General features: G+C 44.6%; 2 protein-coding genes across 5 annotated transcripts; one reads left to right on the top strand and one right to left on the bottom strand.

The window, feature by feature from the left end:
- Positions 1-442: 442 nt before the first annotated feature.
- MASP1 (mannan binding lectin serine peptidase 1) lies at positions 443-65,716 on the bottom strand. 3 transcript variants are annotated; one of them, XM_032875613.1, is made up of 16 exons: positions 65,486-65,716; positions 57,125-57,356; positions 37,020-37,197; positions 35,284-35,415; positions 32,893-33,089; positions 31,270-31,417; positions 29,862-29,980; positions 28,814-28,892; positions 22,424-22,561; positions 21,466-21,540; positions 9,993-10,130; positions 8,478-8,591; positions 7,458-7,643; positions 5,686-5,753; positions 3,666-3,765; positions 443-3,255 (listed from the first exon to the last, which is right to left on the bottom strand). In XM_032875613.1, exons 1-16 carry the CDS (start codon positions 65,488-65,490, stop codon positions 3,065-3,067), a joined length of 2,100 nt encoding a protein of 699 aa, XP_032731504.1. In that variant the 5' UTR covers positions 65,491-65,716; the 3' UTR covers positions 443-3,064. The 3 variants fall into 3 exon arrangements, with proteins under 3 accessions (XP_032731504.1, XP_032731503.1, XP_032731505.1); XM_032875612.1 differs by lacking the exons at positions 443-3,255; positions 3,666-3,765; positions 5,686-5,753; ... (1 more) ...; positions 8,478-8,591; positions 9,993-10,130 and adding an exon at positions 15,721-17,517 and having other exon boundaries at positions 65,486-65,715; XM_032875614.1 differs by lacking the exons at positions 443-3,255; positions 3,666-3,765; positions 5,686-5,753; ... (3 more) ...; positions 21,466-21,540; positions 22,424-22,561 and adding an exon at positions 26,184-26,365 and having other exon boundaries at positions 65,486-65,714.
- A 74,970-nt stretch (positions 65,717-140,686) lies between these two features.
- Positions 140,687-143,570, top strand: RTP4 (receptor transporter protein 4). Of its 2 annotated transcripts, none has more exons than XM_032875615.1 (2): positions 140,687-140,921; positions 142,333-143,570. In XM_032875615.1, exons 1-2 carry the CDS (start codon positions 140,740-140,742, stop codon positions 143,327-143,329), a joined length of 1,179 nt encoding a protein of 392 aa, XP_032731506.1. In that variant the 5' UTR covers positions 140,687-140,739; the 3' UTR covers positions 143,330-143,570. The 2 variants fall into 2 exon arrangements, with proteins under 2 accessions (XP_032731506.1, XP_032731507.1); XM_032875616.1 differs by lacking the exon at positions 140,687-140,921 and adding an exon at positions 141,236-141,423.
- The last annotated feature ends 609 nt before the right edge of the window (positions 143,571-144,179 follow it).

Consider the following 144,179-nt stretch of genomic DNA (forward strand, 5'->3'; position numbering starts at 1 on the left):
GATTCCTACCATCAGGGGACAAGATTAATTCATAGTAAAAGAAAAGTACATACTACACTCCAGAACAGGACACCATAGACATAGTACCATATTTTTGAACCAAACAATTAAACATATGATCCAAAAAAAAAAAACAAAAACCCATTTTGTTTTGATTTGTTTTGTTTTCTATTCTGGGTGTGGAGGAGAAATGGAATTTGGATGCTGAAAGATTAGCATCCTGGTATATTTGGTAATTGATAGGAACAACAGGACAAGGTATTTAATCAGAACTGACCCCCCAAACCTGACATGCTACAGTATTGACAGTACAATCTTCCCCTCATCTCTCTTCATGGTACAGTGATACTAATCAGATGCAGAGAATTGTTGATAAGTGAAAACACAACTTACCAGAATCATCAGTGCATGAAAAATATAGAAGCCAAACAGAATGCTTTGGCTCAATGCAGATGTTTATTTGAACACATGTGTAGTTACTCATAAGAACAAGAGCTTCCGTTGCTAATGAAATTGGCATGATCATTAGTGCTACCAACAGCATTCATGGACGGAATCTCAGCTTGATACACAAGCTATATTTTAGGGAGGTGGATTTTTGCTGTCTAAGAGGCAGCACATTTTCAAGTTGGAATGGCTGCATTTGGAGGTAAGGAGTTTCCCATCTCTAGAGAAGATGGTCCTAATAGACATTCCAAGCCTCTGCTTCTATGGCTCTGTGAGAAGTTTGGGTTTCTTGAACCTTCACAGCAGTGCAGGGGCTGATGTAGCTAATAAATGCTTCCTGATCAAAGGTAAGCTGAAGCTCCACAGCCCATTTAGACATTTCCTCGAATAAGGATAAAATTGTAGATGGGGGAAATAACAAAAGGACCTGGGTCCAACCAGAAGTCTGGATTTGTATATAAATCTTCAGGCTATTCAAGTCCCACAGTTGCCTGACCTTTAGGAGAAAGGCTATTTCAGACGTTGGTTCTGACCCCAGAATCAGAACAATGGCCCAGTAAATGTCATTTTTGTGAGAGAAGCTAGTGTAATCTCAGGAAAGCCGGAGTGGATGTTTACTCGTGTGCTCCTTCCACCTGGAAGGCCTCCCTCTCTCTTGCCTGTGGAAATGGTCTCAAGGGTCAGAGCTAACATCATCCCCTCTCGGATGCCTTCCTGAAGTCCCCTGTCTCAATGCCTCCATACCAGAGTGGCCATTCTTTTGCTGCCACGCTGCTCCCAAGGATAGCATTTAGCAGGGCTCATTCTTTTCATGGTAATCACCTGCACATGTGTCAGTCTTTCCTGTAGGAGCTCCTACACTTTGGTGTTCTCCATAGCAGTCAGCACAGCCTAGTCCATGGAGCCACCCAGGCAGTGCTGTGAAATGGGACAGTATGGGGTTTTGGAATGTCTTAGAACAACTCTAAAACTTTGCATTGCAATTCTTTGGTGTCTGAGACAAAGCTCAATCTTGCTTGACATGTATCTGATGAAGTTGGGTACCCATTGTCATCTTCCCTCTACAGTGCAGACAGCAGGGCACCAAGAGTAAGAATGACTTGCTCGTGGAACCAGAAGCAGTTTGTGAATTGCTGTCCCTGAGCATTCAGCCTAGGGCTTAGTGTCCATGAAGTTCTCACCCCTCATTATCTTCTTCCAGCAAGAGATCCTGAATGACTCCACCAACTGCAGTGCCGCTAAGAATTGAAATCGCCCATGAAGATCAATTTTGATAGAACAGAAGACAGGAACTTGGAGCTTTTGATTCCTTGAAGGGCTTAAATCTCAGAGTTCTGGAAGGGATGAGGTCTCTGGAAGCTTCCTGAGAGAGGAGGTGGCTCTTGGAGGGGAGAGACATTCTGCCTGGTAAACACTTATAACCTTGCAAGGCCAGGGCATGCATGGTGAGGGACAGAGGTGAGGAACGAGTGGAATGGCTTCTTGGGGTCTGTTGTGGACATAAGGAGGAAGAGTGCAGGGGCCTGCATCTAGTGCAGCAGGGCTGAACTTGTGCAGCTCAGGTTCCCAGGAAGGGAATGAACAGATATTGTGCCTAGGAATAAGGAGGTTCCCATGACTAGCACTTTGCTGGGCTATGTTCTTGGGAACGGGCACATGGCAGATGGGGTGGGGGTGGGGAGGGCATTATAGCAGATGCAGTATTGGGTCTGCATCAAAACCCTATTGAACCGTAAGTTAATTTTTGCCTTTCGTTATTTCGGCTTTAAGTCATCTTATCAAGGAAAAATGTCTTCATTAGATCCTAGGCTGTCAAAGCTGGGAATGTCCTTTCAGACGAGGAAAAGGGGCTTCCATAGAGTCACACAAGAGCTGGGGGCAGAGCTAGTTCTAGAACCTGGCATCTGATTTCCCAGTCCACTGCTCTTGGTCGCTCCCTCATCCCCATCCTGCTTCTCTCAGGCACTCTCATGGCATGGTGTCCAGCTCACATTCATAAATGCATGGCTATTGGACATGCTCTAGGACTAAGAATCTTGTCTCTTTTGCCTTTTTATGGGGGGCAGGGATCGGGACTGAGAAAAGTGCATAGTAGCAAAGAAACATTTGCGGGCAGATGAAGGAGTTGGTCAAGGTTGAGGGGAAAGGTGCATACTGATCAGCCCTAAAAAGCCAGTGGGATTTGTAAGAGAGCTTCATCTGCCTGGTAAGCACAATGACCTCTTGCTAAGTCATGTTTACTGAGCACTTAGGTTATGTCTGCACTGTGCTAAGTGCTATGTAATTATTAATTAATTTTATCCTCACCAGACACTTATGAGGTAGGTAAGGTATGCCATTTCCATAATATCGAAGAAAAAACGGATTCAGAGGTAAAGTCACCTGCCCAGAGATGCAAAGCTGGTGAGCGATAGTGTCTGGATTCAGTCTTGTGTTCTGATCACTCAGCTACTCAGCCTTTAGAAAGTGTGGAAAGCAGGCTGAGATGCCCCCTTTAGGAGCCCCTAAAGGGTGGGCTGAGGGGGGGTGGTGAGGGGGAGGGGCATCCTGTATCAGAGAATTATCCTGTGCTGCTGACTGACCATGGACAGGTGGTGTCAGGGATGAGGAACGGAATTCAATTCATCATCCTGGTGACTCTCTGGATCCAGTCCTTATTGTGGTAGATGTAGGAATATACTCCGTAGCGGTCCTTCTTTCCACAGTCGTCGCCCCAGGACACTGTTCCCATCAGATACCACTGTCCTCTCTCCTTATCCAGAGTCACCATGGGGCCTCCAGAGTCACCTGCACAGGCGTCCTTTCCCCCTAGATGAAAAGGAAATGCAGGTTAAAGGTCTCCCCTACCTAGTCCCATATCCAAAGGAGCCTCCTTTTCCCTACATCTGACTTGTAGTTCAGAAAATGGGACGCAAGGGGGCGCAATAGACCATGTGACTCAAACCTGGGCTGAGAGCGGTTCTGTCCCGCCCCTTCAGAGCTCAGAGATTTCAAAAAGTGAGGGCTGGTTCGGGACTCTTCTTTCCTAGGGGAAAACTTGGGCTTGGAGAAGAGAATGGCGCGGGAATTTTTTGGCGCTCCTTTCTCTGACACAGTGGAATCCCCCAGTGGATTTCTTCCTCTTTTGACCATACTCCTTCCTGTCCTAGGACTCCTCCAAACAGTCACCCCTCTTCCATGGCTGGTGGTGCCCTGTTGTACACCTTCTCTTGACTTACCTTCCTTCTCCCCAGCACAGATCATGTCCCTGGTCACTTTCTTCTTCAGAGGGGCATAGGCCTCCTGACATGTACGGTGGTCCACGATCGGGATTTCGATCTGGAACAGAAGGCCAGGGTTGGTTCCTACCCCTTGGCTGAGGAGTCCCTCCTGCTCTGACACACCTAGAACTGGCTCCTCTCTGTCCCCTTCCAGAATGAGCCTGGGTCTACGTTAGACCTGGTCCCAGAAACTACCCTCTGCTGCAAGTAAAGGAACACTAAAGAGTCAGGAGATCCATGTTCTGCTACTGTCTCAGTCATGAGACACACTTCCTGTGCGACCTTGAGCAGGTCTTTTGCCCTCTCTGGGACTCGGTTTTCTCATTTGTAGAATGGAAATAATATTTGCCTAGCGCATTAATTATTCCGAATATGAAAATGTATACAAAACCTATGGTCAATCTACTTTCCCCCCACCCCTATAATTATTGGATGTGGAACCTGAGACACAGAGTGCAATCCTGGCCTTTGAGACCTCTGAGACGGCTTCCTCATCTGAAGAATGGAAGTCACCATATTTGACATATTCATCACATGGAATGGTACAGAGGAGATGAATGAGCAAATGCTTTGTAAACTACAAGCACTGTATAAATGTTCAGTAGCATGGGGGTTACTGCCGCTCACCTTACAGCAGGTATTTACGTACTTTCTCCCCCACTACAGTATGATATATATATTTTTTTACCTGAAGCAATAAACTGATACATAAAAGTAAAGTACTGTGATTAGTATTGCCTTTGGGGCTTTGGGGTAGATATTGGAGCAGAAGTCTGTGACAACATGAGGAAACACATGAGTCTCATTTACCCAAACCGAGAACAGCGTGGTTCACATGCCCCAAGATTATAGCTCCTGTTGACCCTCGCCATTTAGGTCTCTCCTGGACTACAGCCTTCCCAGAGAGGTGGAGAGAGAATGTCAGGGCAGGGTGGTCATGAGCCCATATCCTCAGCGAACCACCAAGTGCCTGACTCACCTCTACTCACCGTTCAAGCATTGTTCAAGAGTTACTTCCTTTGGGAAGCACTTATGGACCCCAAAGGTGAGGTTGGATTTCCCGTTATACATGCTGGAGCTTCCCACACTCCTTCCTCATCACATTTATCATGTCGATGACTACTTTTTGTCCCTCTCACTTGACTATCAGCATAAGGAAGCTGGGGACCGGATGTGTTCTCTCCCACTCCTCCACCCCCTCAGCATTCCTAGCAGCTAGCACAATGTCTGGTACATGGGAGGCATCAAGTAAATGCCTGGGAATTAATGAAAGAAGGGATGAGCGGTTGTTGCAAATCCGAAAATTTAAACTATGTTACAATATCCTATGTTGAAGGATGCAGAAATTAGCTGTGGCAGTTATAAAACCCAGTCATGTCAGAATCAGGCAGGTCTTGGGGGAACATCTAGCATTGCCCCTAACTTTGCAGCTTGAGATACTATGCAATGATCTAGAGAGGCAAATGACTTGTTTCGGATCACCCAGCAAGTTGGTAGAAGCCAGTACTTGGAGCCAGAGCTCTCTCTTCCAGGGCACTATTCTTTTATGAAATGATATAAATGTGAACTTCTAAATGCAGCCATCAAGTTCATTATTCAAGGACTGCCCCTCTCAAGAGGCCAATCTTTAGCTCATTCTTGGTTACTCCGGTATGTGAATCCTTATGGTATACCGAGAGGTCATCTTTTGGGGTGTCTAAGCCTGCTGTTTTCTGGAAGAATTTCCATTACCTGAGCTTTAATATGCTACAGAAACATTGAACAATATTTAGAGATTAGAGCCCTATGTAGAACAGACAGACCAAGGTTGTCAGGATTCAAAATCCCGGTGAACTTTGGAGGTGAGTCTGGGCCCCTGGTGTCTCTCTCTCACCCACCCCTTGCCCAAGACTCTGAATCCCTGAGGGGCAACAAGGAGCAGGAGGGTCCAATGAGGGGCAGAGACATCACTCTCTATAGGACATAAATTGAACTTCACCTCCATCAGGGTCTCTGGGAACCTTTGCAAGAACTGCTTTCCCCAGCCACTGACGATGACCACGTCCCCTGGAGGAAAGAAGACATGGTGAGAGAGGAGTGGCTGTCTGTGGGGCTTTCAGACAGCTGCCTCTTACAGCCCCATCATTCTCTGCCTGTGAAGGAAGGGCTGAATTTGTCCCATCAGAGAAAGGGAATGTGCTGGGGAGGAGGACTGCTGGGCTGGAGCTTACCTGAAACAAAGGTTTGGACTTTGATTTCTAGGAGTCATTAGCTGGTTGATTGGTTGTTCATTCCTTCCCATTCCCAGCCAGCACAGAACCTAGGCTCCACAGAGGCTGTCATCTCAGCTATCTGTTCACAGCTGTATCCCCATGCCTACTGTAGCACTAGCATGTAGTAGGTGCTCAATCAATGCTTGTGAGCAATGTAAGAGTTCAGCCTAGTCCACATTGTGCTGTGCTGCCTTTGGCAAGCCCCCACCCTCCCCTCCCCTGCTGAGCCCCAGCTTCCGCATCCATAAAACATAAAAAAAGGAAGAGGCTGGTCTTGGGATTTTCTGAAACCTCTCCCAACTCTGATGTCCTAGAAGTCTGTGAAGTTGACAGATGTTGGGACAGGTGGAAAAGCGTTGAGCACTGACAGAACAATCATTTCTTCATTTGAAAAGGAGTAGAGCAGTAGGGGGGGGGGCGTTATGTGGGACGACCTGGCTTCTAGCCCCAGCTATGCTTTTTCCAAGCTGTGTCTTGGGTAAGTCACTTCACAGTGCTAGGACTCAGTCTTCTCATCTGGAAAATGGGACTACACTCCCTACTCCCCACAAGGTTTTTATAAGTAGTAAATACATTAATGAAAGTAGAGCCACTGGTACATGGTAGGCACATGGCATTGGATAAATCAGACTCATACCTGTGCCTTTCTTGTTGGCTCAGTTCTATTCAGCCGGTTTTTGTCGCTTGGCTATGACACAGCAGCACTGAATTTAGAACAAGATGAAGAGGAAGCCGATATGTTTGAGTGTATTATTTCACTTCAGTATCACAGCCACCCTATGGGGTGTTATCCTCAGCACAGGGGTAAGGGGCTTGAGGTTCGGACCCCTCCTCGAGGTTACCCGATTGGGAACTGCCAGGACAGCGTTTGAACCTGTAGAGGTGATCAAGCTATCGTCCCTCAGCTCCAGACTTACTCTTTACTCTGCTAGGTGGATGCTGCAGATGAGACTCTGGAGTGACAATTCTGCTTTGTCAAAGAGGGAGGTGACCCCCCAAATAGGGGGCGCTTCCTGGAAGGCTTGTGGTTCCTCTCTGCACTGCCCTAGCCCCGGAACCTGGTCCCCCATATTCCCCCAGTACATCAGCACTGGGCCTCGCCACGGGCTTCTGAGTCCCTTTTCCAAACTTCTAGATTCTGGGACTCCATCCTCTCCCCTTTGTTCTGCAGCCTGAGGAGGGTGGTTTTTTCCTGTGGGTACTACCTGCATTATGATAGCATCCCCCTTACCACCCTAGTCCTCCAATGCCTTGGATTAAATTCTCCCTCTTGCAATGACTTGTCTGGTTTCGGTTTTCTCTTCTGGACCCTGACGATCCAGTCCTTCGAGAACTGATCAAGCCTGCCTGTGTGCTACGTGCTGCCTTGGATCTACTTCTGACTTAGCTGTTCAAGGGGAGGCTGCCGAGGGATCCTGCAGAGCCTCACCATGCTGGGGACCTGCCTGCGGAGGCAACTGCTGCTCTGCAGGGGTGGGGTCGGGGTGGGGCGGAGTACCTTCCTCGGGGGGGCCCTCTGGCAGACAGATGGGCATCACAAAGTCGCTCAGCACTGGGCTCTCCAGCAGTTCCACCAAAGCCACGTCATTCTCGAATGTGCTGGGGTTGTACAGGGGATGGAGGAAGATGCGTTTGACCCCGAGATGCTGCTCGTTCTCATCTGACTGGTGCCTCCAGTGCTTGCCTGAGCAAGAGAAGGCACACGATGCATGTTCTCAGTCCCCTCTTGTACCATCGGACTGTTTTCAGCCTTAACCCTTTTGCTGCCCCTCATTCCCAGGCATCCCAGCCTACCTGCCCTTCCCCAAGTATTCACATGGGCTCCCACTTCTGTCTTCTTGAGCTGATCCCATTGCCTTAGAACACTCATTCTGATGCTTACTGACACATGTTCAAACCATATCATCAACCTCAGTGCTTGGGTCATGTGTTCCCTCCTCCGGGAAGCCTCCCTGATTCTCCAGTTAGATTCGTCAGTTACAAGTCTTTTTCTTGTGAATTCCCATGGCGACTTCTCTCTTCCTCTCCTATAGGACTCACTGCTTCCTATCTTATACTAGAGTTCTCTGTGCTCATATTTTATTCCTTTATTACGTTGTAAGTTCCTTGAGGGTAGGGACTAGGTCTTAATTATATTATGTTCTTACATCCTGGAATAGTGTCTGTAGGCAAATACGTGCTGAACCAAACTGAATCAGCTAAGAAAGAGAAGTTAAGCTTGGATTGTCTGGGTTATGACTTCCTAGAAACCATGGATTCCTAGAGGCCTAAAGCGTCTTTAGAATGATCTAAACTGGCCTCTTTACTTCACTATTATAAAAATGGAGGCCTCGACTTTGGTGACTTGCTCGTGGTCTTGCCACCTGAAAATCATCGCCTTGGGCTTGGACTCGGGTCCCTGGACTCCAATTCTAACTCATTCTTCACTCCAGGTGTCCTGCCTGATAAGTAAGTGAGTGGACACACCTTATGCCCAGAACCACTGTTGGCTTCAGGAGTCAGCCTGTCCCTCACTCACCCATGATGATTTTGAAGTCAGAAGGTCTGAGCAGGTCTGAGTCTTGTAGAACTAGGTAATCTGGATCGAGTGACTGGTGGAGGCAATGAGCTGCAGTCACGACCCAGCTGGTGCCTGAGAACAGAATTGTATATGCATATACTGTGCACTGCCCCGTCCTGCCCCGCCCCCACCATTGCTTCAGACCACTTCAGAACTCTTTTCCATTGGGTTTCAGAGCCGCAAGTCAGACACTCGTATAACCCTAATCTGAAGATGAGGAGTTAAATCTGTGATTTCATCTGCCTATTCTAATCAAGAGGCCAAGACTGAACATCTTAAACTGGGTTTTAGGGCTGCCTTAAACCCATGGGCTTGGTGAGCACCAGACACCCCAAGGTGAGTCCACAGAAGACCCTGGGCTTACTGGCCAAACTCAGGCCTTGTGGCCCTTGGACCAACAGCACCAGCCTCATCTGGGAACTTCTTAGAGATGCAGACTCTCAGGTGGACCTCAGATCTATTGAAATAGAATCTACATTCAGTAGTAAAATCTGGGGATTTTAATAAGACCCGCAGGTAATTCCTATTCACATTAAAGTTGGAGGAAACACTGATCTATGGTGGAGCTGTCCTCACCTGACTCCACTGTTGGGGAGGTAAGTGAGTCAAAGGTGACCCTGAGTCTGGGGGCTGTCTAGGTAGATGTGGATCCATCTGGGCCTTCTTCCACTGTGGTGAGATCAGACCAGGAACTGGCCAGGGGCTCTAGGTTGCTATCAGTTTTTCCTATGTCAGAATTGGAATGGACCTTTTATCGTCAGGACCGAACTATGGCAGGAAGAGCCAACAGCCATCTCTTTCCTACCCTTGCTCCCACTCCTACCCATATTCGCTCCATAGCAAAATCCTGATGATCCTATTTCCTAATGCTTTTGAATCTGTCTTATTGCCATTTCTTGTCTCCTGTTCTTACTCTGAGGCTAATGACTTCTCTCTCCACGATTGCCACAGCCACCTCACTGAAATCCTGGCTTTAGGATTTACTCTCCTTTCAATCCGTATTGCCCCTGGAGAGAACATCCTTATAAATCTGTAGCAGCCTTCAGGATAGATCTAAATCCCTAAGTATGGCCTTCAGGGCCTTTGTAAATCTCCCTTCCCTGGCTTCTCCAGGGTGAATTTCCTGGTTCTCCCTAGTCCCAGAGCCATGGCACAACTTGCCTTTGAGCTTCATCTGGGTGCATTGTAATCAGTGTTTGAGGGTCTGACTCCTTGACTTAGTCCTTCCCAGTGCCTGAGACTCACCAGGACTTCATAGGTGTTTGTTGACTGAAGAAGCAAGCTAGAATAGGAATACATATCTCCTAGCTCCACTTAAGGGCTCTTTCCACAACACTGTCTTTCTGGGTCTCACTACTAGTGTGGACTAGTGATTCCTAATCCAGAAATATTGGTCAGTCTCCAGGAAGAGGTTCTTTCACTTTCACCCTGCCCCCTAATCCTGGGTTGCCCACACTTCCCACGTCTTCTTACCTAGAAGGGAGCCGCCACAGAAGGGTTGCTCATTTGGGTATGACAGCATGGCAATCCAGGGGGTGGTGCCTTTCTGGGCTGGGCGTCCATTGAAGATCCTGGCTATCAGCTTCCGGGAGAACTTGGGGACCCCACACACTGCAGCCAAAGGAAGGAGGGACAGATCACACTCTGGGCTTCATCTTACTCTTTGCCAGAGCTACCAGCTCAACACCCTCTGTTTTTATGTATTTGAGCAAGGAGCCTGATGTGGGACTCAATCGCAGGACTCTGGGGACATGACCTGAGCTGAAGGCAGACACTTAACTACAGACGCTTAACCGACTGAGCCACCGAGGCATCCCTCATCACCCTCTCTTAGGAACATATGTTATTTTTGTTTTCCTAGAATTCATTGCTCTTGTAAGTAACAGTGCCCCAGTTTTCCTCTGGGGTCCATTCTCCTTCCATTCTTAGTCCATATGTCCTGAGTTGAAATGATCTTACCTCTGATTCTAGAGGTAGGAAGGTGACTGACCTGATGAATTAAATCGTCTCATGCTTTGGGGACGATTGCTCAGAGATGGGACTGTAACTCCGGCCAGCCCAATGAAAGTCTGCCTTGGGAATTTTGCTAACCATATTAAAAAAGAGAAGGCCCTTCCTGTTGAGGTTGTTAGGCTGCTGTCTATAAGCCAAGATTTGCCTATGATTACTTCATTGAGAGTCTTCTAAGAATGATGCTACTAATGAAAAAAAAATGGGTCTAGAAGATGAAGAGTAAAGCAAGAGGGAGATTGTATCCTGATATTTGCATTCCTTGATCTAACCATAACTGATGCCTTGTGATATGGACATTTTAGCTTTGTGAGCCTATAATTCTCTCTCTCTTTCTCTCCCTCCCTCCCACCTTCCTTCCTGTAAGCTGTTTGCATTGGATTTCCTTCTCATGAATGAAAGAGTCCTGACTAATAAAGAATTTTCATGTTCTACCCACAGGGATCTCTTCCCAAAGAAGCCCTTCCTCAGGGCCTTGGGGGTTGAAGACCCCTCCAAGAGTCTTCCTGCTCCATATTGTTTCCACTGACTCGGATTTACAGACATAGATACGCAACATCTTATGGCTAAACAGCCCTCCGAGACCATCTAGTCCATTCCTCTCATTGCAGAGCTAAGAAAACTGAGGCCCTAAGAAGGGAATTAACTTGTCAAAAGTTACTCTGTGAGTTAGTGGCAAGACTCATTCTAGGTCTTCTGAATTCTGAGCCTTTCCTACCCTGGCCAGCACCACTAAATTTTACCTATGTGACTTCCCAGAGCACTCATTCCCTGAGCCTGATCCAGGTAACCATCTGCCTTCTTTGTAGCTGTCACCAAGCTCCTGATAGGGCTGGGATGCATCTTCAGCATCTCCCAGTAGTTTCATTCTACATGTCCTTGGCCACTACCCCAGCTAATGTCCTGTCCCCATTCCCAGCAGAATCTCAGAATTCACTGGGTGGGAACTCCCCCAAGCATTCTTTCTCCATCTGTCCCCTCTGTAAACTTTTTTTCTCTTCAAAAGTAATTCTGGACTTTGGATCTCCTCACTTCCACACTACTGGGGACCTGGCTTGGGGGATTCTCACCCCTCTGGCATCTTGAATCTCTCCTTTGCCTATGCCTCCAAAGCATGGCCGAGTCTTCTTACCCTAAAACCATACTTCTGATTTCCTGGCTTCTCATTTGTTCCAGAGTCTCTCCCTCTCCTCCTTTCCATAGCCAAGCTTCCAGAAAGAGGAGTTGACACTCAGTCTCTACATCCTTCCCTCTCCTTTGGACGTGGATTTGGAAGAAGAAAGTGCCAGGCTCTGCACACTCTTGGGAATAAAGACATTTAACTGGACATTTAATAGATCCACAATCATAGATGGAGGTAGAATGGCTCTGGGCCCATACATGGGACTTCAACAGTGCTCTTTACATGTGTAGGAAGATACCGTTTGAAATTCCCTCTCATGTAGTCCTCATTTCCAGGATTCCCCTTGCCCTCTGTCTCCCTATCATTAAAGGTAGAGCACCCATTGTTTTAGGTGAGGCTGGCTACAACTTTGAGTTTTGAAGGAGCAAAGCAGAAACCAAAGTTGGAAGTGCAAATTTTCATTTGAAGAGTCAGGGATTGTGGTAAAAGATTTGTAGGTTTCAAGGAGCCAAAACCCAGAGGACTAAGCATATCATCATACGGTTTTTACTCTAAGTCACAGAGAAAGGAAGATGTAAGGATAGTTTCCTGCCTTGGGAGAGAGATAAACCTAGCAGAAGTCTGGACACCGTGGGGGTGGGGGGAGGAGGGAGCGTGGGAGGAGAAAGAGAGAAAGAAGAAAGAAGGAGAAGGAAGGAGAGGAGGAGAAAAGGGAGGAGGAGAGGGAGAAGAAAGACAGAGGAGGAGGGGGAAGAGAAGGAAGAGGGTGAGGAGGAGGGGGGGAAGAAAGAAGGAGGGGGAGGAGAAGAAAGAAGGAGGCAGAGGGGGAGGAGGAGGGGAAGGAGGAGGAAGGGGAAGAGGAGAAGAAAGAGGGAGAGCTGGAGACTTTAAACACAGAGGGCCTGCTTCCTGAATCCTTTCAGTGTTGACAGTAGAGGCTGGATCTTCGTCCATTGGGAATGTCCTGCCTGTCCTCTAGAATGTCCTGTGGCATTGGCACTCTCAACTACTTTAACCCTCCACATGCTCCCTTCTTGGCTTCTGAAGCACTTCTCTTCCTGTGTTTCTGACCACTTTTTGGTCTCTTTCTTGAGGTTTCTCTTTTCTCCATGCCTTCCATTCTGGGGTCCCCTTGATCAGAACTTGGCCTGCTCTTCTGCACACTTGCGGTAGTTAATACCAGTCTCCTCCTGTCCCACCCTACTGCCTATCCTATAGCCTGATGGACTTCAGATTCATATCTCTGACCTGCTATGTCCTCTGAGTGGTTCCTTTCTTGCTATTCCTTCCTTACATCTCCAGCTGGGTTGCTCATGACCTTCTCCCCTCTGACATTCCAGATGCTTGTTAACACCCACATAGACCACGTCTTGGTTGCCTCCATTTCCTTCAGCCCCCATGTTCAGTCAGTCCCTAAGCTGGTAAAACATCATCAGAAGAAGCAACGAGTAATCTGTTTCCTCCACACTATGTCACAGAGTGCTTTCCATGTAACCCATGGTACCTCAGTGTTTCAAATATGCCACAACATAAATATCTAGAAGAAAGGGAAAATCTGAAAGACAGTAGCACCCAAGACAGATAATCCTTAAGACCAGCTACATGTAAAATGTCAAGCACAATTTAGGATTCTTCTAGTTAACAGCGTAAAAAACATGATGTTTTCATTACGATACAAACCCGAAACAAAGGCAAACCATGAGTGCATCCATGGAGAAGCCTCACTAACAGGTTGCTGTGCACCTGCCCCCCCATCCTCACATCTGCACCATTTCATAGGATTCCTATACACCAAGCCCTACTGAACACACTACTTGGATGTTTTAAACTCCCGCACCCACATCTGCACCAGCTTAGCCTTGGTCTGGTGGGTTTTCACTGCCTCTTTCCAGAGTGCTTTCCACCACTTCCCTGTGATGCCTACCCTCAGGTCTGCCTATTCAGAGTTCCCTGCAGATGAGACCCTGCAACTTCTAACAAGCACTCCAGCTGATTCTGATATACTCCCACTAGGAGAATCACTGGTTACAGGACAGAGCTCAAACATAGTATGGCTTTTAAGACGCCTTCCACTCTCCCTGATTCCCCACTGCTCCTGCTCTACTCATGCAGGTTTCCCTGCTTGATCTTCATCCACTCTGGCCCTTCTCTACTGTCTCCTGCATTCTTTGCAGCATCTCCACAAAGCTCTCCAGATCCCCTTCAGTGATGCTCCCCCACCTTTAAGTGCCTAGAGAGCTGCAATCTCTAGTCCTCTTATGACACTTGATGGCTTTCACCCTTATGAGATTTACATGCATGGGACCCTGTCTTGAATGCTAGTTTGGGCTCTTTGAAGTCAAGGGCTTAAACAGCAGGCACTTGAGTGAAGGCATGTATAGCTTAGAGGGACACATTCCAAAACTGACCCCATTCCTCATCACCCCTTCTTTGATGATGTCCAGATGACTAAAGTTGTACCTTTTCTGTAATGAGAGGGATAGGAGCTTAACGAGGGGCTAGTCTCTCTTCAAAAAGCCAAATAAACAAGCATTAACAATCATCAATACAAATGGCTAACAGACACATGAAAAAATGTTCATCATCATTGGCCATTCAAATCAAAATTCAAATCAAAACCACATTGAGATACCACCTTACACCAGTTGGAATGGCCAAAATTAACAAGACAGCAAGACAGGAAACAACAAGTGTTGGAGAGGATGTAGAGAAAAAGGAACCCTCTTACACTGTTGGTGGGAATGCAAGTTGGTGCAGCCACTTTGGAAAACAATGTGGAGATTCTTTAAGAAATTAAAAATTGATCTACTCTATGACCCTGCAATTACACTACTGGGTATTTACCCCAAAGATACAGATGTAGTAAAAAGAAGGGCCATATGTACCCCAGTGTTCATAGCAGCAATGGCTACAATCACCAAACTGTGGAAAGAGCCAAGATGCCCTTCAACAGATGAATGGATAAACAAGATATTATTCACATATACAATGGCATATTATGCCTCCATCAGAAAGGATGAATACTCAACTTTTGTATCAACATGGATGGGTCTGGAAGAGATTATAATTAGTGAAATAAGTCAAGCAGAGAGAGTCAATTATCATATGGTTTTGCTTATTTGCGGAGCATAAGGAATAACACGGAGGACACAGGGGGATGGAGAGGAGAAGGGAGTTGGGGGAAATTGGAGGGGGAGACAAGCCATGAGAGACTGTGGACTCTGAGAAGCAAACTGAGGGTTTTGGAGGGGAGGAGGTGGGGGGATGGGTGAGCCTGGTGGTGGGTATTAAGGAGGGCATGTATTGCATGGAACACTGGGTGTGGTGCATAAACAATGAATCTTGGAACACTGAAAAAATAAAATTAAATTAAAAAAAACAAACAACCATCAAACCCCGGAATGAAGGCTGTTGGTTATCCACAGAGAGTTTATTTCCACTTCAGACCCCTGATAGGAGAAACAGAGTGCAGAGAAGCTTGTGATATAAAATATACAAAATATAGCACCCTCTACATGTACTGTTCATAGACATAGGAGTGTGCTTTCATGAACCAATTGGAAAAATGGACACTTCACAATTGTTCTCTTGGAATCCCTCTCAGGACTTCTCTGGCTGCCTCTCTCTGATGGAGAATACCCAGAAGAGCAAATTCTGGAAAGGAGGAACACAATCGACCTTGTGAGGCTCAGAGGAGAGGCTGCTGGCAATCAGAAGACTGAAAGCTAGAGTTAGAAGGACCCTGACGGGGATCTAATGTCTTCCTTTTACAGATGGGGAAACTGAGGCCCACAAAGGGAAAGTGATTTGTGAGAGGTTAGACAGCCAGTTAGGGGCAGAGCTGAGGCTAGAACTCAGCACTCTTGGCTGTCCTTTCATGGGCAAGTCTCGTCTTCCCTTGTCTGGCTCCTGGAAACCCAAGGAGTGGATCTTTCTGAACGTCAATGCCAGGTGGGTTCTCTGAAGAGTTCAGACTGCAGGCACACTGGGCAGTCTGGTGGGATCAGGTTACTCCTAATGTCCTGAGCTCACTCTTTTTTCCATTTTCCTGCCCAGAAGCACAGCGGGGCATGTTGTTTGTTTTCTCTTTATTTAGACAATCCAGTTGAGTCTCTGTGCCTGGGGCTGGGGCTCAGGTGGCCTTTTCAGATGATACACATCAGAGCTGGAAGTTTGCTTCATGCTTGTCTGGAGTGGCAGGTGTAGACACCTGTGTTGTCAGCTGGTATTGGAGAGTGACTTATGAGTCTAAATGATGTGTTCAGAATTGGCGATAGGAAGTTATCAGAGATGGGGAACCTCCCACTGATAGTCTCTTGCCCCTAGTCACCACAAACTTTTCCAGCTTTCTCTTTGTCCTTTAATAGAGAGAGTTCCTTTAATAGAGAACACAGGGATAAGGCTTGGACTATAAGAAGCTTTGGGGAGAAAAATCCAAGGAACAAAAGTACTCCAAGACATCACACTAGGAGACAGGGCCTTGGAGGTCTCATCCCTATCTCCTGAAGCCCGAGCACTTTTCCCCTAGAAGGGCCTAGACTTGTCTGTGCTGAGGGCTGATTTAGGAAAATATATGGACTCAGCATTCAACTCAACATAAGGTAAGATTTTCTAATAGTCAAGTCTGAGCTCAGGCACGCCAACAGTGGGACCGGAATGTTTGGTAGGTGAGTAGGAGTGCATAAGGCCACTGGGTCAAGCCCCCCTAGAGAGGAGTGCTGGGATTGGCCAGAGGGCTAGCTCCCTCATTGTGCTGCCGGGAGAGTGAGGCCTACGAGGGGAATGGGCTTGCTCAGGGCCATGGACCCAGGCATCTTATGTGAAGCCTTTTCAGAACCCCAGGTGCTGTCTTGGGAAGATGGGGACAGCGTGTTCCATTCCATTTGGTCTGCTGAGTAACTTGGAGTGTGCCATCGAAAGTGCGTGTACAGCCTCTCTTGGGCTGGGTGCAGGCAGGCAGGCCCTGAGGATGTCAGTCAGCTCACCGTTCCACCTGTAGCTCCCCCAGACCTTGTGGGGAACCCATCTGCTCCCACACCCAGTCCACATAGTTGGAGACCTTTGTGTAGACCCCATAGACCTGCTTGCTGCCACATTCTTCGGGGCCCCCCCAGGACACCAGGCCTTGGGCCACCCAGCGCTGGCTCAAGTCATCCAGAATGACAAAGGCCCCACCACTGTCTCCAAGGCACGTGTCCTTGCCACCCTCATAGTAGCCAGCACAGAACATGTTCTCTGTGACACTATAGTTCCCCGACCGCGACTCATAGCTGGTTTTGCACTCCGCATATGGCACCACGGGTAACTTGACGTACTGTAGGACATCTGACAAGGTCCGCGTGCCACTGCTGATGATCTCATCCACTGTCACATTAGGATTGGAGATACCCCAGCCCGCTACCAAGCCCAGCATGTGGGGTTCTGGGCCTTCAGGCTCAGGACTTGGCAGGCAGATGGGCATGACATGGGGTCCCAGGGGCACAGGTTCCTGCAGCTGCACCAGAGCTATGTCGTGGTTGTAGTTCTGGATATTGAAGTCTGGGTGGAGCACCACTTGGGCCGCAGAGCTGTTGACAGCCCCTGATTTGTCCCGCACATCATGCAGGCCCAAGAAGACGGTGACATGCTCCTTGGAGACCGGTATCACTGTGTTGTCCCTTCGCTGGGAGCGCAGCACGTGGGCTGCCGTGAGGATCCAGGACTCAGAGAGCAGGGCCCCACTCCCAAACCACTTGTCGTTTGGCACCCTCGAGGTGTCCTCCACCACTATCAGGGCCTGCCATGGAAAGAGGCCAGGCTCAGCATTCCTGCCCCCGATGATTCTCTTGACCAGGTTTGGCAGAGAGCGGGAGGGCTGACCACACACTGTAAAGAGAAGGAGGAAATGGGGACAAGAGACAGAGACTGGTCAGATCAGCCATGTGCAAAGAGCCACTAGAAGAAATTCACATCTCATCCACTGTAGATTATGCCACAATGGGACCCTATTCTACATCACAGGGCCATGGTGGCCCCGGGGATCTCTGCATGGGTGTGACCTTTGACCTAAGTCTTTCTAGTTGGCCTGTGTATGGACTGGCCCTTCTGTAGCCAGTGCCATCTATGGATCAGACAACTGTATGCACAGGCCTCCACCATCCTGAACCATTTCCAGCTAAGTTTGCTTTGGCCTGGATGATCTCAAATTCCAGAAGTGGCCCATGCTGTATGGATACTTAGAAAACTTCTGGAAACCATAGGTCATGGGCTTTGAGAGTGCGAAGGAAACTAAAAGGCTGTCTGGCAGGTCACAGCAAACACTGGACTGGGAGCCAAGATACCTAGGGCCTTGACCTGGCTTTTCTTTCTTATGTCCTGTGCAACCTTAGATAAGTAGATTCGTCTGTCTGGACTTAAATTTTTGATCTGCTAAATAAGGAAGTTGGTCAGTATGAGCTCTGTGGCTCTTTCCAATTCCAAATTCCCTCAATTTTTATTTCATGTTCCCTGGTCACCCCCATTTTATAGGCGAGTAAAACTCTTTAGATGTTAAATAATTAGCCCAAGGTCACATGGCTATGAAGTTAACAGGGACATTAGCAGAGGGCTATATCTTGTCCCATCTCTATATAGGACAATGTCTTGTCCTATATCCCACAGTGCCTTATTACACATAAAAATCATGGTCATGGGCTCTGCAACTTTTTCTTCTTCAGCCTAAAGGACTCAAGCTGTGAATGCGTGCCCAGCGTACCCAGGGTTAGGGAAAGGTGGCATAATCTACAAGCAATGATGCATAGGCCCTACTCTGGGCCTCCATCATTGCACCCAGGAACCCTGTAGTACCTTCAGGGGAAGAAGAAAGGTCTGATCAAACTTCGTTCCACTGAGTTGTACCCCGAGCATGCACATGCACCACCAGCCTCCTGCAGCCAAATGCCTTTGGCCCATGAACAGGGGGTCTTCAGCACCACTCCTCCGCTGGCTAAGAACAAGCTCACATGAGCCTTCCCAGCAGGGTTATTAGGCCTGAGAGGTAAGCCTGGCATGAGTGTTGGCTTCTTCCTGCTTGCAAATGGCCAGGCTACACTCTTTGGTCCTGGATACTTTCAACGATCCTTCAAAGGCCAAGGAACATTTGAATTTTCTTGGGAACTTTGGGATGTCAGGCTTTCAGCAACCTAATGCTTTTCAGATATTCTTCTCCTGAAGCCAAAGGCTTCTTCCATGATCCTTAGGCACCCTGTCATTCACACCAGGCCAGATATGAGCTGACCTTTGCTAACTTTGTGTTGCCTCATCTTTCAGAGTGGAAGGCCAGGCTCTTGGCTACAAGCCACAGCCTATGAGGTGACATCTCAAGGCGATCTGTGATCGGCCCTACACAATAGCTCATTTAGTGCTGAAAGACCCTCAACTGGTGAAGGCCAGGACTGTGGCTGAGTCCTTGCTTACAACAAAGCCAGCACTGAGCAGTGCCTTTCTCCAGTGTCAGAGCTGCAGAAGCTTGGAGAACCACTAATTTACAGATGTAGAAATCGAGGTTCAGAGAAGGCAAGTGGCATACTCAAAGTCATTAGTGACAGAGCCAGAAGAAGATCCCGTTTCTTGTAACTCTTGAATCATTTTCTCCACTAAAGTCTGTTTTTCTTCTTGATATGCTTTTGTACTTTCAAGAGTTTGAATGATGCAACAAGCCTTGTGAGAGCTCACTGAAATGAGACCATTCTTTTGGCTGCTACCATTCTCCATCCAGTCTTTCCTGGAATAAAGGAATCTTCTTGAAAAACTAAAGTGGGGCTCTGGAGCCCTGGAGGTACTGAGGGAGGGCCCTTAAAACAAAACTGTGTTATTTTAGAATCCTGGGTCCATGAGGATATCATGAAACACAATCAGAGTCAAGAATGGCTCAGCATTGCTTGTGTTGATATCAAAGTCTTGGCTTCACCTTCTAGCTCTGCCCCTAACTCCGTGGGTAGCCTTGGACAAGTCATTGCCCCTCACTGATCCTCAGTTTTCTCGCATGTCAAATGAAGAACAAATAATATTTGCTTAATAAGATTCCTTGGAAAAGTGGATATAATGATGCCAGATAAAATGGCTTTTTCCTTTCTGGCTTGTTTCTGTGTTCAATGTTGATGTTTTAAGAGGGAAGAATTTAGAAATCTCTCTCATGGTCCCATGGTGAACCATGGTTCTTCCCAACACCAGGTATTAAAAGAATTTCATGACTCCCTGTCTTCAAGATGTTTTATGTAAATATAGAGGATGATGATCATTAAGGATGATAGAATGTCATGGATCGCCTTATCCTGCTCCCTCACTTCTGAGATATGGAATCCTAGTCTCAGAGAGGTGAGATTACTTACCAAAGATCACAATAAGAAAATGACAGCACCAGGACTAGGACCCAAGCCCCTGACTCCCAGCTCAATGACTCTTTCCCTTCAAGAGGTTGCAGCATGGCTGCCCGGGATGGAATCTGCCTGAAGTGCTTTTTCCTTCGGCCCACATGATATTTTAACAAAATGGGAATTAGATTTTTCCAGTTTGCCAGAGCTTCACCATTCTCCATCCTCTCTGAGTGTTCATCAACTGTTCCCTTGGGTGTGCTCTGGGCTAAGCCTAAATGAGATGATGGGGATCAGCACAGAATGGGTGGGTTGACCTTTCCTCCACTTCTTCATCATAAAGCCCTCCCAAATGAAGTCTTCCTAACTAGTTCTCACCCCTCCACTCCCAGACTACCACATGGAATGAATTCTTCCTTCTCTAGAATCTCGTAGCAACTGCAATGGCCAACATGGAATGCTAACATTTTCTTTGGTTCTTAAGGATAATGGTAGACAACTCCATAGTCTTTACATTTTAACATCTAAATCTGATATCTAGAAGCTTACTGAGTGGATATTGAGAGTTACTAAAATGTACCATTCAGATAATACACCTGGTTTTCCCAATGCTCTTATTCATAAAATACAAATGTCACCCGACGTTTAACTATACTGGGAAGCTCCTGCTGTTCAGCAAACATGCAGATGGGATTAGCATCGATCCCCAGTGCTGTCTGGGTTGTGTCTTTCAATTAGTTCTGTTTGATTAATTAAATCAATTCTGCTATTCTTGCTTATATTACAAATATAAAGTTCTGTGCCATGACTGTTATTTATTTATTTATTTTTTGGGTGCAGATTATTTGTTTCACCCCACAGTGTGCATTTGAGGCTATAATTTTCTAGTAAGTTGATTTGAATATAAGTGTGCACTATGATTGCAATACAAATCACCCATACTTTTAATGCTAAAGCAAATGTCTACAAAATGTCCCCCAAATCTCTATGCATGGTGATACTTTCTATTATCACAAAATCCTTTTTTTATTTTAAAGTGGGGTCAGTGGGTGAACCATGAGGTCATAAGACTCAGTAAGACTTGAACAGGTTGCTCTTTGGAAGAACTTCTTTCTCTGTCCTATAATTATTTTCTTATGTTGCTAATCTCTACAGCACAGTTAGTGCTTGAGGACAGGGTGCCCACTTCCCTGATTTCCCTGGTGCACAGGAGGTGCACACACAAACCTTTGCAGGGAAAGCCTGGTGGGAAGGGAGCAGAACTACAGAGAAAAGAGACAGGAAGGCTTTTGGTGTAATAGCACAGGCTGAATATAGAGGCTGGTTGGTTTGCAAAGGTGTGAGGTTGGGCTTCTCTATCTTTGGCTCTCTGAGGTATCTTTTAACAAAAAGCCAAAGCATCATGGTCCCCATCCCCACTCCATCAACAGCCAAAGCACTGTGGATGGGAGACCTGGAGAGAGAGGACTTGAGACTCAGGTACCTGGCAGGCATGTGGGCTGGCTTCTCCCCAGTACTTCATTCATCCAGACTCCTTGGGCAGAACAGGTGTATATACCTGGGAGAGTGAAAAAAGACAAGAGAAGAGGGAGAAAGGGTTGATTTGTAGTACATGGAAAATAGATCTGGGTTCTTAGTTCTTCTATTGTGGACAATTGTAAGTCTTCCAAATGGTCTCTCTGAAGCCATTCTCTTTAAGCCAGTCCTCCCTGCAACATGAAGGATCTTTCTAAAATGGGAATATAGGCTTTCTCTTCTGCTCAGAATCCCCAACTGCTCCGCATTGCCCTCAAAAACAAACAGCACACTCTTCAGCAGGGAGGCTGAAGCTCTGCACAATGGGATGCCTGACTGTTGGCACCCCCCCCACCCCTCCCACACCCGCCTGGCCCCACCCACTAGCGGGCACTTCCTTCCCCTAAGGAACCTGCCACGCCCACCCCCCAACCCCCCCCCCCCCCCCCCCCCGCACCCCGCCCTGGTTCTCTGTGGCTTACTTGCCTTTCCTCTTTTCCCCACTTAATAATCTCTTTAAGAAACCACACTGGCGTCCACCATCTTGTCTGAGTCTTACATTAGCTCTGTGAATTGTACTGCTGTTCCCCTTTTGGAAAGTGAGGACTTGGAAGCTTAGAGAAATTGGAAGAATTTTCTTAGCACCAGTCTGTGGCAGAGGCAGAACTGCAGGTCTTTGCCATCTCCCTGAGGGTTCCTTCTTTGTCAGGGGCTCTGGGTGTGCATGTGAGGGTGCTGGGGTGCCCTGTGCCCTAACCCCTGGGACACCAGCCTATGGCAGGGAGAGGTGAGACATGCCCTCAAATGTTTCTCCTCCCAATTCTCCCCAAACTCCAGCCTGTGTTCTGGTGCTGCAGCCCCCAGTCTAGCCCTGAGACCCCAATGGTGAGAGGCGGAAGGGGGCTGGTTTAGCATGGAGGGCTCACCTGTGATATTGCGGAGCATCTGATAGTAGGGCTGCTGGCAGGAGTATTGGATCTCAGATTTATATGTGGTAAGGTTGTTCCTGGTGGAGAAGGTAATCAGCCCATGTTTCAGCTCTGCTGGGGCTCCACAGTCTGCAACTGAGAGAAGAGAGTGACACCCCTCAATTAGCCTTTGCTCTTCTTGAGGTCATATTGTGCAGCTGACTTATATAGACGTGCAGGTTGTACACTGCACACAGGTGTGGAGAGCAATGTTATAGTCTATGAGAATGGTGCAGGGCCTGTGCAGCCATGGGTGGCACTGCTTTTGGGGGTCTCTCCCATCCACTGTGGCAACACCGTGTGGCCAACTCACCTGGCCTGTAAACTCCAGGGCAGGGGCAGGACTACTGGGATCTAAGCAGGGCCCAGACTTTCTCCCACATAGCCCTTTTCTTGACTTTTAGTTCTATTGTGCAATCCTCTTAGTCTCTCCTGCCCAAACACGAAGACTCCTGCTCAGGGGAAAAATCTCTGGCTGACATAAACAGAAGCAGCTTCGGTTCTTCCTGAAGACCACGTGCTGAGTAAGAGCTGTTAACGTGCTCACATTGGTGCTTGGCATACAAAACCCAAAATCAGAAAGAAAGTAGCTCCTGCATGAGTACACGGCCCCACTCTTCCGGCTTTCCGTAGGCATCTTGCTTGGTCATAGAAGGCAGGACGGGGTTCTGGAGTAAACTCAGTTTTCATCCTTCACCTGCTTATGTTGTCCAATTGCTGGGGGCTGGATGTTGGGTCTGGCTATAGGACCCTGCTCCTCAGAGGTGGTCTTAGGGGCATCGCCAGCCCAGAGCCTGGCATGAGTCTCCCAGAAGCCAAGTCACAGGCTGAGGCCCCAATTTGTCAGGGCCCCTTCAAAGCCTTCTTTTAGGGGGTGGTTCTCATTTCTAAGGAAATCTTCAGGTCTAATAGCCTATGCCAGAGTTGAAGAGTCACAGAAGAATCATAGAACTTTGTAGCTGCTAAGGGACCCCAAGGCAAACAATCCAGAGTATCATCTTGACTTTGCAGATGAGCCCAGAGAGGAGACTCGACTGGCCTAAGGTCACACAGTGAGTGTGACAAACAGAAAACTAGTTCTGACTTTAAACCCAGTGTTCTCTTAAGAAAACCAACTGACAGTTCTTAAGGATCTGTGTTGTACTTAAAATGGCTTAAAATCAATATTAATGGGGAAATGATGGACATTAGCTCTTAACCTCCTGGTAATTTCAGAGGACAGCATTCAAAAAAAAAAAAAAAAAAAAAGAATTTCCAGTTTCCCCCCTCCTTGGGAAACAGAGAAGGCAATTTTCCCTTAAGATGCTACCCAGAAATTGTAGTTTTAAAGTTTAGAACTCTAAATTCAACATTTTGACTGAACAAAGAGTTACCTGATCTAAAGCAGAGATGACTCCAAAGCCCTCCACTCTGGCGGAGAGGGGTGAAGGCTGAGAGTGAAATCAGGTGTCTCCTATCCACAAGGAAGGCAAAAGCCAAGAGAACTGGCTAATGTTTTGTCTTGACCTCTAATCCCCTTGGACAAATTGTTCCCTTTCATTTTGATCACCCAAAAGTGGAGACACTCTTCCAGTCTGTGTGAGTGAGGGTTAGCACTGGGATCACAAGAGGCAGTAATATATATATTATTTAAAACCATAACACAGTTTTAAATGTATTTTCCTGCTGAGTCTCAAAGCAGATTTTTCTTCTTCTTCTTCTTTTTTTTTTTTTTTTTTTTTTTTTTTAGGAAATGCCAATGAGTGGTGCCTGGATCTTGGTATTACTCTTGTCTCTCTTAACTTTGTTCTAGCAGTTCATTTTGCCTAAAGTATTCTCTGGACCTAATACCTAGTTCCAGAGGGAGCAGTTGAAGTGTTGGCCTTGGACACGGCTAGCTGGTCAGGCTACTGAGACCCTGTTACTTGGCTGGCAAGGGTGTGAAGAGATTTCCTGAATAGAGGGCCTGCTTTCCTATCACTTCAGAGAAGTAACTTCGCTGGCCCTATAGCAAGATAGAGGTGAGATGCAGTATAAGATAGAGGGTTGCTTCAGCTTGGGTGTGGTGAGTGGGGTGGTATGCTTGTACCCCCAAGTCTACCATGGCAGATGAATGGCCATGTCTCTCTGGGGCCTAGAGACGACTTCCTTTTCCTCAGGGCCTTGAGCCCAGCACAATCAAAGATGTTAAACCAGAACCCGCTTCCTCAGCTGGTCTTACTTCTTTGCCTTAGGAAGCGTCTCATCCTCTCTCTAACACTCCCTCTGGCCACTTCCACACCCCAGAATCACAAGGCCCTTCTTTTTTCCCTTCCCTTGGCCTCCCTTTCTCATCATTCTCTGGGATGGGATGCACCAGTCCACATTCTGCCTCTGCTGTCACCTCTGGCTGCCATTTATTTTCCTTCACAGACACATCTTTCTTGAGCCACTGTCCTGAGTGTGCTCTGCCACAATCTGGGACTTCCTGGAGAATGACACACCATGGGCTCCCCCTGCCCTCTGGCCTCGGGGATGGCCCCCTACCCCAGCGCCTCTTGGTCCCCACCCTCGGTGCCCCTGTGTTCCAGCATCACAGACCCCTAATTGTGCTACTCTCTCGCCTACATTCCCTACACGGGAACCCCTGGGGTCCATGCTCTGGCCACCTTGAGGCCTTGATCAAACACTGCTTCTTCTTGAAAGTCTTTTCTTAGTCTTCTAACTGGTTAGGGCTGCCTCCTCATTTTTCCTTACAGAGGCCTCTGTTCATCTCTCTGGTGCATTTTATCTTACGCTACTCGGCATTGCCATTATGGTGGCCCATATCAAATCTTCTGCCTCAGTTAGGATTCCCTCTGTCTCACTGAGTACAGTATCTGTCACACTTTGGGGGCTTACACATACAGATTGAGCTGATGCTCATCTCTGCTGCCCACCTCCTCTTTGCTCTCAGGGGCATCCCTGCCCTAGGCTGACACCAAAAACTAGGTACCTGCCCTTGTCCACCCTTGCGAGGCTCTGTCTGCGTCAAGAACCCACTTAGTCAGCATACAGACTGAGCAGTTCCAGTATAAAGCATGGCTTCTCTGATGCGTCTGTTCTGGTTTTGTTCAGGCTGAAGCAGAGATTCCCGCCACAGAGCCCTTTATCATGTGACCAGTGATGTCCCATGGCTCGGAGGCTGAGGACTGTGTCTTTTGAAGGTGATACCTATCTTTTGAAACCTTTAATCAGGGAGTTTTCAGAAATGCGAGATTTGTAAGCCCTAGCCCAGAGGACAGAACTTCAGATAATGCACCTTCGGGCCTGTGTTAGGTCCACATGGAATAGAAACTTTCGTGGATGAGGCTTTGTCTAGATTACCTACAAAACCTACGCTCTAGGACTTAGTGTTAGTTTCACCTACTCATGGTTGTTAGAAAGGAGCAACAGATAAAAATAGTAAAGTCATCAAGTCACAGGCCTTCTGGCCCATTTCAGCTTCAAGTGTGGAGTGGATTAGGAACCAGGGCCCACTTTGACCTGGTCAGCCAAGGACCATGTGGTTGTATATGAAATCTTGTGTCTCTAGGACCAAAGTCATTTGTCCTTTGAAAAGAGTACTGTTCACTTGGAGGTGCTTAAAAAAACAAAAATTCCTCCTTCTCCTTTCATTATTTTCTAGTGTACTGACTGAATGACGGGTGAGCCCTCCAGGGGGAAAACTGTTCTTTACACAGCAGTTTCAACTGCTTGACTGTGTTGTCTTGTTCAGCATCCACACTAATCCGCACAGGAATTGGAAATGGAGTGTTGGTGGGGTGGGGAGGGGTGCAGGAGCTCTGGGGCCCCAGGGTCTCGTGAGTGGTCCATTCCTGGATGTCTGCACTCTGTGGGGTCCCGTCCTTCACTCTGTCTCTTGCTCTGACCCGAGTTCGTTCTCCTCATCCATTTCGGTTTCTGCCACCGGGGTGAAGATCAAAGAAGGGTCAGGAGGTGCAGGCAAAGGAAGCAGAGAGAGGAAGAGAAAGAGAGAAAGAAGAGAAAGAGAAAAATTAGCAAGCAAAGCAGAAACAGTTCATGCAGGAAATACAGAAATCGCCCCACAAGGCTGATTAAGAATGCAGTTGAGGTACAGCTGGTGTGGGTGAGGGTTTGGGATTGTGGAATTTGTACCATTCTGAGAATTTGCACAGTCATAAGTCCTGGTTCATAAGGATTACAGCATTCTGCCCCTGGAACGAGCTTTGTATTCATCTGGTCCAAGCCTTCATCTGGCATACGACATTAAGGGTGGAGTGGAACTTGCTTTGGGTCACCATGGCAAGCTGGAGTCAGGGTCCGGACAACCACCCATAATTCCCACTTCCTGTCCCAAGTGACTTCACTACACATGCACACTTCTTGTCTGTTCCCCGTCTCTTTCCCCACAATCCTTCAGGGCTTGAAATTTCTCAGTCTTGCTCATCCTTATACCTCCCTTAGGACCTAGCATGTGCCTGGGGCAGAGAGATGCTTAGTAGGAACCTGCTCAGTGAATGAGCAGAGACGCCAGGAATGTCTGAATGGGGATTCTAAGAATCCTAATCCAGGCTATCCTGGAAGAACCAGGTCATATTCAGGAGAAAAAAAAAATTCTTCTTTTCTCTAGTACAAAATGACAGGCATTCTTTAGTATACTAACATAAGTCACATAAGACGGTACCATCAAATACAGTAGTGTGTTACTCTTACCAGAACTTCCATTACATTAAAAAAGCGTGCATGCTTTATTAGGGGAAAAATTATTATTCAAGTTTTCTGCCTTCCAAAAGCATGAATGAGAGAAAAGCCTCTGCCGAATGAGGAGGTTTGTTTGGTGTGGAGCGGTGGCGGCGGGGTAGGGGGGAGAAAGACATTTTTATGGGGCTTTCATTTATTCCCGGTTGGTCCCACAGGTATGATATATACATTAAATCAACTGGTCCTTTGAATAATCAAGAATGCAGGAAACTGAGGCCAAAAGTCTGAGTGCATGGCTTGGGGACATTCAACTGGTTGAGTCTGGATTTGATCTAGAACTTCCTGACTTTAAAACTACCCTACCCTCTACACACCACATTCTCTTTTCCTTCCTCCTTCAGAATGCCCCCTTGCTTTGCCCTGCACAGTGCTTCCCACAGAACTCAGTCATAGCACTACATTTGAGCCACGTGTTGGACGAGGTGGGGGATGTGTCTTCTGGCATTTGAGTTCCTCAGTTTCTGAACCTTGTCTTTTCTATCTGAATTCCCTAGAGGCACCCAGAAAATGATTGTTGAAGTCATAATATACCCCCCTTTCCCACATTGTGCTCTGACTCCAGCCACATCATCTTGTTAAAAAAATTTTAAAGGCAAGCATATTCTCAAACATTCTGCCTGGGATTTGCCTCAAGAGAGTTCACCCCGACAGTGTCCCACGGAGGCTGCACAAGTGGTTCTGCCTGCCTAGGGAATTTGAGCCTTTCAGAAGAAGGGACAAAAACACCACAGTATATGTGCAGTCATGAAATGCGTCCGGGCGGGACCAACCCTAACACTTGACTTCTCCCCTCTCTGGCCTAAAGCCAATCCTCCCCTTTGTCCTTCTCTTCCTTCCCTTCCTATAACCACACCTCCCTTCCTTAGTCCTGCTGTAATGAGTTTTCTAAAACTTGTAAAAGTCTTTACAAGTCTTGAACTAGAACTACTTGGATAAGGGGACAGCGTGACGGCTGGTATATTTTTACAATGCTCACTAAGTGAGCAGTATTTGAGAAATGCCCCCAATATGTTCTAGAGTATTAAGGCTAGTTCAACTTTTTATTTTAATTTGAGGCAAAGGATCTTGTCCATGGTTGCAAGGTGGGTGAGGAGCAGAGCCACTGCAAGAACTCTGGGTCTCAAGAGCCAATACAGAGCTGTGTCCCCTGCTTTACACAGACCCTCTGCACTAACCTCACAGCCTTTCCTGACAGGCCCTAAATCATGAGCTGTTCCAGAAACCTTAGTGGGTATGGCTGATGGCCACACGGAGACTGGCAAGGTCATTGAGCTCTGGGCACTGGTGCTGAAATAGTTTCCTTAATTAGCAATGGTCAGAGCTCATTTCAAACCTGGGGACAAGCTACTCCTTTAGCAAGTTTGGCAACCTGTCTGTAGGCAGAGGTGAAATTAGTATTTAGGAAGTAAACTGGGACCAACAAGAAGGTTCCTTCAGAATCTTGATATCTTATTGCCCAGAGAAACAATAGCCTTTTGGTCTAGCACTTATGTGTTTGCTGAATTCCTGCCCCCAACCTTCTTTGAGAGCACCTGTTAGGTTTTCACCTTTGTGTGGACTCTGGTTAGAACCCATCAGTGCTGGGGAGCTCGTTATCTTTATCACAGACTAATTTTGTTTTCTTACTTTTACAGGTTGGGATCCTGTTACTCCATGTCCCATCCTTCAGACACTCGATCTGGAATGTATCCATCTCCACATTATCCTAGGAAAAAACATGAAGAAGATGTGGCAAGAAGGAGGTTGTTTACCAGTATAACCAGCTCAAATTCCAAAGCCAGTTGTCCTTGACAGAGATTTTCTAACCACGGTCCTCCAAGGGCAAGGTCGACTATAGGAAATAGATCGATGCTGAATTCATGGTCCCCGTTCCTACTCTGGAGAGGGGGCAAGGACTGTGTGGAAGAAAGGGCTTGGACAACTCTCTGAAAGGGGAACACTGTACCTCTGACTCCGTTCTAGAGCTGTGGCTCTCAAACATAGTAGACATCACTATCTTTTGCACAGACCACTGCACCCCCCCACCCCCTGGCCCCCAGAGTTTCTGATTCAGTGGGCCTGGCTTGGAGAGCATGACTTGGATTTCTAATAAGTGATGTGATGCTGTGGTGGCGACCCTACGTGGAGACTCATTCCTTGAGAACCTTCCTCTAGCTTGGCTCACACCAGTCTCACCTGGGTAACATAACAAAAAACCAATCACCGACACTTACCCAGGGATTCTGCTTTAATTCATCTCAAGTGAGGGGCCTGTGAGATCATTTCATATTATTTTTAAGTCAGCCAGGTGATTCCTAGGATAGTGAGCACTATCTGTCTGCCGCCTCTAAAATCTCTCCTTCCTGTCCCGGTCTCCCCCAGTAGGCCTGATTGATGAACTTTGTTAATGTTGTCTGTCCTGATTGTAGGGATGAATGGATCTTGATTTTTTGATATTCAAATCAGCCCAAGCTCTGATAGAAGACTTCTGTGCCATTTCCAGAGGTGAAAATCTGGGATGCATGCTTTGGATTTTCAAAGGACTGGAATTTCTGGAACACGTTGGAGGTTTATGGGGGAAGTTAGGGAATCCTGTGGTGGGACCATGACAAGCTCTGGAAGCCCATCGGCCTTGGGAGGCCCTGGAGCATTTCTCAGGCCTGGTGGCTCTTCCTCCCCCAGCAGGACCCTGTACCTTCAGCACTTTGTAGCCTGTGTCACAGCTGATGAGCACCTGGTCTTTGAAGGAATACGTGGTTTGTAGGGGCTCGATTTTCCCATGGACAGGAGGCTGTGGCTCTGGGCACTCATTCCCTGGTGAGAGCAATGAAAGGACAGTGGGTGAGAAAACAGGGAAAATTCTGCCACAGGCAGCTGGCCCCTGGGGTGCAAGGTGTGGTGCAGGAGAAACCCATAGAACTGGGTGCTGTGGGCCTGCACCTTCTAGGCCCTGAAGAGTTATTCTGGAAGCTTGAGCAGGTGACTTTCCAACTTGGACCTCTAGTTCCTCTTCTGTAAAATGAGGTGGTTGGCCAAACGATTTCGTCATGACTCAGGGTTGAGCAGGATATTAGGTGTCACTGAGTGCAACCCTTGTCTGAGGCTGCCTTTATAACATCTTCTATAGTAGACACCAAACATCTTTTTGTATTCCTACAGTGACAGGGAACTCAATACCTAGCAAACCTTTACCTTTCTTACTAGACTCTAATCAAAGGAACAGTATTTTTCTATTCAACTAAAATCTGTCCCCTTGTAATTTGCTCTCACAGGGCAGAATTTGTCCTCTTGGGCTGCTCAGGATGACTCTAATTGCTTTTTATCCCCAAGACCATTCTTCAAAGTGTTAGAGAGACTGTGACCATATGCCTCTGAGCTTTCCCTTCCAAAGGCTACATTGGACAGGATTCCCAGGCCTGAGTTTGCCCCTGACAATTTTTCCTGGACAAACTCTCCCTAGAATTGGACACCGGTGTGTGATAATGCAGGAAAGATCAGGATATCAGATCTATGAGCTGGATTAGCCACACACAGCACCCTCTTCTTCCTCAGCTTACTGCAGACTGCTGGGGCAAATGGCTCTCCCAGAGTTTGGGCCAGGACAGGCTGCCTTGGAGTACTGGGGAATGTTGCCTGTGGGTGCTACCAGTCTGTGGCCACAGGAGTCAAACCGCCATGATGAAACATTACGAGCTATGGGCCCACATTCAAATCCCTGCCCCAGCCTTGGAGAGAGCTGAACTTGGATGGTTCTCTCCAGGCCCAATGAATCAGTGTGAAAGAGAAGAGTTTAGGAAACAAGGTGGGGTTTTGTTTGTTTGTTGTTTTTTTAAATCTGCTTATGTGATTCTGAAGTGTAGTAAGTTTGAAAGCTATGTCTAGTCTAAACCCACCATTATTGCTTCTCTTGTCCCCATTTTATGGATGGGAAACTGAGTCAGGTGAGAGAATGTAGCTGGTTCCACACTCCTCTGTAGCAGAGCTGGGGGTCCTGCACAACCCCAGGGGAGTCCCAAGCCTGTACCCCTTATCTCTCAGCCACTGCCCCATGAGGGCTGAGCACAGTGACCAAGCATGACCCACAGAGAGAAAGGCCGTGTTACCTGTCGCCCTGTATGAGAGCCTCCAGCCCCGGTTCTCCCCTGAGTTGTCACTGCGAAACAGGATCTGGACGCTGTGGCTCTGGGTATTGATGGGTTCTGGAGCTCTCTCTCCACAGAAGGGCCCAAAAACATTTGGACCAGCTTTAATCTATGAGGAGCAAGATGGAGAAAAAGGGTTACATCTGAGCAGTGGTAGCAGCTGCTGGGACCATCTCTATACTGCACCCTGGTTTTCTGGAAGCCTCCATATGAACCCCTAGTGTGTTTTTAGTGGGCATCACCATTCACCAAAGAGTTCCATCTCCACTCTCTAATTTACAGATTACAACAATCTTGGTAGTGGATGAGGCAGGCTAATAACTCTCTTCTCAGAGATGAACATTCCAGGATCAGAAAGGGACAGAGCCCTGTCCAGGGGCATAGGATAGAAAGGGACTCTGCTCTCACAGAATCTGCAGTCTAGTCAAGGATGGCAGGGATGGGGGAGTGGGACTAACAATAAATGACAAGCAAAATAATTACATGTGGTGGCACAAATTATAAAAAATAATCAGGATGATATATACATATAATATAAATATATCCTATATATTTATAATTTATGTGGTAAAATCTGTGTAACCTAATTTATTATTTATATATTAGATTAAACTTTACTTATTTTTGTAATAAAACTTCAAATAGGTGGTCACAGATGGCTTCTTTGGTTGGATTTAAGACATAAGGAAGAGGGGAAAATACTTTCCAGGCGGAGAAAACAGCATATGTAAAGGTTAAGATCAAAGGTGGGAAAGGGCCCAGCAAGTATTAAGAACAGAAAGGAAGCCAGAGTGGCTGAAGCAGAGGGAGTACCATAGCATGAAGTAGGAAAGGCAGGCAAACACCACATGGTGTTGAGGAATTTACATTTACTTCCAAGAACAATCCCGATTTAATCTGGCTTTTATAAAGCTCAGCCTCGATGCCGATGCCGTGGAGAGCAGACAATGTAGGGCAAGGGTGGAAACAAGAAAACCAGCTGGAAGCTTTGCAACAGAGATGATGGGGTTTGGCCTGGGTGCAGTCAGTGGGGAATGGAGAGAAGGAAGTAGGCACTATTAGCTGATCTGGATTTTTGGACTCCCAGCCCAGGTTCCTCCTGTGTCTCTAACTCTTTTTCTTTCCTTCTCCAGAAATCAGGACTCCCAAGCCCTCATCTGGTGACTTCTACAATCCTGGGCGATATCTCTATCTTATCACCCTTATTGTGGATGGGGGGAAAAGTGAAGCCCCATGAAATTAAGTGCCTGGAGAAGGCTTACAGCATAGCTCCTGGGCTATTGTGTGTGGTAGGCAGGATTCTAAGATGGTCCCCATGACCTTCACCTCTCGTGTTACTTCATGATGATGTCATATAACTTGGCAAAAGGGATTCTTTTAACCAAGAAGTTAGCATTCAATCAGGGAAGATCCCTAGGCTGGATCCGATTAAGCTGGTAGATGCTATTTTAAATAATGACCTTTTGGGAAGCAAGCAGCTTGGTCCGCTATCCTGGGAGAAGATAAAGGGCCAAGGATATCAATTTTCCCAATTCAGCCAAGATTTACCAGCATCCCCAGGGCAAGCGTCCATTGTAGGCTTACCTTGATGTAGTCATAGGGGCAGGACACCTCAGGATGATCCTCAATGTCGAAAATGTCCTCAAACTGCAGGCTGACCATGAAACCCTCCTCTAGCTCTATCGTGTAGAAGCATTCTGAGCTCTTAGGATAAGGGTTGGGGAAGTCAGGGCTGGTGATCACGCCGGTCCTCTGGGTAAAGAGGTTGTCACTGCACTCCACTGTGGGAACATACCAGAGCAAAGTGGCACACCAAAACCAAGCCCACAGCAACCCCTTTCTCATCTGTTACTACATTTTTCCCACTGGTCCTGAAAGGCAATCAGGGAAGGCATCACTATCCCTATTTTATTGATGGGTAGAATTAATTTATCCAAGATCACACACCTAGTAATTTTCAGAGTCAAGGCTCAAAGGCAGTAAGTGTGAAAGCCTTCTCATCAGATTCTCTGGTATTGGTGAGGGGAAAGGAGAGGTCTGAGATGGAAAGGTTTTGAGACAGAGTGGGAGGGGAAATCAACTGGACCTTCTTTTCTTCTTCTCCCCTCAGCCCAGAACTCCATTCTCTGTTCAAAGTCTTCCTGATCCCTCATCCAACACAGGACCCTCACACATACCCTCACTCTTTGGTGTCTAACCTTGCTGTTTCTCCTCTTGCTGCTGACTACTACCTGACATTATGCAGTATATTTGCTGGTGGATTTTCTTGCCCCCACTAAATTGTAAGTTCCCTGAGCTCAGGGATTCTGCTTTGTTCCCCACTGTAGCTGTAACAAAGGACCCAGTGTCCTGGGATCATGGCCATGGCTTAGCCCTGCAAAGGCCCTTTATTGGCCACCAAAACTTTCTCCTTGGGCTGACCCATCTTAAATATGGGATGTCAATCCTTTCTAAGCCCCTATTTATTGTGCTCATTTGCAAGTGAGAAAACTGGCTCAGAGAGGGGGCACGGTTAACCTGAAGTCCTATAGCTTTGAGCTGCAGAGCATCGTTAAGAGAATCTTGAATCCTCTTGAATCCTCATCTTTTTTCATTTCCTACCCCAAGAACTCTCTGGGGCGTGACATCGCCCCCATGGAGGCTAAAATTGTTTGGGGTTTTTTGGAAGGATTACTCTTTTTATTCATAATACACAGATGGACAGAGTACATAAACACATATATAGTATTACCTGTGGTATTAAGATTTCACGGCTAGAGGAAATTAGGAAGATAATGTTTAAAAAGTCTCCTGGAGGCAGAGGAGAAACTGAAAACAAAGATTGAGAAGCTCTACTCATTCTCAGCCCTCACTGTACTTTGCATGTAGTAGATACTCAATAAACACCTCCAGAATGAAAAGCAGAGAAAATACAGCCCTCTTGAAGAAACCTCCTGTATGTGCCTGCTTTATAATGATGAGTCACATGGGTTTTGTTTTGTTTTGTTTTGTTTTCCCCTAGAAGCAAGGAAAGCTTTTGAAGGAGGAAGGAAAGGAAGTCTTGCTTCCAGTTTTGCTCTCCTCCAATGATCCCCCACTTGGTTTCCATGAGACCCTCCTAAAACACAGAACCTTACCCTGTAACCATCCATACTAATCTGCTGTCAATGCCCCAGACATGCCACATTCTATCAGGACTCTGAATTTTTGCAGAAGCTCTTCTCTCTGCCTGAAGCACCCTCCTTTTCCATCGTCTTCCTTCTCTGCCAACGGTCACCATCTCTGGGACATGTCTGCTCGCTATGCAGTGTAGACTCAGGTAAGATTGTGCTGAGCCCACATTTCTTTTACAGCACTGATTACATTTCCCCATTTTCTTCTGTGGCAGTGACCCCACTAGCCAGGGAGGCCCTCAGGGAAAGTGGCTGAAGCCTTATATTTGTCCATTTCTCCATTGCTGCCCTGCCTGGACGCAACAGCTGGGTGGGCATGTTGACTAGACAGGAAGATGAAGAGAGAAGGAATGGGGCATTTTCTTGCTGTCTCTCTTTGCCTCTCTCTTCCCACATCTTTCCTTTGGACTGAGGTTCTTTTGATCACAGAGGAACTTGGGAGGCCATGGGAGTGAGGAGGAAAAGGAATTGCTGGGTGAGGCCAAGCTCATGGCTCAGAGCAAGGGGACCAGGAAACCCAGATTGTCCCATAACTTGGTCAGGCTTGTTACCTACAGTAGGAGAGCATAAATTCCTGCTGCTGAGGAAGAAAGAGGGCCTAGAGGTTAGGGCTTCTCAAATGTGGTCCTTTGGGAACCTGAACCCAGACTTCCCAGCTGGTGGGCATTTCAGCTTCTTTGTCCATGTGGTATCTGAGGCAGAGCTCTCTGGCTTCATTTCTAATTGTTCCTACTCTGTATCTGTCCCTCCTCAGAGCCTCCTCTAATCTTATTGGAAAACATGGCACAGAATGGTGATATGTAGTGTGATCCCTGGGCCCCACCTCGGCAGGTCCTGTTGTCTGTGTGGAGGAGGTAGCCAAAGCGGCAGGAGCAGTAGTAGCCGCCGATGTAGTTATGACAATAGTGGTCACAGGACAGCTCCTCGTCCTCCCGCTCAGTGCACTCGTCCACATCTGCAGGGCAATCAATCCATGTGTGAGGATGAAGACAACAGCCACCATCTACAGAGCACGTTGTATGGGCCACTCCCTGTGCTAGCTTCACATAAAGCCCAGAAGTAGCCATTGCTTCCCTTTACAAATGAGGAAACTGGAACTCAGAGCAGCACAAGGCAACTTACCCAAGATGGCAGAGAGCCAGGTTCAAGGCCAGGCAAGCTGAGTCCTCGTGGTGCCAGTACCCTTTAATGCTTGTGGTAATAGCAAGCAGGACTGTTACCCTCTTACCATTCACATTCCACAGATGATGAAACAGAGACTTGGGGCCTTTAAAGAACTTACTCCACGTCACAGAGATGGTAAGTGGTGGAGTCAACATTCACAGCCAGGGAGGCTGGCTCCAGAGCTCACTCTTCACATCTAGTCCATGCTGCGCCTCTCTCTCTACATTACTTCCCTCAGCAGTGGAAATGTAAACATTAAAACGTATGTTCTCAACCCGATTTAAGGATTTAATGGTATATTATTCCCCAACAGATACAGGAATGGCCAAAAGGCACATGAAAAAATGGTTGACATCATTAATCACCAGGGAAATATAAGTCAAAACCATAATGAGGTACCACCACATATCCCGCCAGAATTTTAAATTTTAAAAATTGAAAAATCGACAACATCAAACCCTGATACATTGGTGAAGGAATATAAAATGGTACAAAAATCCTTTGGGAAAGGTCTAGCAATTTCTTGTAAAATTAATATATAGTCCTTCCCTATGACCCAATAATACTACTCCTAGATATTTACCCAATACAAGTGAAAACATATGTCCAGAAAAAGGCTAGTACAGGAAACCTCTTTAATGAGAACCTATGTAATGAGAGCCAAAAGAATGGATAGAGTGCAGGTGTCCATCAGTGGAAGAATGGATAAACAGTTTGTAGAATATTCATACAATGGAAAATTGCTCTGCCAGGAAAGGAACGAATTATCAATGTGTTGCAACGTGACCGAACCTCAGAAACTTTATCCTGAGTAAAAGAATCCTCACTTCCAGAATATATTTTGTGTATGTTCATTTATATGAAGTTTCAGAAGAGGCAACACTAATCTATGTTGGAAAAAAAATTGGAACAGTTGTTGCCTCTAAGGGAGATGGGAGCAGAATGTGATTGGGAAGGAATGTAAGTGAATTTTTCTAGGTCAATGGTAAAGTTCAATATCTTATCAGGGGTTTGGGTCACATACAAATAAATTTCTCAAAAATCAACAAGTGTGCTTAGGCTTGTACATTTCACTGAATAAAAATTTTACATTCAAAGAAAGAAAATTGTAGCTAGGTATTGCTCTTCACCAAAATGATTTGCATGCTAAAGTATTTAGGAAAAAGTGTACTGCTGTCTGCAATTTACTTTGAAATGCACCAAAAAAGATGAATTGATGGATAGATAGAAGATAAATGGGTAGATATGTGATAGAGCAAATGCAATAAGACATTAATGGCAGAATCTCCATGGTGAGTATGTATGTGTTCCTTGTGAAGAAGAGAGCTTATGGTACTTTTAGTTTTTAGAGAGAAAGGGAGACCTGGGGATGAGCCATCCACCTCTCCAACTTACCCACGGCCATGTAGTGGGCATCAAAGCCTGTGAATCGCTCCTCATTGGAGAAATCTGACCGGAAGGTGATGGACATGAAGGAGCCAGGGGAGAACACGACTTCCTGGCCAGGGGTCTGCTCTGTGTCTGTAGTCTCCTGGCCACAGAACGTTGCCAGCACCTGCTCTTCCGTTTCTACCTTTGGGGTCAAAGAGAGAGGGAACAAGATAAGTAGCTTCCCGAATTAACTTCCCTGCTGGTCTCCAGGAGAAAAGAGGGAGAGCCTTCCCATGAGTACAGCAGGCAGGCTGAGAAACCCCGAGAAAGGGGATGCAAGACTCTGGGACTTGAGGAATCACTCAGTATGGGTTAAGTCTATGTGCCTGTTTAGTCAGTGCTTCATTCACTTGTATAAGTCCATCTGAAGCGGCTTGACATCTGTCATTCCTATAGACAGCAAAATGGCTTATTTATTGAAAATAACTCAATATTTAGAATTCAGAAAGAGTTAGATAACCTCACGGGTAGATTCCATATGCCACAGAAACTGACCACATTTCCAAAGAAGAGAGAAGAACTGCAGGTCAGTCACTGAGCATTCAGTGGGTGCCTGCCTGCGAGCAAAGCATGGGAGCTGTGCATGTGGAGACAGGGTTCAGAGGGACAGAAACGCACACACAGGGCTATTATACAGTGCGACAAGGGCTTCAGCGGGAACACAAGCACTGGAAACACGCACTTCAGAAGGAGATGAAAGATCCCATCAGAATGGAAACTGCAGGAGAGCGGACACTGTTTTCTTTGCACATGTGTTTTCAGTGCCTGGAGGTGGAGGTGGAGGGAGACCTGGGGCATAGCAGTTACCCAACAAATGTTTGTTGTCAAGAACTAAAATTTGAGGGCTGTTCTGAGAACAATGAGAAGCCAGGGAGTCTGTGGGGATTATAGAAGGAGAAGCACATTGCAGAATAGGTTGAAATGAGATTATGACTGAGCTGCTTATGCTCTCTCTCAGATAAATAAATAAATCTTAAAAAAAAAAAAAAAGATGACCGAGCTTGAATACCATAATAACGCTGTGTGACTCTTCCTTCTGTGAGTAAAGGAAAGACACGAAAATGTCTGAAAAGGGAGATTGTGTAACTAGAACTATATTTTATAGGTGGTCTTCATAATTCAGGAATGACTGGAATCTTCTCTGAAATGGTTGTGTTTGTGTTAAGACTCAGAGGCAAAAATGACCTATTTGCTGAAAGAATTTGGAAGAGCCGGAGGCCCTGTGTAAATTCAGAGACCCAAGTACAGATCCTGAACTGGTTGCATAAGCTGACATTGTGTGAGTTTGGTTTGGGAAGCACGATATGGTAGCTGGTTGGTATATGTATTTGACTATGTATGCATACTTGGTCTACCTACCACTGCATCATTTACACTAACTGGCTTCTTTAGAGGTTGTGTTTGTGTTTGCAACCTCTAGATTAACATTTTAGCCAAGATGCATGAGAAAATCTCTTAGCTAGAATGATTCTGCTGCCTTTCAAAGTCATTAAAGGAAAGTTCTCAATGGCTCTGCCTATCTCTAGTAGCTTCTAATGCATTCACTGTTTTGTTCATTAGCTTAGTATGTCAGAAGTATCTTGACATTTGACACTTCTGTTTTGAAACTAATGATTTATTTATTTAAGATAAGTGGGAGTTTTAAAGAAAAACAATTTGCCTTGGCAACAAAGCACAAGGACAATTAATCACTAACTTTGGGAACTGAAGTGTAAACAGAAGATGAGATCATGGCTTTGCTGTTTATTTCTCTTCTCTGCAGATACTGGCCAAACTCACACCAGCCTTATTACTGTAGACTGTACCTATCTGCACACAGTCACTTCTTCGACCACCATGGCTGGTTTATTATTTTGGTTATCTGAGTTTTCCAAATAGCTGAAGTTTTACCTGACTATAATTAATTTATTATTATTATTATTATTATTATTATTATTTGATGTAATGCTTTTTAAAGTGCTTTATTTTTTCAAAAAATGATTTATTTATTTGAGAGAGAGAGTGAGCAAGAGAGGAGAGAATACGAGAGGGGGGAAGCAGCAGAGGGAGAGGGAGAAGCAGACTCTCCACTGCACAAGTGCCAGATGTGGGACTTGATCCCAGGACCCCGGGATCATGACCTGAGTTGAAGGCAGGTATTTAACCAACTGAGCCACCCAGGCCCCCCTTTCAAAGTGCTTTATACAAATCCCTGCTTTCTTAGGTGAAACATGCTAACCTTTTTTGGTGATCCAGGGACATTATTGTGAATGTCAACCACCTTGGGGATATTGTGTTGTGTCATGTTACCTGCCCTGCATGGAACAACCCCAGACCATAATGCCTTTGCAATTCTTCTGTCTCCCTTATGTAGTGTTTTATTTTGTGTCTTTTTTTTAGATCAGTTTGTTAACTGAAATATGTTGTAAAATAGAAATTAGTTAAGCTGCTCTTATTAGAACTTAATAAAAATAAGACTAAGTAGGTTTAGAGTGAAGGCTTAAAATAGGCATGAAGGGGAGACCACTGTCTTGGTGACTTCTATTTTGGAGTAGTATAACGTAGATAGACCTGGCAGTTGGAGGTCCTGGGCCTGTTCCTGACTACCTACCATAAACTGTTCCATGACCGCCTGTTTTCTAGTTCTCAGCTATCCACCTGGTAGAGCAGGGGTTTGAACTAGCTGAGCTATATGTCCTCTTCCAATCTGACGTACTGGTATTCTAACAAGTCATCATACCCGTACATTCAATAGGCCAACTAGAAGATAGTGAGCAGGAGTTTCAACACACTGATTGCTTTCTTTTGAAGAACTCGATGGACTTGAACTTCTTCGTGATCTAGAACCATGTAATACCAAGTCAGCTACTTAATGAATAGTGATGCCTTGAGCATTAACACTTCCAGACTCGACAGCTTCCTTTCTGTATTTTGATATCCCCAAAGTTTCTGTAGAGTGGACATTTTCCATGTAGCTACTCTCTGTAGTACCAACCAGAGATAACATGGATCAGGGGAGACCTAATGAAGATCTGTGATAATAAACTCTCTTGTAACTTGCAGGATAAAGGACATTTTCATGATGGCAGATAAACAGTCATCACATGCAGAGCCACACTATTGCAGAGAACAGGTAAGCATGTTCTGGCTGAGGCCTATGGAAAATCTGAGCCATCACTACCTTTAGGATCAGGGAAGAAAAAGCTCTGGAAGCTTAGGAATCCAGCCTACAGCTCAGAATAGAGTCTTAGAATATCAGAGCTGGGAAAGAGGGACCTTTAAAAGTTATTTCAAGCCCCCTCCAGAGGAAACTGAGGTCCAAAGACGGCCAGTGACTTGCTCAGGAGTAGAGAGATAACCACAAGCATTTCCTGATATCAGTTTTGCTGTTGGAACTCTTCTGACCCTGAAGAAAGGAACCCACCAACCCAGAGAGTACATGACAAAAGACATAGGCACTTTGCCAAAACAACTTTTCTGGCTCAAGGGCCTCTTCAAACTTTATGTTGGGTGCGTGGACTGTCTCCTAGAGAGGATGTGGCTCAGTGACAGCTCCTACCATAACCCAGACAGGGGTGGGGGGGTCACTGACCTTGGTTAATATTTGTAGCCCCTGTTATGAATTATAAAATTCTACAGAAATCATTTACCTCGATTACAAGCAGAAGATTGAACCCTTGCTTCTGTTTGGACTGTCCCATTTCTAGGGTCATCATATTAACATGATGGAGAGAAGTACCTTATCAAATGAAGACATGAAATTCATAATAGAGAACCATCTGGCTGGGGATCACAGACTCTTCTTCATTTTTCTATTTCTTATTATGGCAACCATATCCTTTCAGGCTATTGTCATTTAGGGTGCCAACACATGGATGCATGTCCTCAATTTGTGTTCTTTCAACTCAATTCAAAAAGTATTTATATACTAAATTCTGTCTGGACTATAGTGTGGAGGATGCCAAAAATTATTTATTTGTTGCATGAGCTTAAAGAGCAAGTCCCCTGCCTTGAGGAAAGTGAAATTTAGTAGGAGAATAATATAAATGCTCAAGTGGGTATATGTTAGGGAATTGTCAGGTCATAGTTATTGCAGTGAAAGATAGGAAGCCCCAGGGAGTCAAAGAAGGGGAAAAAATGACATTGAGCTGAAGGAAATCATAAAACATTTAGGAAGAAGAGAATGTTCTTTGAGCTGAGGCCTGAAAGATGAATAGGACTCAAGGAGATGGAAATAGTAGGTGGAGGGCAGGCAGTAGCTCTCATGCTGAGGGAATAGTGAAATCCCAGAGGTAGTGGTCTCAACTGTCCCTTCCTCCCCACTACCACCTGCCATAGGAAAGGGGTTCTGTTGAGGACAGGGAGCTGGGAAGAAGGATCTAAGGAGAAGAAGCCAGAGTCTGTTTTCTATGAATTTCCACCTGTATAAACCGCACAAACCTTGGCAAAACTAAGGCAGGGCAGCAGACACGTTGGCCCAATTTCTGTGGGAGGATAGCTGCGGCTGCTCTCCACATGTCTGTAAAGTCATTTCATCAGAGTTGAACAGATACACTGACAGCTATCTACCAGTCCTTGGAGCAATGCATGGAAAAGGTAGCTCAGGAATGATGGTTCTCATTTTATTTTACCTTTGTATTTTATTTTTTGAAAGATTTTATTTATTTGACAGAGAGAGAGCGAGCCAGAGAGAGAACAAATGGGGAGAGGGGTAGAGGGAGAAGCAATCTCCCCACTGAGCAGGAAGCCCAATGTGGGGCTCCATCCCAGGACCCTGGGACCATGACCTGAGCTGAAAGCAGACGCTTAACCAACTGAGCCACCCAGGTGCCCCTGTTCTCATTTTATAATGGGAAGCCTTGAAAGTCACATGATTTAAACGAATCAGGCCAGGTCATTATCTACCGAGTAGTGACTTCAGGCCAATAACTGCAGCATCCTAATTCCCTAACCAATAACCTCCTTCTCCTTCAAGGCTTGAGGCAAACAAACAAAGGCTGTACTACAGACCCAGAAACCTCAAGGCTTTGCTTGTCAGTGTCCCCAGGCTATATCCTGGAGCTTCTCTGACATCTATCTTCTCTGGGCCTTTGAAGAACTTCTCAGAATTAATGTAGTCAGATAGTCATGGAGTGTCTTGGATTGTCCTGCTGTCAATTTAGTTAATCTGGAAACTACATTCCCCAGAATCTCCTTTCCTGTATAGTTCTGGAGTAGAGTTGGCCAAAGGAGACACTTGCATGAGTTAGGACACAATGGTCCTTACTGTCTGAAGGTTGTTTTGTGATCACACACAGAGATGGACAGATGTAGATGTGCCCAATAGGTTCCAGCTTGTCCTCACTCTCCTCCACTCTGCATCCATCACTGGTGGAAACTGCTGCTCTAATGACCAGCAGTGACCTAGACCTATCACCAGATGCTTGTACGTGGACCCACTGAGGTAGGAGCTGCTCAAAGCCAACAACTGCTCACAGAACCCTCCCTGCTGGCCCCCCTTCACAGGCCCACTTTGGCTCCTTAGATGGTCTTGAATTCTCACATTCCCCAGCAGATGCCAACATCTCCCCCCATGCCAGGGCTTCAGGAGCTGATTAGTGACTATGGTCCTCCAATGACCCAGCCCCACCCTTCACTGCCACAGCGCCTCCTCTAGTCACGTGATTTCTGATACCCAAAATAGCCATTACCTCACATTGCTCACAGATGCTCTGCTTTTCCTCACGGATCTCTGGCTAGTACAGTTACTGGAATCAGAAGTCCGGTACTATTGTAACAAACAATTAGGACCCGTGGCTTGGGTTTTGGATTGGCAGGAAGTAGAGGCTGAAAAAGCAGGGACAAACTGCTACAGGAAGCTTGCAAAGGCGACCTGAGTCATGTAGTGGTGAAATGTTTGACACAACTTGCACGTGGCAACATAGAAGGTAGAAAAATCGTACACACTAAGCTTGTGGCTCTGCTTAGGAGATCTCTAGGCAATGTTGAAAGTGTCAGTATGTGTTTCTAGCTGTATGTGACAAGGTACTTCAAGAAGAAGTAGGTCTTAAGTGTGCAAGCCTTGTGACTTGCTTTGACAAAAGGCATGTGGTATGTGGAGATGGGGTGCTGCTTCCAAGGGGCCCTGTAGCCTTTCAGGCATCAGGGGGTCTTGTAGCCCTTTCCCATGTGGAATATAGCCCTGGGGCCTCCATGTGAGGAAGCCCTGCCAGGCCTACTGGAGAAGTGAAGGTCACATAGGGCAGAGACGAATCATCCCAATTGAGGTCTCTAGACCAACCAGCTGACAGCTACCACCAACCGCCAGATAGGTGAGTGAGGCCATCTTGGACCTTCCAGCCTCAGTCAAGCCTCTACTGGAATGGCCTTTCGCAAATCTAGCCAAAGGACCATCCTGCTAAGCCTAGCCCAAACTTCTGACCAGAGGACCTGAGCAAATAAAATGGATGTTGTTTCAGCTACCGAGTTCTAGAGTGGTTTGTCACACAACAATAGTTATGCTATGGAGTGAAGAAACAATTTGCGACAAAGGGAAAGACTGAGATTCTGAACGGACACTTGGAGAATTTCAATCTTGTGGGTTCTTCAGGCCTTGAGAGTTACTTAGTCTAACTTCTTTTCTACCACACCCTTATCAAAAAACCAAGCAACCTTTTCATGATTGATTGCAAAGATGAGACCCTCACTAACTTCTAAGATGGATCAGGCTGTTTGAATTATCCTTGACTTGGAAATTTCTCTCTTGGCCCCCTATCTAGGAAAATAACTTAGGGGAAGACATTCCAAGTGTGGGAAAAATTTTCGTGAACAAAGATATGTAGAGCAGTCATGTATAATGATAGAAATTCAGAAACAATGTAAATATTCCATGCTGGGGAGGGGAAACAGTTAAATTCACCTCGATTTAGTAAATATTAGGCAGCCATTATTTATCACATTAATGGAGAATTTACAAAGATCTGGAAGCTTTATTAGTAGATTATATTAAGCAAAAAGGGAAAAAAAGCCATATACATGGTGAAATCACAACTATGTAGAAGGTATGCTTTGAAATAAAAAGAAGAAGAATCAGAGCAAACTGTTAGTTGAACTAACAGTTGAATGGCTAGTTGAACTACAGATCTTTCTTTTTTCTCTGTTTTTATATTTTAAAAGCATTTTAAAAAGACACCTGGACCCACAACTACTTCCCTCTAGCTTCTGTCAATGATTAGTTTAGGTCAACAAACAGGGGGCACACAGGAGGGACAGCTAACCCAGCTTGGAAGCTCAGTGCCGGTTTGCGGGCCCTCTGTCTCTCATATCCACCAGAGTCTCTGGTATGGGACTCCTCTTCACTCTGTCACTACCTAACATTTCTTCTAGCCCCTGGGTCCCAACAGAGCTGAAAAAGACATGACGATCTCTGCATTATTTCCACAAATTTATACGATGAAAAATGAAATTCTGATAAAACAATCAAGAAATTCAGAATAACTAACATTCACATACAGCAATGCATGGAAAAGAGGGCCTCCTGTCAGGAAACGGTCTTTATGATCATGAAGTCCAAGGAGGGGGTCAGTGGGTGGGGTGAAAATGAATGGGTGAAGAGAGACAGAAGAGTCCCTTAGTGTGGAGTTCATGAAGAGTTTGTAGGAAAGAAGAGGAAGGAGAAAGAGAGAGAGAGAAAGAGATGGAGGTGGGAGGGATTGGGCATTTAAGACTTTGTGGTAAGAACATCTCTGCTCTGTTTTGGTTTCTCAAGAGAGTGAGTTGAATTATGAATTGCTTTGAATTTTTAAAGTTTTCTGTTTACTGAAAACCCCTTACTGAGACTGGATCATGAGAGACTTCATCGTATTATGAGTCTTACATGAGTCTTCACCAATTGTTAGATGCTGGGAAAATCACTGAAACTCTCTGTGTTGTAGGTTGAATTGTGTCCCCCCTCTCTGAAGGATATAGTCCAGGCTTAACCCTTGGAGTTGACTCCATCTTATCTGGAAATAGGTCCTTACAGATGTAATCGAGGTAAGATGACATCATGCTGGCTGGACCATTAGGGGGACCCTAATCCAGTGACTGGTGTCCTTATGAGAGGGACATTTGTTCACAGGGACACATGCAAAGCCAAGTGTAGGGAGAGGCAGAAATTGAAGACATGCATACACACTGGGGAGTGCTAAAAATTGTAAACAACCACCAGAAAGCTAGAAGGGGCAAGGAAGGGTTCTTCCCTAGAGCCTTCCGAGCCTTCAGGGCACAGCCCTGCTGACACTTTGAAATGAGACTTCAGCCTCCAGCATTGTGACCAAATACATTCCTGTTATAAGGCGCCTCATTTGTGGTACTATGCGATGGCAGCCCTAGGACATGGATACACTCTGGATGTAGGTTTTCTCATCTGTGACACAGGGACAGCAATAGTGTTAATATCATAGGACTGTTGTGAACACGACATGAACTAATACTTGTGAAACTTAGAAGGGCCCCTGGGATCTAGACAGCACTCAGTACCTCAGTGAGAAGAGCACGACGGCTGAGATTTGGTCATCAAGCTGACCCCCTGCTAGGTGAGCAAGGATAATTCTCCAGTGTGAAGAAGAACGAGAGACTGGAACTGTCCCCGGATCCCCTCTGGTTTCCGGGTTCCACTCCTTCATTCCTAATCTCACTGAAGTCTTCAGCACAGACTTCCTGTCCTATGAGGACCCGAGAGTCCAGGCTGATGGTGGAAAGGGAACTCGAGAGCTGTCACAGTCTGGCCACTGCATTTGGGAGGTGGCATTTGTCTTGGGTTCCTTTGGCCCTCTGAGGAGCCTCTTGGCAATCCTGGGAGGTGGGGGACACCTGATACTGATTTCACAGAGGAATGGGAGGGATCTCTAAAAGCTTCTATCCCACAAGAGAATATAAGTCCAGGAATCTCCTCACTTCCCTGTATTTCAAAAGATTGCTCTAGATGTGGGAATTTATTTAGGCCAGTGATTCATTCATAGCCCTGGGCCCAGGACTTACGACTCACAAGGGAGTGCTATGTGCTCTGGGGGTCACCCTCCTGCTAAGTCTGTCATCTCCAGGGACTGGCCCAGGGCTCCACAGCCCAATCTTGCTAGGTTACTGACTTGCCCAGATTTCAGTTAAAGATTATGAGAAGGAACAAATTAAAGTTACTGGATTCCAAATGAGAGGCTGGGACGAGGGGAAAAAGGAGATATGTGTGTGCACGTGCATGTTGTATACTGCATTCCAGAAGCTCTTAAAAGCCACAGAAGTAAAAATAGCACAGATGGTGGGTCCAAGACTCAAGATGACCTCATGTGAGAGGGGCTGGAGGTTGATGCTTCGATTTGGGCCAAGTCATTTTGCTGTAAGGCTACTAATAATAACAGTAATCCTAGTAGTAGTCATCTCCCTCCTCTGTGTGGAACTTTCCAGCAGACAGGTATGTTCACCTTCTTTATTACATTTGCTTCTGATGGCAGTCTTGCAATGAATGCATTTCAGGCAGACATTGTGATTCTGGGCCCAGACAGGTGACGTGAGTCCCCAAGGAAACACAGCCTAGGAGTGGCAGACCTGAGACAAAATCCTGATGGTCCGACTTCTAGCCCTGGCCCAGTAACTGGAATCAGAGAACCATAGAAGTTCAGAGATAGAAAGGATATGAAAGGCTAACAAGGCTAACAAGGCTCTTTTCTGTCCTAGATGGGCTAAGTGAGACTCTGTGAAGTGAAGTGATTGGCTCAAAGTCACAAGGCACGGTTAATGGCAGAACCAGCTCAGGGCCCAGGTGTATGATAGTCCCAGTACAGTGTTCTTATTTACGTGTTAATCAGAGTAAAAAGCTCCTAACAGAGCTGGGATGAGGCCCTAAAAAGCTATTGTGTCCATGCAAATGCTGGACACCATTAACAGTGTGGGGCCTGAGCCATGGGGCCGGTAGGTCCTTGGAGTCCAAGACTCCCACTGCTCCCGGGAAGGACGGCCCTTTGGCAGGGAGGGGTCTGGACAGAAAAGGGGATGGTCTCCAGGCAGCAGGAGCAAGGGGAGAAAAAGAGGGCTGACAGGGAGGGGTCTCTGAGAGCCTGGGAAGCGGGCGTCCCGCAGGTGGGAAACTGGCAGTGCCCACCGTCCCAGGGGAGCGGGACTGAGAGGGGGTGGGCGGGAGAGTCTGGGAACTGGCCGGGCAGGAGGGCCAGGAAGGATTCACTCTCCCTGGCTTGTGAAAGACTCCCCACCCCGTGCCTTCTGGGACTTCGGAGCCAAGCTCATTCACATGCAAATCCCCTCAGGGACTAGGAGGCTGGGCCTCAGACTGTTGAGCGCTGGAGAACAGTCCAAAGACAAGAAAACACAGCCGTGTTGTGTTCTTCGGCAGCTGAGGCAGCCTGGCTCAAGGTATGTCACAGTCGGGACGGGCTGAAAGCAGTGATTGAGTAAGAGCTGAGGGCAGTGAGGGGACCTGCCCCAGGCCAGTGTTGCCAGGCAGAGTTCCCAGGAATGTGCGAGCTGGCGTGTTCCCCTGCCGCCACCGCCACCAAGGACCCTGTTCGGCCCCAGCCCAAATGAACATCCTCAGATCTTCACGTGGAAACCCTCACAGAGTGCCGGAATAAGGACCAGATGACCTGGTGTCTGGTTCCCGCTCTGCCCCTCATCGCTCACGGGTCACTTGTCACTTGGACCTCTGCAGGCAGTAGTATGCCGACGCTAGCTCGTCCCAGTTTATAAGCACAAACTGTCAACTTCTGCTGTTAAACACAGCCATTATTCGAAATTGGGGTTCATAAAGTTGCAATTCATTAAATCGCACTAAAGACAAATTATACAAAACTCATCCCCTCCTATTTTTAGCATTTGGCTATTATCTCTGGCTCGAGGTAATGACCGTCTAGCATGTCTGAATGGTGAGGGGTGTGTTACTGTGCACCCTATCTCCTCCCCAGGCCAGAGCCAATTGTTAGTCATTTGTAAGCCCCCCACCATCTGTGGGGCACAGTATATAATATCGGGCTCTGAGAGTCAAGAGGTCATGGAACATGGCATGGAAAGAGCTTGTAAAGTCTGTCATTCATCGCCTGTCGCGACTGAGCAGGGGTCTTATCTCCCACCCCCAGTGGTCATCTGGTCCTCCTTCCTGCTCCCTATCTGCACTTCTCGTCCTCGTCCCCCCCTGCTCCAGTCACACTGCCGGCTCTTCACACTTGCGGCTCTTCACACACACCAGCCACTTGCCCACCTCGGGGCCTTTGCACTGGCTGTTCCCTCTGGTTGGAAGGGTTTTCCCCAGAAAGCCACATGGCTAACTTCCTCAACTTCTTCAAGTCTTTGCTCAAATGTCACCCTGTCAATGAGGACTACCCTAACTAACATATTTAAATCACAGCCTTCACCTCTCCTCACACAGTCCCTCTTTACTCTGCTCTTTTGAATTTCTTTGGCTACCACCTTACTTCTCACTGTTTACGTTCTCTGTGGATTGTGTTTAGTGTTTATTATGTTTCCCCCAGTGCAACATAAACATATAAGAAGGAATTTCTGTATGTTTTAATTACTGCTGTACTCTAAGCTCCAGTCAATAGTAGGCATCCAATAAATGCTGAATAAATGAAAAAACCAATACCTCCCATTCTTTGCCTTTTCCCTTACGAGCACACCAAAGGAAATTCAAGCTCTGGTTTTTACCGAGGTCAGTCAGAGAGCAGCCTGTGTCCACATAAGCATGAAGATTTGCACACCAGGTGCACTGGGACCCCGGGGCTGGTGACCCTAGTGATCAGCCAAACAAGCTGTCTCTATCTAAAAAACAAACAAACAAAAAAACAAAAAACAACCAACCAACCAACCAAACAAGCAAAAAAACAAACTCCCACTTCACACTCATTGAGCTCACCCGTGTGTTCTGCCCCAGCGCTGGGACCTTCCTTCTGTTTTCCATCACCCAGAGCCTGTGCTGTTTGCACTTCCTGCCTAAAATGAGCTTTGGTCACACTTTTCTGAAGCTCATTTCCACTTCCTCATTTCCATGAGCCTAGAATCAGAACCCGCTATCTCAGGAGGGGAAGAATCCCCCTAGGGACTACATCCAAAATTCTTGAGAAACATCTTTCCTTTTCTCGTTTCCTTCAGGGGCAAAGGCCGCCTGTCTACCCCCAGAGAATTAGCAGAGCTGCTGCAGTCGCTGGGGTCAGCCACAGCCTGAAGGTCGAGGGCATGTTCTGAGTAAACACAGAGCACTGCACAGAAGTTAGGAGCCTGGGGGTCAGGGAAGTCAATCTTGGAGCAGGGCCCTGGGATGGACTTATCTCTCAATAACAGAGCAGGAAACAGACTGACCCAATGAGGCCTGGGGAAGGGAGCACTGGGCGGGGAGTTATAGGCCATCAGAACTGGAAGGGCTTGGAGAGGCCAGCAAGTCTACTTTCCTCCCTGGGCAGTTGGGGAAACTGAGGCCCAGAGCCGGGAGCTCATTTTTCCAGCATCTTAGCAGGAATAGCAACCGATTTCTAGACCTGAGCCCCTTCCTTATGCTCCATGCCCGGAGACATAGGCCTTTTCCTGCTCTGCTGCAAGACTATGCTCCCTACCCTGAGCTCCCAGTGCCAACGGACTGATAGAATGAGCTGGAGCTTACTGTTAGGGCTTGAGTGCCACCAACAGATAAATCAAGCACTCTCAACCCTCACAGTGCACTCTCCATTTCTTGTTATTTTTGTAAAATATATTTCCTCTCAAAGTGAGGATAAAAGAGAGAGTTCTTTAACAAAATATAGACAACAGAAGGACCCTGAAGGACCTTCTGTTTTATAAATTCTACTAAATTACCCTGATAGGCAGTGTTGCCTTAGGAATAATATATAGCCAGGAAACAGACCAAGATCTCTTCCAGGACAAACCTGTTCTAACAGAGAAGGACTAAGTGAAGAGCTAAAATTACGACTTGGGAGTAAGCAGACCAGGGCTTGAGAACTGTGGAGACTAGACAAATCCACTCAGGTTCTCTATGCTGCTTCCCTTTCCTTTCCTTTTCTTTTCTTTTCTCTTTTCTTTTCTTTTCTTTTCTCTTCTTTTCTCTTCTTTTCTTTTCTTTTCTTCTTTTCTTTTCTTTTCTTTTTTCTTTCCTTTCCTTTCCTTTCCTTTCCTTTTCTTTCCTCTTTTCTTTTCTTTTCTTTTCTTTTCTTTTCTTTTCTTTTCTTTTCTTTTCTTTTCTTTTCTTCTTTTCTTTTCTTTTCTTTTCTTCTCAATAAGCTCCATGCCTTATGCAGGACTTGAACTCACCAACTTGAGATCAAGACCTGAGCTGAGATGGAGAGTCGGTTGCTTAACTGACTAAGCCACCCGGGCCACCCCTGTGCTGTTTCTTTTGCTGTAAATGAAATGTAATCATCCCCACTCCTCCTATTCTACGAGAATCAAGTGTGGCAATAAATTAGAAATGTTATTAATGTTTGTTACTACAAGGTAAACACACAGGGGAAATAACCTCTTGCATCTGATCGGTCCTTTCAAAGTATTTTTCCATAAATTGCCTGAAAACAGTGAGTGACACGAGCAAGGGCCAGTTAGTGGTACACTCAGAGCAGATGAAAAAGACGGTGTTCACTGAGCACCCGGTGACAGCAAGCAGCTATTCTCTCACTCACACCACTGCCATCACTACCACTCCAACAGTATTGCTGAGGGAATTACATATGTGCTGGACATATGTCATGAAAACATTTGTCTGACTAGTCCACGGGATAGGCATTATTATTATTATTATCCTCATTTTATTTTTTTTAAAGATTTTATTTATTTATTTGACAGACAGAGATCACAAGTAGGCAGAGAGGCAGGCAGAGAAAGAGGGAGAGGGAAGCAGGCTCCCTGCTGAGCTGAGAGCCTGATGAGGGACTCGATCCCAGGACCATGACCCCAGGATCATGACCCCATGATCCCAGGATCATGACCCGAGCTGAAGGCAGCGGCGTAACCCACTGAGCCACCCAGGTGCCCCTTATCCTCATTTTATAGTAAGAGGTAGAGGCAGGACCTACCCCAGGTCTGATTAGCTCTAAAGCTTGATCTGGGAACCATTGGGCAAGCTTGCCTCTTGCAGTAGGAATTCCACTTAAAGCCAGCATTTTATTTAAATCCTCCCACAGGGGCACCTGGGGGGCTCAGTCAGTTAAGCGTCTGCCTTCGGCTCAGATCCTGATCCCTGGGTTCTGGGATCGAACCCCAAGTTGGGCTTCCTGTTCAGCGGGAAGTCTGCTTCTCCCTCTGCCTGCCACTTCCCCTGCTTGTGCTCTCTCTTTCTGTGTCAAATAAATAAATAAATAAATACATAAAATCTTTTTAAAAAATCAAATAAATCCTCATGACCTGTGAGGAAAATACGATTTCATGATGAGCTTCTTCTTCCCCTTCTTCTTTTTTTTTTTTTTTTTTTTTTGTACTAATGACAAAGCTGATGCTTAGGGAGATAGAGAAGCTTAGGGAATTGCACTGTGAACTCCTATTTACCCTTCAAGATTTATCTCAACATCCAAAGCCTTTCCTGAACACAGGAATGACTAACTCCCCACCCTTTGTGTTACTTTACACAGCTTTAATTTATTAATTAGGTATTTGTCTCGTGACACACTATGAAATCGTAAATTTCTTGAGGGCAGGTACTGTCTCACTCATGTTCGTGGGCCCTGTCTTTAGTGCAGTGTCCAGCTTCTAGTAGGTTCTCACTGGGATTCTTGGGCTTCATTCCACAGACAGCAGGGAGCCACTGAAGGATTTGAGAGTGTCGCAATCAGAGAAATGCTTTAAGAAGATTTCTCTGGACACGTGCCTCTAGAGGGTGGACTGGATGGGGACGGATGGACAGCTGGTAGACATTTAGGAGAGGATTGCAATAGACTAGGAGAGAGCGCTAAGAATTGGAACAAAGGCGCGAACATTGGGAAGAATGGAGGAAATGTTGAGTAGGTCAAGGACAGAGGCTTGACAGGAGAAAGTGGTGTGACTTCACATGAGCAGCTAACAGATGCCAGGGGAGCTGTGTGTACTCAGTGAGAAGAAGAGAGAATAAAAGCCAAATGCAGGTTCTTATTATCTCTTTATCCATTGAGCAGACATTGTGAAGTGAACTTGACGAGAGGGTCTGTGTGGCTATGGGATTCCCTTGGTGGTTTTGCCTCCTCAGTAGGTCTTTCTGTGACTGTTGCTCTGGGGCCCCTTTCTAGTCACAAGTCACCACCTCATCTGATGCCCGACCAAAGGAAATAATTTGTTATATTCCTAGGGAAAAATGCCCTTCCGGGTGTACCAAAAGAGTGCTCTATTATATGGAAGAGATTGTCTAAGTTTGACTATAGGCAATGTTTGCCTTACATTATACTTATTACATTTACATTATGTTAAAAACCTAAGCCCCCACATGATGGGACTTCACTGTCCTTTATTTTTTTTATTTTTTTTTTTTTTAAAGAAGAAAAGACTGCAAGTCTTGAGATATAAACTCTGGTCCCAGTGTGGCCTTGGCCAATGAACTATCCTTCCCTAGGCTTCAGTCGTGATGGTGATTTCTGAGGTCCTAGATGCACAGAATATCAGGGCTAAGGTGTCTTTGGAGACTGGCGGTTTCAACTTCCTATATTTGAGAGAGGAGGAAGCAGAGTCATCTCCAGAAATATTCACCCACCCAAAGCTCATTAGTGGAGAATGACCCCAAGAAGCCAGCCCTTCTGACTCCCCAGCCAGCGCCCGTGCTCTGCCTCTCGCCTGCAGCATTCAACGACTGTAACTTGTATGCCTCATCTATGCATGCAGGAATCCACACATTGCAGCCACATTCCCAGGAAGCAGATGCTGTTGTGCAGATGTGCACATGCCTCGAAGACTGAAGACTGCGGGAAATCAGGCCGAAGAGGAATTTTCATAAAATGACAGCATCCGGACCTCAGCTCCAGGGTCCTGCTCTTCCTCAAGCTACTGTAGTACTGAGTCAGCTGTTCCATCACTGTCACCCCGATGGGCCAGAAAGGGACCCTGTGAGCTGGAGGGTGCTTTAAATCTACTCCTTTGCCTGCCAGGGGAGCTCAGCTACAGAGTGGAAAAGCATCAAAATAGGGGCTACTAGCCCATCAAATGGAAATCAGTGATATTTAAAGTTGCTTGGGAAAGGACAGTGGTGGTACGGTGTGTTTACACGTTTCTTTGAATGACGTGTCACTAAGGCAACCCCAGCAGACGGTAGGCTCTTACTGGAATGCTTATGGGCCACAGAACTCAGAGAAGTGGAGGCTGTAACATATTATTACCGGTTTCTGACATTATCCTCACTAGGCTAATGAGGGTTTGGTGGGGTCATCTGGACAGTTCTGGCAGGAGGAGGAGGATTAGAGCCCAGGAATTTAAGGGACTTAAGGGATCATCTCATGTCACCCCCTCATGGAACAGATGAGAAAACGGAATTTTGGAGAGGGATGTCGACTACTCCGGGAATGACATGGCATGTGGCTGCTTTCTTCCTGCTCTCAGTCACAGCCAGGAGAGGTACATATTCTGGGGGGAAAAGGGGAGGGGGCCAGAAGAAAAAGGGAACGGGTTTCAACTGCATGTGGAAGGCTTCTGGGATCAGGGGTTCCGAGGCCAGAGTACTAGTCTTGTGCCTGAATTCTGAGCTCCAGCCTCTGCTTCTGTGCAGAGGGGACTAAAGCAATACCCAGGACGTAAATCCTCTAAGGTAGGACCTTCAGGGTGAAGGAGGAGGACCAGTGAGCCGAATGAGCCTCAGAGCCACCTTCGACCTGCTAGCCACTCTTCTGTTTCTTATATCGGGCCTAGGAGAGGATTTGTTTGAAGGAAACTGGGAGAAAGTGTTTGGAAAACTATGCTCTCAATAGCTATGGATTAGGTGAGTCTCCAGAGAGTCACCGCACCGTGGCATTCTGTGAACTTGTGACTCCGGGTGAGGAGCTCCGCCGGGTGCTTGCGGACAGGAGCACAGGGTCCGTCTCTACCTGAGCACCCGTGGTCAGCCAATCAAGGGGCTGTGTCCCGAGCAGGGAGTCCTGCTCAGGCCCCATGGCCACTGGAACCTCTGCAGGGAGACTGATGTAGATGCTGGGATGGCATTCTGGAAGGGAGTCAGCACAAGCAGAAAGATACACCTTGCCCTCCCTGCCCAATACGCTAATCCCTTTTCCTAAAGGAATTGGGAGAAGGTGTCTGAAAGCCTAAACGCAAGAACTGTAGGGCCCTTCAGGGAGCAGACTGCTTCTTTGCTATGCCCAGGGGTCATGATCTTATTTGCAGTGGAGAGAGTACTCTAAGATTTTTTTCATTCAGGAGTTAGTGTCAGATCGGGGACTAGCCCAGGCATTTCCTGAATCCCGGGCAAGAATCCAGGACCATGCTACCCCCCCAGGGGACCTACCTCCATCTGCCTGGACTTTCAGGAAGGTCTCTCACTGTTCCTGATGAAATCCATCAATCAGTTTCCAAAATATCCTCCAGCCACAAAGGTCAAGTTTTGCATAGAATGTTTGCCAGGGTCCTTAATTCAGTGTCAGAAGAGGTCTTCATATTCTATCATGGCCCTTGAAGAGTACCTTGTTGTTTGTTGTTGTTGTTTTTCCATTACAAAATGCAGCTGATGTCAGCAACTTAATCTGCCTTGCCAGGAAGTTCAGTTTGTTAGGGACAAAGGAGTGAGTTAAATCCTCTGTTGTGTGTTTATTATCAAGAGGAGAACTTGTGAGAAATGATTGCTTAGTGTATATGAATTGAAAGTCAGTTCCTCAGGTGGATGAAGGGAGGGTGGATAATGAAAGTAAGTTACTGTTACAGCTCAAGAAAAAAAAAAAAAATCTGTAATGTCCATAGTCTTAAGGCCTCAGCTACTTGTAAAAGCAAATGTTTTCACTGAAAAAATCCTCGATGGTTGACATGTTAGAAAATAGAGAAGAAAGCAGTTAGAAAGTTTACATCTAGCCTTGTTTAAATCTTGGAACTTACTGTCCTATTAAGCCAAGTTTGGTCATTTTCCTTCTGGTTAAGTCCACTTTCTAATCCAAATATTTGAGAATGCCCCAGTTTTATGACCAGCATTAGTTGGGGGAATGGGCTGGAGGAGTCTGTTAACCTAATGGCCCCTACCCATAATGCATCTTTTCCTGGAGTCTGCCTCTGGCAGAGGCTGGATTATATTCTGGAAGACATAACTAACATGTTGTCAGAAATTTCACTTTATGATGATTGACACATAGAGTCTCAGTGAATCCTTCTTGTGGGAACCTTGTGACTCTGAGAAGTCAGCTCCATTTTTAATGAATTCCTGAGAACTCTTAGTCAGTCTAGATGGCCACCCACAGCATCTAAAGCAACCAGCTCCCTTCTCCTCATTCTGTATCTTTCAGTCTCTTGGTGTCCTTACTCTTTTCCATCTTACGCAATGGCTACTTTTCTAGGTTCATCTCTCTTTGTAAGGGACCAGATCTTTTGTATCTTTAAATTCTCACAGTCCCCAGCCCAGGACATTCACAGAAGGCAGCATCCCACTGAGCCGTGGTTCTCAGATTAGGAGATTCTGTCCCTCTGAGGACATGGGCAACTTCTAGAGACATAGTTGGTTGTCACAACTGGAGGAAGAGTGATATTGGTATCTAGTGAAGGGAAGGCAAGGATATTGCTAAAAATCCTATAATTCTCCAAACAACTTTCCTCAGCAAGGAATTACCGGGCTCAAAATATCAAGAGTGCTGAAGCTAAGAAACTGTCAGAGAGCACCAATTCGGGAAAGTTTTTAGTCACAGGAACCTTGTTGTAAATGAGATATTTGATGCAGACCCAACATATAAAATAAGCAATACCCAACACTTAAAAAGAGTTCAAGCAGGGTAGGGGTTCATAGTCCCACTTACTGTCCCCCTCCTCCCAACAATAGACTTACAAGCCCCTGCAGTACCCTGGGGCTCAGCGGAGAGCAACTTGAGAGCAGTTTGGTGTAACCAGAAAAGCATGGGATTGCAAGTCAGCAGACATGGGTTTGGAAATGGACCCACCGCTTGCTAGCTGTATCTTCACCTTCTTGGGTTTGTTCCTTTGTCTATGAAGGATGACAGTAGTAGTACCTGTCTTACAGGATTGTCTCAAAGAGTGAATGAGATTACCAGTATAAAAGTACATTGTAAATTCACTACTTTGCCGTTGATCGAACATTCTGGTTAATACAAGGTTAATTCTTGTTGAATTACTGACTATGGAGAACAGAGACCACATTAACACTAAAAATATATAAAATCTACTCTAGAGTGGTTTAATGAGAACTTTTCCAGAGAGCCACAGAGAGATTAGAAAGTAGGTTCTTAGGCCTCCACCTCTCTTTGAGCCAGACACAGCCATAGTAAACTTGATCTCTCACAAGTACTCCAACCTCTCTCAGCCCCCCTTTCAAAGACAGATTCCCGTCCATGGCATTGTTTGTGGCTTCTCTCTAAATTCCAGGGAATATTGCTTCAATGTTCTAATCATTTCCTGCTCCTTTTCCACGTGGTTTTTACATCTACCTCTGATGGTGCCCCCCCCAACCTTGCCCACACCCTTTGCAGAGAAAATCCAAACTCCTTAGCATCACATTCAAGACCCTTCAGAATCTCACCCTAATCCAACCTTCTGATTTCACCTGCTACTGTGCACTCCTGCATACCCAGCCCTTCCCCAGCACTTGATCATTACTTACAGAAGTGGCAATCCTTCTTAATTTGTCTGGTTTGGACATAATTATGGCTGTGCTTCAGTCTAGTTATGCTTACTCTGGGGTCTCTGCTCTTTTCTTTACTGGAAACATTAAGGACTTTGGGAAGAGAAAGAAAAAGGGGAGGGTATATTTGTCTGAGTTATACATTGCCAGCCACAATTTTTCTTCTGGTTCTTTCTAGGTCTACCACTCAGCCTGCACCTAGCATATCCCAACCTTCACTCATCAGGTTGTAACTTTGTGTGTCTTCCTCACTGGACTGCTACCCTGGGAGGGTAAGCACAGTATCTAATTCATCTAGGTTTCTCTAACTCCCAGCAGATTCTCCAGTAGAGAACCTGGCTCAGTTAGGGTACATCAAGGGTCTCACCTTCACATAGTCATATTCACAAAGGTAGGAGGATTCCAAGTTGAAGTGCATGAAGTAAAGCTTGATCCGAAATCCCTCTGGGACAGTGATATTCCAAGTCACCTCTGAATCACTTGGATAGGAGTCTGGATAGCCAGGTGACTGAATCTGGCCAAACATATTGTTAAGCTCCACGGTATGGGCTGAAGCTTTCAAGAAGGAGAAGCACAGAGCATGACAGAGAAGGAGCCACCTGAAAGACATGAATGGATCTACTTACATTCATGGACACAGGTCCTCACCCCTTAACTAAGCAGCTAGGAGACCAAGCTGTTGGCACATCTCTGCCACTGGCCTGCTGTTCTTACTTTTCTCCACCTGGAGCCTTGCTTATCCAGTTTATTCTACAGGTAGATGATGACTCCATGAATTCTACAGTTTCTTCCAATAGTGTTCTTCTGAAGATTTAATAAGTATTCAAGTCTCCTAGATAATCCCCTATTTGGGACTCTGACGCATATTATTTTACTGTAGAGAATGTAAATTTCATAATTAGGTAAAAGTCGATATCCTTTCTTCAACTTGGGCTTCATTTAAGAATCACAAACACTTGGTTCAGTTTTATAAAAAGTAAATAATAGTGACATGGTAATGCTGGGATGAGACTTATACTCAATGTTGAGATCTTGCATTCCTTAAACAGATGTAACAAAATCAGTCAAGGTATGGAAAGTTTTGAACTAAGAAAGAATAAGCAAAACAAGGTTTTTTTTTTCCCCCCTCTTGGTAAGTATTCTTATAAAAGGATCAGAAACCTACAATTTATTTCCAGCTTTAGGCATCAGAGATAATGGACTGTTAAAAGAATTGCATAAGCAAGGCACAAGGAAAACTCAATAAAACTTAACAGAACACACCCAAAGTGGCGCAATAATGATTCAGATGTCCAAGGCTAGTCAGAACCCTCATGGCCAACATGCACCACATCGGGCATCTTATAGATTGCTCCTCCTGCAAGACCCAATGACCTTGAACTCAAATACCCCAAACCTGGCACATAAACTTCTTCCCTAAGTCCTATGTATTCTGTTTCCTATGTTTTGGAAATCCACTTGTTTCTCTCCAGTCTATGAATTTAAATGTTCTTAACTGGCCTATTGCTAGTGTATCCTAAGTAATCTTTCTTGTCCCCCACTTTACATCACTCAGCACTTTTCTGCCGAAGTTTATTTTCTGAAGCACACATGTGACCCTGCTGCTTCACTTGCCTGCAGGATTAAGCATCTACTCCCAGGATGGCAGGTGAGCCCTTTTTGGTCTAGCGTTGATCTGCCTGTCTAACCTCATCTCAGTGCCAGCTATGCCCTGGCATGTCATTCTGAAAGTATGCCATGCCTGTCCTGCCTTGGTCCCCTTGCACATGCCCTACCCATTCTTCATCTGCTTGCCTTATTTATCCTCCACCATCCAGCTTAAGTCTTCCTACGTGATAAGTAATCTTTACACCTCCAGATTCCACAGCTCCCTGAATGTGCTTCTATTCTGTTTATCTCACATTGCACTGCTTTAGACACAGCCCCTGAAGTTAGATGTATTTGGGTTCAAATCCACATTCTTCTACTTACTGGTTGTGAAATATTGGATAATAGTTTCTCTGAGGCCCAGTTTCCTTGTATGTCTAGAGGATATTATAATTTGTAATTATAGGACTCACATGAGCATTAGCGATGATGTATATAAAGGATCTAGCATATAGACTGGTATATAATAGATGATGAATGAATAAAATGAATAGATGAATGAATGCATGAAAGAAAGTGGTGCCAGAGCCTTATACAGCCTAAGTCCATGCTGGAAAATTATACTAGCATTCTTTGATTACAGTGGCTCCCCCTTATCCACCATTTTCTTTTCCATGGTTTCAGTTACCCATGGTCAACCTTGGTCCAGAAGCAAGATGGTCCCCCTTCTGACATGTTGTCCTAAGGTCAGTAATAGCCTAATGATACGTCATAGTGCTTATGTCATTCCCCTCACTTCATCTCATCACATAGGCATTTTATCATCTCAGTATCATCAGAAGAAGGGTGAGTGCAGTACAATTAAGATATTTGGAAGACAAAATCAGTGCACAGAAATCAGTTGTATTCCTATCCACTAACAGTGAGACAGAAGAAAGAGAAATTAAAGAGTCAATCCCATTTACAATTGCACCTAAAAATGTAAGATATGTAGGAATAAACCTAACCAAAGAGGGAAAGAATCTGTACTCAGAAAACTATAGAGCATTCATGAAAAAAATTGAGGAAGGCACAAAGAAATGGAAAAATGTTCCATGATCATGGGTTGGAAGAACAAATATTGTTAAAATGTCTATGCAACCTAGAGCAATCTACATATTCAAAGCAATCCCTACCAGAATAACATCAACTTTTTTCACAGAACTGTAACAAATAATCCTAGAATGTATATGGAACCAGAAAAGACACCGAATAGCCAAAGGAATTTTGAAAAAGAAAAACAAAGCTGGCGGCATCACAATTCCAGACTTCAGGCTCTATTACAAAGCTGTACTCATCAAGACAGTCTGGTACTGGCACAGAAACAGACACATAGATCAATGGAACAGAATAGAGAACCCAGAAACAGACGCTCAAATGTATGGTCAACCAATCTTCGACAAAGCAGGAAAGAATATCCAGTGGAAAAAAGACAGTCTCTTCAACAACTGGTGTTGGGAAAATTGGACAGCCATATGCAGAAGAATGAAACTGGGCCATTTCCTTATGCCATACACAAAAATAGACTCCAAATGGATGAAAGACCTAAATGTGAGACAGGAATCCATCAAAATCCTTGAGGAGAATACAGGCAGCAACCTCTTTGACCTCAACCGCAGTAACTTCTTCCTAGAAACATTGCCAAAGGCAAGGGAAGTAAGGGAAAAATGAACTATTAGAACTTCATCAAGATCAAAAGTTTTTGCACAGCAAAGGAAACAGTCAACAAAACCAAAAGACAACCGACAGAATGGGAGAAGATATTTGTTTTTTTGTTGTTGCTTTTTTGTTTTTTAAAGTTTTTATTTATTTATTTGACACAGAGAGAGAGATCACAAGTAGGCAGAGAGGCAGGCAGAGAGAAAGGGGGAAGCAGGCTCCCTGCTGAGCAGAGAGCCCGATGCAGGGCTGGATCCCAGGACCCTGAGATCCTGACCTGAGCTGAAGGCAGTGGCTTAATCCACTGAGCCACCCAGGAGCCCTGGGAGAAGATATTTGTAAGTGACTTATCAGATAAAGGGCTAGTATCCAAAATCTATAAAGAACTTGTCAAACTCAACACCCAAAGAACAAATAATCTAATCAAGAAATGGGCAGAAGACATGAACAGATGTTTCTCCAAAGAAGACATATAAATGGCCAACAGACACATGAAAAAATGCTCATCATCATTCGGCATCAGGGAAATCAAAACCACAATAAGATACCACCTCACACCAGTCAGAACAGCTAAAAGTAACAAGTCAGGAAAGGACAGAAGTTGGCGAGGATTCGTAAAAGGGGGAACTATCTTACGGTGTTGGTGGGAGTGCACGCTGGTGCAGCCATGCCAGAAAACAGTATGGAGTTTCCTCAAAAAGTTGAAAATAGAGATACCCTATGACCCAGCGATTGCTGGTCAGGTATTTACCCTAAAGATACAAATGTAGGTTCTGAAGAGGCACGTACACCCCAATGTTTATAGCAGCAATGTCCACAATAGCCAAACTACAGAAAGAGCCCAGCTGTCCATGGACGGATGAATGTATAAAGAAGATGTGGTCTATACATACAATGGAATATTACCCAGCCATCAAAAGTGAAATCTTGCCATTTGTAACGACGTGGATGGAACTAGAGGTTATTATGTTAAGCAAAATAAGCCAGTCGGAGAAAGACAATTATCATATGGTCTCACTGATACATGGAATTTAAGAAACAAAACAGAGGATCATAAGAGAAGAGAGGAAAAAATAAAATAAGGTGAAACCAGAGAGAGAGGGAGACAAACCATAAGAGACTCTTAATCACAGGAAACAAACTGAGGGTTGCTGGAGGGGAGGGGATGGAGGACGGGGTAACTCGGTGATGGACTTTAAGGAAGGCATGTGATGTAATGAGCCCTGGGTATTATAGAAGACTGATGAGTCACAGGTCTGTACCTCTGAAACCAATAATATATTACATGTTAATTAATTGAATTTAAATTTTAAAATGTTAAAAAAAGATATTTTTGAAACCGACCCCATTCACATAATTTTATTGCAGTATATTGTTATCATTGTTCTATTTTATTATTAGTTACTATTGTTAATCTCTTACTGCACCTAATTAATAAATTAAACTTGACCATAGGTATGTGTGTATGTACAGGAAATACATAGGGTTCCCTGCTATCTGTGGTTTCAGGGGTCCTCTGAGGGTCTTGGAACCTAGCCTCCCTGGATGAACAGGGACTACTGTAATGGCTACACTTTGCTGATTGGAAAGTTGTTTCTCCCTAACTCTCCCTCCCCAGCACAGAGATGCATATATGTGTATATATGCACACACATGAATTTTTGAACATGTAACCCATCAAGATAACTATAAATGTAGATTATCTAGCTGTCTCATATGGTATTTACATGAAAGGTAAAGAGGTAAGTGCAAAAAGGCCTAGAAGGATATCACCAGTGTATTAACAGTGGCTATCTCTGAAGTGGGAATATGAATATCTTAACTTTAATTGTTGTGTATATGCAATGTGCATATTTGTCAAGAAGGAACTTATACTGTTTTTTCAATAAAAAGGAAATAATACAGTCATTTAATTTTTTTCCACTGTACCTGCAATAGGAACCTGTGAAATTTCGACTGAGGAAACAAAATGTTTTAATCCAATTGCCAGGGCCAATATTTTTTTAAAAACCAATCTTGGAGGGAGGGCCTCCAAGACAGAGAGAAGGGAAGCCATAGGTTAAGCTCTCCTGTGAACTCCCAGGAAAGCAGAATCTAGAAACCCCGTCTTTCAGGGGCAGGCAGCCCCAATTTCAAGTAAGGAAAGGAACGAATGTTGCCAGGTCTGGGAGTTCTGGTTCAGTTCTGCCTGGGGAGGGGAGAGCCCTAGACTTGGGTCAAAAGAGCTAGTTTCAAGTCCAGCCTTTGACTTTATTTACCTGACCCATCTTGGGGAAGCCACATAAGGTCTCAGTGTCCTCATCCGGTAAGTGGTGAAAATAATTACTCGCTACAGGGCGGCTATCAGAGTAAAGGTGGATTGGAAAGTCCTTTGTTAACAACCCAGCCCTCAGCAAACATTAGTTATAATTATCCCATCATGCTGCTTCCCGAAAAGCAGAGGTTAGGAAAGAACTTTGGCTCCCAAGCTGGGCTTCACTGCAATAGCGACACCCAGATTATGCAAAGCTGAAAGGTCAACTTTCTCCGTGCCTACTTTTTCCAGACCACATGGAGGAGACTCCGAACCTCCTAATGCTGGTCTTGTCAGGCTCTGGCTGCCCTTAGCAATCTCATTCAGTCCCAAAGGCCCACATGTGGTAGGTAATGGGCCAGTGTGGGAACAAGCTTTCTGTTCTATTTTGCTTGCATCGCCAAACAGTTTCAAACATATGAAACAAATATCTTCTTGCACATAATGGGCTCTAGCCTATGCCTGCTTGCTTTAGGAGCTGCCAATCGAAGAATGTAAGTGGCAGCTTTTGTTTAAACCCTCTGGATGTTTCTTGTTTCCTATACAGCAGGCACGGGCTGTGGAATTCCTGACACCTTCTACCTATTCTTGAGCTAATCAAAAAGTTTAGCTACATTTGCTTGACATGTCAAACAATCCCTAAAGCTGGGATTGGATAGGCCCTCTGCAGGAGCAAGCTATGTGGAGTGCACAAAATGCCCCCATGTGTCAATGATTGTGGAAGAAGTAGCACTTTGTATCCTCTTCTTTCCCTCCCCTCCCCTCCCTCCCTCCCTCCCTCCCTCCAACCTACCAAGACTGTTTGTGAGTAGGAGAGTCGAAAGCGACTGTGTAGATCCCTTGGACAATGCCCTTATTTGACAGATGATGAAAAGGATATCCCAAGTAGTGACATGTCATGCCCAACACCATATGGTGAATTAGCTTCAACAGAAGAAGGGAGTAACAAAAGCTAACAGAGGAAGCTGCTGGGTCCATGCCCATATCATGTCTAGGCATTTGGCCAAAGCAATTAATCCTGTGAAAAATAATTAAAAAAACTCATGGGTTTATGTAGAAATTAAAAAAAAAAGATACTAATAACAAAGCCCCTCTCCAACAAATTCTAGTTTAATTGGTCTGGAGTGAGGTCTGGTCATTGGCACTTGTGAAAGCATCACAGATGATCCTAATGTATGGCTAGAATCGGGAGCTATTGGTATAGGATTATACACTTGGTTGAGAGTCTGGTGGAATGTGTGTAGTAGAAAAAAATCCTGGACTCGGAGTCTGAAGACTCAAGTTTGAGTCAGAGCCTTTACAAGATCATCTGCGTGGCTTTGGACAAGTTGCTTAACTGCTTTTATCCTCACTTCTCTGTAAATCCTTACTTCATCTAAAATCTACGGGCCAGAAAAGAGATGCCTTTAAAAGTTCTTTGCAAACTCTGAGGTGTTGTGTCCCTATGAGGCAAGTCTCTTTCGAGACTTCTAATGGAGCATTTCTCTACTGACCGGTTTGCTAGTGGACTGAATTCTATTCAGCTAATATTTATTGAAACCCTAATAGGAAACAGGCATTATGCTAGGTACTGGACATACTAAGGTGAGCGAGAGACAGATCCTCTACTTAAGGAGCAGTCAGTCGATAGGGATTTGAATAGTGAACTATTTTGAAGACAAAGAGAGATGTAGCTCCCAAGAACAGGGATAGCACAAAGGAGAGGATGATCATTCTAGGGGTGCTGGCCAGGGAAGAGGAGATGATGTTTGAGCTGTGGCTTGAAAAATTGGAACCTTGAGGTGGAAAATAAGGTGTGTGTGTGGGGGGGAGCTGTTGTGTGTTAAGGAGTGAATGAACAGAAAGACACAGGGCTGTTCATCAGCCTGTACATTGGTATGTCTGGGCCCTGGGGTGGTGGGATAAGATTCTGCTCTCCACAGATCAGTTGAACTGTCACTCCATGTAGATGGGCATAAATCCTATCTCTTTCAGGAGTAAGGAAAATGAAGTTAGATGGCAGGCTTAATGTTACAACGAATTTTTAAAAAACAGATCAAATTAACCTTAGGGAACTGATTATTTTTCTGAACCACAGGTGATCTGAGCTCAAAGAGTTAACACAGTCCAAAGCCCCCATTGGCCCCAGACCCAGAAAAGTTGCTAGGTGACTTTGCAGAAGAGAAACAAATAGAAGCCTTTTTCCAACTGAGAAGAAAATCAATGAGAAAAGAGGTGCTGAGTCTTAACACGTCAGCAGGGTGTCTTTCTTTTACCTTCTTCTTCTTCTTCTTCTTTTTTTTTTTTTTTGGTATTTTTAACACCATTAACACTTAAAAATAGTAAAAATAATTATAGTGGTTGCGTTACGTTTTGAGACTTGCAGAGGAAAACGTAGAAGGAATGTCTGGTAAGGAGGATCAAGTAACTCTAAATATGGGCTGAGGAATAGGAAATGTTGAAGAGTTTAAAAACAATTAGAATTTAAAGTCCTGGATTTAGAACGCCAAAGGCTTTTTTTTTTTTTTTTTTTTTTTAAATTTGTGGTATCCCTTTAAGAGCCGTTTGGTACAATTCATAGCCTGATTCATGTCACCAGCTGCCTCTGATTTCAGTGAGAAATGCAGAAATTTATAGGGAACTGTAAAATGGGGACAGGTTTTTCGTTTTCTAAATTGAGGTTTTAACTGGCAAACTTCTGAAGGTTTGAGAAACCGCAGAGCTGAGCTGTGGGAAGCTGGTTTCTTTTCCGGTCTGAACAAATAAACACACAAACACATACCTAACTCACAAAGTGTTGGAAGAGATGAACCAATGCTCTTTGCAGGGAAGGAAAACAAAAAATCAGCCTTGAGGGCAATAGGAGGAAAGTCACATTTGCCAGCAGACAGCACCCAACACTGGCAGAGGGAGAAACTGAGCCCTGGCAGCGTGGGGCAGGATTTGCACAAAGTATCCCATTTGGAGCTGCTTGTCTCCGCAGTCCCAAGGCAGCGCCCAGCCCACATCCCCCTTCTCAAAGCCCCAGGGGCTTCTCAGCCCCTGCCACACCCGCAGGACAGGCAGGTGAGTCTGCCTGGAGACAAGGTCAAACCTTCCTAGGCTACTTGACACCTGGTTCCTGAAAGGCCCCCCCCCCCCCCCCCTGCCCGCTCCTGCCCTGGCACTTACCTCATTTTCCTGCCTGGGGTGCTCCTGGCTGCCTGGCTTCGGTCCCCTCAGCCTGACTTTCCTGGGAGCTTGTCCCCGGTGTGGTGTCAGCGATGCCTTATCTTTGTTCTGAGGTCCCTGTGTGTCTCTGGAATTGGCTGGCATTCTTCATTCAGGTCACGCCTTCCCCTGCCTGCAACAGATCCCCTCTCCCCCTCTCTCCCTCTGCCTCTTCCTCTCTCTCTCCCTCCCTCCCTCCCTCTTCTCTCTCCTCTTTCCCTCTCTCTCCCTCCTCTCTCTCCCTCTCTGTCTCCTCTGACTTGCTCTTACACACACTCATAGGAACCTGACAGAACAGAATCTGTCTTCTTCCTGAAAAGATCTGCTCCTCCAGTTCCTTTCTTTATCCTGTGTGGCTGGCTCCAGCTCTTGAGAGAAAACTGAGAGGCTCAAAAAGGTGTTTGTATCTGTGTGTGTGTGTGTGTGTGTGTGTGTGCATGTGTGTGAGAGAGAACATGTCTGTGTGAGTCTGTGAATGTGTGTGTGACTCTATATGAGTAAATGTGTGAATGGGTATGAGTGAGTTTGTGTGAATGCGAGTGAATGTATATGAGTGTGTGTGTGTTAGTGTGTATTAGTGAATGTGTGAGTAAATGTGTGTGACTGTATGGAGTAAGTGTGTGTGTGTGTGAGGGTGGAGAGGGACAAAGTCTAATTTCTCTTTAGTCTCCCTTGCCAGATGGCTATAGTTTCTTGCTCTTCCTCAGGACACTGGCAAAAAGACACCAGTGGAGCAGAAACAACCAGCTAAGAAGGCAATTCTGACATCTACACTAGGAAAGGAAAAAAGGTCCAAATCCCAAAGCCGCAGTCAGCCTGCAAACAGTGACAGATTTTCCTGTGAACAGAGCCGTTGGCCAGGAATGTGAGGGAGCCCCCAAGTCCTGTAGTTGGCTAGTGATTCTTCTCCACTTAAAAGCAATACTTGTTCTGTTTACCATCACGGGGCACACAACCAATCCAGCCCAGTGAGGGTCCATCACGGCAGGAGAGCCCGCACCCCCTGGGTAGAGAAAGACCCGGGACTGTATACACATCTGCACCCTGAGATTGTGGAGACATGCAGCGCCAGATCTAAGCTGAGCTGAATAAGAAGACAATTCCTCCCCCCACAACAATGACAATTAAATCTCAACAGGGAGAAGGATGTCTGGGTGTGAAAAGTAGATTTTACGGAGAACCTTTTCTGTGTAGGCATAGCACTAAGCGTATGCACCATCTCAAGCACTACCACAAACTTGTAAGGGTCACACTATTGTACTCACTTTACAAATGAGGAAACTGAGGCTCAGAGAGTTTCTACAACTTGCCAAGATTATCCAGCTCTTTTTTTTTTACGACTAATAGTTAACATTTATTGAACCCTAGGTTTCAGGGACTATTCTAGAAATGTGTTAATTCCCTTTAATCATCTTTATATCTTGTATAGTTGGGTAATGGGATCATCCCCATTTTACAGATAAGGAAACTGCCCAGAGAGGTTAAGTACTGTACCCAAGTTCACACAGTTAGAAAGCGGTAGGGCATCCTATCCACTATGTCGTACTGCTTCTCCCTGAAATATCCTAGTGCATTTGGTATTTCAAATACAACATCCATGGAGAAACTCAACTTGAAATATTCTGAAAAGAGCATGAAACTCAGAGTTTAGCTGTAATCTTTCCTTTCTGTCCACACCAGCTGTGCACTCTGGGTCCGACTCTTAGCACCTCTAAGCCTGCTTCGCATCTGGGAAATGAGGGCTGCTGTGAGGCTTCAAGGAGATTATGCCTTTGGAAGTGCAGTATTAGCTGTCCCCCAGTGCATCGAGAGAGCCACCCCGTCCCCCAGCCTAACCAGGGTAGCAAACGCATGTACTCTCCACCCTCTGGTACTGTTGCTTTGGCACATTTCGGGGAACACAGGTTTGAATCTCGCTGGAATTCTCCCTGCTCCATTTTCTCTCCAGTTTCTCTATTTTAACACTTTTGAATGTCAGTCTCGCCAGTCCTGGCATTAGTAAAAGCCTGTGGTCGATAATGTGGGTACAGATATATGAGATGAGAGAATATGTTTGAACTCGGGCACTGTTTTAGCAAAATGTTGCTTTCTGTTTCAGCCAGAGTAAAATAAATAAAAAAAAAAAAAAGAAAGAAGGAAAAAAAAAACCCTTAAAAGTCTCAGTAAGAAGCCTCATAGGCTCCTCAGACATCAAATAACTCTCACAAAACAACATTTTAACGATTTAAGTGTAAATGAATCAGAAACACATGGACTACATTTCTCTTGGAATGCTCAAGGGTTTCAAAACTGAAGGAGAAAGAGCTTGGCTCAAAGCACAGGGCACTGTGCGGAGGGCTCTGCCCGTTACAGACATTCCCTCTATTCAGGAGGGAGCAGACCTGGCCCTCTCCTAATTTAGGGCACATACAGGAATATGCAGTCATTTGTTCTGGGCACAGAGGGAAGAGCTCGGGAGGGAAAGCCATCAGCTTCTCCTTGTAAAGTGTCATAGAGCAATCGAGCTTCCCAGAATAATTTCCTGGCCATATTTTCTCAAGGCTGCCAATGTTCAATGGGAAGCATTTGAAATACATTCTAAGCCAAAGTTCTGCCAATAGACAGCAGATCTGATATGTGCTTCCCTGGGAGTTAGCCAGGGCTCAGATGGAATCTACATGAAAACAGGAACTATATGGCTCAGTGAACGATCTGGGTGAGATTCAGGGCAGTTTCCCATTGGACTAGAAGACATTGGTGATATTGTCCTGACCTTTTGATAAAGACCTTCTGAAGTCGCATTGCTAGATCACGGGAAGTAGGAGGAATGCAAGGGACATAGTGTGGGAGTAGGCTCAGTGTCAGTAGGCTACCTTGTATGAGACCTTGGGAAAGTCTTCTACTTTCTGGGTTGGAGGGAGGGAGAAGGGGGCATCGACCTGCTCAGCTGTACAATGGGGGGATTGGACCCCGTTGAGATGACGGAGCACATACAAATGTGGGTGTGAGAACTGGGGAATTGCTATTGTCTTGAAGGCAGTCCTGTTGGGTGCTCGCATGACCTGTGCAGAGTGGAGTGCAGAGCATTTCTCTCACCTTTATCCTTGCTCTATCTCTGATCATAGCAGCATGACGCGGGTCAGGAGTCAATCATAGGCATTCCGAAAAATAACTTTTAAGAAGATTGAACTATTTTTTTAAAAGTTTGATGAAAAGTTTAAAATATGCCCACAATGAACTAACAGTATGTCACTTAGAATCATAAAATGCAGAATGACAGATGTGGGTTCAACACCCCCAGGTTATAGTCCAGGACAGGGGTCACAAATATAGTACTAAGAGAGTGCATGCTACAGCATTCCTACCACTAGAACTGGGCTTGGTTTACATGTTCTACCGAAGTATTTATTATATGCAGCTCCTGAGCTGAGACTCTCTGGAATCCCATGAATGTGTTAGGAAATGTAAAGTATCTGGGCGATGGGATTTTGTTGGCAAAGGCTGAAATCCAGGCTTCCTATAGAATATTTAAGAAACTGATAAATAGCTCCAAAGATGACACCTTAGAATTAAATTTTGGGTTCTGCAACATGTTGACTATGCTGAAAGCCATTGCTTTGGAGCCTGGGTACCCCATTATCAGAATAAATACAGGGGATTTAAAAACTACTAATCCCTAAGCTTCATCCCAGGAAATTCAAATTCAGCAAATTTGGGCGGGGGTTCCCAAATCTCTAATTTAGAAGCTCTCATGGCACAATTTTGCCAGTTTGGGTGCACAGAACATAATGGAGCATCTTATAATTGATGGCATTTTAGATTTGACAAAATATCCTTAGCATGTGCCAGATACTTCCATATACATTATTACATGCAATATATATATACACAATAGATACAGCGTATACAATATATACAATATATACTATATATATACTATATATATACAGTAGATATAGTGTATACAGTACGCATACAATATATACAATATATATATACAATATACATTCATATATTTTTACAGATGAAGACGTGGAGGTTCAGAGAGACTAGGCCAAAAAGAGGACAATCAGTGTGTAGAGCCCAGGCCTCCTGACTGCCCCTTCCCCCCTCCCACCCCTGCCGCCGCCTAGCCAGGACTCTCTCCCCTCATCTGCAGGCTCATGATCCTGCCTGTGGACTTTGAACATCCATGAGCCATGCTATATTGTGTCTGCAAGATTGCAGGGAAGGAAAAATAATTTCTATTAAAAAATAAACTATTAGACTCTGTTATAGGCTGAGTTGTGTCCTTCCAAAATTCACATGTTGAAGCCTTAACCCCCAGTACCTCAAAATGTGACAATCTGGAGATAGGATCTTCAAGAGGTGATTAAGCTAAAAAGGGGCCATGAGTGTGGGCTCTGATCTGATGTAATCAGTGTCCTTATAATAAGATTAGGGCACAGGCAACACAGAGGAAAAGACCATGTGAGGACACAGTGAGATAGTGGCTATCTGCAAGCCAAGGAGAGATACCTCAAAAGAACACCTTGACTTTGAACTTTAAAACACCTGCCAACATCTTAATTTTGATATGCTAGTCTCCAAAACTGTAAGAAAATACATTTCTGCTGTTTAAGCTACCCAGTCTGTGGTACTTCGCCATGGCAGCCCTAGCAAACTAACAAGCTCTCTTATACATGATTCTCGAAAAGCATGAAACACATGCCACCAGGGGTGTCAGGCTGATTTGAGGCACCACACATATGGAATTAAGAAACACTGGATCAGTTAATACTCTGTTTGGTGAATACCATGAAATCTTGACTAATGCTTGAATAGAATTTATTTTCCTCACATAGCAAGAAGTGAGGAGGTACATAGATCTGGGGCAGCTTCTTGACATTGTTTTCTTTCTTTCTGCTCTGCCAGCCTTAGGATATGGGCTTTCATCCTCATGTTTGCCATCTCCTGGTCACAAAAAGGTTGCTGTAACACAAGGTGTCACATCCACATTCAAAACAGGAAAAAGAAGGAAGAGGAAAAGGGGCCTAGGGAACTTCTCTTTATGTCTCACAGACCAGAGCTGGGTCACATGGCCACCATTAACTGCAAAGGAGACTGGGAAGTCTGGTTCTTACTTCTTACTTACTGGGAAGTCTGGTTCTTACAGCTTATAGAGCAGAGCCAGGAAGCAAGGAAGACAGGGATTAGAAATGGAAATTGCATGAGTCAACTTTCAATATCTGTCACCACCATATGTCAAGAAAGCCCTGCCTTTTTCATTTCTCTTTTACTCCTGCTATTATTGAGAAGAAAATCTCAAGGTGATGCCACTATGCCATTGATACTCATTTCTTTTTTAACGAGGAAAGGCAGGTCTCAAATTCAGTCTTGTAGAGACAATATTATTCTGCTAGAATTTAACAATTTTTTATTCATTATTTTTATTTTTATGTTTAGAGTAGCAGCATGCTTTCAAAAATAAGGATTTCAGTTAAAAAAAAAGTCCAGAGCAGATTTAAATAAAAATATGAAACAAACAATAATAATGTAGATGGTATTCATGCATACAAAAAATTATAAAGACGAGTAACTAAATGTTGGAAAACTTGTTCTAAAGGGTGGACACAGAAACAGCCCATGGCTATGGCATAGCCCATGATTCAGGATCCTGGGGATGGGTATCACCTTCTGCCCCACTCTCCTGGGAAGACTTGTTTCCAAGAAGAGTGTTTCATCCTGAAAATAACTGACAAAGGCCATGCATTATTATCTGTATTTAAATATATGATTAATAATATTGAGATGAGGTAATTGAGCCCTAGAGGAGAGAAATATGTTGCCCAGGATCACATTGAAATTAGATGGTGGGCTGAGACCATGAATCAGAGTTCCCTACTACCATGTTCTTTTCTGTTAGGTTGTAGGTCACTCTATTTGAGACTGAGTACTTTGAAAAGAAACTTGCTTGTTTTTCTGAAAGCCCCAAATGGCCTTTGCCTGGCTAACACAGCTGGCTCTCCACCACACACTTTCAACGAACAAAAAGTATGCTGAGGTGTTTTTACCTCTCTCGAAGAGCAAAGTTTTTAGGCTTCTTCGGCTGCCAGTAGGCTTATAGCTTCTAGAATCTACTTTGATCTCTGTATAAAAGAGGATCCCTCTTCCTTTTTCCCACGTCTCAACCTACTCTGATTCCTACCTTCTTCCTTATTCTTCAGGACAGAGTCAAAGTTTATTAGTGGGCATTGGAAGTGAATCAACTGGCCATATACATCATCTTCTCTTGCTTTCTGCCTTATTTCATTCAGTGAAAAAAACAATTGGGAACTAGCTTTCTTTAGGGCTTCTGGCTCTCTCTTTGCTCCTTTTTGTCCATGTACCTAGGCCAAAGAGTGACAGGGGGAGGGTATTAGGATTTAAGCTCTGGCAGAGGGTAGGCATGCCCTTTTTAAACTTCTGACCAAAGGAAGCCTTTTCATTGAGCCCATCTTTACTGGAAAGCCCCAGTCTGTGGCAACAGGTACTAGCCTAGCTGGTAACTCAGGGTACCTGGTCTTCTGTTTGGTTATTTCTCTTCATGGTAATCTTGGAAGAGGAGGTGTGATGTGTAAGGAATAATCCTGGGGTTCTTAAGTACTTGAGATATATATGATCTGTTAGAGTTGAATTGTGTCCTTCCCAAATTCATATGTTGATGTCCTAACCCCTAATATCTCAGAATAAGGTTACACTTAAAGATAGGGCCTTTAAAAGGTAATTAAAGTTAAAAAGGTGCTGTTGCGTTGGGCCTTAATCTAATATGACTGGTGTCCCTATAAGAAGAGGAGATTAGGACACAGATGACACAGACAGAGGGACAACCACTTGAGGACACAGCAACAAGGTAGCCATCTATGAGCCAAAGAGAGAGAAATCAACCAAAACCTGTCCATACCTCGATCTTAGACTTCTAGCCTCCAGAACTGTGAGAAAATAAATTTCTGCAGTGTAAGTGACCCAGTCTATGGCATTTTGTTATGGCAGTCCTAGGAAACTAATACACCTTCCATCCCTCCCTTACCTTTGCTCACCTAAATCCATTTTATATCAACTGTAGTTGCTATTCACTCATATTATGTCTTCCCTTTCCCAGAGTTTCCCTAGATTCTAAGGCCACATGGACCAAGCAGATCCAACTACAGGACAGAGTTCATTAGGCCATAAAAAGCAAATGGACAGTTGGGGTAAGACCATGGGGTGAGGGGGCGGACTCAGATCATGGATGAGTCAGGGTCCTTACTTCCCTAACTCCCTATTGCTCTTTCATGAGTGTTATTTTTACACTCTCTTTCCAAATTCCCCTGCCCTTCTATCACTCTGGCAAACTACTCATCCCTGCTGCAGCCACATCCAACTTCTTTGTCCTATCCTCTGTTCTTTTCTTTAAGAACCTAGGCATATGGTACCATCGTTTACCTTTTTCTCCCAGTTTCTCCTGATGTCCTGAGTGACACTAGGTTCTCATCCTTTGACCTTCTCATCTTCAGTGCTGACTTCTTCCATTTTACCCCAGCCATCTGTGATACCCACAGATACATCCACCTCTGAAAGCTCCAGCTCATAACACCCCATTCTCTGACCACCATCTCTCATCTTTCTAGGTCTTTTGCTCCTTCAGTAACCTTATAGAATCCAATTACCCTGGACTTCATTTTCATCGAGACATCCAGTCCTTTAACACCACCCCATTTTAAGTCTAACAGATCCTCTTGCATTTGCATCTTTTCTGAATCCCACAAGTCACCAGCACTCTTTTGCAGACTGTTCTTTCACTACCTGCTTTCTCTGTTCTCTTCTTTCTTCAGAGGAATCATTCTTTATCATTCTAGTGAATCACTGAGAATCTAATGGAAGCCAGATCCTCTGTCTGGAATACCCCCAATAAAGCCACACAGTTCACTCCCTCAGTGCCTTTGACTCTTTCTGATAGTGTCACTTTCTCAGTGAGGTCCTTCCTGACCACTCTATTCTACGACTTCTATTCTTACTCACACTCATAATCCCCATATCCAGTTTCAGTTTTTTTCATGGCACTAATCACCAGCTGAGATACTATTTATTTTAATTATTTATTTGTTTGTTCCTCATTTCCCATCCCATTAGAATAACATAATCTCCAAGTGGACAAATAGTTTTTCATTTTTTGTTTATTGCTCTATTTCCAGTACCAGGCCAGTGTCTTTGACTTGCATATAGTAGGGCCCTAATAAACATTTGTGGAATGGGCTTTTTTCAGAGAAAAATTTAAATATGCACATAATTCTTAAAACTTAGTATTAATTTCTGGGGCTTGACGGTCTTTCTAAGGCTGCAAGTTTCAGAATCTCAGTGTTAACCATTCTTCCCAAATATTTCTCAGCGCTTCACCACCAAAGTTTAAATGCTGTTGTATACTGATTACTTACAAATCTATTTCTTTATCCTACATGTCTCCCCACAGTTCCCCACTCACCAATCAAATGTCTGTTCCCTCCTCCATCTGAAGTTTCCCATGGACAGAGGCTGCTATCTTTCCATTCCCAACTTGCTCATTCTCCTGCACCAACCATGTCCATGAACCAACAACAGCTCAGAAACTTGAGCCACATATCTGGGTGTCATCCTTGACTAATTATTTTTTTCCTTTATCCTCATATGCCATCAGTCAGTAAGTTCCATTGTTTACATATAAGTATCCTTCAAATCCACCATAATGCATGGCTTCCATTCTCCATGGCCCCTGCATTATTGGAAAATTACCTCAACAACCTCCTCATCAGTTTTTCTGTCTATTGTATCCTTCTTTATACAAATACAAGTCTTATTCATTCTCTCCCTTTGCCAGACCTTTTTCTAAAGACCCTCCTTTGCTTAAAGAGTGAAATAAAAATGTCTTAAAATAGCATTCAACCCTGAAGCCTCATGTTGACATGAAGGGCCATGAGATTGAAGTAGCTTACAATATTGAGCCAACATGTGGAGGGCAGCTGCCTTGGAAAGTCAGCTGGGCCCACAGCACACTTGGCATGAGTGAGAAAAAACAACTGTTGTACGAAGCCACTGAGCTTTTGGCATTGTTTGTTTCTGTAGATAATCTGGCCTATCCTGACTCACAGGATACTCTTCTCTGGGATGGCTCTTCCCCTTCTATATTCTTCTCCATGCTTAGGCATGCACACTTTAATGTCTAGAACTGCTATCAGACTAGCTGCTCATTCCAGATTCCATCATGCTCTTTCATGCCTGCATGCACTTATATGCTTGGTTCTCTTGGTCTTTTGTCCTATTCCCTTCCTCATTTGCTTGTAGAACGTCCTCTGATTTATCCTTTGAAATCTTGCTTTAATGTCACTTTCCAGGAAAATCTTCTCTGATCACCCAACAGAGAAGTACATACTACCTTTGTTTCTTATGTATGCTTTAAATTATTGCATGTCTCAAATTACTGCTGTGTCCCTCTTTCACAATAATAATTCAAGGGTCTGAACAAGGCTCTGTACCTTGGGATCAATAGTGTTTTTTGAATATATGGACGAAGGCATCGAGCAAGGTAAACACACAACTGAATTTATAATTACAAATTATGATGAGTACTATGTAGAAAGAGGACAGAATTCTATGGGAGAGACCAATAGAAGGGCCTAATTTTTACAGGGTGGTCAGCAAAGTCATGGTGATGTGACAGCTAAATAGAATGGGTGCAAGTCAGCTGATGAAGGGGTTGGTGATTTAAAATGATGGATGATATTACCTGGACTTCAAGACACACAGAAATTTCCCATTTATATACCCAATCCATAGAAATAATAATAAAGACCAGAAATGAGATAAATAAAGAAACGGCTGCACTCAGAATCAAGACAAGGAATTATCTGTGGATGAGAAAATAGGAAGGCCTGTACAAGGAGGTCTGTAAATGAGAAGTTGTAGCGGTGTGAGCTGAAGAACTCATCCTAACGGGGAACTCATCCTGTGGGAACCCATCTTGACCACGTGGGAAGCTGTGGAGCTCCCATGGGGAAGCTGGAATCTGACAAGGCTGTACCATGAAGTCACTTGGAAAGAAATAGAAACCACCACCACAGAAAGGTTGCCAAATAAGAATCAACAAGTATTTTTTAAAGATTGTATCTGGGGCACCTGGGTGGCTCAGTGGGTTAAACCCTCTGCCTTCGGCTCAGGTCGTGATCTCAGGGTCCTGGAATGGAGCCCCACATCGGGCTCTCTGCTCAGCAGGGAGCCTGCGTCCCCCTCTCTCTCTGCCTGCCTCTCTGCCTACTTATGATCTCTCGCTCTCTCTCTGTCAAATAAATGAATAAATAAATAAATAAAATCTTTAAAAAAAAGATTGTGTCTGGAAAAGGGATAATAAATTCAATAAGAGAATTTCATGTGAGGAAATAGAGTTAATGGAAACATAAGAACAGGATTTTAAAACAAGCTATCTCCAGAGAGCTAAGGATGGGTGTGTAATCTACAAAAAAAGGAGAAGAGAGAGATCTGAAATAAGAACAGACTGAAATACAAAAAGAAGCCATCAGATAACTAGTGAAATTAAAATAGTAATTTTGCATTTACTAAAAATAATTTTGTAAAGTATAATTATTGACCTTAAAATGCAGCCATAAGTATGATAGAATGGTCACATGTGAAGAATTAATGCTCTGAAAAATCAAGCTGAGGAATTTCCCCAGTTAAAGGGATCAGAAGTATGAAAGAATAAGGGAGTACAGATGCAGAAGATCCTACATGTGTCTAGTAGAATTTTCATTAAAAATGGAATAAAGAGAAAGGAAAGGAAGAAATCTTTGAGGACCTATTAGTCTCAGTTTTCCTAGAATCGAGAAAACCTATGAATTCTCAGACTGAAAATATCTTCCAGGCCTCACGTGGGATATATGCATAAAATTATATATAGATTCCTTGTAGTGAAATTTTGGCATATCAAGGATAAAGTTAAAATTTTAAAAATTATCAAAGAGAAGAAAGGAGAACTAGATTAATATCCAGATTTTCTGCCAACCATGTGGAAACAAGAGGGAAATAAAAAATATATTTTTTTAAAAAAGATTTGTATTTATTTGACAGAGAGAGAGAGGCGAGCACAAGCAGAGGTAGCACCAGGCAAAGGAAGAGGAGAAGCAAGCTCCTCACTGAGCAGGGAACCCAATGTGGGACTCAGTCCCAGGACCCTGAGATCATGACCCGAGCCAAAGGCAGCTGCTTAACCAACAGGGCCACCCAGGCGTCCCGAAATAAAAAATTTCTTAATGTGCAAAAGAAAAATACTTGTAAGCCTGTCATCCTACACTAGCCAGAGGATTATATCACTCAGCTGAAATAAAGACATAACTCAGGCTCGGAAAGCTTATTACATGCAGGCCCTTTCAGAAAGAATGGAGGATGTTCGAGAAGATGGTTAGTGTTGGTGCAGTGGGAAATGGGTCCACTGACACAATGTTTGTAGAAATGGACAGTGGCTTGGCCACTGGGAGGGCAAGCCGGGGCTATTAGTAAAATAAAAATGTGCAAATCTTAGAAACCGAGAATCTGACTTCGAGATATCTGCTGTAGAGAAACACTCACATGGGTGAGGATGTTCCTGGTAGCATTGTTTGTCAAGGTGAAAAGTGAGCTTCAGTCAAATAATGACTAAATATAATAGAGTCATGCTATCGAATGTGGAGCTCCAGTGAGAGAAAATGGGAAATATCTATGGAGAGCAACAGGGAGTTTATCTCGAAGACTTATCACTGCATGAAAAGGGAAGGTTGGAGCGTGATACATATGTTAGGATACCATCCATTGAGTGAAAAAACCATAGGCTCCCCAAACAATACATATTTTGTATGTATCATAGACATTTTGTATATATTTTCCATATGTCATAGAAGTAAGTGTGGAAGGAGATAGATCAAAAGTAACCGGTTACTTGTGCGGAGGTTGTGTTCAAGAGAGGCTTTTTTCCTATTTATAATAATGCAGAGCCTTTAGGGACACCTGGGTGGCTCAAGTGGTTAAACACCTGCCTTTGGCTTAGGTCATGATCCCATTAGAGCCCCACATTGGGCATTGGGCTCAATGCTCAACGGGGAGTCTGCTTCTTCCTCTGCCCTCCCCCACCCCTCGTGCTCGCGTGGCCTCTCTCTCTCGCTTTCTCAAATAAAAAAATACAACATCTCAAAAAAAAAAAAAAAAAAGAAAGAAAGAAAAGAAAAGCCTTTAGTGCCCGGTCAGCGGTGCTTAGGCAGGGGAGTGGCAGGATCTAATTTACAGTGATAAAAAAAATCCCTCTGGGTATGGTGAGGACAGTGGATTTGGAGGAAGGGAGGCCGGGAGGCCAAGATGGGGCTGTCCTAGTAGTTAGGACCAGGACTCATTTATCCACTTGGCATCGTGGGCTCAGAGCCTGGGCCCATGAAAATGTTTTAATAAAAAAAAATAACAAATATATAATAAACTTGGCCTGGATTATATCCAGCTTTATGCCAATGCAGTGCTAAAATACAATTTTTATTTATTTTCTAGATGGATGAAGGGGCTCATAAAGGCAAAAGTGTCTAGAACCCACGAAAGTCATAAAGCAGCCTTTATTAGGAAAGAGAATGCTTGGACAGATCAGCATGGAGCTAAGCAGACAAAAGCAAAAAGTGTTTTGTAGCAGGAAGAGCCCGAAACTGAGGAATGAGGGAGGGGAGAAAGCAAAGATAAGCCCCAGAATGCTGACTTCAGGGGGTGCTGGTGCCACTTACTGGGACAGGGAAGAGGGCAGGAAGGTCGCCAGGGCCCACAGGATCACGAGCCCTCCCTGCCAGGCCAGCTGTGGAAAAGTCTCTGCTGATCCAGGATCTTGAAAGGGTTGAGGATGACCACTGAATCTTTACACAACAGGAAGACAAAGGATTTCTTCACAAAGACCGGCATAATCAGATAGCATTTTAGAAAATGGGTGTTTGGTGAGCACACGGGACATGGGAGTGCACTGGTGAGAGACGGGAGGATAAACCAGAAGCTAACAATACCTAAGGAACCAGCTCCCCCCACTGCCCCGATTCCCCTGCCACTCCCAGGCTCAGGAAAATGTCATGAAACGAAAGCAGTTTGGAAAAGAGCTGGAAAGACCTCCCAGCTAGATCCAGCCCACGCACAGCTTGGCCCAAGCTCAGGCTCATGCGGAGCACATGGGCCTCGTGGCTGGCTGCGTTTGCTGGCCAAACCACAGGGCAAATTTAAATGTGTTGGTTGTCACAACACAGCAGACCTGAGGGACAACGGCTTTCTTAAAAGCGGGACTTGAAAAACAAAAACATCACTCCCCCAAAATAGATCTCAGGAAAGATGGCTATCTCTCAAGCAATGGTTTTAAAATGTAGGGGCTCATAATATTTTCAGCCCCAGCCCACACGGAGGGGGCACAAAGCTCTGTGGACCTTCTGATTTGACCATATCTGACCAAGGGAAAGGATGATTCTTCTGAAGACAAGCCAGGAGACCCTGGGAGTGGAGCACCTCATGTGTGGTGCTCCCTGGCATTGCTAGCATGGTGGGAGTATTTGGGTAAGCCATGACAGCTCTTTGGGCCTGAGTTGTTTTGGGTTTTGTCCCCATAAGTGAGAGTAATGATAACACTTTCTTTCCTTGCATACTCTTTCAAGGACATAGTTCTTCAGCTGTGGCTTTTATTTATTTATTTATTTATTTATTTAAGATTTATTTATTTATTTGAGAGAGAGAGACTGCACAGGGGTAGGGGCAGAGAAAGAGAGAGGATCTCCAGCAGACTTTATGCTGAGTGTGGGGCCCCACTTGGGGCTTGATCTCATGACCCTGAAATCATGACCTGAGGCAAAATCAAGAGTTGATGCTTAACCAAACGAGCCTCCCAGGTGTCCCTCAAGGACATAGTTTTTCTTAAAGTCCTTTCAAATATGAACACCTTGGAGAATCTAATGAGGGCTGTTAACCTCCAAAGGAAATCATGTTCAAATGAACATTGTCATATACTGGGTATTTATAGGCTCAGTGATTAAAAACTCCTTGGTAATATCTTTAAACCTTTAAATATCTTTAAATACCTTTGACTGCAAAACGACAGTCACTTTATGGGGACTCAACCTAGAGTAATAATTGTTAGTATCCATGGAAAGTAGGGGTAGGAGGATCCTGAACAGTGTATGCAGAAAGTGGCCTTCAAGATGGGACTAAAAAATGAGCTGGATTTCAACAGCTGAAAGAAGACCAGGAGCTATAGACATCAAAATGTGGAGTGGGAACACCAGTGATGGAGGGATTCTACACAACCCGTAAGGATACGGACTGTGTGTGGCTGGCGCTGGGTGCCAGGCGTTATATTCATTCCCTTACTCGATCTTCACATGTTAGTTACTGTCAGCCCCATTTTAGAGATGAGGAAATGGAAAATTAGAACAGTAAATAGTGAGGCAGTAGTAGAGGTAGAAAGTTACCTTTAAAGTCTCTATTTCAATTCTTCATGTGGTTCTCTTTGATTCTAGATATGCATGAAAATTTTCCTAATAAAACATGTGGGAAGTCTCTTGCTCCTTGCAAGTTCTCTACCACAAGATGGCTTAATGGAAAGAGCATTATCACCGAATCCTTGTTAACTGTGCAACTTTGGACATGTTGCCCTCTCCTTCTGAGTTGCAGTGTTTGTTCTCATCTGCAAAAGCAGATGAGATTCACCTCATCTAGATGGGATTCATCTAGAATGATCTCCAAGCACTCTTCCAACCTTAGAGTCTATAATTTTTTTCAAAGGAGACATCATTCATTGTTCAATAAATAGTTATCTTTCACATGTTTATACTCCTACTTTCTCAGTAGCTTATTTTATTTTATTTTTTAAGAAAAAGAGAGGTGAGAGAGGGGTAGAGGGAGAGGGATAGAATCCCAAGAAGACTCCGTGCTGAGCACAGAGCCTGATGCACAGCTCAATCTCACCACCCCAAGATCATAACCTGAGCCAAAATCATGAGTTGGACACTTAGCCAACTGAGCCACCCAGGTGCCCCATATTTTTTATTTTTAAGCAGCTTTATTGAGGTGTAACTGACATCCAATAAACTACACAAATTTAATGTGTACAATCTGATAGGTTTTGACATATGTATGTGCCTCTGAAACTATCACTAATCAAGACAATGAACATTTCCATCACCCCCAAAAGTTCCTTGTGTCCCTTTGTAATCTCTCCTTGACCCCCCACTTTACCCCTGCTTCCTTAGCGAAAAACTGAGCCACTTTCTGTCAGTACATATAAGTTTGCTTTTCATGTAAATGAAATTGTACATGATATACTCATACTTGCCTGGCTTCTTTCATTCAGTATTAATTATTTTGAGATTATTTTGAGATTCACCCACGTTGCATGTATCATTAGTTCATAAGCCATAATTTGTTTATCCAGTCATTCATTAATGGACATATGTGTTGTTTCCAGATCTCAGCTGTTAAGAATAAACCTGCTGTGTTTGTTTGGAAATATGCTTTCATTTCTCTTGGGTACATTTCTAGGAGTGGAATGGCCGGTCATATGGAAGGTGTAAGTCCAATGCTTTAAGATCCTGACAGTTTTCCAAAGTGACCATTCTAGTTGTGCCACATACTTGCCAAAACTTGGTAAGGTCAGTTTTTCATTTTAACCATTCTCATATATTTTTAGAGGTATCTCACTGGGTTTTAATTTGCATTTCCCTAATAATGATTTTGAACATCTTTGTTATCTATATATCTATCTACTTTGGCAAAGTGTCTGTTCAAAACTTTTACTTGTTTTTTCAATCATACCATTTTTTTCTGATTATTGAGTTCTTTATATGTACTGAGCCCATGATATACATAAATCCATTATTAGATACATAATTTGCAAATATTTTCCCCTAGTCTGTGCCTTATTTTTTTAATATCTTAATGTCTTGCAAAAAAAGCTTTTAATTTTGATAAAGTACAATTTATAAATCTTTTTCCTTCTAGATCATGCTTTTGGTGTCATATCAAGGAAATCTTTGTTTAACCTAAGTGCTGGCACACTAAAGTACCATATACTGTGTGTCTTAAATAATACACATTTATTTTTCATAATTCTAGAGGCTGGGAAGTCCAAAATCAAGGTGGCAGCAGATTTGGTTCCTGGTGAGGGCCATCTTCCTGGCTTGTACACTATTTTCTTGCTATGTCTGTACATGGGGGAAAGAGAAGGGAAACAAGCTTTCTGGTGTCTTTTCTCACATGGGCACTGATCCCATTAAAAGGGTCCTATGCTCATGATCTCACCCAATCCTCACTGCCTCCCAAAGGCCCCTTCTTCAAATACTATCACATTAGGGGTAGGGCTTTAACATGAATTTGGGGGTGGGGCAAAAGCATTCAGTCCATCAGTCACAATGATTTTTCCCTGTGTTTTCTTCTAGAGTTTTTAGGTCTATGAGCCCATTCAACTGACTGTTATATATGGCATGAGAAATGGATTGAAGTTAATTTTTTTTTTAACATTTAGATATCCAATTATTTAGCATGTTTTCTTAAAAGGACTATTCTTTTTCCACCAATTATCTTTGCATCTTTGTCAGTTGTCCTGAATGGGTAGATTTATTTCTGCTCTCTCAATTCTGTTCCATTCCTCTATTTGTTGATCTTCATGCCAGTACCACATTGTCTAAATTACTGCAGTTTTAGAAAAAGACTTGAAATCATGTAGTATTAGCTCTCTAACCTTGTTCTTTTTCAAAGTTGTTTTAGAAAGAGTTGTCGATTTCTACTAGAAAACTTGCTGGGATTTTGACTGGGATTGTGTTGTATCTATAAATGAATTTGAGGAGAACTGATATCTTAAGAGTATTGAGTATTCTGACCCATAAACACAAGATATCTTTTCATTTATACAGTTCTTTAATTTCTCACAATAGTGATTTATTGTTTTCAGTGAATAGTTCTTGTCTACCTATTGTTATATTTATCTCTATTTCATAAATTTTGATTTTATTGTAAATGATTTCATTATGATTTCTGATTGCTTATTATTGCTAATATAAAAATATAGTTCATTTTTTATATTGATCTTATATCCTGCAACCTTGCCGAATTGACATTTTAATTCTATTCGCTTTTTAGAATTTAAGATTCCTTCAGATTTTCTACATAGATGATCATATCAACAAGAGAATAGAGAGTCTTACTTCTTTTCTAATCTGGATGCCTTTTATTTCTTTTCCTTGCTTAGTTACACTGGTTGGGACCAAAAGTATAATACTGAATAGAAGTGTGAATATAAATGTCTCCCTCTTGATCTTAGGGAAGAAATACCCAGCCTTTCACCATAAAATAAGATGTTAACTGTAGGTTTTTTATAACTGTCCCTTTATCAGGTTGAGGATGTTCTCTTCTATTGCTAGTGTGCTGAGAGTTTCTATTAGGAATGGGAGTTTATCAATTGTTTTTATTTTTCATTTATTGAGATGTCATATAATTTTTTCATTTTTAATTTATTAATAAGGTAAATTTCATTGGTTTATTTTCTTGGCTTTTCCAGAAAGTTAGTTTTGTATTCCTGAGAGAAATCCCACTGGGTCATGTCATGATGCATTATTCTTTATTCTCATTTTGTAATTCATTAGCTAAAATTCTTTTAAAAATTTTGGCATCTAATGGTTATGAGGGATATTGCTCTGAAGATTTCTTGTAACATTTTCGTCTGGCTTTCTTATCAGCAAAACATGGCCTTACAGTGAGTTGAAAAGTATTCCCTCTTCCTCAATTTTCTGGAAGAGTTTATGCAGAATTGATATTATTTCTTCCTTAAGTCTTCAGTAGAATTTACCAGTAGGGTGATCAAGGCCTGGCCCCCCTTCTCCTACCCTTCTCCTTTTTAAATGCAAATTCAATTTATTTACTTGATATAGGGCTATTTAGATTATCTATTTCATCTTTAGTAAACTTTGGTAGTTTGTGTTTTTCAAGCCTCTATGTTGTCTATGTTGTCAAGTTTATTGCATAACATTGTTCGCAATATTCTCTTATTATGCTTTTAATTTGTGAAATCTTTAGTAATGTCACCTCTCTCATTCCTGAATTTGGTAATTTGTATTTTTACTTTTTTGGTCCTTATCAGTCTATATTGAAATTTGTCAATTTTGTTACCTCCTCAAAGAAACAACTTTTGGTTTCATTGATTATTTTCCATCATATTTCTGTTTATGTTTCTTTGATTTCTTCTCTGATTTTTAGTATTTCTTTTATTCTGTCTATTTTGAGATTAATTTTGGTTTATTCTCAGTACTATAAATTTCCCCCTAAGTACTGCTTTAGTAGATCCCACAAAATTATGTATGTTGTGTTTTTATTTTCGTTCATTTAACATTTTAATTTTTGAATCCTGGTTAAAGAGAAATGTGTTATTTAGTTTCAAAATATTTGATGATTTTCTAGAAATCATTCTGTTACTGATTTCAAATTTAATTCCATTTTGGTAGTTTGTATGGCTTGAACCATTTAAATATATTGAGATTTTTATAGGCTTGAAATACAGTTTATCTTGGAAAATATTCCATGATAACTTGAAAGGAATGTATATTCTGCCATGGTTGGGTAGAGCCGCCTTTATCATTTTTTTTTAAGATTTTTAAATTTTTATTTATGACAGAGAGAGAGATCACAAGTAGGCAGAGAGACTGGCAAAGGGGAGTGGGGAACAGGCTCCCTGCTGAGCAGAGAGCCCGATGTGGGGCTCAATCCCAGGACCTTAGATAATGACCTGAATCGAAGGCAGAGGCTTACCCCACTGAGCCACCCAGGTGCCCCTAGAGCTGCCTTTAAATGTCAAATTGCCTGATCATGTTATTTAAGTGTTCTATACCCTTACCCTTAGTGATTAATCCCTTAGTGATTACCCTTAATGATTAATTACCCTTAGTGATTACCCTTAGTGATTAATCACTAACTACAATTATCATTTTTTCTACTTCTTCTTGTAGTTACATTAATTTTTGCCTCACATATTTTAAAACTCAGTTATTAAGTACACAACACTATAATTGTCATTGCCTCTTTGTCAATTAATTCTTTTATTTACCATTATGACTTTCTTTATTCCTGGTAATATCCTTGGCTCTGAAATCTACTTTGTCTCATATTAATATAGCCACTCCAGCTTTCTTTCTTCCATTATTTATTTACTTATTTATTTATATTTTTAAAAGTAAGCTCTACACCCAATGTGGGATTTGAACTCATGACCCCAAGATCAAGAGTCACACAATCCATACACAGCACCAGCCAGGTACCCAAAATTGGAAGACTAAGATTGTCAGATAAATAAAAAAAGCAAGACACAATAATATGTTGCTTATAATAAAGATAAAGATACAAGTAGGTTAAAAGTAAAAAGACAAAGCTATTACACAGGGAAATATATTTATATTTGGATCATTTACATTTAATGTGATTATTGACATGGTTGAGTTTATGCGTATCATATCACTGTATTCTATTTGTCTTATCTGTTCTTTTTCTTTTTCCTTTCTTTTAGATTAATTTAGATTATGTATATGGGCTGTAACTTAATTTTATCTCTTTTATTATTAGCTTATAGTTGTAATTCTTTGTTTTGCTATTTTACTGGTTGGTTTAGGGTTTCACTTATCACATTTTATCTTCAAGTGATATACAAATTCATGTGTATTATAAGAAACTTATGAGAATATATTTTCATTTTCCTCTTTATGTCACTAGACTGCTGTTGTCAGGAATGTTCCTTATACATATGTTATAAATATCTCAGTACATTAGTATTGTTATTTTATTTTTAAAAAATAATTACATTTTAAATCAATTTAAATAATAGAAGACCCACCCATATTTTTTTATGTACTTAACCATTTCCAGTACTCCCCATTCCTTTGTATAGGTCCCTATTTCCCTTTGGTATTATTTTCATTCTGTATGATAGAGTTCCTTTAACTTTTCTTTTAGTGTGGATCAGCTGGTGATGAATACTTTCAAATTTTGTATATCTGTAAAAGTCTTTATTTTTGCCCTTGTTTTTATTTATTTGTTTAGGATGGCTGGGGAGGAGCAGAAGGAGAGGGAGAGAGAGAATACCAAGTAGACTCCCCACTGAGTGCAGAGTTTGACCTGTGGTTTGATCCCATGACCCCAGGATGATGACCTGAGCCAAAACCAAGAGTTGGACGCCCAACCGACAGAGTCACCCAGGTGTCCCAATTTTACCCTTGTTTTTAAAAGATATTTTCACTGGAAATTGAAGAGTCTATATTATTTTGTGGGTGAAAAGAGGCACAATTAAAATAACAGTTCACATATATCAAGCACTTACTATATTTCACCCTCTGAGTTAAGTATTATTATTATTGTTTGTATTGGACACATTTGGAGACTGAAGCTCAGAGCAATTAGTTAATTTGTCCAATGTCATATGCCTGTCGAGTGACATTACTCATTATTCATTATTCATGTGACTTTGGGATCTCTAATCTTAACCACAACATTTTATTCATGTGACTTTGGGATCTCTAATCTTAACCACAACATCCTATTTATCAAGAAAAATAGGAGACATGTGAGTACCCACTCCTGGAAATGCCTCATGCTTATATTTCTGAGAAAAGATCAAGTCATTTAAGAGTCATTCCAGATTCTTTCTGGGACAATAGTCTCAACAGGAAACTTCTGGAGCCCTGTGAATCTGAATAACTCCCCAGAGACATACTTATAGAAAATATGATCAACTAAGCTCCACAACCAAGCTGGTTGGTTAAGGCCAGCCCAAAGTAATTCCCAGAGCCTGGGAAATGGTCTATAAAATCAGTTGTTCAGGGGATTGGGATGGGGACTTATGATGTGTAAAGGAACCTTTCCCACATATCCTCAGGGATGTGGCTAAACCAGTTAGTGGGATTGGGAGCAGAAGATCAGGGTTTAATCCTGCCTTTATTACTTTTTCTGGTGATGTGGATATTGAGAAATAAGCTTACTGTGGCTCAGTCTCCCCTCTATAATATGATAATAATAGTAATATGATGATAATAATAATGCCAGTCTACTCCTTTGTGTTTTCCCGAAGAATCTGGGAAATACAGAGTGAACGTACATGAAAATCCTCTAAATCATGCTCTTATTTGTCATCTGTCCCAGGAAGCCTCACTGACTGTCCCCTGACTCACACCTCTTCAGCTAGAAGTGTCTTCTTTGAACTTTCAGAGCCATTGTACATACTCTCTGCAGTCATGTAGTTATATCCATCTTGTATTTCAGAATTTATTCATTTAGAGAGAGAGAGAGTGAGCACAAAAGGAGGGTGGGGCAAGAGAGGGAGAGAGAATCCTGAGTAGATTCCATGCCAAGCATGGAGCCTGACATAGGGCTCTATCTCATGACCCTGAGATCGCGACCGGAGCCAAAACCAAGAGCTGGACACTTAACTGACTGTGCCACCCAGGCACCCCTATGCTGTATAGTAGTATACAGCTAACTCCTTAAGGAAAATACTTATAAATATATTATTGCTGTATCCCCCAAGACAACTTGCTCAGTGCTTCACATATTTAGTAATATGTGAATATTATTGGAAATAATATTGGACTGGACATTTCAGAAAGACCCCATTGGACCCAAGTGAAGATGTCCACAAGAATGTCTCTGATGGGTTTATATTATTTTCATTCTCCTTGGTTTGAGGAATTGAAAGAAATTATCCACATTTATTGGTGTGTTTCACTATGCCCTGGCTCAAAGCTGTATCTGAAATGTACTCCAAGTCCATTCTATAGTGTTCAGAGAAAGGTCATGAATACCCTTAACCAACCTGGTCACAGCGATAGCTCTTTCCAAGAACAAATGCTGTGCACTGCAGGGGTTTCCCTGTGGATGGTAGCATATCTTCATGTTAACATCTATGCCAAGTCTCACCCGAGGATATGGCAGATGCTAAAATAGCTCCACCTCATCATTCCTCTTCTGCTGTCCTAGTTCAAGCCCTTACTGTGTCATTGGAAAATTTGTGAACATCTTTGAATTGGCTTTCCTTTTTCCAGACTTGCAATTTCCAATTTATCCTCCACCATGCCCATCAGTGATTCTCCTTGAACACAGTTTGAGTGGTAATTTGGGTTCCTGTACCCAATTCCAAAGTGTGGAGGGGGAGGAGCTTCCCCCATGCCACCAACCAACTCAATTCAAGTCAATTCTGACACAATCTACCTCTAATCAGTCCTTTAAGACTGCCCCTCTGTCCTCCACTTCAAATGCCAATCACAAGTCCGGGTTGTCACTTGTGCTCCTGTCTAACCAGCTATAGATTGGAGGTTCCAACAACCCCTTCCCACTCAGGGTGCCAATTTTCTAGGTTGTTACTTATAATTGTGACCAATTGGTTATAAATCAAAAGTTCCCATGACCTCCTTCAGTTTGAATAATTTGCTATAGGGGCTCACAGAACTCAGAGAAACATTTTATTTACTAAGGTATCAGTTTATTATAAAATTATATAACTCAGGAACAACAGGATAGAAGAGATACATAGAACAAGATAGGGGGAAGGGAATGAAATTCTCATGCCCTCTCCAAGCACACTATTTATGTATTCATAAACCTGGAAGCTAGCTTTCTTTCTTTTTCTTTCTTTCTTTTCCTTCCTTCCTCTTTCTTTCTTTCTTTCTTTCTTTCTTTCTTTCTTTCTTTCTTTCTTTCTTTTTCTTTCTTTCTTTTCCTTCCTTCTTCTTTCTTTCTTTCTTTCTTTCTTTCTTTCTTTCTTTCTTTCTTTCCTCTTTCTTCTTTCTTTCTTTCTTTCTTTCTTTCTTTCTTTCTTTCCTCCTTTCAAGATTTTATTTTTATTTTATTTTATTTTATTTTATTTATATTTTATTTGTCCAGAAAGAGAGAAAGCACAAGCAGAGGGAGCAGCAGGCAGAGGGAGAAGTAAGCTCCTCGCTGGGCAAGGAGCCAGATGCAGGACTCAATCTCAGGACCCTGGGATCATGATCCGAACCAAAGGCAGACCCTTAACTGACTGAGCCACCCAGGCATCCCAACCTGGAAGGCTTCTAAACCTTATCTCTTTGAGTTCTTTATAAAGGCATCAATACATAGACATGGTTGATTAAATTTTGGCCATCGGCAGTTGATCCAACCTTAAGCCCTTCTCCCCTCCCTGAAGTCAGAGAATGGGACTAAAACTTCCAACCCTCTCAGGTGCCTGGATGGCTCAGCTGGTTGAGCTACTGAGTTGGTTTTAGCTCAGGTCATGATCTCATGGGTCAGCTCTGTACTCAGCAGGGAGTCTGCTTGAGGAATCTCTCCCTCTGCCCCTTCCCCCACTCTCTCTCTCTCTCAAATAAATAAATAAATCTTTAAAAAGTTCCAACCCTCTAATCACCTAGTTGGTTCCCCTGGCAACCAGCCCCCATCCTTAGGTGGGATTCAAAAGTCATCTCATTAACATAACAAAAGAGACCTTTATAGTTCATCACCTGGAAAATTTCAAAGGTCTTGGGAGCTCTGTGCCAGAAATGAATACAAAGACCAAATATATATTTCTTGTTATAATTGATAATATCATGAGAGGCAGACTGACAGACCTGGCTGTGAATCTAGGCTCTGCCAGATGCTGACTGTGGAGAAGAGACATCCTCCCTTCCCCTTCATTCCTCGCTTGCTGTGAGCATTATATGGCACGTTACATGGACATCTCTTTGCACTGTGCCTATTACATAGTTTTAAGTTTGGGTAGTTATTACTAATTCCTATCTTTGTCACAATGAAACGTATGTGGCCTTGAATAAGTCACATTTGATCTTTGAATTTCAGCACCCCCATCTGAAAAATAAATAGATTATTTAGGATCCATTTGGCTGCACAGTTGATAATTCTATAAATGGATTATTTAATTCAATGACATTTTTGAAAATTTAGATTTGGGGCTCTCTGGAATAACTGTATAGGTTTTCACATTCTGACGTTCTATATGTTCCCTTGAGTGCTTAGGGTTTGATGGGGAAGAATGAGTGCGTCCTGGTTTAGCACCCTCTCCTAGCAGGGGTTCTGGGGCTGACTGATTGGGTAAACACATCGTCTTAAGATCTCTATGGACTGAGGATGGTGGGGGGAGTTCTAAACCCTTCTCTCAGTGGGATCTTGGGCTGTTCTGACTTCTCAGAACTTCTATATGTTACGTTAATCCTTACACAATCACCAAGCCCCTTGTAATTCTGACTATGTTAGAAGCCATCCACGGCGGATGTGAAAACAGAGCTTGTGTGGGCAGAGGGGTTATCAGTATTGGCATGGCATGTTCTCTTCTCAGTTATTCTGTGCAAGTAGCATGGGACAAAATGAGCAGGTCTGGTCTGCATCCACACTACCTGGATGGGTGGACACCGCTTGAAGAACTTGACATGGCTCGAAGAACTTGACATGACTCAGGCCACGTACCTTGCGTAGCCTGTTTCCTTGTGGGACAGGAGTCATCGTTCAGCCTACCCTCTGGCACTGCTAAAAATGAGAACGACTATGGCTGTTGTTATTTTTCTGAATATTCAGTCTTGCACAGAGATACGATGAAAACATTGTATACCACACAATAAAAAATGGAAATACACACGAAAAGCTTTTATATCAAGTTAGAATTTGGAGCAGAAATTATTTATAAAACAGGCATAGCTACTGGGTATGTTTTGGTCTTCAATTAAATTCTTTTTAAACTCTGGCTCCATGGTTTGGAATAGCTTTGGAATTAGTAATAATGAAACATGAGTTACACTGGTGAGTAATGGTTTTACTTACAACAGGATGAAAATGTTAACCCAGCAGTGCCCAGGACCAAACCTAAGACCTCCAAGTGGTTACCATCCTGCATGTCACTGCATGTCAGAGGTTGTGGTCATTACTATTAACATTTAGTTGGGTGGTTGAGACATACACCACAACCAGCATTTCACTCTGAAGTTTTATCTGGCTCTTCTCTTTGTGCTTCAGCCCTTTTGAGAGTACTTGCCATAAATTTTTTTTCTTTCTTTCTTTTTTATTTTTTTTTTACTGGCAGAGAAACTAGGTCTTGGAAAAATTGATTTTGCCAAATTCACACAGATCGTAGGGACCGAAAAAACCCAGGAAGTCAAGAGGCGGCAAACCAACAGAGAGACCAGGGTCTAAAGTCAGGCACCAGCTGGTGTGAGTTCTTGTGGAACCTGGGAATAGTTACTATGTGGGCAGGGGGGGTAATGACTATTTCATGAAGATAAAACGTGTACAGTGCTTAGCTCAGGGCTGGGCACTCACTTAAATCCTCAATAAAAGTTAGATGCCTCTTTTTCTTTTTCTTTTTCTTCTTCCTCTTCTTCTCCTTCTCCTTCACTGTCCACCTCCCTTGCAGCTAGAGCACACTGGTGTTGACAAACACAGCCACAGGCATCCTCCTACTTACGCAGTTCCCCAAACCACCTAGGAATGTTCCCCCTACGAACCGGTCTGGGACTGACTCAATTTCCACTTCCCTTTCTACTTGTGTGTCCTGGGCTTTGGAAATTTTCCTCCCCTCCTGTCTTTCCCTCCTTCTGCTTTTTAAGTCAGCCCTTCAGCCTGAGTCTTGACCTTACCTGGCTCTGGAATGAGGGATCCTGGGGGCAGTGCTTTATTTTGGGTGGAAAGGTGGGGGCGGAGGGAGGAAAAGCTGGAGCAACTCCACTTTCTAGGCTTCTGCAGGAAAGATCCCTGCTCTGATTTCCCAGAGCCCATCCCAGCTGTCACCCTTCCCTAGACCTGCATTTCTTTTTCCTTGGCTTAACTCCCTTGCTCCATCTGTTAGGGCCAACCTTTCTGCAAATGTGCTTTTTATCTGCAACGCGGGGTGTGTAGCTATCCTCTGTGTTCGCAAAGAACTCATGTTAGCAGGAGTATCACCTGAGAATTTGCTGGAGTCCCACATTTTCTGAACTCCTGCACCAGACCTACTGGAGGAGAACTCCAGAGAGGGAGGCTAGCTATCTGGATTTTAACAAAATCTCCCAGGTCATTTGGATGTACCCAAAGTGTGAAAACCACCATTCTCAGGCAGCTGAGAACCCATGTGTTCCCCTTGCTTCTTGCTATGTGCAGTGAGAACATCACAGGTGTTTGTTAAAGGCTGTGTGCTTGCCACAGGGTGGGGCATGGGGATGGGAGGCGGAGGGTGGAGGAACTCAGGGTAAGTTCTACTCTGGGGGAAAGGAAGGGGAAAAGGGACAGGAATCAAATATTTTCTGAGTCTTTACTATGTGTCAGGCACTTTGCGTCTACTGCTTCCTTTTGTCTTTAATTTAACAACAAAAAAACCCTAAATGTTACTTATCTGTACATAGCAGATGAAGAATCTGAGCCACTGTGGTCAGGAAAAGATGAAGAGAGGGGAGAGACAGACATAGACCCAGGGTTGCAAACTGGACCACACATGGGGCAGGATGTTGTATAAGAAGAGCCCTGTATGGGGCACCTTCATGTTACCAGTGCGGAAACTGAGGGCCAAAGAGAAGAAAAGACCTGCCGAAGATCACGTGGAAAGACAAGTTCTAGGGATGCCTGGGCAGCTCAGCTGATTGGGTGTCTGTCTGCCTTCGGCTCAGGTCATGATCCAAGGGTCCTGGGATTGAGTCCTGCATCGGGCTCCTTGCTCAGTGGGGACCCTGCTTCTCCCTCTGCCTGCCACTTTGTCTCTCTGACAAATAAATAAATAAAGTCTTAAAAAAAAAAAAAAGAAAGGCAATGTCTACTAATTCCCTGTGCTCTGCCCCTGCCCCCCATCAATAAGCAGTTTCTTGCATTTTTACAATTTGTTTTTAAACTTTTTATTTTGAAGTAATTTCAGATTGACAGAAAAGCTAGAGAAACAGTTTTGATTTTGATTACATCCCCCACTCTGTTTCCCCTAAAGGTGACACTCTACAGAGTCATAGTATAGTTGTCAGGAACTTTTAGGTCTAATTAAACCTTTTATTTTGAGGTCACCATAGATGTACTTTCAGTTCAAAGAAATAATACAGAGTTCCTGTGTATCCGTCATGCAGTTTTCCCCAATGGGGATATTTTACTCAGAACTTTTAGGTTTGTTGATATATTTTCATTTTATTTTTCAAGTTCATCCTCACTCAGGAGAAAGTGTTCAGATTTCTTCGGAGGGGCCAGAGAAGAAGGAAAATAAAAAGAAATAAGAATGATAGCAGTTTGCTCAGCAGGAAAGATGAGCATTCTGCTTCTTCTGGATCCACTGTTGCTTTTCCAAGGACCTCTCATGCCTTCTAAACAAAACCCCTGGGGCTAAGGTCCTGCGGGTGCTTTTGGAAGAGAATCACATGGACAGAAGGCAGGAAGGAAGCAGGGGCAGTACTCCAAGAGCTTCAAAACACAGGAAGCCCACTCGCCCTTGAGAGGGACCTTGGAGGTCAGCCACCCGATTCTGCACCTGCCCCTTATGTCTCCGTCAACCTCTGCTCCAACAGTGCCCATGCTGGGAATTTGCCCTTATTCAAAAGCTTTGATAACTTGGGGGTGCTGGGAAGTTCTTTCACTAGACATGACAGCAGGACAGTGTTTGCTTGTTCCCTGTGATATTCCAACCTCCCAGACACAGTGCTCAATAAATACCAGGTGCATGAATGGCCGAATGAGTGAAACAATGAGCAGACGTTCTGGCCAGTTTTCGAGGTTGGGGGCACGGTCTTCCTCTGAAGAGGGCAGTGAGGAGCCGCCTGGGATGCTGGGACCATGACAGAGCCCAAACTGCCTGGGACAGAGCCAAGCGCCTATGTCTGCTCGAGGGCAGGATCCCTGGCACTGGGTAGGCTCCCTGGATGGAGAGCTGCAGGATAAGACGTCTCTGGGGCGGGGGAGAGGACTCTTTCAAGTGTTCCAAGTGCCTGGTGGAGTGGCCGCCATCCTCCATGGCCCTGACTTATTACATTCCTGGTAAGTTGAGGGAAATTCAATCCATATGTTCCCAGGGTTATTTACACGATTCTCAGCAAGATGCTGCCATTGTGTAAGAGCCATTTGACGTCGATGGTGCTGCTGTCTTTTTTCCATTCTCAAAGAAAAGCCAACTCCCTGGTTCCTGGAGAGGGAGGGGCAGGAGGACAGGGAGCAGTCCTCTGGGGCTTGACCCACCCGGCAATGTAGTGGCTGGGCAGAAAGCGTTCAGTGAGCCCCCAGGGGGAGGCTGAAGAGAGAGGCGAAGACAAGTTGCTGCCCGCAGGAACCCTGCGCAGCCTGTGCCCATGGGGGCTCTGCCAGCTGGACCTCAGCACAGGGGGAGGAGGTGAGAACAGGAGGGACAGCAGGAAGATGGGGGCTTCCAGGAAAGGCCCTGGGTTTACATAACTGTGGTTAAGTGACTTCCTCCCCATGGACCTCAGTTTCCCCTTCTGCAAAGTGTGTGGCTGGATTCCATTCCACAGTCTCTGTAGGTGCCAATAGCCTAGTCTAGAACGCTTTTTTGGTCTTACTGTGCACATTATCTGGCACTGCTTAGATAAATAATTTTCAAGAAAATATTTTTACCACAATCTGTAAGAAGTACATTTTACACACTAACCCTAGTATAAATAAATGAAACAATGTTTTCACAAATCAATGCTTATCCTTCCTACAAGGATGGACACGTAGATCAACAGAACAGAAGAGTCTAGAAATAAACCTACATATTTATGATCAATGGATAAAGATGTCAAGGCCATTCCATGGGGGAAGGTCCCACTTTATTTTATTTATTAATTTTTTAAGCTTTTATTTATTTGAGAGAGAGAGAGAGAGAGAGAAAGCATAAGCATGAGCTGGGGGAAGGACAGAGGAAGAAGTAGACTCCTTGCTGAGTGCAGAGCCCGATGTGGGACTTGATCCCAGAACCCTCAAGATCTACACGAATAGAATCTCTTTGAGGCCAGAAGGTCTTGGAGATCCTTGCAAATCTCCCCAAATGGTCAGGGAGATTTGTGAGGTTTGTTTGGTGATCAGCACATCATTTTGCGATAAATCACAGAGAGCTGGCTTCCAATTATGGTTAAAATATCAAGGTTTGCAAGTGAGTTACTTTATTTTTTAAAATTTTTATTTTTTAAAAGATTCTGTTTAATTATTTGAGGGAGAGAAGGAGACAGAGAGCATGGGCAGGGGGAAAGGCAGTTGGAGAAGCAGGGGGAGAGGCAGGGAGAAGGGTAAATGGATAACCAGGCTTCCTGCTGAGCAGAGAGCCCAATGTGGTGCTTGATCCCAGGACCCTGGGATCATGACCTGAGCTGAAGACAGAGGCTTAACCAGGTGAGCCACCCAGGTACCCCTAATGAGTTACTTTAAAAAACATTTATGGGGGCACGTGGGTGGCTCAGTTTATTAAGCATCTGCTTGGGCCCACGTCATTTTCTCAGAGTCCTGGGATCGAGCCCCACATCCGGCTCCCTGCTCAGCAGGGAGTCTGCATCTCTCTTCCTCTATGGGCTCTCTCTTTCTGTCTCTCAAATAAAAATAAATAAGTCTTTAAAAAACATTTATAAAGCTGAGTATAGACTGACTTGTCTCAACGATCATACTACACACTCTTCCCCACGCTCACATCTTTAGAAAAGGATGTAGTAACAGCTCATAGGTTAGAAATTTGCAAAGCCCTGGATTTGGGTCGATAACCTCAGCTAATTCGCTTTTAAAAACCTTATAATCCTTTTCAGTCAAAGAGAGAATATCATCAATTAATTTTTTTTTTAGAATTCTTTTTTTTTTAATTTTATTTTTTATAAACATATATTTTTATCCCCAGCGGTACAGGTCTGTGAATCGCCAGGTTTACACACTTCACAGTACTCACCATAGCACATACCCTCCCCAATGTCCATAACCCACCCCCCCTCTCCCAACCCCTCTCCCCCCATCAACCCTCAGTTTGTTTTGTGAGATTAAGAGTCACTTATGGTTTGTCTCCCTCCCAATCCCATCTTGTTTAATTTACTCTTCTCCTACCCCCTTAACCTCCCATGTTGCATCTCCTCTCCCTCATATCAGGGAGATCATATGATAGTTGTCTTTCTCCAATTGACTTATTTCGCTAAGCATGATACCCTCTAGTTCCATCCACTTCGTCGAAAATGGCAAGATTTCATTTCTTTTGATGGCTGCATAGTATTCCATTGTGTATATATACACCACATCTTCTTTATCCATTTGTCTTTTGATGGACATCTAGGTTCTTTCCATAGTTTGGCTATTGTAGACATTGCTGCTATAAACATTCAGGTGCACATACCCCTTCGGATCACTACGTTTGTATCTCTAGGGTAAATACCCAGCAGTGCAATTGCTGGGTCATAGGGTAGTTCTATTTTCAACATTTTGAGGAATCTCCATGCTGTTTTCCAGAGTGGTTGCACCAGCTTGCATTCCCACCAACAGTGTAGGAGGGTTCCCCTTTCTCCACATCCTCGCCAGCATCTGTCATTTCCTGACTTGTTAATTTTAGCCATTCTGACTGGTGTGAGGTGGTATCTCATTGTGGTTTTGATTTGTATTTCCCTGATGCCGAGTGATATGGAGCACTTTTTCATGTGTCTGTTGGCCATCTGAATGTCTTCTTTGCAGAAATGTCTATTCATGTCTTCTGCCCATTTCTTGATTGGATTATTTGTTCTTTGGGTGTTGAGTTTGCTAAGTTCTTTATAGATTTTGGACACTAGCCCTTTATCTGATATGTCATTTGCAAATATCTTCTCCCATTCTGTGAGTTGTCTTTTGGTTTTTTTAACTGTTTCCTTTGCTGTGCAAGAGCTTTTGATCTTGATAAAATCCCAATAGTTCATTTTTGCCCTTGCTTTCCTTGCCTTTGGCGATGTTCCTAGGAAGATGTTGCTGCGGCTGAGGTCGAAGAGGTTGCTGCCTGTGTTCTCCTCAAGGATTTTGATGGATTCTTTTCTCACACTGAGGTCCTTCATCCATTTTGAGTCTATTTTCGTGTGTGGTGTAAGGAAATCATCCAATTTCATTTTTCTGCATGTGGCTGTCCAATTTTCCCAACACCATTTATTGAAGAGGCTGTCTTTTTTCCATTGGACATTCTTTCCTGCTTTGTCGAAGATTAGTTGACCATAGAGTTGAGGGTCTATTTCTGGCTCTCTATTCTGTTCCATTGATCTATGTGTCTGTTTTTGTGCCAGTACCATGCTGTCTTGATGATGACAGCTTTGTAATAGAGCTTGAAGTCCGGAATTGTGATGCCACCAACTTTGGCGTTCTTTTTCAATATTCCTTTGGCTATTCGAGGTCTTTCCTGGTTCCATATAAATTGTAGGATTCTTTGTTCCATTTCTTTGAAAAAAATGCATGGTACTTTGATAGGAATTGCATTAAATGTGTAGATTGCTTTAGGTAGCATAGACATTTTCACAATATTTATTCTTCACATCCAGGATCATGGAACATTTTTCCATTTCTTTGTGTCTTCCTCAATTTCTTTCATGAGTACTTTATAGTTTTCTGTGTATAGATTCTTAGTCTCTTTGGTTAGGTTTATTCCTAGGTATCTTATAGTTTTGGGTGCAATTGTAAATGGGATTGACTCCTTAATTTCTCTTTCTTCTGTCTTGTTGTTGGTGTAGAGAAATGCGACTGATTTCTGTGCATTGATTTTATATCCTGACACTTTACTGAATTCCTGTACCAGTTCTAGCAGTTTTGGAGTGGAGTCTTTTGGGTTTTCCACATATAGTATCATATCATCTGCGAAGAGTGATAGTTTGACTTCATCTTTGCCAATTTGGATGTCTTTAATTTCCTTTTGTTGTCTGATTGCTGAGGCTAAGACTTCTAGTACTATGTTGAATAGCAGTGGTGATAACGGACATCCCTGCCATGTCCCTGACCTTAGCGGAAAAGCTTTCAGTTTTTCTCCATTGAGAATGATATTTGCGGTGAGTTTTTCATAGATGGCTTTGATAATATTGAGGTATGTGCCCTTTATCCCTACACTTTGAAGAGTTTTGATCAGGAAGGGATGCTGTACTTTGTCAAATGCTTTTTCAGCATCTATGGAGAGTATCATATGGTTCTTGTTTTTTTCTTTTATTAATGTGTTGTATCACATTGATTGATTTGTGGATGTTGAACCAACCTTGCAGCCCTGGGATAAATCTCACTTGGTCGTGGTGAATAATCCTTTTAATGTACTGTTGAATCCTATTGGCTAGTATTTTGGTGAGAATTTTTGCATCTGTGTTCATCAAGGATATTGGTCTGTAGTTCTCTTTTTTGATGGGATCCTTGTCTGGTTTGGGGATCAAGGTGATGCTGGCCTCATAAAATGAGTTTGGAAGTTTTCCTTCCATTTCTATTTTTTGGAACAGTTTCAGGAGAATAGGAATTAGTTCTTCTTTAAATGTTTGGTAGAATTCCCCCGGGGAGCCGTCTGGCCCTGGGCTTTTGTTTGTTTGGAGGTTTTTGATGACTGTTTAAGTTTCCTTACTGGTTATGGGTCTGTTCAGGCTTTCTATTTCTTCCTGGTTCAGTTGTGGTAGTTTATATGTCTCTAGGAATGCATCCATTTCTTCCAGATTGTCAAAGTTGTTGGCGTAGAGTTGCTCATAGTATGTTCTTATAATTGTCTGTATTTCTTTGGTGTTAGTTGTGATCTCTCCTCTTTCATTCATGATTTTATTTATTTGGGTCCTTTCTCTTTTCTTTTTGATAAGTCTGGCCAGGGGTTTATCAATCTTATTAATTCTTTCAAAGAACCAGCTCCTAGTTTCGTTGATTTGTTCTATTGTTTTTTTGGTTTCTATTTCATTGATTTCTGCTCTGATCTTTATGATTTCTCTTCTCCTGCTGGGTTTAGGGTTTCTTTCTTGTTCTTTCCCCAGCTCCTTTAGGTGTAGGGTTAGGTTGTGTACCTGAGACCTTTCTTGTTTCTTGAGAAAGGCTTGTACCGCTATATATTTTCCTCTCAGGACTGCCTTTGTTGTGTCCCACAGATTTTGAACCGTTGTGTTTTCATTATCATTTGTTTCCATGAATTTTTTCAATTCTTCTTTAATTTCCTGGTTGACCCATTCATTCTTTAGAAGGATGCTGTTTAGTCTCCATGTATTTGGGTTCTTTCCAAATTTCCTCTTGTGATTGAGTTCTAGCTTCAGAGCATTGTGGTCTGAAAATATGCAGGGAATGATCCCAATCTTTTGATACCGGTTGAGACCTGATTTAGGACCGAGGATGTGATCTATTCTGGAGAATGTTCCATGTGCACTAGAGAAGATTGTGTATTCTGTTGCTTTGGGATAAAATGTTCTGAATATATCTGTGATGTCCATCTGGTCCAGTGTATCATTTATGGCCTTTATTTCCTTGTTCATCTTTTGCTTGGATGATCTGTCCATTTCAGTGAGGGGAGTGTTAAAGTCCCCTACTATTATTGTATTATTGTCGATGTGTTTCTTTGATTTTGTTATTAATTGGTTTATATAGTTGGCTGCTCCCACGTTAGGGGCATAGATATTTAAAATTGTTAGATCTTCTTGTTGGACAGATCCTTTGAGTATGATATAGTGTCCTTCCTCATCTCTTATTATAGTCTTTGGCTTAAAATCTAATTGATCTGATAGAAGGATTGCCACTCCTGCTTTCTTCTGATGTCCATTAGCATGGTAAATTCTTTTCCACCCCCTCACTTTAAATCTGGAGGTGTCTTCGGGTTTAAAATGAGTTTCCTGTAGGCAACATATAAATGGGTTTTGTTTTTTTATCCATTCTGATACCCTTTGTCTTTTGATTGGGGCATTTAGCCCATTAACATTCAGGGTAACTATTGAGAGATATGGCTTTAGTGCCATTGTATTGCCTGTAAGGTGACAGTTATTGTATATTGTCTCTGTTCCTTTCTGATCTACTACTTTTAGGGTCTCTCTTTGCTTAGAGGACCCCTTTCAATATTTCCTGTAGAGCTCGTTTGGTGTTTGCAAATTCTTTCAGTTTTTGTTTGTCCTGGAAGCTTTTAATCTCTCCTTCTATTTTCAATGATAGCCTAGCTGGATATAATATTCTTGGGTGCATGTTTTTCTCATTTAGTGCTCTGAATATATCATGCCAGCTCTTTCTGGCTTGCCAGGTCTCTGTGGATAAGTCTGCTGCCAATCTAATGTTTTTATCATTGTATGTTACAGATTTCTTTTCCCGGGCTGCTTTCAGGATTTTCTCTTTGTCACTAAGACTTGTAAATTTTACTATTAGGTGGCGGGGTGTGGACCTAGTCTTATTGATTTTGAGGGGGGTTCTCTGAACCTCCTGGATTTTGATGCTTGTTCCCTTTGCCATATTGGGGAAATTCTCTCCACTAATTCTCTCCAATGTACCTTCTGCTCCCCTCTCTCTTTCTTCTTCTTCTGGAATCCCAATTATTCTAATGTTGTTTCATCTTATGGTGTCACTTATCTCTCAAATTCTGACCTTGTGGTCCAGTAGTTGTTTGTCCCTCTTTTGCTCAGCTTCTTTATTCTCTGTCATTTGGTCTTCTATATCGCTAATTCTTTCTTCTGCCTCATTCATCCTAGCAGTGAGAGCCTCCATTTTTGATTGCACCTCATTAATAGCTTTTTTGATTTCAACTTGGTTAGATTTTAGTTCTTTTATTTCTCCAGAAAGGGCTTTTATATCTCCCGAGAGGGTTTCTCTAATATCTTCCATGCCTTTTTCGAGCCCGGCTAGAACCTTGAGAATCGTCATTCTGAACTCTAGATCTGACATATTACCAATGTCTGTATTGATTAGGTCCCTAGCCTTCGGTACTGCCTCTTGTTCTTTTTTTTGTGGTGAATTTTTCCGCCTTGTCATTTTGTCCAGATAAGAGTATATGAAGGAGCAAGTAAAATACTAAAAGGATGGCAACAATCCCAGGAAAATATGATTTAACCAAATCAGAAGAGATCCCAAATCGTGATGGGGGAGAAAGGGGATAAAAAGAGGTTCAGAAAGAAAAAAAAAAAAAAAGAAACAATTAAAAAAAGAAAACCAATAAAGAAAAAATATAAAAAGGAAAAAAATATATATATATTAGATAAACTAGTTAAAAAACGTTAAAAAAGAGAAGGGTAAAAGTTAAAAAAATTTAGCAGAAGAAGAGAAAAAAAAATTGAAAAAGAAAAAAAAATTAAATTAACTGCAAGGCTAAAGAATCATGGGGAGAAAGCCATGAGTTCCGTGCTTTGCTTTCTCCTCCTCTGGAATTCCGCTGCTCTCCTTGGTATTGAAACTGCACTCCTTGGTAGGTGAACTTGGTCATGGCTGGGTTTCTTGTTGATCTTCTGGGGGAGGGGCCTGTTGTAGTGATTCTCAAGTGTCTTTGCCCCAGGCGGAGTTGCCCCGCCCTTACCAGGGGCCGGGCTGAGTAATCCGCTTGGGTTTGCTTTCGGGAGCTTTTGTTCCCCGAGCGCTTTCCGTAGAGTCCGGAGGACGGGAATGAAGATGGCGGCCTCCCAGTCTCCGGCCCGGAGGAGCCGAGAGCCCGGGGCCCCACTCCTCAGTGCGCCCTCAGAGAACAGCGCCCATTTACTCCCGTCACCCTGGCCTCCGGCCGCGCTCCGAGCTGACCGAGCCTGCGACCGGTTCAAGGTAATCCCGAGCTGAGAGTCACTCCTCGGCTCTGTCTCTGTAGCCGGCTTCCCTGTTCTAATACCTGCGAGCTCTGCGACACTCAGACACCCCGATCCTTCTGTGACCCTGCGGGACCTGAGGCCACACTGGCCCCGCGTGGGCTTCACCCCGGTTAAGCCTCTGGGGCGATGTCCCTCAGCAGAACAGACTTTTAAAAGTCCTGATTTTGTGCTCCGTTGCTCCGCCGCTTGCCGGGAGCCGGCCCCACCCCCCGGGGTCTATCTTCCCGTCGCTTTGGATTCACTTCTCCTCCAGTCCTACCTTTCAGCAAGTGGTTGATTTTCTGTTTCTAGAATTGCTGTTCTTCTTCTCTTCCATCTCCCGTTGGATTTGTAGGTGTTTGCAATCTTTAGATAAGCTATCTAGCTGATCTCCCGCTACCTGAAGTAGTCTCAGCTGCTACTTCTCCGCCATCTTGACTCCTCCCCTCATCAATTAATTTTTTAAAGTGTAGGCTGCTGTGAGGTCAAGTCACCCTCTTATGCTCACAGAAGCCAGTTTTTAACCCAGAGCAGAGTTTATGTTTGCCAGGTTAAAGGTGGGTTTTAGTTCAGTCTTAACTTCTTTCAGAATCTTAGTTCAGTTATTTAATGAACTTCACTATTTCTCTCGGATTTATATCAGTTCAGATTTTGGCCAAATGAGTTGATATATTTATGGTATTTATTTTCTTTGTACCACACTTGAATCAACCTGTGAACCAGTTTTCTAACACACCTTCCCCCCCACTGGAGGAGAGGCCCTGGACCTCACTCCTGCTCCTGTTCCTCTCCAGGTCGCTCCCTTTTCCACCACCCCTCCTTCCTGGACCCTCTGCTATGATCTCCCCCCGCCTCCCAGCCTCCATAGCAGAGAGAGAGAGATTCAAGTATTCCCACCACCCAAATCCTTTTCTGGCATCTATGTCCTTCACCATATTTTTTTTTTTTTCTTTCCCCAGCCAGGCTTCTGGAGGGAGGAAGACCCCCTGAGTGTCAGCTCTTTTCTCCAGTTGCTTCAGACCCTCTGCTGTCTGGCTCCATCCCCACTATTCCAACAGAACTGCCAGCTAGGTGGTCATTCAGGACCTCCCCATAGCCCAAAGCCAAACAACCCATTTTCTGTTCACACCTAATTTAACTTTCTTGGTGAGTTTGCTTTGGGGGAACATCCTTTCCTCCTTAAAACAATTTTCCTGTGGTCTTACAGGCACATTTCCTTATTCCTTGGTTCCTTCCCACCCCTCCAATTGTTTTCCCCGGCTGCCACCACAAGACCTCTTTTTCACAGCCCATCCCTTAAGTGTCACCGTCTGTCCTTGGACCCTCACTTCCTCTTATTCTTCTCCACATCCTCCCCCATAGTTTGGCCTTTGACCATTTGTACCAGAAACCCCCCAAAGAGCTTAATTCTTGCTGCAAATGCAAAGTCCTGGGACCGCAAGCCCAGACCTACTGAATCAGAATCGGGGGATCGACCCTGGGACTCTGCACTGTAAGACCCCCATCTCACTGTTGTCCTCAAAAATCCTCCACACGGATCTCACCACTGGAAACGGAGGCAAAGCTGCCATATGCTGGTGTTAGAAGTCCTTGTGAGCTGGCCGCCGCACAGCTCCTGGGTTTGCTTTTGCCACCCACAACTCAGAAACATTCTGTACTCCAGGCACAACCTGGGTGCACCTGCTTGTTCACACCTGTTTCTGCTGCCACACGCCCTCCACCAAGGTTCACCTGAGTTAAGTCTCAGACACTACCTTGAGCTTCACAGCCTCAACCCCGTGTCTTCTCTTTGCCCTTAGGGTGCCTGCGTATAGGACTCCCCACATGGTATTGTGATGCATAATTGACCTGGCTGGGCCACCCTGCTAACTGGAGGTGGGAGATAGGCACCACGTCTTTTTCTCTCCAGGACCTCAAAGTATACAGGGTCCACAGCACCGAACAGGAAGACCGTGGTCTTGGTGGCAGGCGCAGCCTGCTGTCTGCTCGCCTGGGTGATGGGGAACTTCTTGCTCCCCTTCAGGTGTTCCAGGCTCTAGGCTGGGTCCTGGGATACAGAGCATGAACAGTCTCTACTCCCAAATATCTCTTGTTGAGTGAGAGATACAGAAAAGTCAGCAGGTCAACCTGGGTAGAGAAGGCTGTTTCAGAAGGGAGACTTAGGGGACTGTAGGAGCCCAGAGGACAGTCAGCTGAGACATTGGTCCCAGATGGAAAATTCCTGTCCTAGAAGAGTGAAGTGATAGGAAAACTTCACAGTGCACACGGTGGGAAAGTGCTCTGGAAAGAGAATGTGAAGGGCTAAGCTTCAAGGTCGGCTCTGCCACTGATAAGCCACCTACCACATCGCTTATGCAATCTCTGGGCATACATCCATGTAAAAGGAAGAGTCTGAACTAAGCTGAGTTTTGAAATCGGTGAAAAGATAAGAAACAGACAAATAATGTCTGTACTTGTTGTAAGAGGTGCATTAATAAGCCGTGACCGCCAGATGGCACCAGAGGATCACTTTTAGCGCAAAAGCGCCGTGACTGAAACCTCCTGGGGGTGAGCCGGGTGGGGTAGAATTTGAAGTTGATAGACACCACCAGCTGGAGGCCTGGCCTTTATGCAAGGCTCTTCTAAGACATAGGAGCAGAGATTCTCATTTAAAACACCACACTCTGGAGGAACTAGGTGTTAGGTTTAAACCCAGCTCCTTCAGTGTGAGCTGATGTCCTTTGGAGCCCGTTCAGCATTCCCATGGGGTTCGGACCCCACACGCCGGACACACGGAGGGAGAGGTATTGCTCAGGTCCCAGTGGGACAACCTGCCCACCCCTCACTCTGTGCGGGGTGGGGGCAGGCAATGATCACAGGAAACAGCCTGTACTGCTTTGCAAAGGGCATGTCTCATCGCTGGGGCTTTAAGCAAAACAGAGCAGTTGGGAAGTTGACAAGTTTATTCTAGATCCTGATGTGGCTAGATTGAATCCGAGACCCCTGTCAGGATCCGATGAGAGCACAGACCCTCTCCTTCAGAACACTCACGATCCACATGTTATTCCAGCTGCTTCCAGACCTTTGCCTAGGGACCATTCAGGGTTCCCCTCCACCTTAAGAACTGATGTTATGTAGTCATTCTTGATGGCCAGCTATGCACATTAGCTTCTTAATTTCTAGTAAGACTATTTCTTTCTGAGACAGTTATTTCCATCCAGAGAACGAGTAGTGGCAATGATGGGTCCCAAGTCTTAGGATGGCGGGTATCTAGACTGTGGTCCGTGCACTGACCAGTTAGCTGGAACGCTGATGTGTTTGGATCTGGGTTTTTCATGTGAGCACTCCAGCTACCCAGAAACTTCTTTCTGAAGCTCGGCTCCAGGGGAGGCTGAAGAGCTGCAAATGTTCCCAGCTGGGCCCTGCCTGTTGGGAACGTACCTCTGCAGGAGGAGAGCCCAGAGCTTCTTGCCAGCTCCTCGTCTACACCTCCGTCTTGAGCTTTCCTTGTAAAGCTTTCTCTGTGCTAGAAAACTCCAAGGGTGCCGCCTGCTTTTCTGTGCACTGTATGGCTGCTCCACACATTCATATCTTTGGGATGCTCTGGTTCCTGAATCTAATGTTCTAGAAGCATCTCAGGACAAAATAACTAGCAGTGACTTTGGGATGAGAGTCTCCATCCTATCCTGGCTCCTCCATTTATCAACAGCAAGACTCTAGACCTCAGATATAAAATGGGGATAATGACTTGTCTTCCTTGCTTCATAAGGTTTATTTATTTGGTAAATATGCATGGGACAACTGTTATGTGCCTCTCACTACTCCAAGCACTGTGGATACAGGGGATGAGACAGACAGGACTTCTCTGTCTCGATGAAGCAACAATGTAGAGCAGTTTGAGAATCAAATCTGAAAATACATCTGAGTATGTTCTGTTGATTCTAGTGCTCTGCTGCCCTACACTCTCCTACTCCTTTGGCTTGAATTGCTTTGTGGCCCATCGTGGCAGGAGACACAGACTCAGGGTCACAAATGTCACAAATATGGGAAAGTACCTCCAAACGCAGGCAGGTGATGGCCCTCAACCCCAGTCCATGGACAGTTGCAAAGGGGCCGGCCATGTCTGTACTCCTTCCTCCCTCATACTCTTTCTTCTGGAAGATAAACTGGTGGGACTGAGATCTCTATTATTTAAATAAGCCACAAAGTCCCCGCCATGGAGGTTTGGGCAAGGAAGGGAGATCTTGTGGAGAATGTATGCGGGATATCCCTGCCACCCCAGCACCCCAGGGCACCCTGGGTTCCTTGTCTCTTGAGGGTTTGTCTCTGTGATCCCACTGCCCTCCCCTTTGCTGATGCTGATGTAGTTTTGGAATATAGGTGAAGTTCAGTGTGGTGATCTGATGACCAAGAAAGAATTCTTGAGCCGTCTTTGGTGCACAATGGTGGCTTATTAAAGCATGGGGACAGGACCCGTGGGCCGAAAGAGATGCTGCACCGGGGGTTGTGAGGGGTGGCTGATCATACAGGATGGCGTTGGGGGAGGTAAGGAAAAAGGAGGTTTCCTAAAGAACTTTCATATGCTAAAAAAGACTCACAGGATACCCAAGGCCTTGCCATGGTCAAGTTAAGGTTGTTTACCCCTCTAGCAAGGCACTAACATTAAGATAGTTGGGAACTTCTGGAGGAATGTTACCTTCCTCCTGTCACAAGTCCTCATCAATGGGCTGCAGGTTTAAAAGGAATTCAATTTTATTTACATTTCCTTCTGCCTCAGCCCCCCTCCATTTTATGGAGGGGATTGCTCTGTTAGGACTTCAGGAAACTGAGTTATGAATCCTTGGAAGTTAGGCTATTGATAAGAAAGCTTCTTCCTTGTAAATCATTAGGACATTTGTAAACTAAGGAGACTCTGGTCTTACAGAACTGTGATCTCTACAAGTTAACTGTTTTTCCGTTAGGGCCACCAAGAGTGCCTGAGGAATGTCATGTATATCCCATTGGGGGTGCGGTGTGGCTCCTGGGGTGTCAGTTTCTGCCTTGTCCTAAGCTTGTCTTCCTTTCCTTCATCAATGCTGGGTGCCCATCTTCATAGCCTCCCCCGCCCTGCGATCTCACCTTTTGCTTGCTTGCTTGCTTTCTTTCTTTCTTTCTTTCTTTCTTTCTTTCTTTCTTTCTTTCTTTCTTTGTGTCGATGATCTAGTATGGCATGGGGAAGGGATCATGGTAAAAACCGAAAGGAAATAAAAAAGAAAATACCGAGCTGTACAAAATGAGACTTGTTTGGGGTGCCTGGGTGGCTCGGTGGGTTAAAGCCTCTGCCTTCGGCTCAGGTCATGATCCCAGGGTCCCTGCATTGGGCTCTCTGCTCAGCGGGGAGCCTGCTTCCCCCTCTCTCTCTGCCTGCCTCTCTGCCTACTTGTTCTCTTTCTCTCTCAAATAAATAAATAAATAAATAAATAAAATCTTTAAAACAAAACAAAACGAAAACAAAATGAGACTTGTTTATAGAGAACAGGGTTTTGAGCAGAAGAATTTACAGCAGGGAGCTCTGAATTCCTGCTTCAGGAGTATCTACTCCCAGCATCCACCTTCACCTGTGCACCCCCAGCTGGCCTAGCACCTTCCGTGGGAATACTTCTATGGACTCTGCCCCATCTTGTTTCCTGGTCACTCAGGTGTGGGGTCTATTCAAGGACAAACTCTCAATAACCTGAAACTAAGCCTTCCCTTCACTCCAAACCCCCTTGCTAGTCCAAGTGTTTGAAATGTGTTGAGGTCACAGCTGACAGGAAGCCATCTTCTGACTTTCTCCCCAGTATCTCTTGCATCCATCCTCTCTCCTCCACCCACCTCGGCAGAGCATTGATTTTCATGCTTCCTTGTATCTGTGCCCTCTGGTTGTGTCTCTCACATGGAATTTCGACTCAGCCTGGACCCTTTGGAAGACAGCGCAGTAGCAAACTCAACGCAAGCAGAGTCTTTAAAAAAAAAAAAAAATGCCTGATTTCTTCCTTGGACCTTTGTCCCTGTCATGAGAGCCTGCTTGGACTGAGCTGCTGGACAGATGTGATGGAACTGACCAGAGAGTCCCAGTCAACCTTCCCGCTGACCAACCACAGACATGTGCATTAGCTCAGTCAAGACTAGCCAGGTAAGGCCTGTCAGCACAACCTCTAGGTGACCTGTAGATTTTGAAAAATAGTAGATGGAAGTCTTAGGGTGACTTGTTACTCAGCAGTTCCTAGCTGATACAGCTATTGCTCAGACCATTATCAGGCCTTTCTTAACAGAGCTTATGAAAGGTATTGGTAGTTTAATGGTAGCTCATCTCCTGGTCCCCAGGCAACATTGTTCCAGTCCAGCCTCCACTCTGATGTCGGAGTGGTCCCCTCATGATATGTTGGGCTGAACCCAATTATTACCCGAAGAGGTCATGGGATCGTCTTGTCCATTTCACAGATAAGGAAACTGAGGCCTAGAGATGGAAAATGACTTTCTCATGTCATGAAGATTCAGTGGCAGTTCCATCAGCCCCAAGAATGCCATTCAAATCTCCGGGCCCCAGTTTTTTTGTTTTTTGTTTTTTTTAAGATTTTATTTATTTATTTGACAGAGAGAGACACAGCAAGAGAGGGAGCACAAGCAGGGGGAGTGGGAGAGGGAGAAGCAGGCTTCCTGCCAAGCAGAGAGCCCAATGTGGGGCTTGATCCCAGGACCCTGGGCAGACGCTTAATGACTGAGCCACCCAGGTGCCCCTCTGGGCCCCTGTTTGAAGGCAGACGCTTAATGACTGAGCCACCCAGGTGCCCCTCTGGGCCCCTGTTTGAAGCTCTGTCCCTGCCCTCGAAGTCTGCTACTTGGTCAGAGTAACCCATTGCCACCTCCCACTCTATCAGGTCCACTCCCAGTAGCAAAGGTCCTTCTCTTATCACTGAGGAGCATTTGGAAAGTCTACACGTCTCTCCTCAAGTGTCAAAGATGACAGGTGTGTGATGGCCCCGTTTTGGGGACACTCCTAGAAGACAACCACTTCCCTCATCACATCCCACATATCTTCTGCTTGGAGGTAGGCCCTGCTCAGTCTGGGACATCTGTCCCTAATCTTTTTAATGATTCTATACATGTGATCTGTGATATCCCCTTGCCAGATATGCATGGTTCTTCCCAGGGCTACGAACATGACCACCTTGAAACTTTAATTCCATTTCCTTTTGCTCCTTTAAGAAGGCAAATGGGACAAGATGAGGGCGACATTGATGGCACCTTGATCTAGAAAGCAGTGAATCACTGGAAAACTTTGTAACACAGCACCTCTGAACAAGGTCATTGACATTGGGGCCACGTGCAGGCTCTCTTCTGGCTGTCATTGAGCCCATTCTGGGTGTCCTGGATGCCAGCAAGAGCCTTGCTTTTCGTGTTTTCTTCCGTGCAATGCCCCAAGCCTTCCAGGCAAAATGATTCCAAAGACAACCAGTTCAAGGCTTCCTGTTGACCCTACTGCTTTGTGTGGTTCTAAATTCCTACAACCCTAGGTTATGTATACAAAGAATGCTAATAATAGTGGTGGGGAGCTGGGAGTCCCCGGACCCCCACATCCCCTTTTCATCTCCAACAAGGCTTTCTTCTGGGCCAGGCTCGTCCCTGGGTGAGAGGCTGTCAGTAGACAGGCTAACACTGAGTAGCCCCAGACACCCAACAAACCCAGAGGATTCTGGACCAGAGAGCAGGACACCACACCTCAAGTGTTGAGAAATGTAAAATATAATCCCTTCCCTCCCTCCACAACCCGTTGAGTCATTTGAATACCCACTCCTCTTACTAGGTGGGCTTTCCATTCACACTGAGCTATATGTAAAGGGTCTGAGTTCATTCAGGAAAGGGGGGAAGGGGATGCCCATCACTAAAAATCACATTTTTATTGAAGAATAAGAGACTGGGGCTATTCTCTTCTGTAGAGATTACTCAGGAAACTCGTTTTCCTGGGCGGAGCCAAAAGGCAGGGAATACAGGAAAGAATGGTTAGGAATTCTGAGGATGAACCCTTCTCTCCAGTTTCTGAGAAAGTTAAGGAACTTTTGCCTGCCCTGCTTTAGGGAAAATGTACGTTCAGTATGTTGTGTACAAAACAGTTGACCTAATGCAACAGTGTCTCTGCCCCTGTTCCAATTCACATACATCTCTTCAGCACACTGAGGGTGTCCCATGTGTCCTGTGGGCTGCTGCGAGGTCCCCATCCTTCAGGCACTTGGCCCCCACACTGTACTTAAACCCTGGCTCCTTACACTCTCTTTTCAAAATGACAGCCAGGGCCGTCCTACAAAAACATAAGCCACATTAAATCAATTCCCTTGCAAACCCTTTCATCAAAACAAAACCAGATGAAAATCCATTTGTATTCTCTACAGATGGCTCCAATGTCTTGACAGGCTCTACAACATCTTCCCCTGGTTTGCTCACCAGCATTAAGTACTATCAGCTCTTGGGCTTGGGCTTAATTCTCCTATTTCCTCTTAAAAACTGGGAAAAAAAAATTCCTGAAAATGAGGGAATAGCAGAAATAGGCTAAGAATTCTTTGAGGTTATTAATTTTTATTTCCCACTAGCTCAGTTGGGCCTGAGGTTCTCTTGAGAAGCACAGAGCAGTGATTTCAGCAGGATCCAGCCAAGGCTGGCACTAGAGAGCAATTGGAGGAAACCCAAAGAAGCCCATGCAAGTCAACTGGAAATAAATGAGGCCTGAATAAGCTTCATTACCCGGCAAGTCTCCCCCTCCCCATTGCCCAACGTCTTCCCTTTAGGGGACACTCTGCCAGCCAAGTTCCTAGATCTGCATGCTGTGAAATCTGATCTGAATAATGGAGGTAATATTGATGATGGTTAATAATTATTAAGCACTTACTTTGTGCTATGCATCATTCTTCTAAACCCTTTCTACCCAGCCACTCATTTATTTACTCATTCAACAAATATCTATTAGGCATTTAATATGTATATAAATAAGCAAAACAGAAGAATAAATCCCTGCCTTCCAGAGCTTACATTCTGGTAAAGGGAGACAGGACATTTACCGTAACTATAATGAACAGGTAAATTGCATTGTATATTAGGAAGTGATGGACCAAAGGAAGGAAAAGGGAGTACCTGAAGGCAGGGATGAGTTGTATATAGTTGGTCCAGGTAGGCTTTACTAAGGAAGGGATATCAGAGTGGGGATAGAGTGGTAAGGAAGGGATCTTTGTGGTTATCTGGGGGACCAGTGTTCCAGGTAGAGGGAACAGCCAGTGCAAAGATTCTGCATTAAGAACAGCCTGGGTGCTCTAGAACCAAGGAGCCCCATGGCTGGAGTAGAGGCACCAGGGAGTTAAGGTGGAGTTAAGGCCAGAGATGTAAGTGTTGGCAGAAGGTTGGCAGAAGCCATGAAAGTTTTAGGGAGCTACTGTAAGGGTTTGGCTTTCTCTCTAACCAACTGGGAGGCACTGGAGGATTTGACTTAATGTGAATTATGTTTTACAGAATTTTGCTGATTGCTGTGTTGAGAATAGAATGTAGGGTGCAACGCAGAAGGAGAGAGACTAGTGGGGTGTCTACTGCAATGATCCTAGCGAGAGATGATGATAGATCAGCAGAGGGGGTGAGAAAGGCTTAGATATATTTTAAATGTAAAGTCAATAGGACTTCTTGGATCTGTGGTTGGAAAGAGGGGAATTAAAAATGAACAGAAGTTTTCAGCCTGAGCATCTGAAGAACGGAGTTTCCCTTAGCCAAGATAGAGAATGCTAGTGAGTGGGCTTTTGGAGGAGAACAGAGGTCATTTTGGGACATGTGGTGTTTACTGGAATGGGAAGTTGGATATGTGAGCCTGGAGTTCAGGGGAGAAAGCCAGTTGGAGGTATAAATTTAGAGGTTGTTGGCACATAGATGGTAATTAAAACCTTGAGCTTGCATGAGCTCACCCAGGGAGTGTGCATAGCTAGAGGGTAGACTGAGGACAGGGCCTTGGGGTCTCCCACATCCTGGGTCTGGGAGAAGATGGGGAACCCCCCAGAAGAAGGAGAAGGAACAGTTAGAGAAGAAGGCCAAAGCCTGGAGTGTGTCATCCCAGAAGCCAAGGAAGGGAGACTCTCAAGGAGGTGGCAAGGATCCCCTGTGTCAAATGTCACTGGTGGTGCAGACAGGCGCAAGACCCAGAAGTGGCCTTTGGGTTTAGCCATGTGGAGGTCATTGATGACCTTGACAAGAACCCCCTTCTGTGGAGTAAAGGGCAGGCAAGCCTAGTTTGAGTGTGTTTAAGAGAAAATAGTAGAGGAATTGGACACAATGAGTCTATCAACACAAGAATAAGCAGAGAGAGGCAAAGCAAGGCTCTAGGAGAAATAGGGGAGTACTGTTGGAACAACACCTTTGGATAGTCTAAACGGGGTAAGAATGCAGTTACTTTAGGTCACTGAAGGGCTGGCTTTTGTCATAGATTTCTAGGGCTGCCATCATGAAGTACACAAACTGGGTGGCTTAAACAATGGAAATTTACTGCCTCACAGTCCCTGAGGCTGTGAGATCCAAGGTCAAGGAGTTGGCAGGGTTGGTTCCCCCTAAGGTCTGTGAAGGAGAATGTGTTCCCTACCTGGTGGTTTGCTGGAAATCTTTGTCATTTCTTGGCTTGCAGGCATATCACCCTGTCTGTGCCTTCTTGTTCAAATGGTGTTCTTCCTGTGTGCATGACTGTGAACAAATTTCCCCTTTGTATAAGGACACTAGTGGTATTGAATTAGGGGCCCACCCTACTCCAGAATGACCTCATCTTAACTAATTACATTGGCAACAACGCTATTTCTGAATCAGGGCACATTCTGAGGTGCTGGGGGTTAAGATGTCAACATACAAATTTTTAGAGGGCACAATTCAACACATAATAGCTTTAGATAGGGGAGGGACAATAATAGGAGAGAAGGTAGGGTACTTGTTTGAAAATGCTGGCAGGTTTGTAGATACATTCGTGAAAGTCTGCGAAAGTGACCTTCTGATTGCTTCCATTTTTTCAGAGATGTGGAAAGCAAGGTCATTAGCTCAGAGTGCTGGCAAAGGCAGATTGAGGAGAGGGGATGTTGTGAAGTTGTTTCCAGAGGGGTGAGAGTGAGGGGTCTAAGTGAATAAGAGCACGACAGTTGGGCAGTTTATGGGCACACCTGTGGTTCTTGGTCCTCTATCTAAAATTGGGCGGTGGGTGTGGTGTTGGTTTTTTCTCACGCTCCACTCAGCTGCATGGGGGCAGCAGGGAGTCTGGGGAGGGTTGGGATTTACTAGAGCTATGGTTTTGCAAAGCAAGTTCTGTGTGTGTGATGGGGGGGTGGTTGGGGGAAGGGAGAAAGTTGTTGAGAGTAAACCTGAGGAAGTTGTACTGATATACTGGAAGTAAAACTGGGTAAGAGGGAAGAGAGGACCCTATATGCAGATACTATGATCAATCCATTGTACAGATGAGGAAAGTGAAGTGCTTTCGGTGTTTCAGTCAGTAGCAGAATCAGAATCCACACTCAGCGGTGTAGCTCAGAGCACATGTTCCCAGAGGCAGGACCAGAAAGTTGGGAGGAAAGAAGCAGGACAGAGGAGGCATCAGATTAGTTTGGGGACTGTTCTTTCCACTGACTCAGCTCATAATCATTCGTAACCATAAGCTTCCTGATCCCTCTAACACAACATTCCATGATTCCGGTGGTTTCCTCTCTTGGGAGAAGGATTTTTTTTTTCCTTTATTCTGACAGATATTCTCTTTTATTTAGGATAGATGCCTGTTTCTCTACTAACCTCCCATCCTCACTTCCTTTCTTCTCTTAAATATATATATGATGTTTCATTGTTCCCCAAATACTTTTATATATTCATTTTCACACTTTATCCATGGCCATCCTACGATGGCAGTTATTGTTATTCCTATTTCCAAGATAAGAAAATGAGGTTTAGAATAGTAAAGAGATAAACCCAGCATCCAGTTAAGAGTAACCTGAGCTTCAAATCTAAACCTTCAATTTTTTAAAATTTCTTATTCACGTATTTTTTAAAAGTAGGCTCCATGCCTAGTGTGGAGTCCAATGCTGGGCTTGAACTCACAACCCTGAAATCTAGACCCGAGCTGAGATCAAGAGTCAGATGCTTAACTGACTGAGGTACCCAGGTGCCCCTCTAAACCTTTAATTTTAAATTCAATACTCTTTCTGTTTCCTAAGATACTTTCTTTAAAAATAGTGTTTTGCTAATTTTGAAGTAGGATGAATAGGAGAGCAGGTGTATTGCTGTTGCTGGAGAAGTTCAGAAACCTAGATTAGCAATCCTCTGGGATTCTGTAGCATATTTTCAAGCAATAATTGTTGTGTCAGAGCAAATGACCCCTCACATGCTTTCCACCCTTACTGTGGGTAAGTCAGGAAACAGATATCTATGTTACTAGAAGACAGTCTAGTTAAATGGTTTAGTTATGAAATACACAATTGTTCACATCATACATTGTATGGTTGGTGAAGTTGTCTTATTTGTTCTTGAGGTATTCTTTCTGTATCAACAAAAATGCCTCTGAAATATTTGGTGCAGACCCTCAGTAAAATTTATTCATTCAAATATTCAGTCATCTATTCATCAAATGGTTATAGAGTCCTTGCTACGAATTTGAAATTTTGCTAGGTGTTGGATCCTTGCCCTAGGAGGTTCGTAATCCATCAGGTAGTATCGACCTGCAAACAAACAAAAACTCTATCAGTGAGGTGAGGGGAAAGGGACTAACTGCTAAGGAGCACAGACGTGGGGTTCACTGGGCAGGGGAAGGAGGGCTTCAAGTTGGAGGTGACCTTGCAGCTTCTAGAGGAGTTTTCTAGACTGCACAGGGGAATGATTGCACAGCCCGCACAGCTCCCTCCACTTCCCTCCCCGAGACAGGTCCTGGCATGGCATCCACACCTGTAATGACAAGACACCTGCCACGCTAATGCTTTCAGACAACCGAAGAGCAGAATGATTTCTTCGGCTCTGAGCAGCCATGGAATTCAAGAGGCAGACATTGCTGTGACCAACATGATTATGAGCAGGAAGGAGGGCACAAGCAGGCAGAACTGAGGGCTCCTCTGAGCTTCTTGAATGACTCCATTACTCCAGCCAGGCTTGTGGTCAACCTTCAGTTCCTCTAACCAAGAGACAAACACCAAAGTCTTCCTGTTTCAGAGGGAAATACAGAGGACTGGTATGGAGGAGGCTTAGCCCATGACCTACTGCCCGATGGATGGTTGGCCCACCACTTCTTCTCCCTGAGCCATACTTCATCAATTATGCAGCCGAGATTGCTAGTTATAATTGGTTTATGAATGAATTTTTTTCTTTATATGATTTTACTGTACTTTCCATATTTTCTACAATGAGAATGTCTAAACTCACTTTAAAATGTTCATGTATTCATCAACCTTAAAAAAATGTGAAAACGAAGGAGTTGAAAATTCCTTCAAAATATGATTTTCAAGAAAGAATAGAGACAGAGAAAATAAGCAGAGAGTTATGGCCTTTGGTAACAGTAATACATTCCCTTAACAATGTTCTTTCATAGCAGCTTTCATTCAAGTGCCAAGGCTGGTGTAAAACACTTTACACTTTACGTACATCTTTTACAATGTATCCTAGACATTTGCATGTAGAGATAGATACAGCACATATCTATGTAAGTGTTTCTGTGGATGTCTGTATAGATAGTACAGATACAGATAGATACGTAGGTAGATATTGTTATATCCCCAGAATAAGGAGGAGCAATAGAATGAAGTGCTTCATGTCTTTCTGATGGTGGGTTAAGTTCTGTCTATATATCCCTCATCTGTCGCTGAACCCAGTGCTAGTACAATTCAGAGAGACATATTTACTCTTCATGTGGGCATCAGCAATGTAATTCCCCGGGTCTAGATGGTCTCAAGACCCATTGCTAGTGTTGTCCATCATCATCTTCTCCTTTGACTGAGCCAAGCAGCAAGCTGCATGGGCCAGTGCCCTTAGAACAGGCAGTGCCTCTGTGCTAGAGCAGCAAGGTGGGGCAGCTCCTGTGATATCCAGGAGTCGCTGGCAGCCCCCACTCCAGCAGTCTGGCCACAGACGTGACTCATTGCCTAGAGCACATCCCACTCTCCCATCACAGGGCTAGAATCCGATTTTGATAAGGAAAAGGCACTCAGGTGGCCTTAAAAGCAATCTCTAATAGAAACTGGGCATGTTACCAAGAATTGCTGAAGATTTAAGGAAAACAAACATTGTATAAGAAAGGAACAAAACGGAACAAACACAAAAATTAATACCCTGGGACAGAGAAAATAGAATAAATAAAAATGGAGAAAATGTAATTACTACTTACACTTACGAAACAAGAATGGAATGTTCTGGAAAAATACCAACGAGGGACCTTAGAATAGAAAAATGCTTGTTAAAGAAAAAGTCAATAAATGAGGTGGCAGAGCACATTTCTCTTTGCATTAATGAAGAGAAAGTGAGCGTGTTGTGGGCTGTCCCTGAGCAATCCCACCAGCTCTTCTTAGAGCAGAAGGATCAAGAGATAAAACATGTAGAGAAAGTTCTGATTACTTGGAGGAAAGAGTCAGAAGTCCAATATCTCTTTGATGAAGTTCAAGATGGAGGGAATCGAGCAAATAGATGAGAGAAAATCAGAGATTTCATAGGAGAAAATATCCCAGTGCTGGAGAAAGATACATGTTTAGATTGAAAGGACACTCCAGGCTTTTGAGGAGAGTGGGGGAAAAAAAAAAAAAAAAAAGCCAACCCTAGACACATCTTAGTGAAATTTGGGGAAGTGAAAGGGAAAAAAAAGCCAAACACAATCTAAAAGCTTTCAGATAAAAAACAGATGACCTGTGAAGAAGAAAGAATCAGATCAACAACAAGTGTGTGATTGTCGATAATGACTACAAGAAGTAGTGGGATAATATCTTATGTTAGGAAAGAAAATTATTTTGAGCCCAGAATTCTATACTAACCCAGATGATCATTAAAATGTAAGGTCGAAGTACACTATGTATGCTGTACATACAAAGTCGTACAGCAGCTCTCACTCTAAGAATTTCTGAAAGCTTTAGTTTAGCAAAAAGGAAAAAAAGAACATGAAAGAGAATTGTTGCAGAAAGAAACAAAGACAATTTAAAAATTAATCTTACTCATTTTTGACTATGAAGAAAAATCAGTATTATGCTAGATCTCAAATCCAAAATGATCCATATGTATAACATGGAGGAAGAAGAGGTTAATGTTTTTGTTAAAAACGGGGAAATACAGATACAGCTCAATTTGAGATTATAGAAAAAGAGATTTATTGTGTAGCCTGGACTGCTGCTCTAGTATGCATTTCAGAGTTTGAAAGGAAAGTCAGCAAGTTACGTATCAAAGAAGAAAAAAAGACTCTGCCATCAGAATGGAAATAGCAGTCTTAGCTGACACTTGGACCACTGAGTAACTCCTTAATTTCCCTCTAACACCTACTGGGTGGCTGTTTAAGTGAGGATGGAGCTGTGATGCTCAAGCTTTGCCGCACCTTCAAATCAGCTGGGCAGTGCTTATGACTCTCAACAGCAGCGCCCCCCTCTGTCCCCCGACATTAGTGAGAGCAGAACCTCTGGGGCGGAATTCAGACACCAGTAGTTTTTAAAACTCCCCAGGATGAGGCGCCTGGGTGGCTCAATCAGTTAAGTGTCTACCTTAGGCTCAGGTCATGATTCCAGGATCCCAGGATCAAGCCTTACATCGGGCTCCCTGCTCAAGTGGGGAGTCTGCTTCTCTCTCTGGTCCTACCCAACCCCCTCAACTCGTGTGCCCTCTCTCTCTCTGCTCTGTCTCTCTCAAATAAATAAATAAAATCTTCAAAAAGAAATAAAACTCTGCAGGTGATTCCAGCATGAGCTTGCTAGGTTCTTGCACCCTATGACGTTCATCTTGTCCATCTCCAGGCTGGGGGCATTGATATGGACAAACTCTATGGGTCCTGCCAGAGTTGAGAAGCTCTGATTGTAAAGGCCAGTTCAGAAAGAAGAGAATGCATTTACTTCCTTCTAGAATTTATCACATGGGACCCATATGAGTACAGAGCTCACCCCTTCCCAGTCATCAGAGCTGGCACCCATGTTGTTGCTCTCTCTGCATTGTTGTAGCCAAACCTGTCCCTCTTCTATTCTTGTTAGGTGGCTGCCCACAACTTCAGGGCAAAAAGCCTATCAAGACCTTCTTGATCTATAATAATGGTTAACACCCTTGCTCGCCGCTGCTGCGGGTCCCAACACCAAGCCTTGCCTAGCCTGAAATACCTTCTCGCCTCCTCCCTGACTGTTCAGGACACACTCAGCTTCTCTAGCAAGATACTGCTTCTCTCAACTCACTGTCTTGGCTCCTAGGTAGATGCCAGCTTTCTATTTGCCATTTCTTTTTAACATCCTCCAAATGTTTGTTTAATTGAAAGTCCAATATTATGAAGAGGCATTTAAGCCTGCAGTCTTTGTTTTTTGTTTTTTTTTTGGGGGGGAGTTGTTTTTTAAGTAATTTTTGTGCCCAACCTGGGGCTTTAACTCATGACCCCAAGATCAAGAGTTGCATGCTCTCTTGACTGAGCCAGCCAGGTGCCCCAAGTGTGCAGTCTTTGAATGCATTCCCACCATAACCCACCAGAGTGTAGGTTAGTCATCTGGATGTCTTGTCTTTGACATGATGAAATCCAAATGCCTGTGCATGACATCCATACAGTCATCAACCTAGCACTCATCCACCTCATGAAAAGCCACTTTTTCTGCCTTCTGGTTAAATTCATTTTCCAGTCATGTCTCCAAGGCTCAAAGCCTTCCTGGCTGGGAGAGCATGCTACACACACCAGCTCTCACCTTCTTTGTGAAGCACTCTTGGATGCCACAGTCAGAACTGAGTTCACCTGCCTTTGTGCTCCCGTACTACTGTTTTCTTCTCTCCACGATGGAAGTCATCACTGGGTATTATAATTGCATTTCTTGAATGTCAGTTCCTCTTGCTAGACCACAAGGAACTGCGAAACAGTACTGCTCTCTGCCTTCACCCATGACTACTACCGTGCCTAAGATTTAATACTTATCAGATGAATGAAGGAATCAATGAGTGAATGACTCTGGACCCTAATTCACCTGGCAAAACAAAGATCTTGAGCTTGGTCAAAAATCAGGATTAACATGAGAGTTTGTTGAAACGCTTATTTCCAGGCTTCAGCCTGTAAATGTTTTGATTGGGACCAGAGTAAGACCTGGCCATCTACATTTTCAAAAGCCTCCATGGATGAGTCAGATTCATCAGATCTGGGGACTTGCCAGAGCTTTGGGGATTTTTCTTGGGAAATGATGTGCTTTTGCCATTTCCCAGTGCAAACAGTCCAGAGCACCAAGGTTGGTGGTGGGTCTGTTTGACCTCTCCCTTCCCAGGAGGGCCCAAGTGGCCAGCTGCCCCTCCAACATGCCCACCCCAAATGAAGAAGAGTCTTTACAGCTTAAAACTTCCTACAGGCTGTGCCCTGACCAAGGCAGACCTGTGCCCATGCAGATGCCCACGGTCTCGGGACAGGACACCCTGATAGAAGATTTGCATTTTGACTAACTTCTAATCAAAGAGGATCTGAGGAAAATAGAGCAACACTTTGCTATCAGGTGCTGTCATCCTCTTTCTTTCTGACGTGATTGACAGCCTGGGTGTGAGCAGTCTGCTTTTCAGCCTCCATCCTCCTCTAAATGAGTATTGATGCTGTGTTTACCTATAATTAATATTCATTGTGATAAAGGAATTACACTCATTCACTTTAAATTATATCCTTCTTGCATAAACAGGCTTTTAATAATAGATTTTCCAGGGTGGAAAAAACAAGCTGTCTACTCCCAGCCTTGTCTGATGCCAGGAAAGCCGCCTCTACGATTGATAAAGCGGATTCCAATTTGTTACCTGGTGCAGTAGGAGGAGCTGTGGGTGGAAAGGTAGCTCCTCAAAGTTCTAGCTCCAGTTCTGCTGTAGCTACTGTGGGTTCTTAGGCGAATTCCATCCCCCTGTGCTTCCCCTTCATACCTGAAACGTGGATGCACCAGATCAAGTGTTCTCATCTATGGCTGCATATTGGGATCACCTGGGTGTAGTACTGAACTATGCCAACGCCCAGACCATAATCCAGATGATTTAGAACAAAGTCTCCATGGGCTGGCCCAGCTGGCACTAGTATTTTGTTAGAGGATTCTCAGGTGGAATTCTTTTGATCTGAGGATTTCTGAGCTGCTGCCAAATTTCTAGTTGGTTGTGGCTCCCACTCAGGGTCCAGAAGAAAGCTCAGCACTGCCCTGGTGTGCCCTTATGCTAGGGGCTCACGTCTTGGGATTGGCTTACTGGTGTTCCCTAGGAGTGGAGAGGAGAGAGTAGTACTGACCAGGCACCTGTTCAGCACCAGGCACATCCAACATCTCATCTGTGGGTCACTGGACATGTCTCAAGTCTACTACGTGCTAGGCACGGGGGATGTTAGTAAGCAAGGCAATTTCTGCCATTATGGACCCGACGATCTAGTAGGGGAGAGAGACTAGAAGGTGATCATTAGCAGTGAATTTCATGAGTTTAAGGATTTGCAGAGGAGAAGTTATCAGAGCATGTGACAGTGACGCCAGGGAATACTGATCAGGTAAACCTACTTTATGAAGCAATGTCTAAGATCTAATGAGGACAAGTAGGTCTTAATTCACTTACTAGGTGGGGAGAAGCACTGGAGTCAGAGATAAGGCAAACATCAGCATTCCTGATTTACAGATGAGCCAACCGAGACCCAACCTCTCCAGGAGTTAGTACTTCCCCTGGTACTAACTTTTTGGCTGGGAGGAGTATTAGAACCACTGAAAACCACACGGTAGGGCAGAACTGGTCCAAATGACCTTGGCTGCAGTTGGACAGGGAGTAGGAATCAGGCTGGAGTTGCGAAGGAAGGAAGCCACAGGCCCAAGGTGGGCTGTAGGCTGAAAACGCCACTGGCTTGGTTGTGTGGCAGTCCTGGGAAGGAAGTGGCATCACGGTCTTCACGCCCATCTCGGACTGAGCAGCATTCTCTGTGAGGCAGGCATGACAAAAAGAGTGTCCAACAGCCGGGGATATTTGGAAGAAGCCAGTAGCAGTTCTCCTCCCCTTAGTGTAGAGTCAGGGATGGGATCCCAGACTCCAAGAAAAGTAAAACAGTGTCCTGCCCATCTGGGTTGGACAAGCCCAGCAGTGCAGCTTCCTCAGGGAACAAGGTAACACCACATCTGGACAGCCCTCCAAGGCTCAGAGGGGAGAGTAATACAGGAGGTCCAAGACAGGATGGTACCACAGGACTCGATGCTGTAGTCCAGAGCTTTGGCCTGAGGACAGGGTTGGTGCTGGAGGCTGTGGGCAGGTTTACCTGAGGACGGGAATCAGGTAGTTCCAGGGACAGAGGGAGCAGGCACGCAGAGGTGGGAGGCAGGTGGGACTCCACTGTCCATTCCAATGGTCTTCGGAGGTTATGTGATTCTCATCTCCCCTGAGAATTTACTTTAGTATGTCTGGGGTAGCGTGTGGGCCCCTGGATTTTTAGGAAGCTCCATGAGCAAGTTTAGCTTACATTTCTGGTTAAGAGTCATGGATTTAGACCCACCCCTTCAGTTTTTCAGATGAAGAAACTGAGGCCTAGATGGAAGAAGTGACATGCCCAAGGTCATACAACACATTAGCAATAATAGGACTTAAACCCCGCTTTCTTTATTCTTAGTCCAACACACCTAAATGTTCAGGATATCCATTACCATCACCAGCAGTCACAACAGCTCCCTACGTGCATACTCCTAAACCTCTCATCTTTCCTGATCTTCACCGTCGGGGTTATTTATGCCCCAGGTAACAGATAAGCAGACAGAGGTTGTGGGACATGAAACAGTTTGCTGGCTCAAGGCCATGTGGCGGGCCTGGGACAAGAATATCTTTTTTCCTAGTCCTGAGATCTTTCTCCTGCTTCAGATTATAAAAGTTGGCTTTTCTCCCAAGAGGCAAGACCTGACCCTTCTCAACCCGGACAGTCTAATGGCCTCCAATCCATTTCCTGCCCACATCGCCAGCAAGCCCTAATGGAGTGACGCAATAAGGCTAAAGGGGAGTGTGGTAATGAGTGGCCTCGAGGCATAAGTGACATTTGGACAACTGGACAGCTGGCTGCAGTGCATTTGGCACCCCAAGGGTTCCAGCTGCCGGAACTCAAGTGCCAAGTACATCAAACTCAAGTGTCACCAAGGTCTGAGCTCAGCTGCTCCCGTAACATTTGCAAAATGTCCTGCCTGCAGTCCGTCCCCTCAAATCCTCCCTTGGCCATTTTCGGGTGCAGATGAGCTGAGGTTACATGCAGCTGATCCCAGACCTGCTGGTTAATTATCTTGGCCTGTAATTAGTGTTTCTTATTCCTCATTCCTTGCCAGCTTCCGCAGTTAATGTATCGTATCCCTGCAGATTCTCCTGTGGGAGGGATCCAAGGCCACACAATGAACATTTCTGGTGGGGGCCGCCTTTGGGAGATGCTCCATCTGCTGACTCTGCCATCACCCCTGGCATCATCCCTGATCCCTTTCTCTCCCTCACAGTCTCTACCAGCTCTTCTGGTCCCTCCTGAACATTTTGGGGCCAGGTCTTTGCGCATCTTCGTGCGCTCTGATTTGCTTGGGCCTCATCCTCTCTCACTTGGACTTTTGTAGAGTGCTCTTAATGGGCTTCCTGCCTGGTCCTGCACATATTGCCTATAGCACAGAGGCAGAATAAGCTTCCTAAATTGTCATCAGACTGTATTACTCTATCCAGAGTACAGCCTTTTTAGTTTGGCATCTAATGCCCTGGGCACCATGGTTTGCTTATTTTTCAATCCTCTGTCACGCATGATTTTTTTACCTCACTAATTCAGAACTGCTGTAATTCTCTCTCTCCTCCCTCCCCTGCACATCCGAACACATATGTACATACGTGCACATGCACACACGCGGGCACAGCCCATCCACACTGTTCCATGACCGGGAGGACAGAAGGCGGGGCAGGAAGGGGGTCTGATGGATGGATGTGGTGCACCCAGGAACCATCACAAGGAAAGGGAGAAGAGACTCATTCTATGTGGCTCTGGGCGATGGGACTAGAAGCTGAAAGTTCATTGTAATGTACAGAATAATGATCTGACAGTTGATATTGTTTGAACATGGAGATGGGCTCCCCTGGGGAAACAGTGAGTGTGCCACCTGGAGGACACGGGCAGAGGCTGTCTGGTGGAGATGCTATTGGTGCAGTTCTGCTCCATGCATAGTCTGGGAGGCTCTGGCCCTCAGATGTATTCGAATTCCAAGATTCTGTTTACCTCTGATGCAAAATCCACACCAAGTTTTGCTGTTTCCACAAAAGACTTTCCTGTTTGGGAAAATCTCCCACCCGTCTGCACATTTGTGCCCGACTTCTACATGCAGGTGCACATACACTCTGCATACATCCCCACACGGACAATCTCTGTGGTGCCCAGGAGCTTCACCACACCCTGCCTCAGGTGGCCTCAAATATCTGCTGGAGGCACATCCTCCCCTCAGCCTGTGGCACAAGAGGAGCAGGAAAATAATGTGGATAATTGTGGGCATGCCACGTGGACTCCCACTTGTTCCACAGGGGCCCCATGCCGGGCTGAGCGTGGTGACTGGTGAGAGCCTCCATTACCTCACCGCGGCTCGTCCCCTGTGTGCTGCTCAGGGGTGTGAGGCAGCCTCGGTGATGTGGCTGCTCACACAAGCTACTTCACTGGAGACATCACCAGAGAGCAGATGTCACTTCTAGCCTAGAAAGGCTGGCAGGTCGGTGGTGGCATGCTCGATGAGAAACATTCACCTGGGTCCCGCTGCGGGGCTTCCTGAGGGAGTTTAGAGGGGAATTTGGGTGCGGTTTGGTTTTCCCTCAGATGTCGACCTGGGAGGGTGCTCAGGTACAACTCCACCCTGTCAGGCCTGTCATCGTCTCCAGTGCAGACTACGCGATGGGAAGACACCAGGACTTCTACTCTCATCTCCTCAGAACCCTGGGGAAGTATGGTGCTGGACTCCCAGCATCTCAGGAACTAGATACTGAGGAATTTTTGGAAAACAAGCTAATTTTGGGGCACCTGGGTGGTTCAGTTGGTTAGACGTCTGACTCTTGGTTTCCGCTTAGGTCATGATCTCAGGGTCAAGAGACTGAGTTCCGTATTGGGCTCTGTGCTCAGGACAGAGTCTACTTATCCCTGTCCCTCATCCTCTCCCCCTTCACCATACAAATAAATAAAGTCTTTAAAAAAAAAAAAGAAAAGAAAAGAAAACAAGCTACTTTAGTCTTTCAGGATTGGTGTGGTAGAAGGAACACTAGTCTAGTGGTTAAAGGCCCTAGTTATAGTCCCTTAACAGTTTTGTGATTTTAGGTAAATCTCTTTCTTCTGGGGGCTTAGTCTCTTTATCTGTGTGTTGGGTGTGGGGAGGGGAGTAGGGAATAAACTGATCTCCATTCTTCCTTCGAATGTGAATATACTAGAAGGCTCTGATTTTCCTGTTTCAAAGGTCAGTGAACTTTTTTTGCAGAGTGCCAGATATTTTCGGGTCTGTACGCCACATGGTCTCAGTAACACCTCAGCATTGCCGTTATCACATGTGAGGAACAATGAATTAATGAGCTTGGCTTTGTCTCAATAAAACATTATTTACAAAAACAGGTGGTAGGCTGATTTGGTTTGTTGACCCCTGGTTTGTTGACTCTTGTTCTAATCTATTCTATTTTCCACACAACAGTACTGCCTTCTTCGGTCTGAAGCAAGTGGTGGGATTCTATTCTATTCCAGTAAGTTGACTATTTCATGAAGGGACTTTCCCAAGGCTGTTTCTTCCACCTCTGCACAAGTCAGGTGGTTCCAGCTTACAGTAAGTCTTTCCTTAAATCACCTCAGAGTTCTCTTGAATTCAGAACCCAGAACCACATGGTAAAGAAAGTAATGGGAGTTGGCCATTTTCACTCTGTTAAATAAGTCTAGGTTTTCAAGATTTCTCAAACCATCACGTGGAAAATTTAGTGAATAACAGAGTTATTGAATCTTTTCAATAACAAGATCTAGAAAGGGGCGCCTGGGTGGCTCTGTGGGCTAAACCTCTGCCTTTAGCTCAGGTCATGATCTCAGGGTCCTGGGATTGAGCCCTGCATCAGGCTCTCTGCTCGGTGGGGAGCCTGCTTCCCTTCCTCTCTCTCTGCCTGCTGCTCTGCCTACTTGTGATCTCTCTCTGTCAGATAAATAAATAAAATATCTTAAAAAAAATATCTAGAGAAACTATCTCAAGAGGTAGACACATTGGTGTCCTCAACTTGGCATCCCATATCCTCTTGAACTAGCATCAGTGGCTTTTACACATCCTCCTATAACCATTACCAGGTATTGTATCAATTTTATCACTTCTAAGCTATGTAACTTAAGAAATCACTCAATCTCTCTGTGCCCTAGTTTTCTCAGTTGAGTGAAATAATTTGTTTAAAGAGTTTTGCACAGCACCTGGCATACAGTAAGCACTTGATAAATACTGTAAATACTGTGCATTTGCTTCTGGTCCTGTGAATATTTTCCATACTTACCTGTCTCTGGGCCTTCCCTGCCTTCATCCTCACATATCTGTTTTCTTCTCATTCCTCAAGATTGAGCTCAAGTCCTGATTGACCAGGAAATGTTTCATAATCTTCCTGCTGAAAAATAACCTTCCCATGTCCTACTGACCTCCCTCAACTGAACCTCCTACTCCTACTTATCATGGTTATTCTCTACTCTGTCATAGTTTGTTGGCACTTGCTACCATAAACACCTTAGGAACAGAAGACATCACGGGTTCATTTCTGGATTCTCTCCATGGTACCGAGACCTGTGCCCCAGCGCACAAAGCATTCTTTGTTAGTGTTGCTGAGTTAATGAATTAAGTAAATCCCGAAAAGCCTTACTAGTCAGATTGGACTTTCCCTTACATTTTGCGTTCTGTATTTAGTTTCATGAGGATGGGGTCTCCTGTCAGTTTCCAGCAGAAACCTAACAAGGCTCATTAGTTTTCAGAATATATTGGATATGATAATTGACAGAGACATGATTCTTGCTCAGGTTCGAGTATGGGTGGATGGTTTTCTTGATAACTTGCAGATATGAACTCATCCACTTATACATCTCAGTATAGACTGGAGACTTGGAATACAGGCCTCGGAGACAACAGAAGCAGGTGTGCTCGAAGGCTAGCTGGGGCTCAAGAGAAAATTTGTCAAATTTTGCTAATTAAGTCTGGAGTCCCTCTCTCCCTCAGCCTGTCAGGATGAGGATAGTAAGCCGCAGCTAGCTATTTTACTAAAGAATTCCCACTATAATATTTTTCCCTGTCATTAGTGAAGGAGAAGTCTGTGTGCATTAGCCACATATTGAGGCCATACTTTACCCCAATTTAGAATATATATTTGCTCCTACTTGACTTCCAATTTATGGAGTTGAGTTTAACTTCAGGGAAATTTTGGTTCCCAGGCCTGTGACACTTCCAAGAGCTGGATGAATCACAGACTTTTAGAAAATTGAAAAGGGACTTGGAGATTAACGATTCTAATGCCCGATGCATCCATCTCCCCAAATATCTCTAAGGGACGGCTGTGCCACTTGCTCACAAATGCATCCAGTGACAGGGAGTTTTACTGCTGTGCGAGACAGTCTATTTCTTTTTCATTATAACTCCAGTCCTTATTGATATTAATAGTAACATCAGCTTGTATTTTCGTAATGATTTACTTTTAAGAGACAATCTTCACATTCTTAATGTTTGATTTTCACAAGGTTGCTGGGAAGAGACGCGGGCCCCTTCCATCAGCAATCTTCACTGATGAGGAACGCAGGCCTGGCTCGCTGCAAGCTGTGTGCCCTGTCGTGGTCTCTGACTTCACCTAGGAGATGACTGCCACCATGCCATGAGTCCCCTTTTAGAAAACAATGGTTACTTTTGCCTTCCAAACTAGAAATAGTAGAGTATATTTTCTCTAAGTGTACAGGGGAAAGGAAAGACTCTAACTTTATGTTTTGAATGCAAATGTCTGTCTCAGGACTCCTTTGAGATGGCTTCACCACGTGGCCAGAGTTCAGAGAAGAAAGGAAGCCTGGAACAGGTCCTACCTATTGGACTGGCACCTCGGTTACCACGGAGATGATTCAGGCAACCACCTGGGACCTGCTCTCAGCAGGTGATAGCTTGTATCTCAGACAGCCCAGAGCAAAGCCCAGCAGCTGCCAGCTTGGTAGTCTGTGTGGTGTTCTTGGCCCCAGGACAGGCTTGGCCCTGCTGGAAACAACTGTCCTGGGTGGGCCAGGCCTGTCTAGGGGCACTGCTCTTTTCCAGTGCCCTCTTTTCCCTCTCATGAACTAGGATAAGTTCATGAACCCAGGGGTCTTCCCCTTCCTTAATTCAGGAATCCTAGCCTATCTACCTGTTGCTGTGGATATACCTGGAGAGGGTCTAATGGCTTCAGTGTCCCAACACCCAGCCTCGACATTGCTGAGGGAATTTACATTGGCTGATGGTGCTGACAGGTCTAGGCTGTGTTCATAAGAATGAAAATAGAGGGACACCTGGGTGGCTCAGTCAGTTAAGCGTATGCATTCAGCTCAGGTCATGATCCTAGTGTCCTGGGATCGAGCCCCACATTGGGCTCCCTGCTCGGCTGGAAGCCTGCTTCTCCCTCTCCTACTCCCCCTGCTTGTGTTCCCTCTCTTGCTGTGTCTCTCTCTGTCAAGTAAATAAATAAAAATATTTTTAAAAAATAAAGAAAAAGTAAAACTCTATGCAAAATAGTAAGAATGTGAACCATCCTAAATACGGTAAAAAAAATTATCTTTCAGATTTTAACAGCAAACTTTATATTAAATATTGAAGCACTAAAGATCTTCACATCCTAGAGTTCTTGTTTTATTTATCTTTTAGGGCAAAATTTTAATAAGGTTTCTGTGAAGTGTAGATATATGTACTGAGTTCTTGGTTAAGAGTATCTTTTTACCCCCTTGCAAGTGAAAATACTTTGATACATTTTTTTGGCCTTGAATATTTTCCCTTTAAACTCCCAAAATGTTGCTTCTTTTTCTTCTGGCATTTAATATTAATAAGAAATCATCTGAAGTCAACTTGGTTTCTGTTTTCTCTGTAGGTAAGCCATTTCTTCCCAGTCTTGTCTAGATACTCATAGGTCCAGCGGGGTTTTTTCAGTTCCTCTGATATGAAAAAACAAAACAAAACAAAAACCAAGAAATTTTACCACAGTATGTGTATGTGTAGGACTCTTAATTATTGATGCTCTTTATGAAATCCTTTCAAACTGAAATGTTTCTTTGACTCAAGCAATGTTTTTTCTTCTTCCTTTTCTTATTTCTCCTCAATTTGCAATTTTCTCTTTCCAGATTTTGTTTTCTACCTACATGGGCTCTTCTGGATGTGTTCCCTGTATATTTATTTTTCTTCAATTTTCCTCACTTGCTCACCTCCTTCTGCCTTTCATTTGACCGTGGGGATCACTTTTGAACATGCCCTCTCCTGCTTTGGTGTTCTTTGGTATCCAGGAAGCTCTGTTTGTTTGTACTTGGCTATTGGTTTTCTTTGTTGTCAAACAGCCCTTCCTTTATAAACCTGTATTATGTTGCTAAAATAAATATCTGTTTGAACATTCTCAGGATACACATTAAATATCCCCTCTTTTCACCAGCAACTTTATTTATTAGAAAGATGTTGCTCTGAGTCTTCAAGTCTGTGCATTTCCAATGTCAGATGTTGAGCCTGAATCTCTCAAGAATTATTTGTTGACCATTTAGATATTTAGGTGTGGACAAAGAGAAACGGAAGAAGTTTAGGCTCAGTATAGTTCTCCTTTGCTTGTTCTGCATTCCCAAACCCTGGAAAAGAGACACAGAGCCAGAGGCGGTGAGGATGGTCTAGATCTCTGCATTTTTTGCTGGTGCTCTTTTCCCTGTGTTTGTGTGATTTGGAAGTTAGCTGGGGTAGTGGCCTCATTTGCCCACCTTCAGGGCTCCCTGGCACCAGGCTCGTATGTCTGTGGACTTGCTCCAATGTACCAGTATAGCCTTCATGTTGCAAGGACCAGGAAACTTAATTCAAACAGGTTCAGACAATAAAGGGGAACAACATGCTCAGTTAAATGAGATAAGGTGAACTCTCCAAGAGTGTTTTGCCACAGTCCAGGGATGTTGTCAAGAACCAAGTTTCTTTTGATCTCCCTTCTCTGCCTGTGAAATGTCGACCTCACTCGGACACTGAACTTCCCCAAGGAGACAGAGGAGCTGTAGTAGGACCCAGAGATCCTATCTGCACCCACACGACCTTGAAGGAGAAAGAGTTCACTGACTCAGGAGGGGCACCTGAACTTCTTATAACTGTTGAAGGGAAATGCACTTTCACTGACATGTTTAGACCAGACGTCACCCTCCTCCTGTCCCCAGGGCTGGGATGGAGTTCATTCACTACTATTCCCTGCCCCACCACCTCACAGCATTAAATGGGTGATGGGGAGTCACCTATAATATATTCAAGCTTTTAATGTCCATCCCTTTTATTGTGTCCTCAGAGCTGGAGACAAGTCCCGGGAGTGGTCTAAATACTGCAGAGATACATTTACTTAGCCATGTGAGTCTGTTATATTAATTACCCAGTTTATGAAAAGTGTGAGTGGGAGTGAGAGTTTGGGGAATCCCCTTAGCCATTTTTTTGGTTTTATTCCACTTTGGTATTCCATCAATCCAAAAATTGATGAAAAGGGAGCAAAGAGATTAGATTAGAAGAATTTCATGGAATAAGACTAAATTTTGATATTAAAATATGGAGGTTTGGGTTCATTCTTGTATGTAACATTATTTTTGAGCACCTGCTACTTTCCAGTTGTTTCATTCCTAGATGTGAGGGTAAAATGTTGTGCCAGGTAGAAAATGCTCTTGCTCTCAAAGGGTTTAAGTGATCGAAGAGATTAGAACAAAGTCAATAGATTTTTAAGTGTGAAAGTTCTATAAAAGGAGAAATACCAGCTTCTCTGGGAACACATGGGGTGGGCACAAAATCCAGGCTTGAGGAATTAGTAAATGCTTGTCTATTAGAGAAAAAAGACATCTGAGATAAAACTTCAGGGACAGCGGGCAGTTGGCCAGAGGAAGATGATGAAGGAGTCTTGGAGGCAGGGTGGGAGCAGCCTGTGGAAAGACCCCAAAACAAGAGGTAGCAGAGCAGGATTCTAGAGCTAGAATACCTGCTTTCAAATCATGGCTTGGCCACTTAGCAGCTCTGTGACGGTGAAAGAACTAATTTCCTTGTGTTTCCATCTGTGAAACAAGGATAAGAATGGGCGCTCCCTCATAATGTTGTTATGATGATTGAGGAAGTTAGAAGAATGCTTTGTTACATAAGAAATAAAAGGAATGTTACATAAAAAATAAAACACATCTTTCCACACTGCATCAGCCAACAGTGAGTAACAAGTTACTTTCTGGTGTCTCCCATTCAAGATAGTTATGCTTATTTTCTAACCTCGGCTTCCTCAACAAGATTGCCTGCTTGATCCTTCCTTGGACTAAACCAGCTCACTCAGGACATAGGCTAAAGCACACAACCAGAAGAGGAGTGAGTGGGAAGCACAGTTCAGCCAATGAGCAAATGTGCAGGGGGTCCACAAGAATCCTGGAGAGATGGTCATGTGACATCTAAGATCGAGGCAGGGGCAAGGCAGCTGTCAGTGGGCCATACCAGTGGTCAGAGAGACTGACAACAGATCTTTGTCAAGGCTTCTCTACCCTGTGCAAAAACAAGACTCCATCTCCGGGCAGCCTGACCAGGACCAAGTCAGACCCTGATCCAAGGAAACCACAATACAAGGCAAGTTATCAAAGCAATGACTGCTTCCTTTGATTCATTCATTCAAACAAAATATTTATTAAAATGCTTAACATGTGCCAGATAACATCTCAGGTGCTAGAAGTGTTAACAATAATGTGCTGTCTTTGTTTCTGGTTGTCTAAACCATTCAGAATAGTGACTAAGACAGATAATACATAATACAGTGCTTTGATAAAAATAGGCACAGGACAGTATGGTAACTAGCCCAAAGTTCTGATCTCACCAAGCCCAGTTGCAAGAATGAGGGGAAAGGAAGGAAAAGGGGCAGGATTAACTAGTCTTCGCTGAGGAGAAACCTTATTATTAATATAAGATCAGAGCTAGCTGGCTTCTAGAATGGCCTGTTGAGGCCATTCTATAACATGACTCTTTCTAGAATGTAGGTTAGAGACTGTAGGTTGCAGTGGACAGAATCATATAATGAAGGTAAAGAGAGTATCTGAATAAAAGAAAAATTGCAGAGTGTCCATAAAATATTTACAGACCTGAAAAATATCATAAGTTAGAATACTATTCAACAATTAAAAAGAATGAGATCAAGAATGCCACTAAATTGCTTGCCATGCGCAGGATACCCAGCCCCCTCCCCCCACCAACCCCACAACAATGAATTATTTAGCCCAACATATCAATGGCTGAGGTTGAGAAATCCTGGTCTGAAGAAGCAAGCAGAGGTCATGATGGTTATGGGGTCAAGCCAAGGAATTTGGCTTTCCACTTAAGAATAGTAAGGAAACATGGGATTCAGTGGGGGGATTGGCATAATGAGATCTGAATTTTATTTTATTATTTTTTTAAGATTTTATGTATTTATTTGACAGAGATCACAAGTAGGCAGAGAGGCAGGATGGTGGGGGAAGCAGGCTCCCTGCTGAGCAGAGAGATCCATGTGGGGCTCGATCCTAAGACCCTGAGATCATGACCTGAGCCGAAGGCAGAGGCTTAACCCACCTAGGCACCCCAAGATCTGAATTTTAAAGAGATCACTTTCAGGGTAGCACAGTGAAGAGCTTGTAGAAATCAAAGTGGAGACGTTTAAGAGGCCACTGAAGATAAGGTTATGACACTCAGAAGTCACTGGAACTGTAGGCAGGCAGCAGGGTGCATCAGGCAGTGTCTTTGGGAAGGCTTGTCCTATCCTAAGATGAGCAGAGCATCAGACGAGAAGGTAGAGCTCTAAGGGACACTAACAAGCATGGGAAACAGAGCTTGCAAAGGAAGCTAAGACAGTCACTAGAAAGTTGAGGAGAAAAACAAAACAGCCCAGACTGTGTGGTATTACAGAAATCCAAATGGATTGTTTCAAAGAGGCCAACGTTCTGCACAGAGATCAAGTAATATGGAGTTACCCAATGAATTCAGCAAAAAGAGGTTAAGGGAGATGATGGTAAGACCAGGCTCAGTGGGGTTTGGGGGACAGAAGTCAGAGGAAGTGGGAAGTAAGAAAGTGGAGGCCAAGAGTGTAAGAGGACTCATTTGAGAAATGTGGCTGCGACAGGGAGGGAGGAGGTCAGTGATGGCTAGAAGGCTATATGGGGTCAACACATTAAAATGCTGAGTGGAAGCATCAGTAGACAAAGATGATCAGAAATATAAAATAGGGGAATGAAAATGTCAAGGTTAGCAGGAAGGACTAAAGTTGTCGCTCAACTTAGGTGGAAGGACACTTCCTCTAAAAAGCAGGAGTGAAGGACAAAGGGATGGGTACAGACAAAGGACTTTGTAGAAATTGGTGGCCGAACATTGAGTAGATAGCCAGTGTGAAGCTTTTGGCTTTCCCAGTGCACGAGGTAAGGCCATATCTCCAGAGTGAGCTGGTAAAATGGCAGGGTTGGGACTTGGGGGAGAGTGCACACGGTTCAAAATAGCTGTAATACAGTGGACAAGAAGGAAGCAAGAGATTTATGGACAAGGTAGAAAGTTCTATTGAGACTGGGGACATAAATATGCAATTGCATCAATGTTCTCCCTGCAGCATCCAGCAGGGTACTTAAGTATTTGACTGAAGTGGGAAGTAGATTCATCCCCGGCTGAGATTTTTAGCAGTCAGACTTGGTGTAAGTCTCGGTGTAAGACCACATTGTCTAACCTGGAGAGAGACGAAGGTAAAGGCGGCAGGGTGCTGATGGGCAGTGAGAGTAGGGAGGTCAGGGGCTAGCCAGGTCTAGCAATAGCTTTGGGCGGAGTGGCCGAAGGAGGGAGCTGCTATGTTTAGACAGATGGATAATCTAGAACATGACAAGGTCAAGGATGAGGCTGTGGGACAGGGTACCTAAACAGAGTGGAGGTGAATGTCATTGGAAATGAGTAGAGTGAGGGATAGAAGATGGGTTTTCTTCAACAAAACTGACTTGTCTTGGCAGACTAGAAGCATAGCACACCTCTCAAAGCTAGCACAGATCCTGAGTGATGTTTGGTTTCTGATTCTCAATTGCGTTTTATCCATAAATCTAGACCCGCTAGTACTTGCTACACTCAAATCTATCTAGCAGGCACACTTCAAGAAATCATGCAGAGAAGAATGGAAACATTTCTGAAGGCCACATATGAATATGGACCATTGTGTGCTCATTGACTTGAGGGTTAGAGCTATGGAGAATGTGGTCGCCTAGATTTTATAATAGTCTTTTTGTAAACCAACACCCACTTGTCCCACTTGTACTGATACTTTGACTTGCACCAAGCCCAGTAGGGCCATGCCAATTTCTCCTGTATTTTCTTTTCAATTCCAGGGAAGGGGGAGATACCCCAGGAGTTTTTAATAAATCTGGAAAGAGGCCTGAAGGTCATCTTCTCCAGATGACCTTTAGTGTAGACCCGTTTAATATCCTTTCTATGTGGTTGCCCTGTCCATTGCTGGAAGAGCTTAGATTTCAATCCCAGTCTTTAATTCCCAATCTGCCCTTCTGCGTGTAACTCCAAATTCCTGGGATGCTACTAGAGAGAGGGACTGTCTACTTCCGTCCAGCCTGGAATGACAGTCTTGTTCTGCTGTACCTTACGTTGAATGAAAGCTCTCCATGTAGTTCATCCCCCACCTGCAGTTCAGCCCTTGGAGTTAGCAGGGACAAGCTTGCATCCTTTTGCATGCAAAAATTCCATCAAGCGCTCCATCTAAGGCATCTTCCCTTTATCAAGGCACATAGTCCCCTTTACTTCACCACTCTTCCCTCTTCTAGGCCACTGACCTCTGCGTGCTGTCCTCCTCTTCCAGCAGGCACGTCTGGATCTCCTCCTCGGCTTTACCTACTCCCCAGTTTTCTCTGAGGGAAAAGTAAGCTCTCCTAGGAAGTAGGCTTTCGATATTCAGAGGACTACCCTCAAGTTCACTACTCTACTACCCACTTGGGACAACTTGATGTTGCCTGCCGCATTAACATGCAACCCCTTACGTAGATCCAGAGCCCTGACACCCCCATAGAATGCTAGAACTGGGATTGAACCTGACACCATCTAAGCCGATGTTTTCCTACACAGAAGGGAAGCTGAGGCAGAAGGATACAGCCCCTTGTCCAGATCGTGGCAATCAGCTGTGGATTCCAATTGAGGTCCTCTTGACGGAATCTGATCCTCTTTGTTTATCCAGTTCCCTGGGGGACAGGATCTCGTTTTCTTCTCCCGTAATATATGTGCCAGAATAATTTTTCTGCTCAATTCCACGTTTTAGTGCTCTGAATATTCATTTCCTAAGCTGCGGGAGCTTAACAAGAACAAAAAGTAGATCCAAAAATTAATCTATTGTTGGGTGACATGGATTATGACAAATCCCACAAAACAAGTGGGAGAAAACACACAAATAAAGCCTCAGAGTGTTTATAACCTTATGACATTCATCAGGCTGCGACCCCAATCGGACACGACAGAGCACTATAAATCGTGGGGCTGGAAGGGGCGAGCAAGGGGAGAAAGCAGTGAGGGGGTGCTGATATCTCCAGCCACATTCATCACCTGCAACCTCTCAGCCTGCCCAGCTTCCCCTCCCAGGGGGGCCCCGGGACACGGCAGGGTGTATCCAGAAGCAGTTGCTCTCCCTGAGCTCTCTGCAGATCTGACACCTGCTACTGATACTCAATAATTAAAGGTGCTCACAGGGCCAGGGAAGCCCCTTCTCGCTGAAACAAGGTTATCATGAATCTGGATTTTGAAAAATGAAATGGGAAAAAAAAAGTCTCTGAAGAGTTGGCAGGGAAACAGACAGCAGTGACCTCTTTTCCTCTAACGACGATGGAAAACCTAATGCTCAGTATCATGGCCGAGAAGGAAGAGTGCCGCCGCAGAGAGGTACAGAAAACAGGCAGTGAAAATGATCTGGGGAATGAACTGGGAAAAATCAATAACTTCATGGAAGATACTAGGTCAGATTGTGGCACTGCTCCAGCACCAGTCTCCTGAACTGTCTGGGGGCACGGCGGGGTGGGGGGTGGACAATATTGGAAAACATCAAGCTAGAGGTCAAGTTGGGGAATCCTTTCATACACTCACCAAAACAGGGTCTGGGGCCGGCCACTTTGAGCCTGCTTGTCTTCTGCTGCTGGCCGGGGGGTCTCGGCTTAAACTCTCAGTGATTCCAGGAGGGCTTGCTGGATCTCCCCGAGGCCCGAGCTGCACTCTCAGGGCCAGCCTCAGGCTGCAGGGGTAAAAAGCCAAGTTCCCACTGACTGGTGTGACCGCTGGCAGACTGTGCAGCGTCCTTCCCTGCCACTTCGCCTTGCAACAGCCCCAGCAGATCTGCCTCCATTGCTCTTAACCCTCTTCCCTGGACTTCGACCATCTTTGATTCACTTTGCACGTTACGACTGTGGCCGTCTCCTGGACTCCATCCATCAGAAAGCAAGCTGCTTGCTGGTGCTATGGCAACTCCGCCCTAAAGACAGGACTAATGGAGGCTGGCCATGCCGTCCCGGGTCACACAGTGGAAGGAAATGCACAAGTGGGACTTAGAGCACCTGGCTTCACCTGGTGTCACTGCCACTTGGAATGAGAGCTCTTGGGGAGTGGCTCAGACTGCCTGAGGCTCAGATTTTGAATGTATAGTGATTTTTATGCAAGAGTGTATTTCAGTATCATTCTTGGAATTAAAAAATATATGTATATATATATGCCCTCTCCATTGTTAGGTCTGCAGATTCAGAATTTCCAGAGGTGGGCCTGGGCGTCTATATTTTATAAAGCTCCAGTAAGTGTATCCATTCTGAAACATTTCTTATTAAGAGTACCAAAGCCATTGGGTTACGAGAGGGACAAGAGAGTTCTGGGGATAAAGGTACATTCTAGCGGAAAAATGCTCTAAAATTTAATTATTCATTTTAATCTTCTGCTTTTCTTCTCCCCAACACACAGACACAGACCCTCTCTAAGTTCTTGGTCTAAATGTCTCTTTTCTTTCTGTAAGTGGGTCCTTGTGTTTTCTTTACTCTTGGACTATTGAGTTCTAATGCTCTAGTCATTCCAAATGCATCTATTTCAAGCGTCTATACAGTCTTCTTTTTTGAAATAATACTATCTGATATTTTGTAGTTATGGTTGATATTTAAATCATATTACTATATACCTCATTAAATATAGTGGGCTGAGTATTATTCCCATTTCATAGATGAGAACACTGAGGTTCAAAGAGCTTCCATAACTCAGTAAGTCCTGGAGGGGGAACGTATACCCTTGTCTTCTTATTTGATGCCCAAGCTTTCCCCTCTTGAGTCAGCCCAAGAATTTTATCTAAATATTTACTTACAATTCAAATGTTAACCGTTACAAAGTGAGCCAGTAAAGAATGGGGCTTAGAGGACCTTTGAAATCTCTTCCATGGCTTGGTGGGTGAAGGATTCTAGTGTATGTTTGGAAATATTGATGACTGACTGAATTCTTTATTTCTCCCCCAGATATCATGAGCTGAGAAGAGGATGAGTCTGCCCTGTGTGGGATCTGGTTCGTCTCCCAGAGAACAGCGCAGGGGTAACTTTGCCCCTTTGAGCTTATGCCCAGCTCTCCTCTCTCATCACTGCAAGCTTGGTAGATCTTGTCCTTATACCAGGCAGAACGGAGGTCACACTTGGGAAGGAGTGGGGTCGTTCCCATGTACACGGTGGAGGCCAGCAGGGGTTGGCATTGGGTATTTCCCACTCCACCCCCAGGTCAGTTAGGCTAAAGCCCAAGTATGCTATGCTCTGGTGAAATAGTTTTCCTTGGGGGAAGACCTTGTGAAGAACAGAGTTGTGGGTATCTTTAAAAAATTGTTGTTTTTCCTCTCCCCCTGCTGGAAGCAAAAGAATTTTCTCCACCTTTATAGTGAGGCCCTGCTGGGGTTCCTGGAGGTAGATTTCATGAAAGTGTGGGACTCTCCCCTGACGGTGCCTCCTGGATATTCAATTCTGAAGCTAGTCTTCACTGAGCCTCCAGCAACTGGCCAGTGACAGTTTCCAATGTTCCTGCTGGTTCCCGCGGTGGCGGTTTCTGCTCCTGGGCTTCTGGTTCTGGTAAGCTGTGACTCTCTGTGTCCACCCATCTGTCTCTCCAGTTTTCAGGGCAGCAGTCTGCCCTGAAACCCCATGTCTCTAAAGGCTCCAAGAAGAGTTGTTAGTTTTCAGTTTGTTTGGTTTTTTACTTGTGGCAGTGATGACTTCTTGGCTCTTATGTGTCAGATCAGAAAAGGCCTTTGTACACAGAGGAAAGAAGTAAAGAAAAAGTGATTAAGTTGTTCTTTTGTCTTGGCTGGGGTGCAGATAGTGCAGCCTGAGACAAGAACTTGATGCAGGTGGTTAATGTGAGAGGCGATCCCTGGGGGACGGGAACAGCTGGGTAAAGTGAGTCAGGGAGAGGAGAAAAGCCAGTGAACGGCCTGGCTTTGGCCTGCTGGTTTCCTGGCACTGGTCTGCAGTGGGGGCGGAGGCCTGAGGGGCTTAAAGACCCTGCTCTAACACATCTTCACCATAGTCTCAGAACAGAGCCTGTGTAGTTCTGACTGGTTTTAAGTCTACCTGTATCAAAAGAGGAAGTAGTGTCAAGCACTCTGTGTGTGGGTGCTGCTGGACAGCCTGGCATTGGTCACCCTCCTGTCTGGGGCTCACCAAAGGTCTTTCTACCCCACATAACCAAATGTTTGCCTACCGGGGCAAACCCCAGCCTCCCACGTGGACGGTGTGGGGCCTGAAGCCAAATAGGTTTTCCCAGAAATTGTGAAACCAGCTGCTCCTTTGAAAACTGGTGAATTTTTGTTCCCAGTCTCTTGACTTTACCTTGTTCCTCTGGCTTATTTATTTATTTTTTAGTCCTTTTGGCATGACCTTTGCTCTCTGGAGTGGAGTTTCCAGTGGGCCTCGTCCTTGGCCAGAGCAGCAGCGGGCTCTGGGTTTCCTACTGTTCCGCTTCTGAGCTCGCTTTGTACAGGTTGCTGAGATGGGGGCCGGAGGTGAGCCCTGGGGCAGCATTGGCCTCGCCCAGGGAGGTGCACAGAGCGGGGCCAGGGGTCACGTACCAGTAGGGTGATGGGAATAAATGTGTGTCTGGATCATCTCAGAATGTATCTGTATATCTAAGAATGTATGGTGATAGGAGTGGACGTCTCTGCCCAGTATGAATTCTTTTGTGACTCTTGCGCTCTCCGAGTCCTGATATGTAGCTTATTTGTAGCTTTTTTTCGCCCTGTACTACTATCTCTATATACTTTTATTTCGTTTGTATTCCCAACATGTTTAAGAAAGGCTTTGTGGTAACTTAACAAAGAAACGTGCCATGCAGCGACAACAAGAAGTAGCAAACACTTCTATTTGCTTGCCAAGGGCTGATAACCGTTTTTTAAGTCATTCAATCCTCAGAACAGCCCTGGGAGGTAAGGTGGTGGTGTTATTGCCATGTTTGAGATGGAGAAACTGAGGTACAGAGCAGTAAAAGGGCTTCCCCAGGCTGCCAAGGCAGAGAGTGGCGGGACGAGGACCCAACCCGGGCTGCCTGCCTCCGCTCCTTGCTCTGAACTAAAAGGATAAGCTGAGAAGAGTGAGACAGGGAAGGTGAAGGTAGATGATTCTTCACAGATCTGTCTTTCTTGCTAGCCTGAGAATGAGGGCAAGCAGATTATAGGTATTTAATAGACGTCTTATTTGCTCTTTTAAAGTCAGCTGTCTCATTCTGCTTTCTGTTGTAAGTAGTTGGCTGTCTCCGTAATGTGCAGTGTAGGGACAGCGGTGAGGACAACCTGCCCCTTCCATTGTGTTCTCGGACAGTGCGATCTTAACGCCTTCCTTCCCCTCCAGGCTGACCTTTTGCTGAGAAGTCATCCTAAGGGGAGCAGTAGTCCTTCCTAGTATGTGTCCAGGAGCCCCAGCCCAGAGAGCAGAGCCCTTAGACGAGCAGCATAAAGACCCCCCACTTGAATTCCTCCGAATTGTTCCTTTTGCCTATTTTGTTTTTGTTTTGTTTTGTTTTGTTTTCTTTTGTTTTGTTTTTTTTTTTACCACTAGCAACCCATTCCTTATTTAGACAAGCCCAGACTTTCCTGGCATTTCGTGTGGCCCCAGAGAAGTTTGAGTCCTGGCTCTGCCACTTAATAAATTGGTCATCCTCAGGTCTGGCAGGTGAAACTGTGTCTGGCATCTCCAACCCAGCAGCAGGCACTCCGATCCTAGTATGCATTTTTTCCTATTCTGAATCCCCAAGGCAGGGAAATGGACCTAGCTTAGGGGTCACCCAGTCTCATTGTTCCCCAGATCAGCCACCTTAAAAATTTCTGTATCTGTTCGGCATCTACCTATAGAGTTTCTGCCAGTTGAAGAGCTGTTTTAAAGTGTAAGAAAAATTATTGCTATGTTAGGGGGCGCCTGGGTGGCTCAGTGGGTTAGGCCTCTGCCTTCAGCTCAGATCATGGTCTCAGGGTCCTGGGATCGAGCCCCATGTCTCTCCTGAGCAGAAAGCCTGCTTCCCCCTCTCTCTTTGCCTGACTCTCTGCCTACTTGTGATCTCTGTCTGTCAAATAAATAAATAAAATCTTAAAAAAAAATAAAATTATTGCTATGTTAGAGAGACTACATTTCTTTTCCTTCCTTCCTTCTGTTCTCCCTTCCTTCCTTTTTTTTTTCTTTCTTTCTTCCTTTTTTCCTTCCTTCCTAAGTAGGCTCCATGCCCCATGTGAAGCCCTACATGGGGCTTGAATTCATGACCCCGAGATCAACACCTGAGCTGAGATCAAAAGTTGAATGCTTAACCCACTGAGCCACCCAGGTGCCCTGGGACTACACTTCTCATTTCTTGTTTCTCTCATTTAACCAAACCAAGTCCCTCCAGCCCTTTCCAACCCCAAGCTAGAGTAACTACAGAAATAGTGGACGACTGCCATAAAGAGAAAAAGTTGATTCCTAAGGGCTTTCCAGGCTTTTCTCACATTCTGCGGATTCAGTTCCAAATTCCTATAATTATCTAGGTACACAAGAGTTTCTTTCATTGTCTGTGTAGACATAGGTGCCCTCGATGTGTAAAGTTATAAAAACAGAACGTTTGTATAAAACAGAGCATCCTGGCAGGGAGGGAAGAAGGGGAGCAGGTGAAAGTCTAGAACATCTGAGAAGACTTAGGCTGATCCTGTCTGGGACACAGTAACCCTAGTGGAGCTTCCAAGGACATAACATCTTGATTGTCTTTGCTCCCCCATTTGAGTCTGAACCCCAGAGGGACAGAACTCACCTTCTAGAATCTCAGACTCTAAGTTAGAAGTGACTTACAGGTCATCTAACTCCAGTCCCTCTCCTCCTGAGTGGGAATTCTTTTTAGCCTGTCCCCAAAAGATGGCTCCCACGTGCTTGTGTCCCACCCTGCAAGATAATTTACATGGCAAATGGCAGAGTTAAATAATCCTTTCATTTAGCTTGGTGTTCCGCCCCAGGACCCAAGAGATCTCACTGGACCAAACCCCCTGGTTAGGTTTCAAGATGCTTCCTCCCACCCTGGCTCCAGAGTGCCTGCCTAGAACCTGACATAATCATCCTTAGCATCTTCTCAGGGATGGAAGTAAGTAGAGACAGCACAGGTTTTGGAGACTTGCAGGCCTGGGTTCAAGTCTCTTGCCCGCCTACACTGCTCAATGGCTGTGTGGCTTTGGGCAAAGTAACCCACCTCTCTGTGCTATCCCCTGCAGAAGACCAGGAATAATCTCCCTAGGGGATGTGGTGACCGGCCAGTGGGTGCAGGATACCAGCATGGGACACAGGTCCCCCCAGCTACCTTCCCATGTCTCCATGAGAGCGTGAGCATCAGTGTGAGTGAGAAATGGCTTCTTGTGGCATTCATCCCACCACCGAGCACAGTGTTTTGCCTGGTGTAAAAATAAGAGAAAAATAAAATATCCAAGGCACTTACCGGTGCCTCCAGAATCTAGAACAGAGCTCTGTACTCTGGAATATCTCTGAGAGGCCTGCTCACAAACTGGTAAAACTCTGCTGCCCTCTGTCTTTGAAACGAAGACCTGTTTTGTGCACTCAAACAGCCTGAAATGAAAGTTAAGAAGACAGCTGATGCATTCCACACCGAGAAAACGAAACTGATGTGTTTTTTTTTTTTTTTTTTCCCCTCCCCTCTTCTGGGCTGCTGAGTAAGACCGAAGGACTCACTAGACATGGCTTCCCAGACTCAGGGGAAGAAAGCAGTTTTAGATATTCGGACCTGGGAGCAGGCATTTCAAGAGCTGATGCAGCAGGAGAAACCCCGGGCCACATGGACCCTGACACTGGACGAGAAACTGGAGCCAGAGTACCTCCCCGAGGGCTGGAAGCAGTACCAGCAGAAAGGATTTGGCAGGTGAGTGAGAGCTGACCTCTCAGCAGACCTTCTCTGGCAAAGGAGGTCAGCTTAGCCACGACTGACTGATTCCTTTGAGAGAGCTTGTTAAAGGAACCAGTGTCCCCAGGGTCTCTATTCTTTTGTGGTCACAGTGCTCTTTTCATTTTGCTTAGCCATACCAAAGTTTCTTTTTTTGCTAGGTTTCCTCCCAAATTATTCCTGGAAATTCTCAAGGAATGCTTCCGTATTCCATACAGCTGCCCTCCCGTTCTCTCACCACCTCCTGTTCCAGACTGGTCTACCTAGAGACTTCTGCTATTTCTACTCTCAGTCCTGACTTTCCTAGGCTGCAGCAGCCCTATTGGGCCAAGCACCAGCCCGGGACCAGGGCCTTCCTTTAAAGCCCCAAGAATGGAGGAAGGCCACACGATCACTTTGAATGTGGCTTTGCTGAAGGCCTGGGGATGATAGAGGGAATGGTGCAGCAAGAAAGATATCTAAAACCCAGTTCCTGGAGTCTGTAAGTAATGCTCCTCCCCTAGGGGCCATCTCCCCCTTTCACCCCCAGAGAACCTGCACACTGCAGAGAGCAGTGTCGAGTGGGGTGCGGGGGTGGCAGTGAGAAATGTTGACCTAGGCAACCAGATCTCCTTTTATGTGGCACACGGGGACCATTGCTGTTCTTTCCACCTCACCTGTTGTCCTTCTTCCCTCTCTGTCCTACCCTGACTCCATCTGTCCTTTGCTCCATCCTTACGGATGATGAACCAAGCCCACACCTTTTCAGACTTCTGTTCCCTTACCATGATATTCTGTGTGTCTGGCAGGCCCTTTGACCCCTCCCTTGCACTCATCCTTCAAGGACCAACTCAAGTGCCCCCTCCTCCTTAAAGCATTCCCTGGTCTTCCTAGGCAGCATAAGTGTCCCTTCTTCTAGATTCCCATAAGATAATGGTTTTACATATATATATTTAAAAACAAGCTATGTATCCCTTTATGACTCAGTTTCCTTATCTGGACACTGGGCTTAATGATGCCTCCCTCAGAGGGGAGCTTTAAAGATGAAGTGGGCTAACAATGTAGCCCCTCTTACAGTGCCTGCCTTAAAGGGTTTACTGTACACGTTTTCTGCGATCATGTGGAGGACCAGGTTTTGCTGGCAGGTGGCAGAACTACTTTTCCCTCTGAGCCATCCAGAGATGTTTTATTAGCAAAGAGGCAAACTTGGGACCACATAGGTGGAAGCTCAATGGATCACAGGAAAAGGCTTTATGAAAAAACACAATCCCTCTCATTCTTATTTGGCAAATTTTTAATATCATATGCACCTTCTCAAATTGGGAGAGATCACAGAGACAGAGACCAGGCCTGCTTCCTTCAGGTCAATGATCACCTGAAGGCACAACAGCCTTCTTCCTTCTGTCTGTAGGTTCCAGTGTTCCTCATGCCGGCGAAATTGGGCTTCCGCTCAAGTGCACATCCTCTGTCACATGCACCTGGAGCCCCGGAAATCCCAGGGCCAGGTGATTATGCGGCTCTTTGCTCAGCGGTGCCAGAAGTGTTCCTGGTCTCGATTTGAGAATCCTGAATTCTCCCCAGAGAGTGCCATGCGGATTCTGAAAAATGTGGTGCGGCGTATTCTGGAGAAATTCTACGGGAATGGCTTTAGGAAGTTTCCGGAGCTCCCCATCATCCGGGAGGTGCCTTTAGATGGGTCCCATGACACAAAAAATTGTGAAGCATGCACTCTGGGCTGCTGTTCGTGGAGGTCACAAAACAACATGACAGAACCACCAATATCCCCATCCTCCTATTTGGATATTATGAGTTCCTCGTGTCACATGGGTGATGTGGACAGCAAAAACCAGGAGTGTGGGTCTATCCAGGTCTTTAAGGACCCAGAGCCCAGCCATACCAATGCAGAGACTCAAGTACCAGGGGCTGGCATTCAGCCCACATGGGAGACTAGTAAACAGCCCACTCCAATGACAGACAGGGAGGCCCCAGAGGGAAATTCACAATCCACACAGGAGACAGCACCACAGACCCCCTGGAGGACATACTCTGAGGTTTTAAGGTTGGCCCGCCAACAGTCTACACAGCAGTCACGCTCACAAGCCACATGGACCATGTCAACGATGATACGGTCATACACTCAGACTAGAGGAAGAACAGCCCCCTCTGCACTAGGGTCACACCTCCATCTCACACCCAGGACAGCTAGGGGGTTTGTGATCGTCAGTAGAACTCAAGCTACCTGGAGACGTTCACACAGATATGCTGTTCCAAACACCGGTCGCATGTACCTTCATTCCATGCAACGAGATACATTCTCTGAACTGGATGTATTTTTCTACCTCTGGATCTGTATTGTTTTGTTCTTTGTCTTTGTAGGCAAAAACTCAGAAGCTGAAGGAGGGAAATAAATTTGTCTTCTTTTCTTCTGTCTTAATTCCATGGTAATCAGTGAACTGGTTGCTATTTTAATATGACACAGAATATACTATGAGATCTAGCAGGGTCAAGTTTGTAAGAATAAACAATAATTTCCTAGATCTCCTTAGCAGATAGTCTAAAACAACCTAGCAGATAATGGACGAATAAAAAATATTTGTTGAATCACTAAAAGCTCTTCACTCATTCATCCAGTCATTCATTTCTCTCTCTGTCTCTATCTTGACATATCTTCACAAGAACTGAGGGTCATTAGTGTCATTAGTGTTAACAGAGAGTTATTGTGGTAGGCAGAATAAAAGCCCTCCAAAGATATGCATTCCCCACTTCCCAGAACCTGTGCATATGTTACTTTACATGCAAAAAGGATTTTGCCCATGTGATTAATTTAAGGGTTTTGAGATAAGGAGCTTATCCTGCATTATCTGGATGGACACAATGTAATCACAATGGTCCTCATCGGAGGGAAGCAAGAGGGTCAAAGTGGGAAAAAGGAAATTTAATGATGACAGCAGAGCTTGGAATGATGGCCTCCAAGGACGGAGGAAGTGGCCATGAGCCAAGGAATGCAGACACCTCTAAAAGCTCTTAAAGACAAAGAAACAGATTTTCTTCCAGAGGCTCCAAGAGGACCCAGTCCTGCTGACACATGACCTCAGCCCAGTGAGACTGATTTTAGACTTTGGACCTCCAGAACTGTAAGATAATAAATTTGTGTTGTTTTAAGGCCCTAAATTTGTGGTGACTTATTACAGCTAAAATAGGAAAGTAATACAGTTATCAATATCATCCCAAGGACTGGGCAATTAAATTTTAACCAAA

This window comes from Lontra canadensis, unplaced genomic scaffold (assembly GCF_010015895.1).
Source record: "Lontra canadensis isolate GAN:19392208 unplaced genomic scaffold, GSC_riverotter_1.0 scaffold56, whole genome shotgun sequence".
Lineage (NCBI taxonomy): Eukaryota > Metazoa > Chordata > Mammalia > Carnivora > Mustelidae > Lontra > Lontra canadensis.

Coding starts and splice junctions, on each gene's coding strand:
- MASP1 (XM_032875612.1), bottom strand. Junction 35,416..37,019: donor TGCCCACTACATGGCCGTGG/GTAAGTTGGAGA, acceptor ATTGCCCTGCAG/ATGTGGACGAGTGCACTGAG. Junction 28,893..29,861: donor CAGGCTACAAAGTGCTGAAG/GTACAGGGTCCT, acceptor GTTTTTTCCTAG/GATAATGTGGAGATGGATAC.
- RTP4 (XM_032875615.1), top strand. CDS start 140,740: ATGGCTTCCCAGACTCAGGGGAAGAAAGCAGTTTTAGATATTCGGACC. Junction 140,922..142,332: donor CAGCAGAAAGGATTTGGCAG/GTGAGTGAGAGC, acceptor TTCTGTCTGTAG/GTTCCAGTGTTCCTCATGCC.